This window comes from Mobula birostris, chromosome 21 (genome assembly GCF_030028105.1).
Source record: "Mobula birostris isolate sMobBir1 chromosome 21, sMobBir1.hap1, whole genome shotgun sequence".
NCBI lineage: Eukaryota > Metazoa > Chordata > Chondrichthyes > Myliobatiformes > Myliobatidae > Mobula > Mobula birostris.
The window spans coordinates 53,331,364-53,447,475 of NC_092390.1; the positions used below are offsets into that span (position 1 = coordinate 53,331,364).

The 116,112-nt window shown below is 40.2% G+C and overlaps 1 protein-coding gene across 7 annotated transcripts; it reads right to left on the reverse strand.

Annotated features, from left to right (window-relative positions):
- Window positions 1-14,689: 14,689 nt before the first annotated feature.
- Window positions 14,690-101,188, reverse strand: plekha1b (pleckstrin homology domain containing, family A (phosphoinositide binding specific) member 1b). 7 transcript variants are annotated; one of them, XM_072239489.1, is made up of 13 exons: window positions 101,019-101,187; window positions 67,146-67,306; window positions 66,291-66,347; window positions 64,513-64,558; window positions 60,911-61,008; window positions 53,620-53,754; window positions 50,079-50,216; window positions 32,962-33,030; window positions 31,016-31,080; window positions 30,408-30,471; window positions 22,391-22,480; window positions 21,390-21,430; window positions 17,398-17,716 (listed from the first exon to the last, which is right to left on the reverse strand). In XM_072239489.1, exons 2-13 carry the CDS (start codon window positions 67,284-67,286, stop codon window positions 17,497-17,499), a joined length of 1,164 nt encoding a protein of 387 aa, XP_072095590.1. In that variant the 5' UTR covers window positions 67,287-67,306; window positions 101,019-101,187; the 3' UTR covers window positions 17,398-17,496. The 7 variants fall into 7 exon arrangements, 6 of the variants coding, with proteins under 6 accessions (XP_072095587.1, XP_072095588.1, XP_072095590.1 ...); XM_072239488.1 differs by having other exon boundaries at window positions 21,360-21,430; XM_072239486.1 differs by lacking the exon at window positions 21,390-21,430 and having other exon boundaries at window positions 14,690-17,716; window positions 101,019-101,185.
- Window positions 101,189-116,112: the final 14,924 nt, after the last annotated feature.

A 116,112-nucleotide genomic window follows, 5' to 3' on the forward strand; every position in this document is an offset into this window, starting at 1 on the left:
TCTGCAGGTCACCCTTGGGCAAGGTGTAGCACCTGCTTAGCCCCCAATCCGGGTCACGTGAAGCTATGGGAGCAGATGGTGCTTATCACAAGTCCTGGTTGTGCAACCACTGACGCCAGGCAGAAAATCTCTGAATATTATTGCTAATGGTTCCGTTTACCTGTCTTGTAAAGACACTGCTTAGAAGGAGGCAATGGCAAACCACTTCCGTAGAAAAATTTGCCAAGAACAATCATGGTCAAAAGACCATGATTGCCCATGTCATATGACACGGCACGTAATGATAATGAAGATGTTGAATTATGTCTTATAATACCTGTAAATAAGATAAAATCTATCTTAACTATATAAGTATTGCATCAGTTATATAATCAGCATGTTAAATTATGTGTAAGTCACCAATTAACACATGCATTCTGAAAATGTATGCATATATAAATTATATTTGTTATAATTTTCTTTAAGTAGTTATGAGCCAATGCACAAGGTGTACATCGATTAGATTCCAATATTAAAGTGATTTGGTATGCACTACATTTCTTTGGAATCTGATGTAAATATGTATAGATTATTTTTATGTCCAGCTCTGGAGCAACCAACATACAGTTGACCAAGGGGAAAGCACTGAGTTTTGAGATTAACTTCTGTGGATTGTCCTTGTGCTTTGAAAAAGATGGAACTGAAGTCGCTTGAACTGAAGAGGTAGATCCAGATGGGATAGCCATTATGAAGACATTATGACTAATCATTGTAGCCTCGCTTACATGTGGTAGTTATTTTTGGACTGATAATCTTGTGTCATTGAGTAGTATTGGTGGATCCAAGTTCCCAAGCAGCATGATCGGCCTCCTTTTAGTTCAAAATGTAATGGCACACTAGGTGGTGACAGAGAGTTTGAAAATTCAATAGTGAAGTGGACATGCTCAATCTTCGTCACATGGTCGATAGATTTAAATTGTACACATTGCCCAGGAAGCTTCAATGGTTCTTTATTCATAGCCTGCACTGCATTTTTCTGTAACTAAAGTTGCTCATTCACACAGCCATTGATAATTGAAATTGTGTTGAGTGAACAGGAACACAGCTTGCATCAGAAGTGATATAACAATTCAGTTCAAATTTTTATTGAAAATATTTCTGTTGAGTCTTCATGTTTAATTTTGCCCACTTCATAACTTGAGTAAATTTGAATCAAACTCCTTCACAATTAGATTGTATTTTCATATCAGCTGCCAAGTATAAACATGGAATATTTTCCCAGATATGTGATGCTTTAATGCAGGCGTTCAATTCCTGGAATTACAGGAAGCACTTGATGAAAATCTTTATCTGGCACCAAAGTAACGCCAACTATTAATGTATTGTTGCATCTAAGATCTTGCAACATTCAATCTAATGCTTTAATGGCTGGTTTGTGAGTCATTCCATTCATCTCGGACAATAAATTTACAATATTTTAGAATATTGGCACGAGTTCTCCAACTAATGTTACATGTTGGAGTATCCAAATTTCTCAAATTTAAAAGGAGCTTAAGAGCCAAATGTGCAGTTTCCTGTAAGATATATTGAAGTAATTCCTCATGATGTCAAGCTAGGATAATCAAATTTTACCTTCAGACTTTAGCCAAAAGTAGATTAACAAGGGAAATTTCTCCTGGTCCACCAGAAGCATCCAAAAAAAAACATTCTTGTTATTGTAAATAGTCTCTATAATATCATCAAAGGCAGTAAACTGGGTTTTCTCTCTGTTATAGTCACCTAACTGGTTTAAATCATAGTTGGTGACCTGCAAAAACAAAGTGCACAAATTTTCAGTTTCTCACCATGGTACGGGTAGAGCAAAAGTATTTCAGTCAGTACTGGAAAAATAGTTCTAACAAAAATTTCAATAGGGATAATTAAAATTGCACTTTCTGGCAATGGAGTGTCTCTACTGGGGTTTCAGGAAAACGGTGAAGTGCACATCCTTATGTTAAAGCTAAATCACATGCAAAATTTAAGTTTGTTTTGTTACTGATTTGTGCACAGGACTCAAGTGATTGTCAGGACAAATGGAAATGTGAATAGGCAGTTTGTGCAGAGCACCCCTGTGGCCATTCCCCTCAACAATAAGTATACCGTTTTGGATACTGTTGTGGGGGATGACCTCCCAGGGGAATGCCAAGGAGACCAGGTTACTGGCACTGAGCATGGGTCCGTGGTGCAGAAGGGAAAGAGGAAGAAGAGGGGAGTGGTAGTGATAGGGGACTCAATAGTCAAGGAAACAGACAGGAGATTATGTGGACGTGAATGTGACACCTGGATATGTTGCCTCCCAGGTGCCATGGTCAAGGACGTCTCAGAGTTGTGTTCACAGCATTTTGGAGGGAGAGAGAGAGAGCAGCCAGGTCTTGCTACATATTGTACCAATGACATAGAATGGAAAAGCAAAGAAGACCTGAAGAGACAAATTAGAGAACTAGGCAGAAAGCTGAGAAGCAGGACTGCCAGGGTAGTAATTTCTGGATTACTACCTGTGCCATGCACCAGTAAGGATAGAAATAGGATGATTTGGCAGATAAATGTGTGGCTGAGAAGATGATACAGGGGGCAGGGTTTCAGGTTCTTGGATCATTTCAGATCTCTTCTGGGGGTGGTGGGGGGAGGTGTTGGGGGGGTATGACCTGCACAAAAATAACGGGTTGCACCTGAACCCAAGGGGACCAATATTCTCACCGTCAGGTTTGTTAGAGCTAGAGGAGAGGGTTTAAACTAATTTGGCGGGGGGGGTGGGAACAGGAGTGAAGGGACTCAGAATAGGATGGATGGTGAAAAAGCAAAGATGGCATGCATTCAGACTGTCAGGAAGGGCAGGTAGATGATAGGACAAAATTGCAGCCAGCAGGGTGAGTATCAGTGCATTATTAGATTAGATTATGAGGACACACAGTCCTCTTTTATTGTCATTTAGTAATGTATGGATTAAGAAATGATACAATATTCCTCCGGTGTGATATCACAGAAATCACAGGACAAACCAAGACTGAAAAACTAACAAAACCACATAATTATAACATATAGTTACGACAGTGCAACAATACCATAACTTGATGAAGAACAGTCCATGGCACAGTAAAAAAGTTCAAAGTCTCTCGAAAGTCCCACATCTGATGCAGATGGGAGAAGGAAGAAAACTCTCCCTGCCATGCCTGACCACAGTCCGACTCTGAGTCGCCCAAAAACTTCAAGCTCTGATCAGCCCTCCGACACCGAGTACCGAGCACCATCTCTATCCGAACGCTTCGAGCTCAGCCTCGGTCGCCAGCAGCAGGCAATGCCGGGGATTTTGGGGCCTTCCCTCCGGAGATTCTCGATTGCACAGTAACAACGGCAGCGAAACCAGGCATTTCAGAAATTTCTCCAGATGTGCCTCTGCTTCTCACGTCTGTGTTCATCAAATCAGGGTCCACGGCCCCTACTTAACAGATATGATATCATTTCACCGGAGAGCTGCGTGTGCTGCGTCGCACTGCCATCTTCTCCTCCTGCCCAGGGATGCAAAATCAAAAAGGTTAGTAAATACAGTACTCAAAGTGTTACATCTCAATGCACAGAGTATAAGAAATAAGGTGGATGATCTTGTTGCACTACTACAGATTGTCAGGTATCATCTTGTGGGCATCACTGAATCATGGCTGAAGGATGGTTGTAGTTGGGAACGGAATGTCCAAGGTTACACGTTGTATTGGAGGGATAGGAAGGTAGGCAGAGGGGGCGGTGTAGCTCTGCTGGAAAATAATGGCATCAAATCATTAGAAAGATGTGACATAGAATTGGAAGATGTTGAATCCTTGTAGGTTGAGTTAAGAAACCGCAAGGGTAAAAGGACCCTAATGGGAGTTATACAGGCCTCCCAACAGTAGCTGGGATGTGGGAAATAGAAAAGCCGTGTCAAAAGGGCTATGCTATGGTAGTCATGGAAGATTTTAACATGCAGCTTGATTGGGAAAATCAAACTGGAAGTGGATCTCAAGAGTGTGAGTTTGTTGAATGCCTACAAGTTGGCTTTTTAGAGCAGTTTGTCACTGAGCCTACTGGGGGATCAGCTATACTGGATTGGGTGTTTATGTAATGAACTGGAGGTGATTAGGAAGATTAAGGTAAAAGAACTCTTTGGAGGCAGTGATCACAATATGATTGAGTTCAACTTGAAATTTGACGGGGAGAAAGTGAAGTCTGACGTAGCAGTATTTCAGTGGAGTAAGGGAAATTACAGTGGTGTGAGAGAGGAGTTGGCCAAAGTAAATTAGAAGGAGATGCTGACAGGGGTCATAGCAGAGCAGCAGTGGTGTGAGTTTCTGGGAAAAATAAGGAAGGTGCAGGATAGTTGTATTCCAAAAATGAAGAAATACTCAAATGGCAAAATAGTACAACTGTTACTGACAAGGGGAGTCAAAGCTAATGTTAAAGCAAAAGAGAGGGCATACAACAAAGTAAAAATTAGTGGGAAGATACATGATTGGGAAGCTTATAAAACCTACAGAGAACAACTAAAATAATCATTAGGAGGGAAAAGATGAAATATGAAAGCAAGCTAGCAAACAATATCAAAGTAGATAGTAAAAGATTTTTCAAGTATATAAAAAATAAAAGAAACGAGAGTAGATATACCACTGAAAATGAGGCTGGAGAAATAATAATGGGGACAAGGAGATGGCAGATGAACTAAATGAGTATTTTGCATTAATCTTCACAGTGGAAGACACTAGCAGTGTGCTAGATGTAGAAGGGTGTGAATGAAGAGAAGTGTGTGCAGTTACCATTGCAAGGGAGAAGGTGCTCAAAAAGCTGAAAGACTTATGTATGTCACCCAGCCCAGATGAACTGCACCCTAGGGTTCTGAAAGAGGTAGCAGTAGAGATTGTGTAGTAATTAGTAATGAGCTTTCAAAATTCATTGGACTCCAGCCTGGTGCCAGAGGACCAGAAAACTGCAAATGTCACTCCACTCTTTCAGAAAGGAGGAAGGCAACAAAAAGGAAATTATAGACTAGTTAGCCTGACCTCAGTGGTTGGGAAGATGTTGGAGTCAATTGTTAAGGATAAGGTTATGGAGTAATTGGTGACACAGAACAAGATAGAACAAAGACAGCATAGTTTCCTCGTAGGAAAATCTTGCATGATGAACCTGTTGGAATTCTTTGAGATTACAAGTAGGATAGATAAAAGGGATGCAGCAGATGTTGTATATTTGGATTTTCGGAAGACCTTTGACAAAGTGCCACACATGAGGCTGCTTACCAAGCTAAGAGCCAATGGTATTACAGGAAAGTTACTGGCATGGTTAAAGCATTGACTGATTTGTAGGAGGCAGTGAGTGGGAATAAAAGGATCCTTTCCTGGTTTGCTGCCAGTGACTAGTGATGTTCTGCAGGGGTCGGTGTTGGGACTGTTTCTTTTTATGCTGTAGATCAATGATTTAGATGATGGAATAGATGGCTTTGTTGTTAAGTTTGCAGATAATATGAAGATTGGAGGAGTAGGTAGTGTTGAGAAAACAGGTAGGTTGCAGAAGGACTTAGACAGATTAGGAGAATAGGCAAGAAAGTGGAAAATGAAATATAATGTTGGAAAATGCATGGTCATGCATTTTGGTAGTAGAAATAAATGGGGAGAAAATCCAAAAATCTGAGATGCAAAGGGACTTGGGAGTTCTTGGGCAGAACATCCTATAGGTTAACTTGCAGGTTGAGTCAGTGGTGAGGAAGGTAAATGCAATGGTTGCAATCATTTCAAGAGCAGGAATGTGATGCTGAGGCTTTATAAGGCACTATGAGGCTTCGCCTTGAGTACTGTGAACAGTTTTGGGCTCCTCATCTAAGAAAAGATGTGTTGGCATTGGAAAAGGTTCAGAGGGGGTTCACAAGGATAATTCTAGGAATGAAAGGGTTACCAATAGAGGAATGTTTGATAGCTCTGGGTCTGTACTTGCTGGAATTTAGAAGGATGAGGGGGGATCTCATTGAAACTTTTCAAATGTTGAAAGACCTAGAAAGAGTAGATGTGGAAAGGATGTTTCCCATGGTGGGGTAGTCTAGGACAAGAGGGCACAGCCTCAGGTTAGAGGGGAGTCCATTTAAAACAGAGATGCAGAGAAATTTTTTTATCCAGAGGGTGGTGATTTTGATACTACAGACAGCTGTGGAGAGCAGGTCGTTGCATGTATTTAAGGCAGAGATTGATAGGTTCTTAATTGGCACAGCATCAAAGGTTACAGGGAGAAGGCTAGAGAGTGGGACTGAGGAAAGGAAAAAAGGCTCAGCCATGATTGAATGGTGGAGCTGACTTGATGGACCAGATGGCCTAAATCTGCTTCTATGTATTATGGTCTAATCACTTATACATCTCCAGGTTTAATTAGCTAAAATTAAAGTTTAACTTTAATGACAGGTATAATTCGGATGATGAGTAATTTTTAAGGCTTAGGAGAATTGGAGAGAGAATAGGTAGATTTGTTAACCATTTTCCAGAATTTTTGTTTGGATTAGAAAATTCGCTTCTTTCCACAAGTATGAAAGTGTAGAAGTATGCGTCATTTTGAGAGAGAAGTTCTGGATCGCCACGTTTTATTCACTTCTTTTATAGAAAGCAGTGATTAATACAGGGTAAACAACAGGAATTCTGCAGATGCTGGAAATTCAAGCAACACACATCAAAGTTGCTGGTGTACACAGCAGGCCAGGCAGCATCTCTAGGAAGAGGTGCAGTCGACGTTTCAGGCTGAGACCCTTCGTCAGGACTAACTGAAGGAAGAGTGAGTAAGAGATTTGAAAGATTAATACAGGGTGCTAGGTGCCAATAGACCTTCATTACCTCATGATACCGGCCACCTTTCAAATCTGAGTCTAGACCTCAACTTTAATCAGAACAGTGAGACCATACTGATGTGCCTTATGTAACAAGAAAAGATAGTTTATTTCTTGCAAGTTTCAGTGATTGGTCCTTCACTTCAATTAGAATTACACAACAGCACACCAGAAAGTATCCTAACAAGCTGTCTCACAGCTTGGTATGGAAACTGCACTGTAGCAGACAGGAAGACTCTACAACGGATTGTCAAAACTGTCTGATACATCACTAGCACCAGCCTGCTTCCTATCAAGGACTTACATACTGAAGGTGCCAGAAAAGGGAATGTGAGGGATCTCACAAACCCTGTCATGAATTGTTTATCCCACTCCCATCAGGGAGAAAACTACATAGCATCCGCACAAGGACCACCAATCTCTAAATTACAAGTAGTAAAGCTGATCAACACCTCCACCCACTAACTCCACCAGAGCCTGGCAGGGAAACGTCAATGCCCTCAAATGGAACATCCTACAAAAAGTAGTGGATACGGCCTAGTCCATTACGGGTAAAGCCCTTCCCAACCGTTGAGGACATCTATATGAAACACTGTTGCAGGAAAGCAGCATCCATCATCAGAGACTCCCACCAGCCAGGACATGCTCTCTTCTCACTGCTGCCATCAGGAAGAAGGTAGAGGAGCCTTAGGGCTCACACCACCAGGTTCAGGAACAGTTATTACACCTCAACCATCAGGCTCTTGAACCAAAGCAAATAACTTCACTCAACCCCATTATAGAATGTTCCCACAACCAATGGAATCAACTTTCATGGACTCTTCATTTCTTGTTCTCGATACTTATTGTTCATTTATTTATTATTATTGTTTCTTTTTGTATTTACACAGTTTGTCGGCTTCTGCACTCTGGTTGAAGACCCCAGTTGGGCGGTCTTTCATTGATTCTGTTATAGTTGTTATTCTCTAGATTTGTTGAGTATATCCATAAGAAAATGAATCTCAGGGTTGCATGTGTTGACATATGTACTTTGATAACATTTACTTTGAACTTTATGTACAGGCTGGCGTCACTTTATGGACATCAATGTAATTATATTCATTGTGTTTTTATCATGCTCTTTTGTGTTTTTTTATGCTGCATTGAATCTGGAGTAACAAATAGTTTGTTCTACTTACTTACACTTGCACATAGGAAATGATGTATATAACTTCAAGATTGTTCGTGTGTTGACATTAGCCTTAAAACTATATTTACTACTTAACTATGTTCTATCACTTTTAATAATTAATGCACTGCACTTTCTCTAGAGCTACTTCACTATAGTTTGCAATGTTTTCTTTTTACCGCCATAATGTATGTCGGTGCTTCCAAGATCTGCTTGAATGGCACTCAAATGTTTTCCATTGCATCGCATATCCTGAATGAATGATTGCAGTACCAACTTGTGCTTAAAATAAAATAAACATGAGTTACTGTCGTAGACAAAGTGTTGTAGATGTTGTAAACTGTGCCAAAAAACAAACTGCTGGAGGAACTCAGCAGGTCAAATGGCTTAAGGGTGAAAGGTGAGGTTTAAGGGGAACATGAGGGGAAACTTCTTCGCTCAGAGGGCCGTAAGAGTGTGGAATGAGCTGCCAGCGTAAGTGGTCCATGCGAGCTCGATTTCAAAGTTTGGATAGTAGGGATATGGAAGGCAATGGTCCCAGTGCAGGTCAATGGAAGGAGGCAGCTTAAATAGTTTTTGGCATGGACCAGATGGGCCAAAGGCCTGTTTCTGTGCTGCACTTCTTTGTGAGGAACCACATAAAGGAAGGATGTTGAGCGGATGGAACCAGGAAGAGGAAAAAAGGTGGAGAAGAGAACTTGGTGCCGTGGAGGGGTGGTGAGAAAGAAAGCAAAACAGAGGTATGTACACTACTCAAAGCTGTTCATACCATTATGCTTCAGATTACACAGCAGAATATGGCTGGTGGGTGAAAGGCAATTGAAACCAAATGGGATTGGGGGAACCCATACAGTGTTCCTTTCTCTCTTTACTGCTGATCAACCCAGTTCCTTCACCATTCTTCTTACAACCCCCATTCTCAGACCATCACCTAGTTTCATTCCCCTCCCCCACCTGCTTGTCACCCACACACTAAACCTACAGGGTCTCCTATGCTCACCCTCCAACTCAACCAATTGCCAATCATCCCTCCCTTATCTGGTTCCACTCATCACATCCCTCATCAGATTCCAGCATCTGCCAGCTCTTCTAGCCCCACTTAACAACTTTCATCCAGTTTTTTTTCTCCATCCAGTTCCAAATTCCCATTACCCCCCCCCCCCCCACACACACACACACATCCCTGTTGCCTGGTTCTACCTGTCAGTTGCCAGTCCCACCCTTTCACCTCAATTCTGGTGGCCTTCCCTTCACACGAAGTCCTGAAGCAGGGTCTTGATCTGAAACATTGCCCATCCTTCTGGCTCCACAAATGCCGCCTGACCCTCTGAGTTCTGCCAGCATTTTGTTTTGCTAATGAATTATTAAAAGTTCAATATCTAGTAATAGAGTTAATTGAATGACTAGGATGGTTAAAGCAAAACAAAAATCCATTAAGATAGCTTAATAATTCAAAGTAAAGATCATCTTCATAACCACAAGATGTCACTACTGCTTTCTTCAAAAACGTTTGAATACTATATACCACTTGGAATTTCAATCCAACTTTTTTTTATGAATACCAAAATCAGTTCTGACTATATTACCATTAATATAGAACTGGCATAATGTGAAAATAGAAAATATGAAGTAAGTGAGGCAGTCCACTCAATTTATTGGATAACATATTTCTGAGAGTTTATCATGCAAAAGTGTATAAAGTGGAACAGACTCTTTAAAGGGGAACAGACTGCTAAATAGAGGCTGAAATACTTAAGTACAAATGATTATATACCAAAGAAAAATTTTGAGGTTTTTCAAATAACATATTAATTCACAGTCATTGACCCTTAAAGTAATTAAGACACGTGTGCACTCACTTTTGCTTTATTCTCAAAGTTCAGCTGTAGATGTGAGGGACTTGGTGTTTTTTTAAAATTCAATAATCTACCCCAACATTGTCAAAAGTTATGCTTTAAATCAAGATCTTCAATAGCAAATAAACCCCCTCCTGATAGAATTGATATGCTTCCTGCACATGACATTCAAATACTTTGTAGTATAAAACTCATTTCCACCGTAATATTATAATTATTCCACCCTTCTAAATCCTGCAATCCATTAAGAGTAGATGCCACACTAAAAATTGTCCTTTTTAGAGTGAGTTTTGGGTTTAGGATGTATACATTTAGCAATTGACTTTGGCTACCAGTCTTCATATCTGAAAATGTACTGTGCATTTAATTTGGAGTGTGGCTCTGAACAATGGGTTTCTAAAATCTGTGAATCCCAGTCCAGAAAATGCTGATTAAAATTCATCTGAAGTGAATCAGGAGGTGTGAAGGGTGTATGTGGGTTCAAAGAAAGCATTGCTCATACATTGTAAATATGGGTGGAGTTGTCCATTGATGTTTGGCACACGAAATACCAAGCCCCATATCGGGCCAGCAAGAGCTTTCAACCAAAAGCGTCTCCATATGATGCCTGCTGTACCTTGTTTTGTCAAATAAAGAAGCTATCTACCAGTAATTTTCTCCAGTGACTTCATTCACGCAACAAATGTCCTGTGTGTCATGTGTCAAATTTATTGGGTGAACTCTATCAGTAACTTTTGAAAGGAAAGGTTCTTATTAGACAACATCTCAACTCTTAACAATTGTGCAAATGAGGCACTGATGTATGCACCAACTGTCATCACAGCATTAGGGTTGTAGTTACATTGAGAGCTCTGGGCTACTAGTTTACCACTGTTTTGTGTGGACTCAACAATTCATCAGTTCTGTAGCATGAAATCACAAAGGCTATCAACAAGCTAGTGACTTTCTTCTCCCTAGGAGTTGAACCTTAAAATTCATTTGTGTGCTTACCAATTTCTATTTTAAGTCTGCTTTAAGAGAGAGAGTCCTTAGGGTTGTAGGAACATTGCCCTAACATTGAAATGTTCCCGCAACCTATGGACTGACTTTTAAGGACTCATCTCATGTTCCCCATATTTATTGCTTTTTTTTTGTTTACAGTTTGTCTTGGGAATGACAGGGTTAACATATGAGGAACGTTTGTCCGCTCTTGGACTGTATTCCTTGGAGTTTAGAAGAATGAGGGGAGACCTCATAGAAACATTTCAAATGTTGAAAGGCATGGACAGAGTGGATGTGGCAAAGTTGTTTCCCATGATGGGGGGAGTCTAGTACAAGACGGCATGACTTAAGAATTGAAGGGTCCCATTCAGAACAGAAATGCGAAGAAATTTTTTTAGTCAGAGGGTGGTGAATCTATGGAATTTGTTGCCACGGGCAGCAGTGGAGGCCAAGTCATTGGGTGTATTTAAGGCAGAGATTGATAGGTATCTGAGCAGCCAGGGCATCAAAGGTTATGGTGAGAAGGCAGGGGAGTGGGACTAAGTAGGAGAATGGATCAGCTCATGATAAAATGGCGGAGCAGACTCGATGGGCCGAATGGCCTACTTCTGCTCCTTTGTCTTATGGTCTTTTGTACACAGATTGAACACCCAAGTTGATATTGTTGATTCTGTTATGGTTATTATTCTATGGATTTATTGAGTATGCCCACAAGACAATTGATCTCAGGGTTGTATATGGTGACAAATTTACTTTGAACTTTGAGAAGAGTTAATATCTTAAATTGTGATTAACAAATTCAAAATATTGGATAAGTAGCCCAAAGTTCCACAGTAATCTGAGAATTTTGTATAGTGACTTAATTTCATAGTTTGCATCAGGTGTGTTCAGGTTGCTCTACTGCACAGGCTCCATTTTACACAAAGAATGGTATCTCTGGAACTTACTGTTAGCTTCCTACTGATTCAAGATAAACATCTATAAATGAAATTCACAATGGTAGAATAAGTACTTCCTTTATTCTCCATCTAATGATTTATAGAACACTTTTATACTAATTTTAGAATGTTTTAATCAACATTCTCAATTGATTTTGCAAAACGCATGCTTATCATGCATGTAATATCACACGGATAATACCACTCACATTGTTTATTCATGACTCACGAAGGCAGAGGACACAATTTATTGAATCAATTCATTTTGACTTAAATCAATATAACCTGGCCAGGTGCATCAATGTAGTTGCTGGGCTGCATATTTGATATTGGGATGTGGGAATCCTCCATGAAAGAGAGGCAAACTGAGGTGGTACATTTCAGAGTTTATTCCAGGGAAGCTCAAAAGAACTGGACAATAGATTCTCGTAACCTACTGCAGCAAATTGGATGGAAGCTCACTCAGAAAGCATTTCTACCCACTATCAACTGAAGTCTAATTAAAAAGAAGCTTGCTTCTGAACAGATTCTGATTGATCTTTTGACCAGAGGTGATAATATAATTAAACATTAACTTAATTTATGTTTAACCCTTAGTTTCTCTTGGTTCTTTCTAACAGGTTTTTTAAAAAAAATAATAACGTGGCTTTCTAAATTGGAATGAAATTAATATTAATGATTTGGCATTCATTTTCTCCTATTAAATGGATATTATTACATACAGATGTTTTATTTTCTATGTTTCTAATAAATTTGAAAAATGATTTGAATTATTTCAGAGAAATTATTAAAAGTTTTATATACTCAGTGTCCACCTTACTAGGTACAGGAGTGAAACCTGGTTGTGTCTTCTGCTGTAGTAGCCCACCCACTTCAAGGCTCGATATGTTTTGCATTCAGATGATCTTCTGCACACCACTGTTGTAATGCATTGGTATTCTCTCAGCTTGAACTTGAACCAGTCTGGCCACTCTCCTCTAACCTCTCATTAACAAGGTGCTTTCGCCCACAGAACCACCACAGACTGGATGTCTTGTTTTTCCACACCATTCTCTATAAACTCCTGTTTTGTGCATGAAAATCCCAGGAGGTCAGTAGTTTCCGAAATCTAGCATCAACAATCATTCCACAGTCCTAAGTAATTTAGATCACATTCCTTCCCTTTTCTGATGTTTGGTCTGAACAACAACTGAACCTGTTGACTATGTCTGCATGCTTTTATGCAGTGAATTGCTGCCACATGACCGGCTGATGATATTTGCATTAACGAGGTGTACAGGTGTACCTAAAGTTGCCACTGAGTGAATAAACTTTATTCTAACAGTAAAAAGAAAAATACTGAAATTCATGAAAAAAAGATTAAACACCATTTCCAGCATCTGCAGAATTCCTGTTGTTTGCGTTTTTAAACACCATTACCAACTTCAAATTTCAAATAATATGATGAATGGACATCCTGCAGATATTCATGAACAGATAGAGGAAGAGGGTGACAGTCAGGTAAGAAACAAAGAGTGACTGTGTACCATGGTGAGAGTGCCATAACTTCCTGGTATATCTGGGTATGTCCAGAGAAGATAGGCACGTAGAGGAAAATTCACGACAAAGGCACAATACTGTGTTTATAGTGATGGTTAACATCAAAAGGTCTAAACAAAGCTCTAGTTCTCTAGTTTCCACAATCCTGATTGAGAAGTTGCAGAACCTGGTTATCCGTAATTGGATCCTCCACTTCCTAACCATAAGACCACAGTCTGTGCGGATTGGTGATAACATACCCTCTTTGCTGATGATCAACACTGGCGCACCGCAGGGGTGTGTGCTTAGCCCACTGCTCTACTCTCTGTATACACATGACTGTGGCTAGGCATAGCTCAAATACCATCTACAAATTTGCTGACAATACAACCATTGTTGGTAGAATCTCAGGTGGTGACAAGGGGGCGTACAGAGTGAGATATGCCAACTAGTGGAATGGTGCTGCAGCAACAACCTGGCACTCAATGTCAGTAAGACGAAAGAGCTGATTGTGGAATTCAGGAAGGGTAAGACGAAGGAACACATACCAATCCTCATAGAGGGATCAGAAGTGGAGAGAGTGAGCAGCTTCAAGTTCCTGGGTGTCAAAATCTGAGGATCTAACCTGGTCCCAACATATTGATGCAGTCATAAAGAAGGTAAGACAGCAGCTGTACTTTATTAGGAGTTTGAAGCAATTTGTCATGTCAAAAAATATGCTCAGAAACTCCTATAGTTGTAGTGTGGAGAGCATTCTGACAGGCTGCATCACTGTCTGGTATGGAGGGGCTACTGCACAGGACCAAAAGCAGCTGCCAAATGTTGTAAATCTAGTCAGCTCCATCTTGGGCACTAGCCTACAAAGTACCCGGGATATCTTTAGGAAGCGGTGTCTCAAAAAGGCAGCATCCATTATTAAAGACCTCCAGCACCCAGGACATGCACTTTTCTCACTGTTACCATCAGGTAGGAGATACAGAAGCCTGAAGGCACACACTCAGCGATTCAGGAACAACTTCTTCCCCTCTGCCATCCCATTCCTGAATGGACTTTGAAGCTTTGGACACTATCTCACTTTTTAATATACAGTATTTCTGTTTTTGCACATTTTTAAATAATCTATTCAATATACATAACTAATTTACTTATTTATTTTATTTATTACTTTTTTTCTCTCTTTGCTAGTTTATGTATTGCACTGAACTGCTGCTGCTAAGTTAACAAATTTCACGTCACATACTGGTGATAATAAACCTGATTCTGAATGACAGTTTGTAGCCCATTCTGTAATATGTTTTCATAACTTTACATTGCTTATCCACCTCTGCAGGACCTGCTCTGCACTAATAAGTAAATTCCAATACACAATTTAGAAAGTCAAGAGAAATATAAAAATCATGTATATTTTATTGTCTCAGATGAACAAACATCGTCCAGGACACTCCTTACATAGCCATCAAAAATAATTTAAACATTTTTAATAGATTTATATAAAAAGTTCAGCAAAGATAAATAAAAGTTTTTGTTAGCAGACTAATTCAGAAATAGACATTTTCCCAACTCAAATATTAGATAATTTTAGTTCACCAGTAGTTGAATATAGTCCCCTATAATAGTGTAAATGCAGTCAATTTCTTCACCCAATCCATACAGAATGTTTTCAAGTATACAGCAGTAGCACATGCAATATCAGAAGCAGTACCAGTGCCAAACAAGCTTAGCAAATCTACAATTATAAAAATAAAAATATTAAACTAAACATATGAACATTTTACAGGTTCTAAAGGTAACTTTTCCCAACAGGCTTCTTTTCAGAATAAATGTAGTTAATCAAACAATTTATTTCCACAGATGGAAAAGAAAACCGATCAAGTGAGGAATCATTTTTTCATCTTTTCTATCCATTTTGGGTGGCAAAAAGCAATTCAGTTATTTCAATTTTCATTGTCGCAGTGGGAAAGAAACAGAAGCTTTAGTGTGTTCAAAAGGAGCACTTTCACCCTCAGTTTAAAAAGTGGTCATCTTTGATATTTGTACTATGTTACATGTATTGATGACCCTGTTCAACAATATTAGCAATTAAACTATTTAATTTACAACACAAACTGTAGACAACCAATATTAAAACATGTTAACACTAGAGGCACAGCTATACTGGTTGATAATAAAAACAAGAGCCCTGCATTAATGTATTTTGTTCTTTCCAACTATAAATTTAAGCAAACTGCAAAACTCGGGCATGCAACATCACAGGATATAAATATGAAATTAAGCTGCTATTTATGAGATTAATCATAGTAAATATTTTCATCAAGTCATGTAAATTTGTTATTAAAACAATTAAACTATCTGTTTGAATTTGGAAAACCCCAATGTTCTGAAGGCCTCCAAAACTAATAACACTACAGGAAACAAATGTAAATCTATGAAGTACTTCGAAAAACAACAGTTAATCATTTTGTCAATTGTAGCATTAAAGTGATTCAAGCTACTGATACTTTTGTTTATCAAAATCCACCAATAAATTAATCGATTAAAGTAAGATTGTGGAATTAAGTCCAGCAACTGCTATAACTTCAAAGATTTGTAACACAAAGTACCCTCCAGGCATCACAAATAGTTTTTTTTAAAAAAACAGTGTAATGAGTTAGGTTTTCCACAGGGGGCACCCATTTTCCAAATAATTCCCAGACTGAATTGCTGACATACCATGTGATTGCTCACCCTTTGCAACCAGGACTCTTCTTACTTACCATTTTCAATTGAGCAGCAGGTTAGAAAATAAAACATTTTACAGCATCCAAGCATCATTTCTTGCATTAAAATCATAAATTGGATGAACACATTAACGTAATACACCAGATACAGAAAAAGAATAAGCTGTCCTATTCACACAGTATACAGCAGTTCCAATTCCTTCCTAATGAAATAGCTCCCCACATTTGGCACAAACTGAACAGATGTAACAGTTGAAAACATCTCCCGAAGAAAAAATTACTTTTCCATACAAAACAATGAATATTAATGACACCTCCTATAGAGTATGTGTGAAATAATTATTTTATCCCAAATTCTTCAGTGGAAAACATGTTATGATATCCTATTATTAGAATCTGCAGAAATACTAGCAGTATAAAGGTAAAAACTTAATTTGTGCATATTGACTAAATAGGATTTAACGTATGTACCATAACTCAAGTGACTGCCACATGTTCACCATAAAAATATCCATATGAACTTAACCAAAATGCAATGCCGAATTCCTATTAATGCTCCAATTAGGTGTTTCTTCAAGTCTTTACAGATCCTCGAGTTCCACATAGGAACCAGTTAGCTGAATACTGTGTTCCAAGATATTCACCCGCCAAGAGAATTTAACATGAAAATATTTGGTGGACATCTGCATACGATTCTACTTATATAATTAAAAATATTTAACAAAAATACATGCAGCACTGTTCACATTCACCCCGTGATATTACTAATAACTTTTGCAGTTCATGATTAGTGAAAAGTATTGCTCGGGCAACCAAATGAGCTACAGTATAATTCTATCAATTTAAATTCACCCAATCAAATTACAGCATCTCCTCCAGTAAAAGGTTAATTTAAGATAACGAAATGTGACATTGTGCAATATAGACCATGTATTGATACATTTGAAAACTTGGTTCCAGAATGTAAAGTCAGGCACTTTAAGCAAAAAGGGTTTTGATACATTAAAACACAGACCAAGTTAAAGACTGAAGAATTAGTACAAGATTTTCCACAATGGAAATTTTTACTGACCCAAATATACTGTATAAAAAAGTAATCTGTATGTTTAGTGACAAGGTGCAGTATCTTTAGGACCAAGGCAGTACACTATAATGTTCTTCAGGCACAAACAAAGTAGGCAGATAATGGAACACTAAATTGATCCAAATGTATCTATTGATACTGGAACATGGAATCTGTCAGAGTGATCTTAGCTGGTTCACTTCACTACATAGATTAGAGATGAATCTAGAAGCAAAGGTCTGAATATGAGAATAAACTCTGTTTTCCTTACAGCTCCAAAACACATGATGTAGACCTTCAACTTCCATTTTCAGATGTCGCTAACAGGAAGGCTGGCATCATCCAGATCTACAGGAACAGGGTAATCCTCCTGCATGCCGTTTTTACTTTGAAGGACAGAGTCATCTTTCATCACTTTGGCAGCTGGTTTTCTGGTAGAGAGAGTCTGGTTCTTGTTCGGCTCTGACTGAGCCATGGAAGAAGACTTGTGAAATCCTCGCTTCTCCTGGAGATGTTGGGGATTGTGGTCTGCAGGGATACTGGTGGTGAGATTGTGGGGATTATAGATGGCTGATGTTTTTGCGGACGATGAGAATGCGCAGAATTCTGCTGTGCAAGTGTCGAGAGGCTCCTGTAAAGAGGATTGTTGATCAGACACACAGGGCATTAGTGGCATGTCAGTATTTCAGAGTCAGATTTTACTCTCTGTAAAACAAAAGCAGAAAGACCACAGAGCAAAGCATCAGCAACGATGTTAATAAGCATTTGCTATCAAAGGAGAAGCGCAGCATGTTAGATAATGAAAGAGGACCAGAGCCAAGAATACTCAAAAGAGAAAGAATGCCAGCTGGTACGCAATTTTAAAAACCAAAGGTAAGTCTCAAATATGATGAAAGGGAGTGTTTTTTTAAAAATGGCATGCCATACAATCCATATCTTTCATCCAACCTGTCAAAACTTCCAGAGAAAGCGCAGAAGGACAAAAAAATAAACATTTTATCTATTTCTTTTTATCACCCATAGTATCCAACGTGGATATTTTTGACAGAAAAGTTAATTTCACAGAAAATTGTTTAATGTTTTATGTTTTAGTTTACTGTCCTCAAGCACAAAGTAGCAATTATAATCTACAAAATGTACTATAGCTCGTCTCCAAGTTTCCCTATATTGTGTATTATACTTGAGCAATTATCTATATTTTATAATTCACTCATGAAGCTATTTTATACAACTATGATAATGAAATCCTACGCTTTTCCAAATCAAATTACTGTTAAACACATGGTCGATTTAATTTGTTTAAATAATCAGTAGAAGAATAAGGGGGTTGCAGCTGGGATAGTTTAGTATATAGAGGGTGTTAATGTCCAGAACTTTCTAGCTAATAGGTTACAAAGGGGCAGAAACAATAAATTCATTTTAACAGTATGTGTACTTGAAGAATTACAAACTGTAGGGCAAGAGGCCTGGTGCTGGAAACTGGGATTATGTGGCATAACATTTTTTTTTAAACCAGCACATATGCAAGAGGGTAAACGATTACCGTGCACATTCTAAATAATTTTACTCATTAAAGTCCAAATCAGTGCCTTAGTGAGGTTTTTCTTCTCTGGCTTCCGGATTAAGGAAGAGCATGTGGAAAGTATCAATGTTATCAAAAACAGTAAATCAGAAGTTTTAAAAATTTAGATAAAAATACTAGACACAGAACCGTGTTCTGTAAGATGAACTCAAGCCACCATAATTTTCTACAGCTTAACAAATCAAATCATATTTAATTTTAACCTCCACATGGATTGTGGCAATAAAGAACTCGTGACAGACAAGGGACTGAATCAAAGTATTTTAGATCCAATAGGTACAACATAGTTAAATTTGGATAGGATACCATGAGCATTTAAACGAGATTTCAATTCATATTCAGATGCAATGTACGTTCCACAAGTATTTTTCTAAAATATTACAAATTAAACTTTGATTTTGAACAGAGTATTTTCCAAATTCACTATTAATTATTTGAAGAACTATATGCCAATCACTTCAGATATTGAAATTTAAAAAACTAAATTATGAGCAATACCTGTTTAATAAATGGTGTTAAGAATGTAAATTGCATCGGAGTTTCACAATGAGAAATCTGCCTCATAAATGTTGTCATCAAATATAAATACACATCAATTTCACAGAAATTCAATTGTTTCTTCGATTTGAATTTGGCAATACACCATTTCATATTATATTGACAGGTGTAGATGAAATACTGGTATTTGATAATCCATTTCTGGTAGGTAATTAACTCATTCACATGTGCGTTTTTAGCAAGCAATGGAACACAGGTCTTTTTGCCTCATGCAAAGTGCACAGCAATTAAGAACTGACAGCCCCAATACACAGACAACAATGGTAATAGCATTAAGCAATTAGAAACAGTTTGACAGATTAAGATTTACATGCAACTATGCAGATAATCTTATAGAAACTCATTGTATTTTAACACTAACTTGCCAGGTAACTTTGCAAGAAGTTTGAGGAAATTTTTTAAAAATACCAAATTCTATATGGACTATCAATGTATCTAAATCAAACTGAACAGGCTGGCAACAATTCTCACAATTAATAAGTTTACCATATAAAGCACAGAAAATCACAAGCAGCAGTGGAGATGTTTAACGCACACAATTAAAATATTAGCACTCAGACATCAATTGTATAGCTTCAAACCATTTTCTAAGCTAATATTCAGAAAAATATGTATGAGAGAATTTGTCATTTTAGTGAAGTAATAAGCAAACAAAATCTCACTTAATCAAGGTATTATAAACGAAGATGGTGCATTTTAAGTTAATAACTAGTATTACTAAAATTTTACCGAATAGTTACTAAAATTGTGTTATATTGGTACAAGAACTGAATTTTAACAAGGCATTGTAAGTGTATGCTGTTTGAAAACTACTCAGCACACCCATGATCAAGACTAGCAAGACAATACAAAAAAAAAATCAATGAATCCAACAAGTCTTTAAAATATGCACGATGATCTTCTCCCCAGATCTGCTGAGTATTAACTGTTGGTGTGTGATACCCAACTGCCTTGAAGAGAACTCTGCACGAGTACCAGACTGAGTGGGGAGGACTTCATGTAAAAGCTTGCCTCAACAACACCCTCCCCCACCAACATCAAGCAAACTTACTCAATAAAATGCATAACACAAATGAACACCAAATTCCAGAATAGACTAATTTGAAATCATTAACAGAATGTACAGAACAAATCCAACGGACTACCTTTGAAATTAAGTCATAGGATTTATGCCATAAAGATATTCATACACATCCACATCAAATTAAGCTCATGCAAATCAGTTCCATTGCTACGGCGTCACACATTCCAAAACACATTGCATGCAAAGACATGAGTGCAGACCTTACTCAAAGTCAGTGACCAATCTGTTGCAAGAATTGTTAAGAAGCATTAATGGTATTTGGTATTGCTGTGATAGGTTAGCTGTGCCATAAATAAAAATGAGGAAATATGAACTCTCATGCAAATTACTCAAAATGGCAATAACACCATGGAGGATTAATTATACATGTTTAAATATGTATGTTAAAGAAACGTTTACACTCACACCATCATTTTTTAAGCTACCAATATTCACAGATGTTTATAACTGCAACTATGGTATGGTTTCTGTTTCATTACAGAACTTTTGTTCTCCATGACCACTGCAATTTGAAATGAGAGATCTGAAATACAGGCCATATTTCTTCAGTGGTATCGTTTTTCCTATTTTTTGCAGATGGATGCCCTTCCACCATCCAGAATTCTCTGTACAACACTGGTTCAGAGAATGGAGTGAAGCCAATCCCTGAATAAGCCCCATGGCAAACTGACCATCTAGCTATTATATATAATGCTAGCCTCAGAAACTAAGCTTAGTCTTCTATTGAAGCACTTCAGCATATTCCTTGTTCTACTTGTGGCACGTGTTAAGAGAGGAATCATGATGGCAGACGTGAATTACATGGATTTCAAATCAACATGAAAAGTATATCAACTTGTAGCAGAGAGAAAGTTAAAATTATACAAGCTGTTTATTTCAGGAAGGGATAAAAGTATTAGTTTCAATTTTGGTTGTTAAATCAGCAAATGAACCTATGGTTTAATGTCCATTATTTTTGCCAACATAGGAAAAAATTACTTCCAGCACAGTCAGAATTTACTAGATTCTAATCCTCCATAAAATGGTTGTTTTACATGAGAGCTCACATACATGCTGCATTCACCAGTTCTTGATGTATACCTCTGTATACAAGGATTCGACAGCCGTCTGGCTTGCCGCATCTGGAAGAACACAGTGCAAAGCTCAAATTAGAGTATCCGACACTGAAAGATAGCAGAGAAATAACAGAAAACACAGCCATATACTTGCATGTTAAGATAACAGCCAACCAAATCAACATAGTTCTGAATGCACTAACTTAATTTAACTGTGTTTTAAACCTATCCACATTTTTTGCATTGTTTGCTTTGTGGTTTAAAAAATTACAGAGCAATATGACTGCGTAATCTTTGCGGAAAAGTAAAACCAAGAAGGCTACCTTGAAGAATAAGATTAATATGAAGAAATACTGAAATCCATTTAAAATAGAATTTGACTAGAGGAAACAAAAGTGCAGAAGCAACCTCAATTTTTGCGACTTATATTCAGTGTTTAAATTACATAAAATCGACAACTGAAACCCTTCTTCGTAAGTACCACACATGCTGGAAAAAACACTTACAACAGATTTTTTTTTCAGTAGTCCATGTGAACAGAAAGCACACAAGGGGACGATTGAAAGGAACTGTAGCAAAAATCTAAGCTTATTGTTCTGATACAATTTATTCTAGTCAATTCTTTAAATCATGCATTCCTTGCTCTATATAAATGCCCAATTGGTTGCCAACACCAACCCTCATGAGCCTCTTACTTATAAATAATATTTTTAAAATGGTGTTGATTAACCAAGTATCTCCTGATTATTATTTTATGTCTAAAGCTTGATAAAGGGCAAAGTAAAACAAAAGAGGCACAAAACAATTCACTGAATGTCTGTTTGCTGATCTTCCTATTAGAAATTATGTCTCAACTGAATAAAACTGCAGAGACATGGAAAGAAATGAAGAAACGACTATGATCATATAATGATTTTAATAGAAGGGAGGGATGAGGAGGAAGATTCAGTAAGATTTAAGGTTGTGAAAAATTGCTTTCCCAAGTGGTTTCAAACATTTGCAGAAGGAATTAATGTATTGACATACAGAAGCTGCTGATCTTCCAGGACCTCGCTGTGCTACTATTGCACCCGATATTGCCTTGATCCAGTTGTGCATATCTTCAGGGCTGTCAGTCTGAAAAATATTATGCACCAGGCACTTGTTACCGCGACATTCATCATCTTAACAATTAAAAAAAGTATTCAATAGCTAATGTTCAAATTAGAGGCTATACTTTCCACATTACAAAGGTGATAGTATTTATGAATAGATGTCTAGAGGCAAAATGAAGCACTAGTATGGCTACTTTCCAATTACAGACAGATGAGAACCTGATACAAAGGTAATTTGCAAAGGACCATTCATCAGCTTTCAGGAAATGTAACACCTTTGAACCATTTAATAATTTTCTGCACAAAGCTCATTTTTTGTAAAAATCCTTTTATTACAGCATTTTTTAAGTTTTTCTAAAATTACTTTAAAAAATAATTATTATTTTATTCAATAAATGTTATTCAAAACATCAAAATGGTCCTGAGATTAATCGTCACTCTCATTAACTATTAGCACAATTCATGGGACTTCCACAGCATTTGATAAACACCTTATGTTAAAGACTCTTTCAGCTCTTCCCTGATGCTAAAGCAGCAAGAGTAAAAGACGAGGCATGAGAGAAATCGTGTATTTTGAAATTAAGTTGATCAGGTTCTATAGACTGAGGAGAAGTTATAATGCAGGGGAGAATAGCTAGACCTGACGTTGCATAGTTAAATATGATTGTTTATTGATTCCAGGAAATGAAACTCCTTTGTGCAAAGATACATAGAATTGGGCAAGTGTGATCACAACTGGCAATAGCAATTTTGCACTGACATAAATCTACAATATATTTCACCTGAAGCTTTAACTCACCAATTCTGTCTTTGGAAAGATTTAAATACAAACATAAATAACATTCACAACTAGTCCAAGACACTACCATACAAAATAGCATTTCTTTCCAGAACTCTCCAAGTCGTGACACATCAGCCTTGAAATTCAATTAGATGTTTGAAAGTCTGAACTATTCATGTATCAGAACACAATTTCAGAGACTGCTCCATTTGGTAATTATTAAAAGCATTTAATGGCAATTTACTGGAAGGGAGGGTTGATAATAGCACTGGTTGGTGTGAAGAAAGTTACATAGATGTGAATGAGGAGGAGGAGGAGAAGATGGCGGCGCAACACAGCGCGCGCGGCCACTCCTTGAATGAAATCTGTAATCTGTCAAGTAGGGTACCGTGCACAATTCTGATTTGATGGAGACAGACATGAGGGTACGGAGGAATATCAGGAAAAACTTCTGAAATGCCTGCTTTGCTGCCGCTGCTACTGTGTGGTCCGGAATCTCTGAAGAAGGCCCCGAATCCTTGGCTTTGCTTGTTTTAGCGGCCGGGGCGAGGTCGAAGGCTCTCGGGAGGCTGTATCAGAGGGAATAGTCGGAGGCTCGAAGTTTTCGGATGGATGGACTCAGTGTCGGCTGTTGTTGGGTGCTTCCAATTCATCTGAAGTTGTCAGTGCTTGGAGCTTTATGGCAGGGAGTTTCTCCCTTTTGCCGCCTGCTATCGGGGACTCGGGAGCCGATCAGGACTTTGAGACTTTTTTTTACCGTGCCCTTGGTCTGCTCTTGATCAAACTATGGTATTGCTTTGCACTGCTGTAACTATATGTTATAATTATATGGTCCTGTCAGTGTTAGTCTTTGGTTTGTCCTTTTTTTCTGTGATGTCACTCTGGAGGAACATTGTATCATTTCTTAATGCATGCATGCATTTCTAAATGACAATAAACGAGAACTGAGTGTTCTCATAATCTAAATATGTAATGAAAATGCTGGAGAAACTAATGAGTATAGTTTGGTGAAGCTAGAGATGTTTCTTTGGAACAGGAGACTGAGGGGAAATTTGAAATGTGTCCAGACTGACCTTGAGTGGGTGAATAGAAAAGGCACCAGAGGCAATGTCTTCATGGATGCTAGCTCTAGTCACTGCATGTGATCACACTCAATGAATGGGTATCGCAGGGCGCATGGTTCCAGACAACATTATAACTGTGAAACTAAAGACCTATCCTCCAGAATTAGCTGCGTCTCTCCCCAGGCTGCCTTGATAGTTACAATTGTCATCCACTAATTATGTGGAGAACTGCCTAGTCAGTCACGTCCATTAAAATTTAGTTCAGCTATTGATCTAAGCTCAATTAACCACAGGGGGTAAAAATGCCCTTTATCTTTTCTCCTCACCTGCCTGTTACCTCCTCCTGGTGTCCCTCCTCCCTTTCTCCAATTCGCCACTCTCCTGACCTATCAGATTCTCTCTTTTCCAGCCCTTTATCTTTCACATCCACCTGGTTTCACCCATCACCTTCTCGCTAGTCCTCCTTCCCCACCCCTCCACCTTTTTACTCCAGCATCTTCACTCTTCTTTTCCAGTCCTGAGAGAAAGGTCTCAGCCCAAAACATCGAATGTTCATTCATTTCCATAGATGCTGCCTGACCTGCTGAGTTCCTCCAGCATTTTGTGTGTTTTAATCTGGATTTGCAGCATCTGCAGAATCTCTGTTGTTGAGAATATCAAGCACCATTTGCCAATAACTTGCTTACCAATGCTCAGTTTAGATTTCACACAGACAGCACAGCGGTTAGCTTCATTACAGCCATATCCATGTCCAGAACAGAATTCCAGAGACATGATAGCAGCAACTGCAATTAACCAGGCAATGATTAAGCAAATGTCAAACCAGGCTTTTTAAGACCGAATGTAATTGGAACCAATGGGAAATAAACTGCACTAGCATGAAGACAGTTGTTGTCATTTGAGGCTGTCAGGACAGAATCAGAATCGGGTTTAATATCACAGGTTACGTTGTGAAATTTGTTAGCTTTGCAGCAACAATACAATGCAATAGAGGAAAAAACTGAATTACACTATGAACATATAATTAGTTAAATTAAACAAGCAGCACAAAAAAAGCAGTGAGGTAGTGTTCATGGGTTCAGAGTCCATTCAGAAATCGGATGGCAGAGCAGAAGTAGCTGTTCCTGAATCACTGAGTTTGCACCTTGAGGCTTCTGTACCTCCTTCCCAATGGCAGCAATGAGAAGAGGGCAATGAGATGATGGGGGTTCTTAATGATGAACGCCGCCTTTTTGAGGTACCGCTCCTTGAAGATGTCCTGGATATCACAGAGGCTATTGCCCATGATGGAGTTGCCTAATTTTACAACTCTCTGCAGCTCACTTTGATCCTGTGTAGTATCCCCCTTCCTCCCCCACCACCATACCAGACAGTGATGCAGCCAGTTAGAATGCTTTCCACGGTGCATCTATCGAAATCTGCATTCATTTTTAGTGACAATCCAAATCTCCACAAACTCTTGATGAAACATAGCTGCTGTCTCGCCGCCTTTAAAACTGCTATCGATATGTTGGGTCTAAGTTAGGTCCTCAGAAACATTGACACCCAGGAACTTGAAACAGCTCAATAGACAATAGGTGCAGGAGTAGGCCATTCAGCCCTTTGAGCTAGCACCACCATTCACTGTGATCATGGCTGATCATCCACAATCAGTACCCTTTTCCTGCCTTCTCCCCATATCCCTTCGCTCCGCTATCTTTAAGAGCTCTATCTAACTCTTTTTTGAAAGAATCTAGAGAATTTGCCTCCACTGCCTTCTGAGGCAGAGCATTCCACATATCCACAACCCTCTGGGTGAAAAAGTTTTTCCTCAACTCCGTTCTAAATTGTCTACCCCTTACTCTTAAACTGTGGCCTCTGGTTCTGGACTCCCCCAACATCTGGAACACATTTTCTGCCTCTAGCATGTCCGATCCCCTAATAATCTTTTATGTTTCAATCAGATCCCCTCTCATCCTTCGAAATTCCAGTATATACAACCCCAGTCGCTCCAATCTTTCAACATCTTTCAGCTCATTCTTTCCATTTCTGATCCCTCTGAGGACTAGTGTGTGTTCCCTCATCTTGCCCGTTTTTAAGACTACAATCAGTTCTTCAGTCTTACTGACACTGAGTGCAAGGTTATTGCTGCAACACCACTCAGCTAGCTGGTATATCGCGCTCCCGTACACCCTCTTGTCATTACCTGCAATTCTGTCAACAATGGTTGTATTGTCAGCATATCCATAGATGGCATTTGAGCTATGCCTAGCCACACAGTCATGGGTGTAGAGAGAGTAGAGCAGAGGGCCAAGCACACATCCCTGTGCAGTACCGGTGTTGATAATCAGTGAGGTGCAGATATTAGTTCTAATCCGCGCAGACTGTGGTCTTTTCATTAGGAAGTGGTGGATCCAGTTGTAGAGGGAGGTACAGAAGCACAGAGGCTCAGGTTCTGGTGCTTTTTGATCAGAACTGTAGGAATGATTGCATTAAATGCTGAGCTTTGGTCAATAAACATCCTGCCATAGGTATTTGTATCATCCAGGTGATCCAAGGCCGCATGAAGAGCCAATGAGATTGCATCCACTGTAGACCTATTGTGACAAAAGGCAAATTGCAGTAGGTCCAGGTCCTTGCTGAGGCGAGAGTTAATTCTAACCATACCAACCTCTCCAGGCACTTCATCAACATAGACGTAAGTGCCACTGGGCGACAGTCATTAATGCGAGTAACCCTGCTGTTCTTGGGCATGAGTGTTAACTGCTGCCCTTTTGAAGCAAGTGGAAACTTCCAACTGTAGCAAAGGGAGATCGAATACATCTTTGAACACCCCAGCCAGTTGGTTGGCACAAGTTTTTGGAGCCTTACCAGGTACTCCATGGGGGCCTGTTGCCTTGCGAGGGTTTACCCTCTTGAAAGACAGCCTGACCTCAGTCTCTGAGACAGAGATCACTGTTGCTATAGTTTTATTCTCCCTTTCAAAGTGAGCATAAAAGGTGTTTAGCTCCTCTGGTAGTGAAGCATCACTGCCATTCATGATGTTGGGGTTGTAGGAAGTAAACCCTGCCAGAGTTTATGAACATCCGAAGTCACCATCAACCTCGCTCAAAATTGTCCCTTAGCTCTTGAAATAGTCCTCCACAAGTCGTATTTGGTTTCCTTGCAGAAACCTGGGTCACCAGACTTAAATGAAGATCTAGCCTTCAACAGACTATGAATCTCCTGATTCATCCACAGCTTTTGATTTGGCTATGTACAGTAAGTTCTCATAGGCACACACTCAACCACCCAAGTTTTAATAAACTCATTCAGACTCAAAGATGAATCCGTGAATACCATCCTGTCCACCGATTCAAAGCAGCTCTTGCGCCTCCCTTGTCCATATCTTCTTGGTCCTCACTACTGGGACTCACAGAGACTCACTACAGTCTCTGCCTATACTCAGGAGGTAAAAGTACAGCCAGGTGATCAGACTTTCTAAAGCGTGGGAGTGGGACAGCACAGTAGGCATTCTTGATGATAGTTTAACAGTGGTCCTGTGTGTTGCTTCAATTTGGTACTGCAAGTGATTTGTTGATAATAGTTTAGAGACACTTTCAAGCTGGTCCAGTTAAAATCTCCCAAAATGGCAGGGAAAGCATCAGGATGTTCTGTTTCATGCCTGTGATTACATCACTCAGCTCGTCTGGAGCCTGTTTTTCACTAGCCTGAGGTGGGATGTACACCACTACCAGAATGGTCGCTGAAACTTCTCATATCAGGTAAAATGGGCAACACTTAATTGTGAAGTGTTCCAGGACTGAGACAGGACCACTATGTTTGCATTGCAATGAGTTGATCATGAAGCACACTCCTCCTCCCCTGCCTTTGAAAGACTCAGGAGTCCTATCTTGGCAATGTATTGTGAACCCATCAATCCGAATCGCTGTATCTGAAACATGAGGTTAACCAAGATTCTGTGAAACAAAAGATGGAAGTGGTGCTAATGTCCGTCTGATACAGCATCCTAGCTCAGTTCTTCAATTGTATTTACTACAGACTATACACTTGCCAGCAAGATGGTTGGTATTGGGAGCTGCACCTTTAAACAAACTTCATCCAGCTCCGTATCTCCTCTTCTGCCATCTTAAAGGGGAACCATAAACAGAGTCCGTTCTAGCTCTGTTGATTTTACATAGCGATAGTTTTTTTTAGTCACATTAAAACATTGTTAGTAACTGTACAATCCTTAGATTCTGTACAGCAGAATGAAACAGGAGGATCTGATGGTATCCATCAGAACTACATGCATAAGTCACCTTGTCAGTGGCAGCCCGGAAGTGTTATGCTGCAGGAGCTCCTCAGGGCAGCAGCCTTGGTCCAAATATATTTAGCTGAATTATGAGTGATATTCCTTCCATCATCTGGGTCAGAAGTGGGGAGTAGATTGCATCAGGTTCAATTCCCTTTGCAACTCCTCAGAAGAAAAAGCAACCCATCCTGTAGGTAGCAAGGCCCCGGCACCGAAGATGTAAGTAGGCAGTATATGTATCACAAACACCTAGTAACTGCTGTTGCCAACAAGAGATGCCAAACAATAATTCCTGACCTCCCCACTAAAACCTACAACCAATGACTGGAAACTTAAATGAATTAGCCACCTTGCAACTCAAGGTTAGAAAGGACACACTAAATGACTAACTATTTACACTATGTATGAGGCATCTGGATAGTAGGGTGGAGATATGTTTCTAACAAAGGAGATGTAAGGTGCTCCTTCCCTCCACTAGCCTGCAGGTCACCCTTGAGCATGCTTAGCCCCATCCACCCCAATCAGGGTCATGTGAAGCCATGAGAGCAGGTGGTGGATGGATGTATGAGCACCTGGTACATATTACAAGTTCTGGTTATGCAAAAACTGACACTAGGCAGACAATCACTGAAGAGTTTTGATAATGGCTGGGGTCACCCATCTTGTAAAAACACTGCCCAGAAGGCAGCAATGGCAAACCACTTCTGTAGAAAAATTTGCCAAGAACAACCATGGCTATGGAAAGACCACGATCACCCATATCATATGACATGGCACATAACGAACAATCAGGCATCAGTTTAACAATGTGATGGATGGCTTGCCACATCTCCAGATGGATGCATTCAAATTTTGCATCAAGCCAAAGCAGCCCATTTGCCTATCAGAGAACATGGGAGTAGAGAATGGAAGATCCCCAACTCTCTTTAGTTATCTATTCTTTCTTCTTTCATTATGGACTTTCCTTTTTGTTCTTTCCTCCTTTCCCCACTTTCTACGCACATTAAAATCTGTGGAACTCCTAATTATTGCTAGTCTAATGGAAGGTCATCAAGACAAATATTAACTCATTGATGTTACCGTTGCGCTGAATAGTTCTGCACCTGTTATTATTGCAGATGTCCACTGTCCACAACTGACACACCGTTAAAATACCAGCTACAAGATTTACTGCTGCATTACATTACACTGACATAATATCCCCAAATCATCACCACCACAGACAAGGGCAAGATACCCAATTGGATGCCACCATTTGCCGACTTGCCTTCAGCCACCCTAACCTGGAAATATATTCAGTACACTTAATATAAAATATCATCAGCTGGATACAAATCTCTGAATTCTCCACCGAAGACCAATGCAGAAGTGCCTTCCTCACAAAGACCACATTAGATCAAGGTAGTAACACTTCATCTTTTCATGGGCCTTAATATATGTTATCTTTGATAATAGCAACCACATCCCAGAAAGCCCATTTACCTTAGATGGTGGCAGTGGTACCAAATGGAGCTCCATGCCAGTTCCTTTGTGGTCTGGCCCTCTTCCATAGTTTGGGTGAATGGTGAAAACAGATGTGTTAATGCCCTTACTGAGATGGCGTATACACAACCTCTTGCAACAAACACGATTGCACATTTTGCAGATTAAACAGCAAAATAAAATTTCACTTATTTGCCACTTGGAAACAAAAATATATACTTAGATTTCCACTTCATTCTGTGGTGATGTGACCTCTCATTGAACTTAGTTTTGCAGAAAAGTCTAGCTTAGTTAGTTATATTTGATTACATAAAAGCTAACTTCTACTTAATGCAAATAATGTTCTTACCTGAACATAAAATGTTCTAAAATTAGTGACTATTTCAAACAAGTTGTCTCGTAACAAAATTTCTCTGCAACAGAAAAATGCTGCTGTAAGTAATCATTTTACTTGGAATAAAACAGCAGTGCAACTATATTTAATTAAATTTGCAGAATTTGAACTTAAAGGAAATAAATTTATTCCCACCATATCTGCATTCTTAAGGAAATATTTTTATTAGCAAACTCAACGCTGCCCTAAGTCAAGCTGCCTGTTTCGAAGAGGAGACTCATCCATGCAGGCCTATTGAAGGGTTGGGGTGGGGTTTATAGTAAAAGAACCCGGCTCAAAATGAGGCAACTCATCATACAACACCAATTTGACTGCACAAAGGAGCACAGTGGCCTGGCAATTCACTTTCATTCCTACATTAAGTCATTAAAATAGGATATGAAAGGAAAACCATTCTAAACTTACAAGATAAACATTTTACATTTATATTTGAAGTACAGGAAATATTAGCACGAAATTTCTGGAAACCATGAGTCAAGTCATCAGCAGTTATTCTACAGCTGATTAAGCTATACAAATACATCAGAAATGTGTTTTTTTTTAAGTGTAGGTAAAATATTGACCTTTGTTTACATTCTTGAACTTTATTAACTTCCTTAAGTGGTATACTGCGAAGCGGCTCTTTATCCTGAAAGGGAAAAAAAATTTCAGAATAATTTTCATTTCATAGAGGTAAACCATTACTTTCAGATTCAATACTTGAAACATACAATTCAAAATGCAAATCAATCTGCAGTAAACTATCCACAATAGACGTGTTTTGAGCCTTAAAGCACAAAAAAGTAACTAGATAAGCAATCTTGTGGTTACAGGTCAATGGGAAAAAAAATATCAACTTGAGACTAAACTATTTCACCCTCAGCGTCAAAACTATGAGTTACTAATTCTCGGTCAATGCAGACAAGCAGGAACAACTGCAATCCTAACAGCAGCAACACGTCTACATGGATACTCCCCTCTCGCAGTGGGAGGACTAATACAAGGAAAGGTAAAGTGCTACTGAGAGTGTTATCAAGGCAAGGAGCAACATAGCAATAAACACAAAACAGTGGTAATTTACACTTGTTCAGCTGTCTCTTGAACTAATTGCTGAAGGTCAGAAATGAACACTTTGAAAAAGAAAAATTAAAAAGTCAGAAAAACAGAAGTTTATCATAACTCTTTTCAACTGCCTTAAATGAGTGCCATTAAGAGGCGGTACTGGTTGCTACTAATGCATTGCCTGCTTTAAACACTATCAAAACAGAATTGAAATCAATCTTCCATTCTATCCACTTAAATATTAAGTTAACTACAAATTTTTGATCTGCATATTAAAATACAGTGATTTTTCTATGGAAATCAGTTTTTTTTTATGACTAATCATGTGAGTTTCATAACAAGTTCAACAGGTTTCAACTGGCTGATCTAATCAGTTGGCAGCTTGATGGTTCTTATACAAACGGGAAAAGGAATGATACCATCTCACAGCTCAACAAGTCTCAGCAGCTTTGGACCAGATTCTCTCAGTAAATAGCTTTCATGCATTTAATCTTCAACTTTCACGCTGATTGTAAACTATCAAACTCTATTGTAAAGCAAAACAGTAAGTGGAAGTTGATCACAAATTGAGAACTTTTATATATCAGAAAATTCTGCATTGGCAACAAAATTGTTTTATATATTTTTTAAAGCTGATTTATCCAAATATCAACATTTTTAGAAAAAGTTCAAGACTGGGGTGCTCTACAGCCACTTGTAGCATTGGATTGACATGAACAGGAAATCATTGGTAAATAGTGTCAATAACCTTACTAATATCACTTCTTCCCCCTTGGCAATGGTAGCTGTGGGCCCCTTTCCAAGTTACTCAAATAACAAACTAAAAATCCACCACTCTGACTGCTATTATAAACCAGCAAATTTTACAACTTAACATATGCAGATATTTATTTAGGTTTGACTCACAAATGTACCTCATTAACAAAAAGTCAATCTTTTAAATGTTAGACATTGATTTGTATATTTAAATTAACATTGAAAGGTAATTATATATTCACCTTGAGATTATTTTCATGATTACAGTTAGAAATAATATTCTAGGTCACCAAGGAACACAGGGCAAGCCTTATGTAATCAATGTAAAATTAATTTCATTATGTCATTGGGGGATTATCCTATTTATAAAAGAAAATTCTCTCTCCAATTTAATTATCCTATGCATACAGACTTCCTTGTACAAGAAACTGATAAACAGTACTAGCTGAAAGTTCTACTGCCATCTGCGAGAAAACACTCACATAAGTAAATTTTAGAATTTCATGAAATCCTGCATTAACCTACTTGGTCTCTAAATGTTTAACTATCTATGACCAGCATGTTTAATATTTTATGTCACCCTGTTAATAATGGTTGATCAAAACAACCACTTTAAAAAAACAAACTTACACAACTATGTGATATCAGCAATTACTATGGAATTCAGAGATCATAAAGATATGCATTACTTGGAAAAATAGAAGTGGCATACCAGATCGGATTTATAATAACTTATGGAATTTTCATCTAGTATGAAATATCTTCTTTTCCAGTTTTTCATCTGTAATGATAAAGGCAGTAGTTAAAAATACAGCCATTTATAGAGTTTTCAGTATACTGAACATTCATCGAAAGGCTTATGAGAAGTAGACTTAATCTAATGCACTGTGACAAATCAGAAATAAAGATTCTTACAACTTTGGTACCGCAGTCAATTTGCTAACAATCATTCTTTAACTGGTTTTCTAGTTCCTCTCCATGGCAATCACTTCCCTTTTCCTCCAACCCTTCTAAATACCCTTGATGTAGACAAATCTATTTCACAGAAGTAGAAACAAATACACCCCATTATATACAGTGAATTCTGGTTAATTAGGACACATCAGGGCAAGTATAACTGATACTTCTACAGTACTGTAAAACTGTATTAGTTCCTAACAGTCATCAACTGAGAAATTCATCCAGTGTATGCCGTCATGTTTGTTTGAATCTCTGTAAATGAACAAAATCAATACTGACAGTGCAGATAATAGACTGCCTTCATACAATGCCATCAACAATCCTCCAAATCTCCATTTTCATTATAACATTCAAAATTATTGCTACCTTCAAATTCTTCATAGTTCCTAACTTGCTGAAGCAGTGAAATTGTTTCATTTCAATCCCAGCTGTTTCTGACATCTGCAAGCCTCAATGCATGAAACCTCAGTGAGCAAAACGGTTCTGAATTGTCAAACTACTTACTTCTCACCGACTACGTGACGAAAATTACTGCTTTTTGAACACAAACATATGCCATTTAAAAACTGTTCACTCTAAATCAGTGGTGTCCAACATCCATTCAAGTGCACTTGATTGACTCGAGTTGGAAACTGTTCAGCTACAGTCTCCTTTCACAATTAAGTAGCAGAGTATCCCAAATAAACAATGGGAATCCCAGCTATTTTCCCTCGATTCACTTTTGTTCTTAAGCTGTCCCAAATAAGCCTCTGCTTTGATTGATCGATGGCCCAATTATTCAGATCCACTGTATTTAATAGTTCTTTAAAATGCACTCAAAAAAATATAGGCCATGCATAACTTCAATGCAAGGAATGTTATTATTTATTTGTTTTTCAAGTTTTTAGTATTGCTGGCAGGTCAGCCAGTCGGGATGCTCTCAAATGTGCCCCAAAAGGAAGTCCTTAGGATTTGGGGACTCATGCCAAACTTCTTCGACCGTCTGAGGTGAAAGAGGTACCAGTGTGCTTTTTTCCACCACACAGCCGGTATGTACAGACCACATGAAGTCCCTGGTGCTATTTATACTGAGGAACTTAAAGCTGTTCACCCTCTCCACCCTAGATCCATTGATGTGAATTGCGGTGAGCCTGTCACCATTCCTAATGTAGTCCACAACCAGCTCCTTTGTTTTTGCGACATTGAAGGAGAGGTTGTTTTCTTGACACCACTATGTCAGGGGGATGATTTCTTCTCTGTAGTCTGCCTTGTTGTTATTTGAAATAAGGCCAGTCAATGTAGTATCATCTGCAAATTTAATTAGCAGATTGGAGCTGTGGGTCGCACACATGGGTATACAGAGAGTAAAGGAGGGGGCTTAGGACACAGCCCTGAGGGACTCCTCTGTTGAGGGTCAGAAGGGCAGAGGTGAAAGAGCCCACTCGTACCACCTGCCAGCGATCTGACAGGAGGTCCAGCATCCAGCTGTACAAGGCAGTGTGAAGGTCAAGATCTCTGAGCTTCTAGTCAAACCCGGAGGCATGCCCGTCTTGTAGATACTAGAAACATGCCAAGGTGTCAAGACACTAAAACTTGGTCCAACTGAGTTTCTGATTAAGGATGGCTTCAAGAATGTGGGTGGAAGACTTAGCAATGTTCGTGCTCTTGAATGCCAGAAACAAGTCGTTTGATACTTCCACTGGAGTTGATCATTTAGTATTTTAGTAAGATGACTGCTACCTGTCAATTATCAGCCATGAATGCATGTTGTAGAATTGAACAACACAAAAACATCCAGACAGACAAGAATATTGGAACTGCAGTAGCTCAAAAAGCTCCTCGGGCCTACCCTGCCATTTTACACAATCATGGTTGATCCATCCCATTCTCAATTCTTTTTCTGTGTTAGCTCCGCACATCTCCCAATTCCCTGATCATTCAAAAAAAAAAGAAAAGAAAAATTACCTACTTTCAGTGATCTAATCTCTGGGTTGGAGACTTCCAGAAACGCCCTCTGCAAGGAGAAATTACTGGACACCTCAGTTTTAAATGACTGATCTTGAAGCTACAACCCATTGTTTCATTCTTCAACTAGTGACACCCTCTCAAAATGTACCTTGTCAAGGGTTTCTAAGATTTTATGTACCTCAATATGACTTCCTGTCAGTCTTAGAAATTTTAGAAAACAAACTTTTTAGTCATTCATGCAATCCTTAACAAGTTTCCCTTCTTTCTCTCTTCTCTTCTTTCCCTCTTAAACAAGGGGATTAAAAGTGTGCAAGATTCCAGATGCAGCTTCACTAATGTCCTGTGCAACTTTAGCAATACTTCCCCCTTTCTAAACTCTAATTCTTTTTTTAAGAAAGGTCATTATACTTATTTCCCTTTTAACTATTTCACCTGCACAATAAATTTTGCTTCATTCATAAGAAAATTGGGATTTCTTTATACTCCATTCTCTCCCAGTCTGCTTTTCGGTTCTTCCAACAGAACATACATTGTACAGTACTGTGCAAAAGTCTGAGGCGCATATATATAACTAAGGTGCCTAAGACTTTTGCACAATACAGTAGTAATTCTATGTACTGCACTGTACTACTGCACCCAAAAAAATTCCATGACATGAGTGATGATAAACCTGACTCTGATACGAGTTTCGATTGAGGACAGAGTGGGAAATGGAAATCATGATTGGGAAAAGGGAAATGGAGAGGGGAGGGAGCAGGAAGCACCAGAGGGACATTCCGTAATGACCAATAAACCAATTGTTTGGAATCAAATGACCTTACCTGGCATCTCCGGGCTGGGTGTGTCATCACCTATGCCACCTGCCCCTGCCTCCCACCGCCCTGGCACTCCTCTGCTAACCTGACCCACACTCCTCCCTGCAGCGCTTCACCCTTGCCACTCCTAACAAGCTTTGCTCCTGCCAGCGTTACAAACTCGCTCTCCACTCCACGTTGACAAATACAGTACTATGCAAAGGTCTTGGGCACCCTAGCTATACATGTGCTTAAGATTTTTAGTCATAGTCATACTTTACTAATCCTGGGGAAAATTGGTTTTTGTTACAGTTGCACCATAAATAATTAAATAGTAATAAAACCATAAATAGTTAAATAGTAATATGTAAATTATGCCAGGAAGTAAGTCCAGGACCAGCCTATTGGCTCAGGGTATCTGACCCTCCAAGGGAGGAGTTGTAAAGTTTGATGGCCACAGGCAGGAATGACTTCCTATGACACTCTGTGTTGCATCTCGGTGGAATGAGTCTCTGGCTGAATGTACTCCTGTGCCAAACCAGTACATTATGTAGTGGATGGGAGACATTGTCCAAGATGGCATGCAACTTGGACAGCATCCTCTTTACAGACACCACCGTCAGAGAGTCCAGTTCCATCCCCACAACATCACTGGCCTTACGAATAAGTTTGTTGATTCTGCTGGTGTCTGCTACCCTCAGCCTGCTGCCCCAGTACACAACAGCAATCATGATTGCATTGGCCACCACAGACTCGTAGAACATCCTCAGCATCGTCCAGCAGATGTTAAAGGACCTCAGTCTCCTCAGGAAATAGAGACGGCTCTGACCCTTCTTGTAGACAGCCTCAGTGTTCTTTGACCAGTCCAGTTTATTGTCAATTTTTGCACAGTACTGTACTTTGCCTGGGTTAAATTGAAATTCTCACCCTGCAGTTTCATATTTAGAATGTTCAGTTTGTCATACAGATCTGCTAGGTATGCCACATCTCCATGTAGAAGTTCAATCTTGTTTCTCAAACTCTTGTTGACTTTAATCTTTTTAACACTGGTTGAATTTTTGAACAAAGAAATGTTTTAAGCAACAGCCTTTTGACAGCCAACACACTTCAGTGTGAAGCAAGCATTCAAACTTTTCATCATTATCTTGGCATAACTGGCAAAATACTCTGCTATTTAATGGATGAGCTTTAATTCTGTTAATAGCAGATATTACAAAAGTCACGCTTGAAAAAAGTCGCCAATTGAGGTTTTTGGCCACGAGATGTTGACGATGAATTACACAATTGATGATTGCAAACAGACTTGGAATTTCTTTTTTCATAAATCCCACGAAACCAGCATGGCAACCAATCATATATGGTGCTCCATCTGTTGCACAAGAAGTCATGTTCCTAATCGGAATACTTAAATTCTCAATATATATTTTCAACTTGTCACAGATTGATTCTCCATTGATATTTGTTTTCAACTTTTTACAAGAGAATTTCTTCATAAACTTTTCCATTTTTGATAAACTGTACATATGCCATTAGCACTGCCTCATTGTCTTGCACAGTTGACTCATCCAGCTATATCCCAAATTCTGTTTCTCGTAGCTCAGTGCATAGTTGATATTCAATGTCTTCACTCATTTTGTCGATACAATGAGCTACAGTTATTACTGAGAGGAATTGATTTAAAAATACTGGTATACACAGCAGCAAGCACTTCTGATACAGCAGGCATTATTAATCTTTCACCAATTGTATGAGATTTTCCACACTTTGCTATCAATTTGGAAATGCTATTAGAAGCAACGAGACTACTATCAAGATCATTTTTAGCTTTCTTGGTAAATGACTCGAGTGTGCAACCTTTTCAAATGTATCTTTCATCTTCTGGAACTGAGTAATACCATAAGTAGACTTTGCAGGGTGTCTTTTACGGAAGTGTTCCTGCAATCTTGATGGTTTCATGGCCTCATTAGACAGTACACTGTACTGTATTACAAATAAGACATGGGACGTCGCTAACCTGACGGGAATGGAATAAATCCATACTCCAGGTACGTAATAACATTGTATTGACATACTTTCTGTAGTTTCTCTTTCTTAGCAGGAATAGAATTCAAGGCTTCACCGCCTTCAAATCAGATCGCACTCTACGTATTTATCCATCATTAACGGGGCTAAATTAAAATAAAGGCTTAGCACAAACTGAGAATGTCTATCGGATGTTGATGGCAGTGAGTTGACACGGTTGGTCAGGTCTCTTACCTCAAGATAGGGTGCCGCTTGCACCCCCCCCCCCAAAGAATCTTGAATGCTCCCCAGTGACTTCTATTTACCCTAACGCCCCCTTGGGACACATAACTCCCCCCCGGGGGGGCAGGCAGTACTGCCCCCATTGGGGATCACCACATTACACACTACTCCTCCTGCAAGTCATTAATAAATGTAATAACTAACTCAAAGTCAAGAACTGATCCTCAGAGTAGTCCACTAGGTAGACTGTTCCAACCTGAAAACAGACCCATTTATTCCAACTCAGTATTCTAGGTGACAACTTGCCATTAAATCCATGTCAATGCACTTCTAATAGCGTGAGTACTTGTTTGCTATATCCTCCAAGAACTACAGAAAAAATTGTCAAACATGATTTTCCATTTATAAAACCTTGTTGACTTGGGTTGGTCTTTCTTACAAAGAAATTGAAGTTTACAACAGAGGTATTATTAAAATTGCATAGCATCAAGGTTGTATAAATGACAAGCTATTACAAGCATTTTGCTAACAACAGAAGTTAAGGTATCTGGTCTGTAGTTTCCACTTTTTGTCTTCCTCTCTTCTTGAACAAGGGAGCCACATTTGTACTTTTCCAAACTTGCTGTACTCTCCCAGAACTTCAATCAATGACTCTAGCATCCCTGCAACCACTTCCTTTAAAAACTCCTCGTCTTTATGTAGAAAAATAAAATCTTGTTAATTGGGACACAGCGGGACTAGTACATCTTGGCCCAATTAAGCAGTGCCCCAATTAGCCAAAATTCCCTGAGAATAGTTAAAAAGGTATAAACAAACAATAATATAGAACAGATTGTAACACTATCAATAATACATTATAACATTATAGTTGTTGGAGGAATCTGTAGATGAACAAAAATCAGTGCAGTTTAAGACAGCGCCGGTAACTGGCGACTCTGCATGTGCTCTCCCGAGCAAACTGCCCTCTACACTATCCTATACGCAAGCAACCCTTCTAAACCTTCAATCTGCTACATCTGGCAAGATCAACAACACCCTGGCGAAGCTACTGACCCAGCTGGAGACCGCCACGCCAGAACTGCTTCTTAAACTCCGGACCGCACCTGGACCCCACCAGCCAGGCCTGGTCCGAGGCCCACCACGTTCCGGGAGACCCGCGGTCTGCTACCGTGCCAGAGCACTTGGAGACACGGCCCATTCCGAGAGCATCTCTGGAGCAGACGACCATACAGAAGTGACGGCGGAGACCTCAAGGTGCCCCAGACGCTACCCTGGAGCGACCACCATAAAGCCCCGTTGGTGGACATCCACAGCTGCCAGAAGTGAGGCCTCCGCCGCCGACCTCGGAAATCGAGCCCAAGGCTCAGCTGGAGAGGAGGCCTCCGCAACCGTGACTCAGTTTACGGACTTGTTTCAGCCAGGAGCCCGGACCTCCGGAATTTAGTGTCGGCTTCGGGGCCCGACCCAATCGACAGCCCAGGCCCCCGGCAGCTGGAAGTGGCAGCGGAGCCTCCCCCATCACTCAGCCCGACCCGGAGCATCCGACGACGCGACCCGCCGATCGATCCCTGCGGGACGTGTCCACCAACCTCAAAGAGCTGCCAACAACACACCGCATCCATGGAAACCTGGAAAGATGCAAAATTTACTGAGGAAGCATGGGAAAAGAGCTGGGCTGCTGGTCAGATTGAAGCTGAGGGGCTTCAGGGTCCCTATGCCCACCATCCTACTAGCTAATGTGCAAGCCATAGAAAACAAGGTGGATGATCTTAAAGGGAGACTCACCTATTGCAGGGAGATGCACAACTGCTGTGTATTCTGTTTCACCGAGACCTCGCTCTCCCCTGCCATCCCCAACTGTGCCATCCGACCAGAAGGATTTTCCATCCATCGGATGGACCGCACAGTGTCTTCGGGCAAGACGAGGGAAGGTGGTGTCCGCCTACTGATCAACACTGCGTGGTGCTCGGACACAGTGGCACTGACAAGCTCCTGCAGCCCGGACCTGGAACACCTGTCAGTGAAGTGTTGTCCCTACTATCTGCCACGGGAATTCACCCCGGTCATACTGACAGCGGTCTACATTCCCCCCCCCGGGTGGACGTGGAGTGTGCTTTGAACATGCCAACATTAGTGAACTTGAGATCAGGTATCCAGAGGCTTTGCTCATTACAGCCGGGGACTTTAACCAGGCCAACCTCAGCTAGGCACTGCCAAAGTTATACCAACATGTCTCCTGCCCCACTAGAGGCCCGAATATACTTGACACAGCAGTCAGGGATGCCTACCGTTCCATCTCACGACCTCACTTCAGAAAATCGGACCATCAGGCCATACTCCTCCTCCCGGCTTACAAACAGAAACTGAAGCGGGAGGTCACGGTGTCAAAAGTCGTGTCGCATTGGACGGAGAATACGGATGAGGTCCTCCGTGACTGCTTTGAATCGGTGGACTGGTTAGTATTCAAGGACTCGGCAGCTAACCTCGATGAGTACGCCTCAGCTGTCACGGACTTTATTTGGAAATGCACGGAGGACTGTGTGTCTCGCAAGACGATCCGGGTATTCCCTAACCGGAAACCTTGGATGAATTATGAGGTCAAGTCCCTTTTGAAGGCTAGAGCTGCGGCTTTTAGATCCGGAGATACCAGTCGCTACACGGAATCCAGGTGTGAACTCCGGAAAGCCATTAAGGGCGCCAAGAGGCAATATCGAGCCAAGTTAGAAGCCCAGGCTAACCAGAGGGATGCCAGTAGACTATGGCAGGGTCTAAATGAGATCACTGGGCGCAAAGAAAAGGCTGGGAATATCAATAACTGTGGCGCTTCTCTTCCTGACGAACTTAACGTATTCTACGCAAGATTCGAAGAGAAGAGGAGCATCCCGCTCCCTCCGGATGAACCGAACCTGGTGGCATCAAGATTCATCGTCACCGAGGAGGACGTTAGAAGGGCCTTCCCAAAGATAAATCCAAGGAAGGCAACTGGCCCAGATGGCGTCCTGGGACGGGTTCTCCAGGGCCTGTGTAAGCGAGCTAGCTGGAGTGTTTGCTGACATCTTCAACTGCTCCTTGCTTCAGTCTAAGATGCCCCCGTGTTTTAAGAAGGCAACAACAATCCCAGTGCCAAAGAGCAGATGGCATGCCTGAATGGCTATCGACCTGTGGCTCTGACATCAATTGCTATGAAGTGCTTCGAGCGACTGGTTATGGCACATCATCAAACACAGCCTACCGATCAACCTCGACGCTTTGCAATTCGCCTACTGGAGCAACAGGCCAATGGCAGATGCCATCTCTCTGGCCCTACATTCCTCCTTAGAACACCTGGAGAATAAAGACGTATACGTAAGGCTCCTTTTCATTGACTACAGCTCTGCGTTTAATACCATCATTCCAAATATACTGATTCCTAAGCTCTGGAACCTGGGCCTTAGCACTCAGATCTGCAGCTGCATCTTCAACTTCCTCACAGACAGGACCCAGGCTGTAAAAATAGGGGACAAGCTCTCCTCTACAATCACTCTGAGCACCGGTGCCCCACAAGGCTGTGTACTCAGCCCCCTGCTGTACTCACTGTATACCCATGATTGTGTAGCCAAGTTTCCATCAAAGTCAATATATAAGTTTGCTGATGACACAACAATTGTAGGCCATATCTCGGGTAATGATGAGTTTGAGTACAGAGAGGAAATTAAGAACCTGGCGGCATGGTGCGAAGACAATAACCTATCCCTCAACATCAACAAGACGAAGGAATTGGTTGTTGACTTCAGAAGGAGTAGCAGACCACACGACCCAATTTACTTCGGTGGTGCACAAGTGGAATAGGTCAAAAGCTTTAAGTTCCTCGGGGTCAATATCACAAATGACCTGACTTGGTCCAACCAAGCAGAGTCCACTGTCAAGAAGGCCCACCAGCGCCTTTACTTCCTGAGAAAACTAAAGAAATTTGGCCTGTCCCCTAAAACCCTCACTAATTTTTATAGATGCACCGTAGAAAGCATTCTTCTAGGGTGCATCACAACCTGGTATGGAAGTTGTCCTGTCCAAGACCGGAAGAAGCTGCAGAAGATGGTGAACACAGCCCAGCACATCACACAAACCAATCTTCCGTCCTTGGACTCACTTTACACTGCACGCTGTCGGAGCAGTGCTGCCAGGATAATCAAGGACACGACCCACCCAGCCAACTCACTTTTCATCCCTCTTCCCTCCAGGAGAAGGCTCAGGAGCTTGAAGACTCATACGGCCAGATTTGGGAACAGCTTCTTTCCAACTGTGATAAGACTGCTGAACGGATCCTGACCCAGATCTGGGCCGTACCCTCCAAATATCCGGACCTGCATCTCGGTTTTTTTACACTAGCTTACTTTCCATTTTTCTATTTTCTATTTATGATTCATAATTTAAATTTTTAATATTTAATATTTGTAATCCAGGGAGTGGGAAACGCAGAATTAAATATCACTATGATGATTGTACGTTCTAGTAACAATTGTTTGATGACAATGAAGTATAAAGATAATGGACTGCCTTTACTGAATGCATCCTCCAAATCTTCATTTTCATTGTAACATTCAAGTTGATACCTTGAAATTCTAACCTTAATTCCCAACTTGAAATAGTGAAATAGTTTTTTCACTCCCAGTCGTTTCTAGCATCTCCAAGTCTGAATGCTTGAAACGCAGTGAGCAGAACAGTTCCAGTTTGCCTTCCTGTTTATTACTCGTCAACTATCAGTGACAAAAATCACTTCTTTTTGAACAGAACACACGTATCTGACACCATTTAAAAACTGTTTGCTCCAAGCAGTGTAGCACCTAATAGTTGTGTAAATACACATCACTGACGCCAGTTAGAAACTGCTCTGCAGCAGTCTTCTGTTCCTGTTAAGCTGATTCATGTCCCAAATAAACAAAGAGGATCCCAGCTACTTTCTTAATTTAGTTTTTTCCTCTAAGTTTCGTTCCAAATAAGCAGCTGCTCTGATTAACCAGAATCCACTGCATTAGTCTTTCCCTTCTTATGGTACTGTTACAAGTTTTTCTACACCATTTGAAACCAATTCATCTGTTTTCTGAGATATTTACAGAGCCCTACACCGTGAAGACGGAAAAACAAAAGTACAGAGCACTGGTTTAAATTATCTGTTAGCTGCTCATCTCCTGCTATTTATTCCCAGTCTTACCCTCACGGGATCCCACACTTACCCAAGCTATATTTTTCTTTTTTGTTTTGATATTACTTGCCAGTTTCCTCTCAAAATCAATCTCTCTGCTGAAAAATTCCCAGCTTTTGACCACCACTAGCTTATGCCAATTCGCATGCTTATTTAATTTTTTAAAAATATTTTTGTTAACCACAGTTTTTCTCATCTTTTTTAAATTAGGATAAACTTCTGCAAAGCATTCTAAAAAGCATACTTAAATGTAAATTCGTAATGCACAGAAACAGGCACCCTTAGCAACAATGTCCACACCAACTACACATTTTTAACCAATTCCATTTTACCAATTCCAATTCCACAGAACTAGCCATTTGCCCAGATTGTTGCCACATTTTAACAATGGTCAATGATGACTCAACAGCAGGTGGCTGGGCCTAGGACACAGCTCTGAGGAACTGCTGTACTCAACTCTTCGGACTGAGTTGACTGATCTGAAGAACCCATATTATCTTCCTTTGATAAACATTTGACTCCAACCAATGCAGTGTTTTGCCCTCAAATGTCCATTAAGGCTACAGTTACCTCAAACCTTTCTTTGATTCAATCAAATACTACTGCTTCCTGTTCTATCATATTGCTATCACTGTTGCACCCTAGCTACCAGAGATCCATTACATAATATTTAATGAAAATAGCCTATTTCCTTAGTTTCTCAGCATGCTAACTTAAAACCAGCTTTTATCCACACTTCAGATGTTCTTCATGCTCATTAAGTCGTTGACTATTTCAATGCTCTCCTGAACATTTTCTTATTCTTCATACTTTGCACAATTTAGTTCATCTTAAATTCTGCAGCCATAGCTTGAAACTCCTCCATTCATCCTTCACTAATGCTCCGGCAAACCCACTTTTACTTCTGATCCAATAATGAGTCAGATGTAAAGTTCCTGATTTGTACTCGAGTTTCTTCATGGACTTGTCGCTCTTCAAACTACCATTAAATCCTTTGCAACCCTAATCTTCGTTTCTTCTACTCCAGTCTCTTTTGAACAAAAGACAGGTCAGATGCACAAGTATCAAGTTTGCCTTCAGCTATTAATTCTTCACCCAAATCCATTTTGAAATATATATTTTAATCATATTCTTGGTCAACCTAAACACCTCTTCTTTTAATGCATTTTTGCCCAGGTACAACTTGAGCACAACGTGCTACTTGCATCACATTTAACTGCATCACCAAATATGCACAGTCAGAAAGAAATGCACTCAGAAGTTCCAAAAGGTAAAAGTAAAATCTAAGTGAAAATGAAGAACTGTATTGGAATAGGACCTTCATGCTCTATCAGATGGCATGGAAGAAAGCTTTAGCATGGTATTAAAAGATCTATTATAAGCTTTCTTCCTTTGTTCTTATTATGACCAATTTTGAAGATTAATGTCCATTGTTGAAAAGCAAACAGTTTTGGGCAATTAAATTCTTAAGGAACAAACTCAGCAAGAAAGGATGCAGTCAAGCTTAAACTTAAGACAGGACTATTAAAATCTTGGTCTTGTGACAAGAATACACATAGATTACGGTGTAGCTGTCCTGTGTGATCAGCAGTTGGTCTGCCACCTGTCTTCAGGAGAGAGAGAGAGATAAGGAAAACAATGGAGCAGCATTTGGAGATGTGTAATGAAGGGGAAGGAGAGCTGTCAAGAGCGGCTCCCCCTTTGAACCCTGAACTGTTTGAAGTGATGGACAGGCGATACCCCAGCAGGGGGATAAAAAGGGACAGGTTCGTTGAGGCAGCACACACACGACACCCCGAGGTTACGAGACCCTGGAAGCGGTGCGCCTCTCACAAGTCGGTGGGAAGCTTTTGGACGGCCGATCGCGGGATCAAGCCATAGACGCTCAGGGTGGAAAGGCACGATCGGCGGGAACCTGGTGTGTGTCCACCCTTGCCTGGGTGCCAGGTTCAGCGCAGGGAAACGATCATATCTGGAAGCGGAGGGGTCACGGTCAGTGACCTCAGATGACATCACAAAGGGCTCGCACGAAAGCTGACTGCGAAGGTCTGTGTGTGGAAGCCGTTTGAATATTCATTCGTTTTGCTCCCTCTCTCCTTCCCCCCACTGTCTGCGAACTGAACTAAATTGAACTGAACTTTGCGTCACTTTGAAATTGGTCATTTACCCCTAGACAACGATAGAGCTTGATTGATCCTATTATCTTAATTCTGTGTACATGTATGTTTATCATTGCTGAACTGTTGCATTTATTATCCTTTTGATTAGAGCACTGTGTTGCTTGTTTCTTTAATAAAACTTTCTTAGTTCTAGTAATCCAGACTCCAACTGAGTGATCCATTTCTGCTGGTTTGGCAACCCAGTTACGGGGTACGTAACATAAGTGGGGTTCTCGTCCGCGATTTTGAACGCTAAATTTGGGACGGAGTAAATTGATTGGGTCAAAATTCCCGAAAGAAAGACAAACAGCAGAAATGGAGGCTGAGGAATTTATAAAGGCGCCGACCTTGGAGGCATTAGAGGATGCCAGGAAATCGGAATTGGTAGCTGTGGCCAAACTGTTGAATCTTGCTAAGGGGAAGTCGACAATGAGGAGAGAGGAGATACACAGAGCTATCGTAGAGCACTATGCATCTAAAGGTGTGTTTCCCCAAGGCAAGCTGGGGGTGGTGTCTATTGAAAAACCTGCTGGAGACACGGTACAGGTGCAGCTTGAAAAACTGAGACTCAAGCACGAGTTCCAGGTACGACAGTTAGAACACGAAAAGAAGCAGTTAGAAAGGCGGGAGAAAGAGAGAGAGTTAGAAAGGCAGGAGAAAGAGAGAGAGAGAGAGAGAGAGAGAGACAGAGACAGACAGCTGGAGCGAGAGGAGAAACAGAGGGAAAGGGAATTCGAGCTGGAGAAGTTAAAGATAAGGGCAGAGCAGGGGCTCATGCCGAACCAAGGTGGAGGGTTCCGGGCAACCCAGGAGGTTAGGCTGGTTCCCCCATTTGATGATACCGACGTGGATCGGTACTTTCTCCATTTCGAAAAAGTGGCTATAAGTCAGGACTGGCCGAGGGATAAGTGGGTTGTTTTGCTTCAGAGTATACTGAAAGGGAAAGCCCAAGAAGCTTACTCAGCTTTGTCCGCGGAAGATGCCCAGAGGTATGAGGTGGTGAAAGAGGCCATCCTCAGGATTTATGAGTTGGTCCCGGAGGCATACCGGCAGACATCCCGGAATGCGAGGAAGCAGAGGAAGTATTTAGAGTTTGCCCGTGAGATGCAAACATATTGTGAGCGCTGGTGCGCCTCGAAGGGGGTAGAGGGGGATTATGACAGACTGCTACAGCTGATCCTGATTGAGCAGTTTAAAGGTTGTGTCCCTGAGGGTATGAGACCCTACCTAGATGAGAAAGAGGCAGCCACATTAGCTGCAACTGCTAAGTTAGTGGATGAGTATGCGTTGACGCATAAAATGAAGTTTGCCCCGAGTAAAGGCTACCAGAAGGGTAGTCAGGACGGCGGGGAGAGTCCGCCAGAAAAGTCAGAAAGTAAGCCGGGGACTAGTGAGAAGGATAAGGTAGACCGGGAGCAGTCTGGTAGGAAGTCTCCTGGGATCGTCTGCTATAATTGCGGGAAAGTCGGACACTTTGCATCCAGGTGCTTTGCCCCAAAGAAGGAGACGGGAAAAGGGAAAACAGCGATTTTGACTGGCTGTATCGAGCTGGTAAACGAACCGCTAGGGAAGGACAGGTCTGCCAAAGTTCAGGAAGGGCGCGAGAAGTTTATCTCGACTGGATTGGTGTCGGTGAAGGAGGGGTTAAAACCAGTTTCAGTGCGGATCTGGAGAGACACGGGAGCGTGTCAGTCACTAATACTGAAGAGTGTATTAGAGTTTAGCTCAAAGACCCAGACTGGGGAGGTCAAGGTCAAAGGTATTGGAGAAGGGACAGAGACAGTCCCTTTGCACCAGGTACACTTACAAAGCAACCTGGTCTCTGGACTAGTCATGATCGGGGTGAGGTCCGAATTACCGATGAAAGGCGTGGAAGTCTTGCTCGGTAATGACGTCGCCGGGGGAATCGTGTTCCCAGTCGTGAGATTGACAGGTCAGCCTGCCAGCATTGAGGCCCCGCCCATGGACTCACAGGTTCATCACGGGACCGCGGTGGTGAATTTAGCTGAGACGTTTCTGCCAGCCTTGTACGAGACGGGGGTAGAAAGTGAGAAGAAGGAGTGTAGTGAGACAAGAGGTAGTGAGGGAGCTGGGACAGACGTAGCATTAGCCAGGAAAGAATTTGTGCAGACGCAGGAGCGAGACGAGGGGCTGATGGTTTTGGCAGAGACAGCTCTCTCTGACACAGACTTGACAAGGGAACTAGTAGGCTATTGTGTGGAGGAGGAAGTGCTAAGGAAGCAAGGGAGACCAAGAGCCGTGCCCGCAGATGAGGAATGGGAGGTGGTGCAAAAGAGTTATGGGGATGAGGTTTTTAACCTGGCCCACAAGGTACCCCCCGGTGGACATTTTGCAGTACTGGAGGGAACAGTTGGTGGAATCATGAAAGAGGTTTACCGGCTGCCCAGGGGGAAGGATGTTATTGATTATGACTGACGCGAACTGAGACGGTCACAGGCTTTTGATATGCTAACAAGCCTAATCGGTGTTAGCACGGAAATCAATGAAGCTAGGGTCCCCCCGATAAGAGAAAAAAACCATTTTGAAAAGATGAGTATGGTATCCACCAGATGGGAGAAGGCTATTGTTTTGGCCAGGTCTGCTGATAAGGTCTCTCCTTTAAGCCCCGAACAAAGCGACTCTTTAGGAAAAGTAATTAAACGACTTGCACCCGTGTGTTTGATTGTCCCGAGGCGATGCAAAGAACTGGGACGTTGGGTGGTGTCTGTTAGAATAGGCCAGCCTAGCAAGCAATATCCATATAGAATGAGTAATTCAGTGACTAAAGGGCTGACGAACACAGCGGTGTATATTGGCAATTTAATACGGCTGTCAGAAGCCAGTTTGATAGTGAACCTTGAAAAAAAAGAGTTCGGCCACACGAAGGTCACTTACCTGGGAACTGTGGTGACACAGGGGCAGCTGGCAGCGATGTAAGCTACAGTGCAGGCTATCGCTGACCTCCCAACCCCGACAGACAAGAGGGCCCTCAGACGGCTCCTGGAGATGGTGGGGTACTGTAGGAAGTTGTGCAATAACTCTGCGGTCACTACCCCTCCCCCTCCTACTAAGCCCTTGCAAGAGAAAACTAAGTCGGAATGGGACGGCCTTTGTTATTGTGGTCCGGGACAAAACCAAATGAGAGGTTACATTGATCGCAATCCATCAGTGTTTTTGGCCACTATGAAGTTTGCTAAGTTGGAGCCTGGTCTAAGGGAGTATTAATAACATATAGAAAGGAACAGGAAATGTGATGGCTGACTGTCTGTCAGGTATTGACAACTTCAAACTCGCTGTATTAGCCAACTAGCTGATAAAGATGTATATTCGTGTGTGTATCAAATAATGTATTCATGTTTGTAATTTTTACCCCCCGGTAAAAATCCTTAAGGGGGGGGGGGGGGGGAAGTGTGACAAGAATACACATAGATTACGATGTAGCTGTCCTGTGTGATCAGCAGTTGGTCTGCCACCTTCAGGAGAAAGAGAGATAAGGAAAACAATGGAGCAGCATTTGGAGATGTGTAATGAAGGGGAAGGAGAGCGGTCAAGAGCGGCTCCCCCTTTGAACCCTGAACTGAAGTGATGGACAGGTGATACCCCAGCAGGGGGATAAAAAGGGCCAGGTTCGCTGAGGCAGCACACACACGACACCCGAGGTAACGAGACCCTGGAAGCGGTGCGCCTCTCACAAGTCGGTGGGAAGCTTTTGGACGGCTGATCGCGGGATCAAGCCATAGACGCTCAGGGTGGAAAGGCACGATCGGCGGGAACCTGGTGTGTGTCCACCCTTGCCTGGGTGCCAGGTTCAGCGCAGGGAAACGATCGTATCTGGAAACTGAGGGGTCACGGTCGGTGACCTCAGATGACATCACAAAGGGCTCGCATGAAAGCTGACTGCGAAGGTCTGTGTGTGGAAGCCGTTTGAATATTCATTCGTTTTGCTCCCTCTCTCCTTCCCCCCACTGTCTGCGAACTGAACTGAACTAAATTGAACTGAACTTTGCGTCACTTTGAAATTGGTCATTTACCCCTAGACAACGATAGAGCTTGATTGATCCTATTATCTTAATTCTGTGTACATGTATGTTTATCATTGCTGAACTGTTGCATTTATTATCCTTTTGATTAGAGTACTGTGTTGCTTGTTTCTTTAATAAAACTTTCTTAGTTCTAGTAATCCAGACTCCAACCGATTGATCCATTTCTGCTGGTTTGGCAACCCAGTTACGGGGTACGTAACGGTCTTCTGCTGCAAGAGACCAACACAATGACTAACACTATGCTTGATGGATACAGGACAACCCGGGTTGGATAAAAGTAAGTACCAAGAGTAAATCAGAATCTTAATTAGCCAGGTTACAAGAAAAAGGAGAAAAAAAATTGACCAATTAGCTCCTTATATCTGCTCAACAAATTAAAATTTTTACCCTCTTTAAAAAGTTCAGAACATTAGTGAAAGGTAAATAGTCAACAACTATAAAAGTGTATGCAAATGTAAATACATTTTGAAACAAAGATACTTTCAGAGGCTTTGATTACTCACCACTGCTCCTTGTTTAACGCAGTAACCACTTTTAATGACTGCTTGATCAGGTGTAGGTTTACCAATAAAATATGTTAGCTGACTTTGGGAACGTTTCAAATTACTTTTGTCAATTCCTTCAAGAAATTCCATTCCATCCTGTGAGATAAATATTAGACTATCAAAGCCAAAAATATTGGAACTGAAGTGTGTGTGAGAACTAAATATTAAAATAATTTGTTAAATTAACTAGAGTACAATAAATTCAAAGAGTTCATTGAATAATATAGTAAAGCGCTGATAATCCAGTACAGAGAACTTATGAGGTGGCAGATTTTCTAAAACAGCTGGATGTTTTTCCACTTATTACTCCACACTTTTAAAATACTTACTTAAAAGAGCATAATAAATTTTCCAGTGACCCCAGCATGTTTTAAATGGCATGAGAGATTTAGGGCCCAGCAATTTATGTATTTATTTGTTTGTTTTTTACCCCTAAAGCCATTGCCAAATATTGGGATTGCTGAACAATTGCATAACAGATAATTGAAGTTTTACTGTCAATATTTAAATTGGTTAATATTCAAAATTAGCCTTCCAGATTACACAATGGAAAAAGTAACACATTTGGACTTACCATGATGCTAATACAAGGCTGGACGCATTTCAAAAAGTATATATTTTTAGTTTCGTTGGTTAGCCTCTTAATTATGAGCAGGAACAATTTTGATTATAATAAAGCAAAATAAGGGCTATTGATTCAATAATAATCTCCACATATGAGATAAATTAAAGGAAAACTAATTCTGAAACTATAGTTGGCCTAAATGCAGTATTCTAAATGGAAAATTCAAATCCAGCTTCATTTACTATTTCAACATCCACAGAAACTTACATACGCTGCTCTGGTAAACCTGAATGATTTTCACTATGCAAACATTTTGTACTTAAAATCCTACAACATCAACTAGTAATTTTGATCAAGCAAATTGGCACAGTCCCAGGAAGCTTGTGAACCACAATCACGTATCATACATCCAATTTTAAGAGCATTTAACTCATTTTCTGGCGACCCATAAATGGTTTTCCAATGCTTGGTCACAAATATTTTGTTAGATTGACGAGAGGCCAGGCACTTCACCAAATCAAATTGTCAGCTGTCTCTCCAAACACAGTTATGTTTATTATGTTATTGGTTGCTTGCAACTTCCAACATAACAGGTTAAGTTGACATCTATCTCCTTTAGTAGTGAGTTTCACTTTGAGAGCCAAAAACAAGACCACATCCAACATACATATTACACAATCTCAGGTTGCCTTGGAAGCTCCAAATTATTAGCAACAACTTTTGTGAAGCTTTTAATCTATCAGGAAGAGAATAAAGAAATTAAATCCATTTCTCCTGTATTATTAATTCTTGGTCTTCATCTTAAGATCTGATTACTTTATTAACAGAAATAATTAAGAAAAACTTCTCTCAACCCTCTATTTGATAGCTGGCAATATAACACTTCACAATTTTATGTTCAATTGGAGCAGTCATTACACATCAGGAAGGACATACTATATATTTACCAGTATGATAACCCAATCTTCAAGGACTGCAACAGCATGAAAGAAGAAACATGATCACAGAATTTAGAATTAAACGCTGATTTAATATAAAATATTTAAAGATAAATGGGAGACTGACAGGATAAATGGCAACTATTTCTGCTGGTAAGGAAATCCAAGGCAAGGAAGCAAGATTTAATTAGCACCAACCTTTTCCTAAGTGAAATTAAGAAACTCTGTGGGAACACTATTCCATGACTGACAATTGTCATTTTTAAATTTGAGCTTCAATTTTATTACAGAATTTATGAAGTACATGGAGTAAAGGCAGTGTTCATGAACTTTGATGGCAAATTGGTCTTGACCAAGGGATTAAAATGTGTTTTTCCTCTTACTAACCTTATCTGCCAAGTTTAGCTCATACAAGAGCTAATCAGAGGAAACTTGTGTCACTCAACCAATCCAGTGAACTATTTTCAGCTATCTTTTAGACCACAACATCTGAAGTAACAATGTTTGAACCTGCAAGTTGAACTACTTGGATGTGTTTGTAAAAACAAAAAAGCTCTCCAACTTGCGCTTAATGATGTTGACTTCGTGAGCCTATTTTACAGCATTTTTCCCCTCTAATTAGGTCTTCAGAACTCAAAATGGATTTATGATCAAGAATGAAGCGGAAAATTACCTAACAAAGAGGATTGCAAAACTCAAAACAACATGGAATAATCAATAAATGTGGTGTTCCTAGTAGTACCCATATTGAGAACAGTTACTTATTTTTAACATGCCAACTACTTTCAGAAGAATTAATTTATCAAGAGCCTGGTGGGAGATTAGCTAATTTAAGACAAATGCATTCCTAACTAAAGAACATGGCGCAACACACACAAAATGCTGGAGGAACTCAGCAAGCCGGGGGGTAAAAAAAGTACAGTCAATGTTTCGGCTCCAAATATCGACTGTACTTTTTTTCCATAGATGCTGCCTGGCCTGCTGAGTTCCTCCAGCATTTTGTGTGTTGCTTGGATTTACAGCATCTACAGATTTTTTCTTGTTTGTAAAGAACATAGATTTTACTTAAAAAACCTAGACTTTACTTTTGAGAACTTAAAACCAAAATAAAAATTGAATTGCCTGCAAGTGAAACAGGACATTTTCTTCAGTCTCAAAGTCCAGGCATCCCAGATTCATTGCATGATAAGTTAGCCAAATAATTTTAAGTAGCTGCTAAACACAGCCACGAGTCATACATTATGTGAATTACTTTGAAAACATGAAATCCATTTGACATTTGAAAACAGTTTAAGGATTCTTGATTAATATCTTGTGAAGGAATTAATAATTAGCCAACTGGATATTGTACGATTGGCCCATGGAATCTATAAGGGTTCAAAATCAGATGGTAGAAAACAAAGGTCACTGAAAAGAAATCTGTTCAATAATCTGGCACAACGTCAGTCACATGAGAAACTTTTCTCCTCTTTTCCAACTAGTATTTTATTTGCATCTTCAACATCATGTGTGTCAAAGGGCTACTGAAGTTATCAGTTTTGTGCTGTGATGTGTGACTTACAACCAGTAAAACCAGATTAAAATTGCTAAAAATTTCATTTGCACAATGACAATGTTTAACATACAATTGTTTGACTGTTTTAAAAATCTATTGATTTCCATCCATTTCATGAAAGCATTGTTGTCAGCCAAAAGACTGAACTTTATTTCACCAACATACATTGCTTTAATAGCATTAAACTGGGGCGCTACAGTAGCAGAACAATGTAATGCTATTACAGCTCAGAGCGTCAGAGCTCGAAGTTCAATTCTGTCACAATCTGTAAGGAGTATGTACATTCTCCCCATGACAACTTGGGCTTCTGGGCTCCAGCTTCCTACCAATGTCCAAAGTAACACAGGTTAATAGGTCATTGTAAATGGTCCTATGATTAGGTGAGGATTAAAATATAAATAAAATTTGCTAGTAGACTAAGACATTAACTCTGCATTTCACCTGGCTAGTCTGTGTAATAATAGGAACACCACCAATAATTTCTGTTTTATATGGTCCAGGCTTCCGTCCACATGGCCCCTCCACGAGACAATTCTGGTTATCCGTGTTCAACTGAACATCTGATGGTTTTGGCACCTACGTTAAAAAAATACAAATAGCAAGGCAATTAAAAATGTGTGCATTCACAACTCTACCCCATATTTAGAAGGTGCTTTAAAAGAGATTAGCTAAGGTTAATCATGCTATTATAAATGTTTTTGATTAAACATTCATAGAACAATAACAGCAAATGTTAGACTGTTGTATATAACATAAAGGAGGCAACGGTAAACAGTGAAATATAAATACAGGTCCACGATCCCTTATCGAAATCCTTGGGGCCAGTTGCACTTCGGAATTCAGAAGTTTTCGGATTTCAGACCCCCACCCCGATGCCAAAAAACACGTATGCTCCAGCCCCTTATTTAACCTGGCTCAGTGCGGTGGACTTAAGACCCGGCGGCGCACCAAACCTACGCACGAACTCCCGTATAATTTAAATCATCTCTAGATTACTTATAGAAACATAGAAAATAGGTGCAGGAGTCGGCCTTTCGGCCCTTCGAGCCTGCACTGCCATTCAGTATGATCATGGCTGATCATCCAACTCAGAACCCTGTACCAGCCTTCCATCCATACCCCCTGATCCCTTTAGCCACAAGGGCCATATCTAACTCCCTCTTAGATATAGCCAATGAACTGGCCTCAACTGTTTCCTGTGGCAGAGAATTCCACAGATTCACCACTCTTTGTGTGAAGTTTTTCCTCATCTCAGTCCTAAGATACCTAATACAATGTAAATGCTATGCAAATTGTTATACTGTATTGTTTAGGGAATAATGACAAGAAAAATTTTTATTTCCAACAAAAACATTCAATAAAACAAAAATATACAGCTTTAAACGAATCGAATCAAACACATGGTAAATGACTTATTCGAATAAATGTAGCACGTCACTGTCACTATAAAACTTCAGTAACTTGGTCTTTCTGATTATTTAAATCATATACAGTGGTAGTTCCAACACTATTTTCTGCAGTAAGACACTACATAGACACACCACGATCAAGCTTCTGTAATAACTCCACTTTCTGCGTTATTGATAGTGATAGATGCTTCCTTCTCTTTTTCTCATTTTTACCCATAGGGGTATCTGCAGCTCTTTTTGACATTTTCACAGTAAAATTAAACACAAAGTCAACAGTGAACATTAAATATCAGTGAACAGCAAATGCACGTGTAACCAGTACGAGCGCTGAGCCATAACTGACGTCTGGCGGCCTCTGCCAGTGCTGCCACGTAACACCTGGGTGACGTCAGCTGTTGGCGAAAAAAAACTTCGGTTTTCAGAGCTTCTTAGATTTCAGAATTTCAGATAAAGGAATGCCCACCTTTAGTATGTAGTTCATTTCAATTTCACAACATTTTCCTGTGTAATTTCAGATGACAATGCAATTTCTAGCAATTTTGTAATTGCCAGATTTAAAGAAAAATTCAAATTCTTATGTGGCACAGAAATTCAATTTTTTCACGATTGCAAGAAAAATACAGAACAAAACGAGCAAGTAGATTAAGAAACAGCAGAACAGATTGGGCCCTAAGCCTATGCTGCCACAATTGTTTAACAGAAGCAATCCAGAAGGTGTAAAAGACCTCAAGGTATTACTGAACCCTTCCCATACTGACAGCTTATTGACACTTTACAGAATGTCTATCATTAGGGACATTCAAAAATTGCTTAAATTTTTATATCAGAAAAAATATTTATTGAACTAAAAATTAGTCGAAAATATTGCAAGTAAATAAAGAGACACAGAACACAATTCTTCAATCCATGTTGGGAATTATATTCAAATCAATGGAGCACCACTACTTATGCTAGTCATTTCTGGAACATGGGTAGATTCCTGAATAGTGGTTATCTATGGGGGAAAATGGTAACTAAAACAAAAAAAAAATACCAGAGGATCTGACTTTCCACAGAAGACCTTAAACTGCCTAACCTCCATTTCCCCCCAACATAATGACTTCTGCAGAGTAACTTTGGGTTTTTTTTTCCATTTTAGTTATTTTCCCCCCAAATCTTAAATATTTGCTTCTCAATTTTATCCAGATATTCAGTCCACGTTGCCCACATCGACATCCCATGCAAACCCCGCATCTTCTACTGCCACGGTGGTCAAAGGCAGCAGATGACTGGGAATGTGCCAGCCTATAATTCCCCCAGTACACTCAGATAGTGAGTTGGAGTAAGAATGGAGCTTCTTGATCACTGATTCAAAACTTTGAAATACTTAGTAACAGACATTATACCTTCACCATAGAGCATTTTCAAGGGATGGCTCTCTAAACTTCAGTAATATATAGAAAAGGCTGGGATTGCCAATATTAGGCATCAGTTGTAATCCTTAGTTGGAAGCTTCTAAAATGAGGTTTCCTTCCCTAGCAAATCAAGTGGATGATGGATGTAGGAACATTGGTAGCCATGTAGTATAAAAATGTCTTTTGTCAATTTTGAGCAAACGGGAAATGAGATGAGAATGGAGACCAATTTAAAGAATGGTTAAAAAAAGAACAGGTAATACTCATCCGACTTTGAGATTAAAGTGCAGTTCTTCTGACAGTAGGCACCTGATGTACTTTGAAAAACATGGTATAAGAGGATAGAACAAAATAACTTGTTTGCAATCAATGGAATTGCACCAATATAGATGTGATACTCCAGAAGATGAATGAGGGAACGCAATTCAACTGAATTCTTTCGGACTCAAGGAAAATGACAGAACAAACAAGATATGCAGCAATTTAACAAACAATATTAAAGATTGTGATAAAAGCCATTACATTAAGCTGTGATCCCTGACTCAATTAGATGAAGATCACAGAAAAAGAAATCCTGGTTAGTCATTCAGTTCCTGGGTCCTTGTACAGTTGGTGCAAATTCGCAGTTTAGTGGAGATAGTTGTCCGACAGAATTCAAAAGCCAAGCCCAAAAATTTCTAGAGTTCAAAGAAAAATAGTTTCATCTCCCCTCACAAAAATTAGTAGAAAAGCCACCTTTCTAAAATTAACAAAACAGGTTAAACTTTAACATTACCGTAAATGGAAGTCCTAAAGCTTGAAGTTCAAATCACAATTTCTATGACAACACTAAACTATTTTTCTAAGTAAATAGAGAAACAGAGTCAGGGTTATACAGCACAGAACAGGCTCTTCAGCAACATGATGACCTTTATTCTGCCCTCGCCCAAGAGTTGCCCCGCTTTTTTTAAGCTAGGCAGATAAACTCCAATACCAGTGTATTTGTAGTTTGAAGGTGGTTTTATTGTTCACTTACACATTACAGTATGCAAGGGGCTCAGTAAAACGACAGTACTTCTCTGCATTCTCACAAAAGGTAGATTCAAATATTGACTAAAATTCCTTTGATTTCTAACAGAATGTTTATAACTGATAGCAACTACATGAAATGCACAAACAATATAAAATGACTGACCTGATGATGAAAGCTAATTGCTTAACAACATGATAGTAAGTAATCAACAGTGGTGAACTTACAAGTAAGCAGTGAGATCTAGTAATTAGAAATAAAATAACAAGCCAAATCAGGAAGACACAACAACCTTTTCGTCTGTATTAGGACTATATCCTTCTATGTCTTACCTATTTAAGTATGTCTAAATGATGCTTAAATATAGTAATTGTTATTCGTTCAACAATCTCTCATTATTAAAGCAAAACAATAGTAGCTTAAGTTGAAATATTCACGGTTACAGAGAAAATGGTCATCAGATGAAGCAAGATCAATAGCGTGGGAGGGTGGGCGGGGGGAAATAACATTTAACCAAAGAGCTCTGAGAAGAACTTATGCAATGTAATAAAGGAATAATGTTCTAACATGCACAATTGGCAGATTGACAAAGATGCAAGCTTTCTAAGAGACTCAGCCAAAGTGCGCATCATAAAACTATTCAAGGTGTGCTTTCAAATCCTTAGTTGCTCAACTTGAATCTCTAATTAGTAATGTAATTAATCAGTCTTGGTCTGTCCTGTGTTTTGTGCTATCACGCCGGAGGAAATATTGTATCATTTCTTAATGCATGCATTACTAAATGACAATAAAAGAAGACTGCGTGTCTTCATAATCTAATTAACATCTGAGTGACCAGAAAGGAATCAAAAACACAAATAAGAGGGGTTCCAGCCATTCAATAAGATCAGGGCAGATCCTGTATGGAGGCCAGTTCCTGCCCACTTCCAACAACCCCCAATTCCCTTAGTGCCCCAAAATTCCCTTACCGCCCTTGTCCCGTATTTCCCTTGCTAAGGTAGAGCGTTCTTATGAAACCTTTCGTGCTGAAATGGTGTAAAGCGAAGAAGCAATTACCATTAATTTATATGGGAAAAATTTTTGAGCGTTCCCAGACCCAAAAAATAACTTACCAAGTCATACCAAATAACAAATAAAACCTAAAATAACACTAACCATATAGTAAAAGCAGGAATGATATGATAAATACACAGACTATATAAAGTAGAAATAATGTATGTACAGTGTAGTTGGGAAGATCAAGCCAAAACCGATTTGTGGGGGGGAAAATCCGCACGTACGCGCATGCGCACCTCACATATGCGCACGTCACGCATGTGCACAAAGGTGCCCGCGCAAGGCTTCATGGGGTAAACACAAGTGTCCTGTATTTGACTGCTACTTTTGTCCTTTATTTGGGAGTAAGAAAGTTGGCAACCCTAACTGTAAAAGACATGTTGAGTTGAGTTTAACCCTACTTGAACACCACCCCCCCCCCACCCCCGGTCGGCTGGTCTGCAACAATATTGTCAATATTAAACCGGTCCGCGGAGCAAAGCAGGTTGGGGACCCCTGGTCTACAGGTTTCAGAATGTGTAGCAGCAATGCAGACCAAAGTGGAAAGCAAGAAGTTACATGTGCATAAAACAAAGTTATACAAATAAGAGTATTTTAAGCCATTTGTTGACTTGGCAAACTAAATTAGCAATAATAGTATGGAGGACATATTCATGTTGTAAGAGATTGTTTCTCAATATTATTAATCTTGAAAACTTAGAGCTCTTTTAGTGCAGGTATTGTGTAAACAGAAATGATTAATGATTAACAACCCTACAAGGAACAGCAATCAGATGAAACTATTCCATAGAAAGTTTGTTCAGCCTGGAACTAAAGATCTTAAATCTGAATAAAGTATACAATGAGTTGGCTATGTCAGACTGGAAAATTATATTAAAAGTTATGTCAGTAAACAATCTACATTTGAAAAATTAACATCAGATTAGAATTTAAAAATTAGACCAAAGGGACAGATTTAACATTGCTAAAAGTAACAGCCAGCCTGATGACTGTAAAGTTTTCAGAACATAGGAAAGACAGACATAAATCTTAGAATTTTGAAGGAGTTCAAAAGAGACAGTGGATGTACTGGTTATCATCTCCATCTACACACATATCAGGAGTGACAAACAACAAATGTGTAAAAGGTAACAAACCGTGCAAATAAGAAAACAATAATAAGTAAGTAAATAAATAAGATTTAGAACATGAGCTCAGCAGTGTTGAGAAAGGTGAAGTCATCCATGCTGATTCAGGAGACTGATTGTTGAAGAGTAATAACTGTTCCTGAAGATTGGTGTGGGACATAAGGAACCTGTGCCTCCTTCCCGATGGCAGCAGTGTGGAGATAACATAGCCTGGACGAGCCTGCACGTTAACTTTCAGTGGTTTGTGTGCAATGACATTCAAGTCCCTCTGAACATCCAACATTTTCTCTCTTCTGTCACTTAAAAGGGAAAGTAGAACCAGAGAGTAGTCTAAAGGGGGAAAAAAAATCCCTCAAGAAAGGGAAGTCTAGAACAAGAGGGTACAGATTTAAAGTAAGAAAGGGAAACATTTGAGTGAGTGCTGAAGTGCAAGTTCTTCCACGTACAGGATGCAACAAACTGTTCGAGGTGGTAGAAGCAAATACAGTTACAATGCTTCAAAGGAATTTGGAAGGGTATTTAGATAAGAATAGAGTAGAGGGATACAAGTCTTAAGTAGGCAAATAGCATTTACATAGATAGGCATTGTGGTCGGCACAACATGCTAGGTCAAATGGTTCATTTTTACACTGTATGATTCGATGATTTTAAATGCTTTTAATCCTTTACAGTGTTCGGTTTTCCATATTGACTGTGCTTTCTGTTCTTCGGAGACGATAGAATTTCTCATGACAGTCCTTACGTCTTAATATAAAGTATGATGACAGACTTGCATTGTCACCACCATTTTCCATACATTATTTTACTTAATTTTTTACATCTAAAGACAGATTGCTCTGGCCCAAAATTATTGTTATTTTCTGCAAGGATCCTGAAAGAGACTTGCGATTCTCTTAATAAAATTCAGAGCACTCTCTTTTAAATCGGAGGTAATCTTGTATTAAGATTCTTAAGTGCAACTGTGGTGCTCAGTCAAAATTACAGATAAATACAAGAAAATATAGGAGATCAGTAGCTGATTCCAATAAATGAAAACATACCTCCCTGTTCATTACTTTGCTTTCCTCCATCTAATCTGTTATGTCAATCCTGTCTGTATTTACATATTCTAATCAAACAATTATTGGTATCTTTGAAGAGCAATGTTAGTCCCATTCTGCCATTCCAGCAACTTTATTTCAGGATTAATGACGCAATTAGTTTAGCACATTGGCTTGGAGAAAAAGAAACATCAAATCACAAACGTTGTCATAATCAGTCATAAAACAGGGAACCCACCCCATTTATCCTGACCAAGCATCCATTTTCACTAATCTTATGTTTCCCCCTCTAGGATTCTCCTCAATTACTTTACCACAACCCGCCCATAGCTCCTGTGCATCCTCCATTCCCTAATGATTCTAGGCTGGGGGCAATTTATAGTAGCTACTTAACCGACCATCCAGCTAGATTTTGATAAGTGGCAGGAAATGGAAGCAGAGAGGAAACCCATGTGATCATGGGGAAAACACGATAACGCCACACATACAGCACTCAGTCAGTATTGAACCTGGGACTGTGAAAATGTGAAGCACCAGTACAAATGTGCCTGAGTAAAAGAATCAACTATAAGACATAATAAAATTATAACATTCCAAACAGAGCAAGATATCTAATTTAACAACAGTCCACGCATGTCATTTATATTTAACGCATGTAGCGCTGTGTTGTAAGGATATTTAAGTAAGCATTACTTACTGTGATCTTGGTGGCTTTGTTCAGAATATTCACCCACTCAACCAAATCTTGCTGATCATTGGCTTGCAGAAAGTATTTTCTCATTCCTGCATTAATAACTGTTATGACACAGGAAGTAAACATGTTACTCATTTATAAAGTAGTGCGAACATTAACTGTTTAAATGCCTTTGTTTAAATATGATCATTTTTGGACTAGGGCCATAATATCTAACTGCAAATATGAACTTAAATAAATGTTGCAAAGTACATTTTTTACTTTGATAAATATGAGATTGTCTTTGATACAAATCAAAGGGGAAGTTTACCATATGGGCCACCTCCATTTATTCAATCACCAAAATTCTCCTGCCTCAAATCAGAAATCTGGGTATATCGCAAAAAGAATTTTATGAAACTTTATTAGACAGGCTATCCTTGCAGCTCACAATAAAATGCGGTATGTAATATTCCATTGCAGGTCTACAGTTATCAACAAAGACATTATCCATTAAATGTAAAGTGGAGGGGAGAAAACACTACTGCCAAAATCCCCAATCATCTCCGTTGAACACAAATACCTTACACGTAATTCTTAGAGGCAATCACTATGCTGCAGCAACTATGTCTTTACAAAATCCTTTACTGAATTTTACCATTAACAAAAATAGATTTCAAGATTTTGTGAGTTACTAAGAATCTGAAACTTGATGTTATCCACTTACAGTAGACACAACTCCACTGTGGTTCAACACTATGCTGAACTTAAAATTACAAATAAGATGAACTAGTTTAATGAACAAAACTATTTCACTATGTGGGAATATGCATTAGCAGAGACGTTTACTCATCGGCTGGGTACTTTCAATCTTACACAATAATCCGTCAAGAAGTGTACAGCAAGTCACCAACGTCAAAATATTTTTTCATAACCTATCTGCAATTGGTATGGTTAGCAAGTTCATTTATGGTAACTGTTAAGAACTCTGAACCGGCATTGGCAATATTCTTCCCTTGTCATTCCGTAACAATAAATAGCATGCAATGTTTTTCTAGGAAAAAGTTTTGACTAAAGCAAACTAAAAAATCTGTAATACTGAGCAAAACACAGAAAATACTGGAGGAACTCAGGCCAGGCAGTATCTATGACATTAATAAACAGTCCACGTTTATTGGAAGGGGGAGGAGATACACGAATAAAAAGATGGGGGGTGGGGGATGGGGAAGGAGGCGAGCTGGAAGGTGATAGGTGAAGCCAGGTCGGTGAAAAACACCAAGGGCTGGAGAAGAAGGAATCTGATAGAACAGAGTTGACTACAAGAGAAAAGGAAGTGGGGGGGGGGGCAGTGGGAAGTAATAGGCAGGTGAGAAGAGATGAAAGCTGATAGTGGGGAAGAGAGAAAGAAAGAAGTGTTTTTTTCCCTTTAAACAGAAGGTGATATTGATATTCATGCCATCAGGTTGGGGGCTACCCAGAAGAATACAAAGTGTGCTCCTCCACTCCGAGTATGTCCTCATCTTGACACAAGACGAACCCATGGACTGACATGTCAGAACAGTAATGGGAATCAGAATTAAAATGCTTGGCCACTGGGAGATGGATCAAATGTGGCAGATGAATCAAAAGTGCCTGATGAAATGGCCCCCCAATTTACAACGGTAGTTGTAAAACCGGTAGTTAGCTAGACAACATCTTTTTCTTGGCTGGGCCATTCTCAATTTTCACAGGAACAGTTTATTTTATCATTCTACTGAGATGCAATGTTACAAATCTCTACAAGTGGAAATTAAATATGCCCAGATCAGGAGATGGCCATTTTTATACCATTAATTAAATACATTCACACAACTGCAAGAAAGCATGCATACATGATTTGCAAGAAATGCTGGAGCTTGACTGACTTCTTAAATATCACGACACATGCCAGTGATAATAAACTTGATTTTGATTCAATACATCTGCAGAAATCGCAAAACCTCTCTTGAATTCCAATGATAGTTTTGTTAATCTGATGGGGACTGTTGCTTTCATCTTTTTCACTTGCACCCCATCCTGTCACACCTGCTGCTTGATCACATGCTGACCCCATATGCTTCCACAGTTACATACATCATTCAGTTTTGTCTTCCAAACCTTGGCCCACATCTATTACTAATCAGATAATGCACTGATAAATAAATGGGTACACAATGGAAACATTAAAAAAGTGGCCCAGATACTACCCTCTGCAGGTCAGTGTGCTTTGAACACCAAAGCCAATATACCGTAGTACTTATGTCAGAAATATACTGAGAGGTCCAATATCAATAACTTCTGACCTTCAACCCCACAACTTGTCTCAGCAATGCCTTCGTGGGGAAGCTCAACCATACCAGCTGAACAGACAAATATACTTTGTATTTGCATGGCTGGCAATCATTTGGATGGCATTGTCAACCTGAATGGACTGGTGAATGGATGCAGAAGGTGTGCTTTCCCCTTATGTATTACTTAATGTTAAACATTTCATGATGAGTTAATACTTTTTGAATTAATAACATATAATGTTAGTTAACTCTACTTCAACCATTTGTAATTGCTTGGTACACCTGTGAATTTAGAAACAATAAAAAACAGCCTAATACTGAGAGCTCTCCAATCTAATACATCACAGGATCCACCATCACCACAGGACACCCCACTACTTTTTACACTACTCTGGCTTATTAAATATTGTAATTATAAATCAACAATTAATCTTGAAATTTAATTTAAACATGACACATTATGGTTTAAAACTTGAAACAAAATACTGGAAACCTAAAACAAAAATAGACAATGCCAGAAACGCTCAGCTAGTCAGCTAGCATCTGAAGCTAGAGAAATAGTCAACTTCAGGTCAATCACAAACAAGAGAAAATATGCAGATGCTGGAAATACAAGAAACACACCCAAAATGCTGGAGGAACTCAGCAGAACAGGCTGCATCTATGGAAGAAAGCAGAGTCAATGTTTTGGGCCGAGACCCTTCCCAGAATGCAAACCCAACCCATCATCCACAATGAGGTTGTACATCTGTGTCAGGATTGTGGCAGTCAATTCAAACCCAAAGATATGTGAACACAAAGAATACTTCTCCACCACTGTAATTCAATAATCCATCATTGTGTCAATCATATGAAGTGTGAACATTTTAGTTTAAAGCAAGGTTTTAAGTGAGTTATTGAAGTAGCGGAGAATAGGTCATCCAGATTTTCTCTTGTTTGAGAGTAGTTCATCATTCTATTTAGTTCAGGGTTCAAGTGTGACAAATGAACATTTGTGAATATGTTGTCATATTCACAAAACTATTTCTGGGACTTGCTGTGTGCAAGTTGGCTATTGCTTTCCTAGATTACAATGTCACAAGGACAGGAAAACACCATAATAAAAGTATTTCTTAACTTAGACTGCACTTCCATAGTAATCCAGGATGATGGGGATATGATAAACCAATGCATAACTGCACAATATTTTATCTTCTTAGTTAGAATAAAAAAACCTGCTACAGTTCTCATCCTATGTACCTATATAGTATATCAAAATCAACTAATGATGACATTAATTAATGGCTCAAACAAAGTATTAAATTGATTAACACTTACCAAAACAGTACTCTGCTTTTGGTCGCTGCTTTGTTGCATCACTGACCTATCAAACCACAGGCAGCAAGTCAACATACAAACAAGTGACACGTTCTGTTTTCTACAGATTTCAGCGGATAAAATAACATAATATAAACGGTTAACTACAGATAACAATGAAAATAAAGGGAGTTAAATATATTAATGACCCTTAGAATAAGGTGCCAAAATTTAATTCTATGATAAAAGTAAACATTCAAGATCAAAACTACTTTTCACTACGTACATCTTCTCATATTCTGAATTTCAAATTTGGCTGTGCAATGCATACAGCAATATCTTGCAACTAAACTATATCTCTAATTAGCATTAGCAATCACAAAAAAAAAATCACACCATGAGAAACTATCATGCACATTTCTTTCTCCCATATTCTTCAGCCTAATTATTTAGTAGTTAGTTGCAATAGAGAAATTGCACAATCAAGGACTATTGGGAAAGGCACTTAATCTAGTTTAGGAGTTCCCAACCAGTCTTATGCCATTGACCAAGGGAATCAATGCTATTAACCAAGGGGTCCATTGGCAGCAGGTTGGGAACCTCTGATCTAGTTTAACCCCCAAGTTGATTAAAAAAAAAGTGAAAGGGCAAAACCACAGCAAAGGCACAATCTCAGAAGCAATGCCTTTCCAATGAGAGAGAAGTTATACTTACTGTATTGATCAAAATTCCTGACTCAATCACTGTTACGTTGTTACTTAGTGAACTGCCTGGTTCACTACCCAATATGGTAACATTGGGTAAATTTTAAAAGCATTGGCTGTGATGAAATGTCAGATGCCCAAGAATTTAAAATAAAATCATCTAATTGCAAGCTCAATCTTTAACTGAACAGGAACAGACTTGTTTTACCCAAAATAATACACAATTAAGGCACTGGATGGAGCCAGCAGTCCAAACTCAAAACATTTCAAAGGTCAAATTAAAATAAGTCAGAAGAGAACACTAACACTGTTGCCCAATGTAGTAAACTGGCACTTAACCAGAAGTCCAGTTACAGAATGCCACAAATAGCACACGAGAGAGGCAGATAGGCAAGTAACTACTTTAAGAAATGGAAGAATGAGCCAAACAAACAAATCCCCACTCTCCTAAAACTGCTGTTTAAAGTGCCTTGGCAAATTTGTTAAATAATCAATTAAGTTTCATGTTGCTTAAATAAAATTTGAGTGCAGCATAATGACGCAAACAAGAGGAATTCTGCAGATGCTGGAAATCCAAGCAACACACATCAAAGTTGCTGGTGAACGCAGCAGAATTCTGATGAAGGGTCTCGGCCTGAAACGTCGACTGTACCTCTTCCTAGAGATCTGCCTGGCCTGCTGCGTTCACCAGCAACTTTGATGTGTGTTGCAGCATAATGACTTCACTTTAACTTTAGTGCACAATACTAATAACCAATTGTAATCTAGGCTTTAAATAAGACCTTTCTCCAAAGTAGTCCATATTGCCTTCAAAAATACTACTAACACAAATCCTTATTTTGATTAATAAGCTTATGATGGAAAAGTATCAAATTTCAGAACATCAAGTCTACATTCTACACTCAAGATTTCAAATTTCAGAGTTGCATCTATATCTTCAGGTCATCTTGTAATAATACGGGTGATATCACAGACACCTAGATTTAGAAATGCACCTGCCATGTATTCTGATTCAAGACTTTCTGCACTACAAAAGTTAAAACTTTTTTGATATTTCTATTTGTTGAGATAAATTCCATCAGAATCCAGAATTACCTTAGAAATATAGGTAAGCTTAAGAGCTCCAACATGCGATGCTCCTAAAGGAAGGTTCTAAAATTAAGCACATATCAAAAGTAAAAATGAGAAACCAGCAATCTCAGTGTTATATTTTTTCAGATAATGTAATATTCATCTATTAAATGCAATCTAAACATGAAATTAAATCAAAATTTGCCCAATTTGCCATTGAAATATGAACTAACATGTTGAAGTGGAGAAGTGCACATGAATGTGAATCTAAAAAATCTGAGATGCATTATATCAATAGCTTTCTTTACGAACAGAAGTTGCTCTCTTTGAAAATCTAGGATTGTTTTTCTTTACATGCACATGGTGAACTTTGCGAGGCGATAAATGAAACAGACACTATGAACATCATGAAGGGTTTAGACCAAGTGAGGAACTGTTTTCCCTGCTGGAAGGGTTAGAATATGATCATTTAAATGACTGACAAAAAGAAAAGTAGAAAGGAAAAGACCTTCCACTCGAGTAAGCGCGATCTGCCAAAAAGGATGGTGGATGCAGGTTTGCTTACTCATCTCAAAAGGAAATTAAATACGGAGGGCAAAAATGAATACATAATACAGGGCTCGGGGAAAATGCACATGTCTGAGACTGTCTGAATTGAACCTCAGACTCAATGGATGGAATGTGTAACCTCCCTATGATTTATTGATGTTCTTTGAAAATCAGTCATGAACTATTTATGATCTATATTTTCATACTAAATAGTAAATCTCCCATTTACATCATACCCAAAAATACTAATTCCACAAAGAACTACTTACTATAATAAATTATAAAAATCAATAACTGTAACTATGTTATCAACAGAAAATCGTTACTGACCTGTGGATTATCCATATACCACAGCAAGCTATCTGCCTGAGTGTCCAGTATAAAGTAACGACGCAGAAATTTTCCACTGTTTTCATTTTCTTCAATGTCTAAAAATCCACAAATTCGATTCTGTCGATCCACATAAGGCATTTCTGATCCTCCACATCACACTGCAAGGGAAATAAACATATTATAGTAGATACAAAATGCATAGGATTATTTTGTTACCCCTTTAGTAAAAGTTCTGAACTCAAGTGCAAATGAATCCAAACATGAATAGAGTGTTAACTTTCTCAAAAGCTGCCCAATATAGTAACACCGAACAATACTTTTCTCAGGAGTAAAAAAAATCTACAAAAAGGATTCAGCTGGGAAGAACTATCTTACTGTATTACTGTAGATATCTGACACCTGTTCAACAAGGTTACCATAAACTTCCAAAGCTGAGCATAAAGATTCATGATACTGTATTTTCTGCACCCCCCCCAAAAGATTCCCATACAGCTGCGCTGGGGAAATGACAGAAAGCAATAAAGATTACATAGAATTTGCAGCTCAGAACCAACCTGATCAATCCACTGGTCTGTACCACAATATAAATTCCATAAACTCATTCTCTGTTCTATTGTCCCTCTCTCCTTCATATCTTGCTCATATCTTCATGAGAAGGGATGAAAATTTGAAGCACATAGTCACATGTATATAAAAAAAACTGAAGATAAACAACTGCCAAGGTCAACTGCTAATGTACAACATTTGTACATTGGCCAACAATTAAGACTGGTTTGGGTGAAGTGATCTTTATTAAAAATCAAACGTTGAATTACCTCTGCAGCTCTTTCCATACCTCCCTTCATCTATATACTCACATGACCTCCTGGCTAGTAATTCACTCTTTTGGACCCCTACCAGTTTACATAAGGCCCGAATCGGTTCACCGATGATGCAATAGCCTCTGCACTCTACTCAGTCCCATCCCACCTGGAGAATGGTGTTTCCTACATCAGAACACTGTTCATCAACTTCAGTTCAGCATTCAATACAATCATTCCTCAGAACCTGGTGGGTAAACTGTCCTTTTTCAATCTCAACATCTTCTGCAACAGGATCTTGGACTTCTTAATGGAGAGACCTCAGATAGACTGTGTTGGCAGCAATAACTCTAGCCCCATCACGTCCAGCACTGGTGTCCCCCATCGCTGTATGCTCAGCCCACTGCTGTTCACACAGCTGACATGACTGTAACCACATATTAACAACATTATTAAATGTGCTGATGACAACAGTGGTTGGCCTCATCAGCAACAATGAGTTGACATACAGAGAGGAAGCAGGGTGCCTTGTGGACTGGTATGAACACAACAACTTGAGTTTCAGCATGAAAAGACTAAAGAGGCTAAGCACTCCCTGCTGCACATCAACGACTCCTCTGAGAATAGACATCGGAGCACCAGATTTCTTGGAGTGCACATCACAGATGATCTCACCTGGTCCCTCAACAACACCAGTCAAGAAAGCACATCAGCACCTCCACTTCCTGAGGAGATAAAGACGAGCGAGGATTCCCACCCCCATTCCAACCACATTCTACCAGAGTATCCTGACCAGCTGTATGGAATTGCAAAAATATCCAACTGCAAGACCCTGCAATGGATTGTGAGGACTGTTGAGAGAATAGTCCCTCTTCCACAATCCAAGACATACCAGAAGCATTGCATTTGCAGCCCTCAGCATTGTCAAGGACCCTTCCCATCTCCCTGACCTTCTACCATCAGGCAGAAGGTACCATAGTACAAGTACAACTGCTAGGCTGGGTAACAGCTTCTTTCCCTCAGCTGTAGAATTTCTGCAACAACCTGCTACCACCCAGTATACATCATTTCTGAGTGCACTAGTAGCAGTAATATTTAATATTTAACTACACATTGCATATACACTTTGTCAACTTTGACATTTACATAATACATGTTTTAATCTGTTGATATTATTGCATTATTATTTTATGTGCTATATGCTATATACACATGTACTTTGTTGTGCACCTTGGTCCCAAAGGAACATTGTTTCATTTAGCTGTATACGCATGCACAGTTTAATAACAATAACCTTGAATGTTAAGTTTGCACAGTTTCAGCACATCACCTAAAACTGACAAACTTTTATAGATGCACAGTGAAAAGTATTCTGACTGGCTATACTATGAGCCTAATATGGAAAACCACAGCCCAATAACAAAAAAACCTTACAAAAAAGTAGTGGAAAAGGCCTCCCCCTCCATTGAATATGTCTACAACATTGCTGCCACAAGAAAGCAGTGTCTATCATCAGGAAGCCCCATAATCCAGGCCATACTCTCTTCTCATTGCTGCCGTTGGGAAGGAGGTACAGGAGCCTTTTGACCCATACTGCCAGGTTCAGGAACAGTTATTGTCCTTCGACCAATAGGCTACTGAACCAGTGTGGATAACTTCACAAACCCCAACAGTGAACTGGTTCCACAGCCTATGGACTCACTTAAAAGACTCTACAACTCATTTAAATTAGTGAGATTATATTTATCTAGACCAGGAATCATAAAACTACTGCAACACACATCAAAGTTGCTGGTGAACGCAGTAGGCCAAGCAGCATCTGTAGGAAGAGGTATAGTCGACGTTTCAGGCCGAGACCCTTCGTCAGGATTAACTGAAGGAAGAATGAGTAAGGGATTTGAAAGTTGGAGGGGGAGGGGGAGATCCAAAATGATAGGAGAAGACAGGAGGGGGAGGGATGGAGCCAAGAGCTGGACAGGTGATTGGCAAAAGGGGATACGAGAGTATCATGGGACAGGAGGTCCGGGAAGAAAGACAGGGGGGGGGGGGACCCAGAGGATGGGCAAGAGGTATATTCAGAGGGACAGAGGGAGAAAAAGGAGAGTGAGAGAAAGAATGTGTGCATAAAAATAAGTAACAGATGGGGTACGAGGGGGAGGTGGGACCTAGCAGAAGTTAGAGAAGTCGATGTTCATGCCATCAGGTTGGAGGCTACCCAGATGGAATATAAGGTGTTGTTTCTCCAACCTGAGTGTGGCTTCATCTTTACAGTAGAGGAGGCCGTGGATAGACATGTCAGAATGGGAATGGGATGTGGAATTAAAATGTGTGGCCACTGGGAGATCCTGCTTTCTCTGGCGGACAGAGCATAGATGTTCAGCAAAGCGGTCTCCCAGTCTGCGTCGGGTCTCGCCAATATATAAAAGGCCACATCGGGAGCACCGGACGCAGTATATCACCCCAGTCGACTCACAAGTGAAGTGTTGCCTCACCTGGAAGGACTGTTTGGGGCCCTGAATGGTGGTAAGGGAGGAAGTGTAAGGGCATGTGTAGCACTTGTTCCGCTTACACGGATAAGTGCCAGGAGGGAGATCAGTGGGGAGGGATGGGGGGGACGAATGGACAAGGGAGTTGTGTAGGGAGCGATCCCTGCGGAATGCAGAGAGAGGGGGGGAGGGAAAGATGTGCTTAGTGGTGGGATCCCGTTGGAGGTGGCGGAAGTTACGGAGAATAATATGTTGGACCCGGAGGCTGGTGGGGTGGTAGGTGAGGACCAGGGGAACCCTATTCCTAGTGGGGTGGCGGGAGGATGGAGTGAGAGCAGATGTACGTGAAATGGGGGAGATGCGTTTAAGAGCAGAGTTGATAGTGGAGGAAGGGAAGCCCTTTCTTTAAAAAAATGAAGACATCTCCCTCGTCCTAGAATGAAAAGCCTCATCCTGAGAGCAGATGCGGCGGAGACGGAGGAATTGGGAGAAGGGGATAGCGTTTTTGCAAGAGACAGGGTGAGAAGAGGAATAGTCCAGATAGCTGTGAGAGTCATTAGGCTTATAGTAGACATCAGTGGATAAGCTGTCTCCAGAGACAGAGACAGAAAGATCTAGAAAGGGGAGGGAGGTGTCGGAAATGGACCAGGTAAACTTGAGGGCAGGGTGAAAGTTGGAGGCAAAGTTAATAAAGTCAACGAGTTCTGCATGCGTGCAGGAAGCAGCGCCATTGCAGTCGTCGATGTAGCGAAGGAAAAGTGGGGGACAGATACCAGAATAGGCACGGAACATAGATTGTTCCACAAACCCAACAAAAAGGCAGGCATAGCTAGGACCCATACGGGTGCCCATAGCTACACCTTTAGTTTGGAGGAAGTGGGAGGAGCCAAAGGAGAAATTATTAAGAGTAAGGACTAATTCCGCTAGATGGAGCAGAGTGGTGGTAGAGGGGAACTGATTAGGTCTGGAATCCAAAAAGAAGCGTAGAGCTTTGAGACCTTCCTGATGGGGGATGGAAGTATATAAGGACTGGACATCCATGGTGAAAATAAAGCGGTGAGGGCCAGGGAACTTAAAATCATCGAAAAGTTTAAGAGCGTGAGAAGTGTCACGAACATAGGTAGGAAGGGATTGAACAAGGGGGGATAAAACAGTGTCGAGGTATGCAGAAATGAGTTCGGTGGGGCAGGAGCAAGCTGAGACAATAGGTCGGCCAGGACAAGCAGGTTTGTGGATCTTGGGTAGGAGGTAGAAACGGGAAGTGCGGGGTGTGGGAACTATAAGGTTGGTAACAGTGGATGGGAGATCCCCTGAGCGGATAAAGTCGGTGATGGTGTGGGAGACAATGGCCTGGTGCTCCTTAGTGGGGTCACGATCGAGGGGTAGATAAGAAGAGGTATCCGCGAGTTGTCGCTGTGCCTCGGCAAGGTAGAGGTCAGTACGCCAGACTACAACAGCACCCCCCTTATCAGCGGGTTTAATAATAAGGTTAGGATTAGTGTGGAGGAAGTGGAGAGCAGAGCGTTCAGAAGGAGTGAGGTTGGAATGGGGACAAGGTGCGGTGAAGTCAAGACGGTTGATGTCCCGTCGGCAATTAGCGATAAAGAGATCCAGAGCAGGCAGAAGACCAGAGCGGGGTGTCCATGAAGAAGAGGAGGGTTGAAGACGGGAGAAGGGGTCATCGGTGGGGGTGGAAGAGTCCTTGCCGAAGAAGTAGGCTCGGAGACGGAGACGGCGGAAGAAAAGTTCCGCATCGTGGCGAACACGGAACTCGCTGAGGTGTGGGCGAAGGGGGACAAAGGTGAGGCCCTTACTGAGGATCGAGCGTTCTGCCTCCGACAGTTGAAGGTCGGAGGGGATGGTAAAGACCCGGCACGGATGAGAGCTGGGATCAGAGAGGGGAGGGGGGAGGCTGGGGGTGTCAATGGAGAGGGGAGGGTTGGGGTGAGAGGAAGATGGAGCCTCCGAGGGCCCAGGAGTTGACGGTGGGATCTGAGGAAGACGGGGCTGCAGAGTGGTGGTGGGGGAAGGGGAGACGGGAGTCACAACAGCAGCACATAAAGACCCGGCCTGGAGTTCAAGGCTGGAATCTTGACAGCGGGGATCAGAGGGGGGAGGGGGGAGGCTGGGGGTGTCAATGGAGAGGGGAGGGTTGGGGTGAGAGGAAGATGGAGCCTCTGAGTACCCAGGAGCTGACGGTGGGATCTGAGGGAGACGGAGTTGCAGAGTGGTGGTGGGGGAAGGGGAGACGGGAGTCACAACAGCAGCACATAAAGACCCGGCCTGGAGTTCAAGGCTGGCGTCGCAGTTGGTGGTTGCGCAATCGCTGTGAAGGTGTCCATGAACTAACCAACTGAAAACTACTGAGTTGGTTATAAAAAACATAAATGGTTCACCAATATCCTCCCAGGGGGGCAGAAATCTGCCATTCCTACCTTTCCGGGGTTATTTGTAGAATCAGAACCATGTTTATTATCACTAACATATGTTGTGATATTTGTTGTTTTCAGGCAGCAGTGTAGCTAAATACATAAAAATACAAAAAAATTTTTTTTAAATAGGGCAAAATGAGAGCAAAATAGTGAAGTAGTGTTCATGGGTTCGTGGACTGTTCAGAAATCTATTGGTGGGACTCAAGCAATATGATTGACTGGTAACAAGAAATGGTCACCATCAACTTGAGGGACAAACCGGATTGGACAATAAATGCTGCATTTACTTCGAATGGATAAATTAGGTATTTCTGAAGTGCAATCAGCAGCAGATATATTAATTTTGCAGAGCAAGCCTGACTGGCTCTGCTCTGAGATGCAATTTATCTCATGGATGCACGTTTATCTAGGAGTTTCTGATGTCAATTCCCACCCCAGCTGGATGGGAGACTTCTGTCAGTCTTGATGATTTTTCAACCTGAGGAATGCTTCCCATACACTAAAGGAAGTGCTTTTGACCTCTGCAACGCTGAACCAGAGCTTGAGACTTGCTGTCGCAAGGCTCAGTTCTGCCTGAAAATTTGAAAATGAAAGGATATCCTGCTAATTCACCCAGAATCACAGCATGCAGGACGTAGAGGCCTTTATGAGGAATAACCTCACACATCCCTGTTTCTGAAATTAGAATTTCTCCTTGGAGTGACGGAGGATGAGAGGTGACCTGATAAGGTGTATAAGATGAAGAGAGGCATTGATCATGTGGATAGTCAGAGGCTTTCTCACAGGGCTGAAATGGCAAACACAAGGCGGCACAGTTTTAAGGTGCTTGGAAGTAGGTACAGAGAAGATGTCAGAGGTAAGTTTTTTTTAAAAAAAACCAGCATGGTGAGTGTGTGGAATGGACTGCCAGTAATGGTGGTGGAGGGGGATACAGTAGGATCTTTTAAGAGACTCCTGGATAGGTACATGGAGCTTAGAAAAACAGAGGGTTATGGGTAACCCTAGGTAATTTCTAAAATAAGTACATGTTTGGCACAGCATTGTGGGCCAAAGGGCCTGTATTGTGCTGTAGATTTTACATGTTTCTATGTAACTCATGTTCTTGGTATTATTTACTGTATTTGAGCAGTTTGTCTTTTGTATATTGGTTGTTTCAGTATTTGTGTAGTTTTTGATTCCATTGTATTTTTCTGTTCTACTGTGAATGTCTGCCTGCAAGAAAATGAATCTCGGGATTGTATATGGTGACATGTACCTACCTTATTAAGCATACCTGAGCATTTCAAAGCCACTTAAAAAAAGGCAATGATTCCAAGTTTCTTAAAATTAGGTTGCAATCTACATATTATAATAAAGTCAAATACTTAATGCCATCTCAGTGGAAAGAAAGGAATGTTTACACTTCATCAACTTCACTTGCAGAATAGCTGAGTGTTTATGTTAATTTGGTGTCCTTTAATGACAGAGATTCAGACACATTGTTTATTTTTTAATTGATTTAGCGACGCAGCAGGTAACAAGGCCTTCCAGTCCAATGAGCGACACCACTCGTATTCCACCTATTTAACACCAGTCTAATCACAGGACAACTTACAATGACCAATGAACCTATTAACCAGTATGGCTTTGGATTGTGGGAGGTAACTGAGTATCCAGAGGGAAGTCACAGGGAGAACGTACAGACTTCTTCCAGACAACAACAAAATTGAACTAAAACGTCCTAAGCTATAACCACTAACTGTGACGCTATCGTGTGTTAAGTATTACAAACATACTTCAGGCAATGAAGATTTATATATAGATTACACTTCGGAAGCGCAGAAGTGATGCACCTAATCTATCACACATTAATTCAAAACATCTGGGATTCTGTAAAATACAGAAACTACGTCCCCTTGTATAACAAAAATGAGCTTTAAAATGCAATTGTATATAACGGAACTGATAGAATACAGATATAATAATGAGACTGACAAAAGCACTAAAGCGCCATTCAGCTCAGCAGAACGTGCAGCTGCTTGTAGTACATTCACTCCTTCTGCCATTCCATCCATCCTATCTCAGTCCTCTGGCATTTCTCTCAATTTGTATTTATGCACATATAAACAAATATTATTTGAGCTAAACACCACAAGATACTATTGTTAAACAAAATCTAACATGAAGATGCAAAAGGAAACTGACCAAAAGTTTGGTCAGGAAATTGGTTTGAAGACAGAGGACTAAAGGAGGAAACAGTCTCAAATATAGTTCAAAGAGAACGAAACCAGTTGTCACTTAATTGTTGGACTATATTTATGAATATATTTCCCTAAGGCAGTCCGATGTTGCCTTCAACCTCACTCTGGCAACTCCTGTGAGGACACTGGTGCCAAGCTGTATCTGCCTTGCCCTTCTCTTAGACAACATCGGTGTCGTGGAGAGGGGAGACTTGCTGCATGGCAACTGCCGGTCTTCTATACAACCTTGCCCAGGCCTGTGCCCTGGAAACTTCCAGGCGCAGATCCATCGTCTCACCAGACTAACAGATGCAACCACATCTTTAAAATACTGTACTTTGAATATATTTTTAAACTATTCAAATGTAGAGCATTTCAGGGTATGCATTTTCATGAAATGAAGATGAACATGCCTATCTTTGCTTTCACTTGCAAAGATTCTTAAAACCAAGACACCTCTGCTGATAAAAGCAGTTCCAATTTTGATGGGAAGGGATTTACAGGATTTTGACCATGCAACTATGGAAGATTGTCCATGTAGTTCCTAACCAGTCTGGTGACCAACTTGGGAGGGGAAATAAGGTCATGCTTATCACATGCATCAATATGTTTCACATCTTGATAGTAATGGTTGTCAGTTTTAGACATGCTGGAGAAGTAACTTGTGCAAGGAATTGCAGTGGATTTTGTAGATGATGCAATCGGAGGCCAAAGTACACTGCTGGTGGAAGAGTTCATATTGGGTACGGTAGAGCTGCTAATCAAGTGGAGTGTTTTGACCACTTCTACTGAGCTTGAGTGCCAAACATCTAGGCAAATGGAAAGTAAATGGAAACTCCAGATGAGTTTTTGATGAACACCCAAGTAGGTACACATTTGAAAACCAGTGGAGACTACAGGGTATAACAGCAAACTGGCCAGAGTGTCATGGTAGAGGAAGTCATTCAAGTTGGTGCAGTGAAAAGAGTGTGTAGTAATGGCGAGGGTTATATCCAATGGACAATGGAATACGGTGGATTCTGATTATTGGGCTATCAGTTAAATCAGGGCAGCCGTTCACTTGGGGCATTTCTTAACGAACAAAAACTAGTTGAGAAAATAGCCAGGATTCCCTTCGTTTAAATGAGACACGACACTGCTTATTTGAGGCAGGAGACTGTTGTCAAACAGTTTCTAACTAGCATCAGTCACGCGCATATGCGTGGCCATTAGACACTGTGCTTGGAACAAACAGTTTTCCAATAGTTTCAGTTTTGTATGTCTATGTTCAAAAAGCAGTGACCTTTGTCACTGATAGCTGGCGAAAAGTAAACAGTAAAACAGCAACACACACAAAAAGTTGCTGGTGAACACAGCAGGCCAGGCAGCATCTACAGGAAGAGGTACAGTCGACGTTTCAGGCCGAGACCCTTCATCAGGACTAACTGAAAGAAGAGATAGTAAGAGATTTGAAAGTGGGCAGGGGAGGGGGAAGATCCAAAATAATAGGAAAAGACAGGAGGGGGAGGATGGAGCTAACAGCTGGAAAGTTGATTGGCAAAAGGGATACGAGGCTGGAGAAGGGAGAGGATAATGGGACAGGAGGCCTAAGGAGAAAGAAAGGGGGAAGGGGAAGCCCAGAGGGTGGGCAAGGAGTATAGTGAGAGGGACAGAGGGAGAAAAAGGAAAAAGAGAGAAAATTAATAGTAGTAATAAATAAACAAATAACAAATGGGGTACGAAGGGGAGGTGGGGCATTAACGAAAGTTAGAGAAGTCAGTGTTCATGCCATCAGGTTGGAGGCTACCCAGACGGAATATAAGGTGTTGTTCTGCCAACCTGAGTGTGGCTTCATCTCGACAGTAGAGGAGGCCGTGGACAGACATATCAGAATGGGAATGGGACGTGGAATTAAAATGTGTGGCCACTAGGGAGATCCTGCTTTCTCTGGCAGACAGAGCGTAGGTGTTCAGCGAAACGGTCTCCCAGCCTGCATCGGATCTCGCCAATATATAGAAGGCCGCACCGGGAGCACCGGACGCAGTATATCACCCCAGCCGACTCACAGGTGAAGTGTTGCCTCACCTGGAAGGACTGTCTGGGGCCCTGAGTGGTGGTGAGGGAGGAAGTGTAAGGGCATGTGTAGCACTTGTTCCGCTTACAAGGATAAGTGCCGGGAGGGAGATCGGTGGGAAGGGATGGGGGTGGGGGGGGGGGAGACAAATGGATAAGGGAGTCGCGTAAGGAGCGATTCCTGCAGAAAGCAGAGGCGGGGTGGGGGGGGAGGAAAGATGTGCTAAGTGGTGGGATCCTGTTGGAGGTGGCGGAAGTTACAGAGAATTATATGGTGGACCCGGAGGCTGGTGGGGTGGTAGGTGAGGAGAAGGGGAACCCTATTCCAGTGGGGTGGCGGGAGGATGGGGTGAGAGCAGATGTGCGTGAAATGAGAGAGATGCGTTTGAGGGCAGAGCTGTTGGTGGAGGAAGGGAAGTCCCTTTCTTTAAAAAAGGAGGACATTTCCTTCGTCCTGGAATAAAAAGCCTCATCCTGAGAGCAGATGCAGCGGAGACGGAGGAATTGCGAAAAGGGGATGGCAGTTTTGCAAGAGACAGGGTGGGAAGGGGAATAGTCCAGGTAGCTCTGAGAGTCCGTAGGCTTATCATAGACATCAATAGATAAGCTGTCTCTAGAGATAGAGACAGAAAGATCAAGGAAGGGGAGGGAGGTGTCAGAAATGGACCAGGTAAGCAGTAAGACAACTGGAACTGTTTTGCTCACCAGTTTCAAGCATTCAGGCTTAGAGATGCTGGAGACAGCCAGGAGTGAAAAGGAAATGATTTCACTACAAGTTAAAACCCACAGAGAATTTGAAGGTATCAGTATTCATCTTGAATATTACAATTTAAATGAAGATTTGGAGGATACAATTGTCATCTGCATTGTATAATGGCAGTCCATTATCTGCACTAGGTGTCTGTGCTAATTTTGTTAACTTACAGTCAAAAGATCCCAACACGGATTAACTCCTCCATCGCGATGTATCAGGAACTAATAGTATTATCATACTGCAGTAGCATTGGTAGTGTTCTCATTTGTTCAGTATTTTATTTAAATACATAATTTCTTACTGAGTTGGTTTTCCTCCCCTACCTTCTTAGCTACTTTCATGAAACTTCGGCAAATTGGGGGCAGGCGCTTAATTGGGCCAAAATGTATTGACTCCGATATGTCACCATTAACCGGAATCCACTGCACAGATAATGTTTTTTGTCGTGTTAAGCAGGGATCAGAAACTCCAATGCTTGCCCAGTGGCAGGGTTATGGACATCTTGGGGATGAAAAGGAATTTGGAATAGGAGTATAAAGAGACAGTTGCCAAACTCGATGGAAACTAATGGCATGGTTAAAGCAACGAAAGAGGTTCTACTGAAAAAAATAGAATTCAAATTACAAAGTAGCACCAAAAACACATGCAAATTCTTATTGGATAAATAAGATCAGAGATTTGAAAGCAAGGCTCAAAAATTGGTGGAAAAAACATTGATTTTCAATGACAGAAAATACAACATGTATACCAAAATTGTTGAAATTATGGCAGTAAGTAGTTATGATTGCAAAAGGGACAGGGCTGGAGAACACTGATATTAAGGATTGTGATAAATGCATGGATCATGAAAAAAGCAGCAAATGAGATCAGTTTGGGTAGAGCTAAGGTGGGCAAAGAAGTGGAAGTTTGCAACAGGTATCCTTTGACAAATGATTTGCCATCTGGAAGGCACACGTCAGTACTACAAGGTACATTATAGGGGTACGTGACAGAGTAAAACAATAATCTCTAAATGTCAGCAAACCGTATTGAGCAAGCCAAATCAGCAGTAAAGAACAAATTCATGGACCAGGAAGGAGATAGCTTTCCACATCAATAAATTGAGGAACCAGTGGCTCGTAAGCTTGCAAATGACACCAACATTTGATAGTATAGTAGGCAGTGATAAAGATTATCCAAGATTATAACAGGATGTAGATTAACTGGGACAGTGAATAAAGAAATGGCAGGTCAGATTTAACTGTACAAAACGTTGCATTTTGGGAAGTCAATCGAAGACAGAGCTTGCATGGTAAATAGTAGAGGCCTGAAGGGTGTTGTAGAACAGAGACCAAAGGGTACAAGTACATAGTTCCCTGTAAGTGATGGCACAAGGGTGATGAAGATCATGTTTGGGATGTTTGCCTTCATTAGTCTAAACATAGAGCAATAGCTGAAATGTCAGGTCACAGCCGTACAGGATATTGGTGAAACCCTAACACAAGTGCTATGTGCTGCTCTGATCACATAGCTGCAGGGGGAGAAGCCATTAAACTGGAAAGAAGTCAAAAGATTCACAAAGGTGGTGCCACCAGAAGGCTTGAATTACAAGGAGAAACTGGATAGGCTGGGCTATTTTCCTGAAGATCGGAGGCCAAGAGGTGACCTTAGAGGTTTATAAAGATATAAAAGGCCTGTCTCCCCACCCCCCACCCCACCCCTCAGATTTGGGGAGTCTGAAACGAGAAAGGTTGATTGTAAGAAAAGAACATTTAAAGGGGAGCTGAGGATCACCACACAGAGTATGGTGGGTATATGGAACAAGCTGTCACAAGTAATAGAGGTGGGTACCAGTGCAATCTTTGAAAGACGTTTAGACAGGTGCATAAGATAGCAAAGGTTTAGAAGAATGTGGGCCAAATGGGACTAACTCAGTTAGGCACCTTGATCGGCATGCACAAGTCGGACCACAGGGTCCGTATCCTTGCTGCATAACTATGACTATTGGCAATAGCTACCATCTGTATTTCACAAATAAAGATCTACAAGGAAAAGAATCTCAATAGGAAAAGGATTAACGTCCTCAAGAAAAGCATTAAACCAAAAGTATTGGGACAGTTTCAGTATTCAGCAAAACAAAACATGAGGGAAAATAGAATCAGAAGCGGTCTAGTAAGCAAAAGCAAATTCTTTAACAGTTCCCACAGTCTGAAATGTACTCCACATAAAAAAAAGAGGAATGAAAGATCATTGGACCAGTTAACCTGAAATCAGCACTGGAGAAACGCAGGAATCTATTATTAAGGAAGTGGCTACAAAGCACTTGGGAAAAAAAAGCAACACACACAAAATACTGGAGGAACTCAGGTCAGACGGTACCAATGAAAAAGGGTAAATAGTCAACATTTTGGTCTAAAACGCTTCTTTAGGACTAAGAAGGAAGTGGGGAAAATGCCAGAATAAAACAGTGAAGGGAGGGGAAGAAGGCTTGCTGAAAGGTGATTGTTGAAGCCAGGTGGGTGGGAAAGTTCACAGGCTGGAGAAGAAAGAATCTGACAGGAGGAAAATAGCTTCTCTTTTGCATCTGCCTAATCCTATTATAGAACGGGCAACCATACAGTGCAGGAAAAGACCCTTCAAGCCCACAATATTGTGCTGAAATAAGTAAGTTATTCAAAATCCCATCTAAACAATTCCTTCTGCCTACACAATCCTTCCATTTTCTGCACATTCACATGCATAAGAGTTTCTTGAACACCTCGATAGCACTGGCCACCACCACCACCCCAGGCAGGACCTTCTAGACACCCACCGCACTGTTTTAAACAAACATTTGAACTTAACCGCCGCCCTCCCACCTTGAATGCATACCTTCTGATATTAGATATTTCAGCCCTAGAAAAAAGATGGCAGCTATCCTGTCTACTCTATTCTCATCCTCAAAATCTTATAAACCTCCACCAGATCTCTCCCCAGACTCTGCAAGTTTAATCAACCTTTTCCTTGTACATGCCCTCTAATCCAGGCGTTATACTGGTTAATGCCATCTGCACCCGCCCCCAAAGCCTCGTATCCATCTTATAAGGGGTTGACCAGAACTGAATGCAATTCTAAAGATGCAGCTTAACTAGAGTTTTATAAAGTTGCAACATAATTTCCTGACTCCTGAACCCTATTCCTCAACTAATAAAGACAAATATGCCATATGCCTTCTTTACAATTCTACTGACCTGTGTTGTTACTTTCATAGTTATGGACTTGTACCCCAAATTCCCTCCATACATCAACACTATCAAGGACCTTGCCATAAGCGTTCTGTCCCTTTACATTTCATACGCAGCACTTCACACTTGGCTGGGTTAAACTCCATCTGCTATTTCTCAGCCCATATCTGCAACAGATCTACTATATATGCCACTATTCCTTTGACAGTTTTCTAAACTATACAATCTTATCATTTGCAGATTTACTAATCCACTAATCTATGTTTGCATCCATGTCACTTACATTCATCACAAACAGGAGCTGACCCAATGAAGATCCCAGTGTAACACCACTAGTCATAGACTTCCAGCTAGAATAAGTCCCATTGACCACTAACTGCTGTCTTCTTGGGCAAGCCAATTCTGAATCTAAACGGCCCAATTACCATGCATCCTATGCATCTTAATTTTCTGGATAAGCCTCCCATGAATGACCTTGTCAAAAGTCTTATTAAAATCCACACAGATAACATCCACATCTTTATCAATGACCTTCGTCGCTTCCTTGAAAAATACCTCTTAATAGTAAGACAAAGCCATCTGCTCCTAACTAGTCCATGCTTTCCAAATGATTATGCTCTCCAGAAACTTCCCTGCCACCAACTTGAGAATTACTTCCTCAATTATCTCTATTTCCCTAACTGAATAGTGGAACAACATCAGCTATTTGTCAGTTCTCCACAACATCATCTATGGTTAGAGAGCATACAAAACTATCGGTCAAGACCCCAGCAATACCATCTCTTGCCTCTCTCAATAGCCTGGGGCATATCACATCAGACCCTGGGGACTTATGCACCTTAATGTTTTTCAAGAGGCCCAACACTACGTCCTTCAAGTCAAAATGTCTTAGCACATGAGCATGCTCCAAGCTGAATTCCACATCCCTGTAAATACTGATGCTAATTTTGGACCTCACCCACACATTCCGCCTCCAAGAACATGTTCCCTCCTTTATCTTTCAAAGGTTATTCTCTTGCCTTTGATATATAGATGCCTTGGGATTCTCTTTAAACTTACTTGCCAATGGCTTTTCCTACTCCCTCCTGGCTTTCTTAATTCCCTTCCTGAGTTCTTTTCTGGTTTCTTTATAATCTCAAAGGCTTTGAATTTAGCATTCTAAATCCTACATTTAGACAATTTCTTTATCACTAGATTCACTGTCTCCCTCTATATCCAAAGTTTCCTTACTTTACAATTCTTGTCCTTCCTTCTTACTGGAACATATCTGTCGTACAATCTCTGCAGTTGGCCTAATATGTCAGATATGGCCTTGACCAGGTATACCTGTTCCCAACAAACTCTCACTCCTAATAATCTTGTAATTTGCACTACTCCAATTTAACACTTGTCTTTATATATCCTTATCTATAGCTATCTTAAAACTTAAGGAGCTGTGATCATTATTCCTAACAGTTCTCCTACTGAAATGTTAGTTACCTGGCCAGGCTTATGACCCAAAACCAGATCCAATACAGTCCCTTCTCTTGTTGAACTATCTTCATTTTAATTTAAGAAATCTTCCTGGATGCGCCTAACAAATTCTACTCCATTTAAACCATTTTCACTAAGGAGGTCCCAGACTTTATTAGGAAAGCTGTTATTTTATACCTTTCCCTAATCTGCCTGCATTCATGTACCTCAATGTCCCAGTAGCTATGGGGGGGGGGGGGGGGGGGAGATGTAGTTCTGTAGAATAATCCCAGAGTGATACACTTTTCTTATTTTTGAGTTCTACTCATTATCTCTAAATAAAATTTAAAAAATTAAGTGCAGAACAGGCCCTTCTGGCCCAACAAGGCGCACTGCGCTGCAACCCACAATTATCCCTAGTATAAGCACAGGACAATTTGCAATGACCAAATAACCTACTAACTGGGCTGTGGGAGGAAACCACAGCACCAGGATGAAACTTACATGTTCAGTGAGAAGATTTACAAACTCTCCTTACAGAGTATGTCAGAATGAAATTCCAAAACTTCAAGCTATAATACCATTGTGCTAACTACTATGCTGTAGCAGCCTACAAACTCAGTGGATAAGCCCTCAATTATGTCTTCTCTGAGCACAGCAGTGATATTGCATTGACTAACAGTGCAAGATATTCATCTCTTATCTCCTTCTCCATCTTTTATAAAACATCAAAATCCGCAATATTAAGCATTCAATCTTTCCTTCTCTCAACCAAGTCTCTGTTACGCCCGCAGTGTTATAGACCATGTACTGATACATGCTCTCGTTCATCACTTACCCAAGATACTCCTATTACTAAAGTAGACACACTTCAACTTCTCCATCACATTGTGTCTATTGCGAAGCTCCTACCTGTTCACATCATCTTACTCTTGTACATGTCCCTTTTGTAGAGGTCACTCCTGCCCCGAGATGTTCCAATTGATCCAACAACCTGAAACCCTGCCTCCTACACTAGATCCTCAGCCACTCAATTCATCCATTCCGCTTTTCTAGCAATGTCATTAAAGCCACTGTGCACTAAGATCACCATCGCCCTTGAGAATGTTCTGCAGCTGCTCTGAGACATCCTCACCTCCAGTACTCAGGAAGCAACATACCACCCGGACATCTCTTTCACACCCACAGGATCTCCTGCTTGTCCCCCTAACGAGCCTCATATTACTACTGCTCTGTCCAACTTATTTGATAAATCTGCTTGTTTTTTTCTGAAGCTGAAACAAACCAAATGGAGAAAGATGCACCAGTAGATATGAAGAACTTGGACTTTCAAAAGGCCTTCATAAGTTTCCAAACAGATTTTCTTTTTTCCCCCTAAATAGAATTAACACTCAAGACGTTAGAGGTAATATCCTGGGAAAGAAAAGCAAATGGTTAAAGGACAGAAACACAAGGGATAAATAGATCGTTAGCACATTGACAGACTGGCTAATTGGGTGCATGGAAATCTGTGCTGGGGCCAGACACATTCACAACTATACAAATGAATGGGAAGAGCAGGGTTTTATCATTTTATTCATTTTTCCACAAACTAGGCATCACTGGCAAAGCCACCATTTACTGCCCATTCCCAGTTACAAGAACTATACAAAAGATGCAGAGGAGATGCACCAGAACATAGCTGAGGATGGAGAAGTACATTTATGGGGAGGGACATGTCAGTCTACAATTGCTTTTTCCACATCAAAGGAGGCTGGAGGAAATTTTAACTGAGGTGTACAAAATCATGAGGATTTAGCTTGAAATAATTGCCCTTATTAATTAACAAAGAGTTAACTTAATAAATCCAAAGATTTTATTGGATCTCCTGTTAGGAAACGAGTTAGGACAAGTGACAGAAGTCTGTGTAGGGGAGCACTTTGGTTCCAGTGATCATAACACCATTAGTTTCAACTTGATCATGGACAAGGATAGATCTGGTCCTAGGGTTGAGGTTCTTACTGGAAGAAGGCCAAATTTGAAGAAATGAGAAAGGATCTAAAAAGCGTGGATTGGGACAGGTTGTTCTCTGGCATGGATGTGATCGGTAGGTGGGAAGCCTTCAAAGCAGAAATTTTGAGAGTGCAGAATTTGTATGTTCCTGTCAGGATTAAAGGCAAGGTGAATAGGAATAAGGAACCTTGGTTCTCAAGGGATATTGCAACTCTGATAAAGAAGAAGAGGGAGTTGTATGACGTGTATAGGAAGCAGGGAGTAAATAAGGTGCTTGAGGAGTATAAGTGCAAGAAAATACTTAAGAAAGAAATCAGGAGGGCTAAAAGAAGACATGAGGTTGCCTTGACAGTCAAAGTGAAGGATAATCCAAAGAACTTTTACAGGTATATTAAGAGCAAAGGGATTGTAAGGGATAAAATTGGTCCTCTTGAAGATCAGAGTGGTCGGCTATGTGCGGAACCAAAGGAAATGGGGGAGATCTTAAATAGGTTTTTTGCGTCTGTGTTTACTAAGGAAACTAGCATGAAGTCAAGGGAAACAAGTAGTGAGATCATGAAAACTGTACAGATCGAAAAGGAGGAGGTGCTTGCTGTCTTCAGGAAAATGAAAGTGGATAAATCCCCGGGACCTGACAGGGTGTTCCCTCGGACCTTGAAGGAGACTAGTGTTGAAATTGCAGGGGCCCTGGCTGAAATACTTAAAATGTCGCTGTCTACAGGTGAGGTGCTGGAGGGTTGGAGAGTGGCTCATGTTGTTCCGTTGTTTAGAAAAGGATCGAAAAGTAATCCGGGAAATTATAGGCCAGTAAGTTTAATGTCGGTAGTAGGTAAGTTATTGGAGGGAGTACTAAGAGACAGAATCTACAAGCATTTGGATAGACTGGGACTTATTAGGGAGAGTCAACATGGCTTTGTGCGTGGTAGGTCATGTTTGACCAATCTATTGGAGTTTTTCGAGGAGGTTACCAGGAAAGTGGATGAAGGGAAGGCAGTGGATATTGTCTACATGGACTTCAGTAAGGCCTCTGACAAGGTCCCGCATGGGAGGTTAGTTAGGAAAATTCAGTCGCTAGGTATACATGGAGAGGTGGTAAATTGGATTAGACATTGGCTCGATGGAAGAAGCCAAAGAGTGGTGGTAGAGAATTGCTTCTCTGAGTGGAGGTCTGTGACTAGTGGTGTGCAACACAGGGATCAGTGCTGGGTCCATTGTTATTTGTCATCTATATCAATGATCTGGATGATAATGCGGTAAATTGGATCAGCAAGTTTGCTGATGACACAAAGACTGGAGGTGTAGTAGACAGTGAGGAAGGTTTTCAGAGCCTGCAGAGGGGACTTGGACCAGCTAGAAAAATGGGCTAAAAAATGGCAGATGGAGTTTAATACTGACAAGTGTGAGGAATTGCACATTGGAAGGACAAACCAACGTAGAACATACAGGGTTAGTGGTAAGGCACTGAGGAGTGCAGTGGAACAGAGGAATCTGGGAATACAGATACAAAATTCCCTAAAAGTGGCGTCACAGGTAGATAGGGTCGTAAAGAGAGCTTTTGGTACATTGGCCTTTATTAATCAAAGTATTGAGTATAAGAGCTGGAATGTTATGATGAGGTTGTATAAGGCATTGGTGAGGCCGAATCTGGAGTATTGTGTTCAGTTTTGGTCACCAAATTACAGGAAGGATATAAATAAGGTTGAAAGAGTGCAGAGAAGGTTTACAAGGATGTTGCCGGGACTTGAGAAACTCAGTTACAGAGAAAGGTTGAATAGGTTGGGACTTTATTCCCTGGAGCGTAGAAGAATGAGGGGAGATTTGAAAGAGGTATATAAAATTATGATGGGTATAGATAGAGTGAATGCAAGCAGGCTTTTTCCACTGAGGGAAGGGGAGAAAAAAACCAGAGGACATGGGTTTAGGGTGAGGGGGGAACAGTTTAAAGGGAATATTAGGGGGGGCTTCTTCACACAGAGAGTGGTGGGAGTATGGAATGGGCTGCCAGACGAGGTGGTAAATGCGGGTTCTTTTTTAACATTTAAGAATAAATTGGACAGATACATGGATGGGAGGTGTATGGAGGGATATGGTCCATGTGCAGGTCAGTGGGACTAGGCAGAAAATGGTTCAGCACAGCCAAGAAGGGCCAAAAGGCCTGTTTCTGTGCTGTAGTTTCTATGGTTTTTCTATGGTTTGTGGGAAGAACAGAGTGGCCTACTGCCAAAAGGAATAACAAAGAGAGAAACTCTAACCCTATTTAAATAGGTACCAACTAGGCCTTTCAAAAAGCTGCAGATGGCAACAGTTGGAAATCTAGGTTTTTGCCACCACACAATGGGCCAAATGCCCTCCTTCGATGCTGATTACACTTAAACTTCTTTCACAAATTTAGAAAAATAAAGTGCAGTCACAATCATAAATCTAAGGAAATGTGTAACAATCACTTCAAATGGAATTTAAGAAATATTTCTTGGCAATGGAAACAAGCCACCTGCATTGTCTCATTTAAATCCATCTTGCCACACCTGAATTGTCTCCCTTCCACTGGCAGTACTTTGGGCATCTGCACCTTCAAGACTCAAGCTCCAATGAAGAAGAATTCATTCGCCTTTTAGATCCATCTTCAACTCATCCTTTCAAATAAAATCTCTACCCCCAATTACCCAAAGTACCACCTCCCTTGGTTTCTTTCATTTTTATATTAAAAGCACTATTTGTTACAGAACTGAAAATATTGCTCTAACATTCAAGATTGTTTAATGTTATTCCCTGTACACAAGTGTAAAGAACAAAATAATTGTTACAAAAATCTGATGCAGCACAAAAATCCTCACAAAAGGTAAAGAACACAATAATAAAACAGTAAAAACATAAGATAGCTTATATACATTGACTGTATGTCACTAGACTGTACACAAGGCAATTGACAGGAAATAATAAAGTAGTGGTGGGTCAGTCGTTAGAAGTGTTTGACTGCTTGGAAAAAGTAACTGTGTTTTTGAGTCTAGTGGCCTTGGTGTGCATGCTGCGTAGCCTCTTCCATGATGGGAGTGGGAAAAACAGTCCATGAGCAGTCAACAAAGGTGGGATCCTTCATGATTTTAGTGTCTCCTTTCTACGTGTCCTTGATGGCGGATAGGCTGATGCCAGTGATGCGCTGGGCAGTTCTGACTACCCAAAGAGCAAAATGTTTTTTTCAACTGACTAAAGGAAACAGAACAATGAATGAATAGATACACACAGAGAATATGGGAAATACGACAAAAAGCAATTGCAAATGATCCTCCTCACTCTACAGTGAAACCAAAAAGGTTTTATGCTTACTGCTATCGCTTAATCTCAGTGATCTTTAACGATCTTAATTTACAGCTTATTACTATAATTATTTTGAATAACACTTTAGCCCATGCAGAGAGTCTGGGCCATTTTTAGCGACAGCATAAAAATGCAGCTTCCCAATATAGTGCATCAAATCTTCCTTCACAATGAAGCCAATGGAACAAATCAAATTAACAGAGCTAATAATGGGGGCAAATGACCAGATAATGTTCATTTGACTCAAGTACACTGAAGATTCATCTTTTTAGTAGGAAATCTTTACTTCATTAAAATAATAATATGGCAGGACTATATATAGCATTGGATGGGGAAGTCAGGAATTAAGGGAGCCAGGAAAAACAATACATTGTGTGCAATTAAATCACAAGGTGCACAAACAATCTCTATTGGGAATTGCTGATTTGGAATAAAACCAATAACTTGAGGAAGAACTTTTTCCTCCTTCCCAAAATAACTGCTCTATTTTGAGTTCAGTTGATTTACTCTTAAAATATTTAAATGAAGGTATTTTCCTTATTTGCCTTAAGGAGTTATAGTATATACAGTTACTATATAATCACAATGGTGGTAGGCACATGTGTTACAGAACAAAAATGCACAAGTTACACACAATAACTTGCGTATAGAGGCAATGGTGTTCAAGCTATTTTTGTTTGTTGCTGAGCAGCTATCAACAGAATCTACAACTAGACAGATAATTATATACAACTGAGACTAGAACTTACAATAAATCTGCATAAATTTAACTTTACATCTTGGTCATCTTTTTAACATTAAATAACTTTTACAAGTGGAAATAAAAAGACCACACAAGGCAGGCATCTTGGAGGAAAACAAAAAACTTCTTTCAAAAGTTATTTTTAAGTATCATGCCCTTAAAGTCTATTTATATTATTACAAGTTAAGGATTCATGAGCCACTTGTTTTCCTTATGCCAACTACTGTTTATATCTACTACCTTACAAGCTTTCAAAAAGAATTCATAAACACACACACACGCACATGCACGCACACGCAGGCACACAGTATTTTTAAATACATTTCCATGGACTAGAAAAATACAAATTCAGCCGAGATGAAAGTGGAAAAGAACGTTGATTAGAAAACTTCAGATACTTGAAATCTGAAATAAAACAGAAAATACTGGAAAAACCCTGCAGATCAGGTAGCATCTGTGAAAAGAGATATCACAAATGTTGCTTGAGCTGACTAGTATTGCAAAAAAAAAATTCCCACTTTTGTAGTTTTCTTGGTCATTCATATTAAAACATCTCTGAAGTTAAAGAATACTTTAGACTTAAATTAGATGATGAAATGAATTGCTGGGAATGAGGTGGTTTAACACCTTCAGCTACTGTTTTAAAAAAAAGCTTTCAGATGCCAGATTATACCACTGTTAATCAGGAATTCAAAAATTTAATAATTCAAAAGTAATTTGTTTTGTATTTCTGAACTTATGACATTCAAAAATGAACACATTAACTTCACAGTATCAGTGTACAATATGCTACATTTAGTATTTATCACCTTAAGAGGATCTTCTGGCCACAAAAGAAAATAACAGGCCACTCAGCTTCTCAAGTCTCTCCATTTTCAGTGTGATCATGGTTGATGAGCCTCAAGCATCATTTCCTCTTCTATGCCAGTTCCACACAGACCTCAATTCCCCATTCAAAAAAAGTTAACCAATTCTTTAAACACCTCAAATGATACTCTGCAGTAGAGAATTCAATAATTCATCACTGCATGCCAGAATATGCAGTGCAGCTCAGTTTTAAATGACTGCCTTCCCCAACTTCAATGACAACTGCTCTGCCAATGACGCCAAGAAACCGCAGCATTATGGATACAACTCAGCACGGAAACCATCCTCCCCTCCATGAACTCTTTCTACACTACTCACTTTTTCAGTAATGCATCCAGCAAAATCACAGTGTTTACCCACCCCGAGATGTTCTCTCTTCTCCCGTCACATCAGGCAGAAGATACAAAAGCTTGAAACCATGTTACCACCCAAGATGGAATCTTGACCTCAAACTGTCTCGTTAGGACCTTGCGTCTTAATGCCTACCTGAGCTGCATTTTCTCTAAAACCGTAACATTATTCTACACTATGTTCTTGCTTTACCATTTACCATGTACTACCTCACTGTATTGTTGTAATTAGTTGATCTGAATGAAGTCTGCAACACAAGTTTTTCCACTGTACCTTGGCAATCATGATGATAACAGACCACCAAGTTACTGATTCAAAAATCTTCCACAAATAGTAATGCTGACATCTACTTGTATTGCCCTCTAAAGATGTTATATACATCGATAAGATCACCCACATTTTTTAAACTTCGAATATACATTTTACTTTAGCTGCTCTTGACAGAACAACCTTTTTAAACTAATAATTAACTCAAGTGATCTTCTTCTAAACTGCCTCTAATGCCAGAAAATCATTTCTTAAATAGAGGAACAAAACTCTGCAAGATTCTCCAGGGGCAAGCTTACGAATACCTTGTACAATTAGAACAGTAATTCTTTATTTCTAATGAAAGGCCAACACCATAAAAATATCCTGCTGGAATTTTTCTTACTCTTGCACTGAGAACTGGGCTACAAACAGCCAACATCTTAAGACACTTGAGACATAACACCAATACTATGGCCAAAATCCATTGGGAAGAATAAGCAAACTTCACATGCCCAGCATTTGAAACCTAATTACACTCAGTTGGCTCCACGAATAAAGCAGCACAACTTGCTATACTATAATTAAATTTCTTACTCATTACCACATTATAATTAACCTTCCAGTGACACAAAAATTTTATATAATGGGTTTCAGTTTTAAGGTAATGAAACATCAACTGGCAAAGTCAATTTATATTTTTAGTGAAAAAAAAAATTCAAAGACAAAGGCAGCAGATAAAACACATACTGAAAGGAAAGATTAAGACCACAAGATATAGGAGCAGAATCTGGCCATTTGGCCCATCAAGTCTGCTCTGCCATTTCATCATGGCTGATCCAAATTTCCTCTCAGCCCCAATCTTCTGCCTTCTCCCCATATCCCTTCATGATCTGGCCAATCAAGAATCTATCAACCTCTGCCTTAAATATACATAAAGACTTGCCTCTATAGCTGCCTATGGTAAAGAACTACACAGATTCACCACTCTCTAGCTAAAGAAATTCACCATCTCTATTCTAAAAGGATGCACCTCTATTCTGAGGCTGTCCCCTCTGGTCTTAGACTCTCCAATCATAGGAAATATCCACTGCACATCCACCCTATCAAGGCCTTTCAACAATCGAGAGGTTTCAATCAGGTCACACTTCATTTTTCTGAATTCTAGTGAATACAGGCCCAGAGTCATCTAACGCTTCATATGACAAGCAATTCAATCCTGGAATCATCTTACTGAACCTTCTCCAGTTTCACACATCCTTTCCAAGATAATGGGGCCCAAGACTGCTCAAAATACTCCAAATGAGTCCTCACATGTTTTATAAAGTCTCAACATTATATCCTTGCTTTTATATTTTAGTTCTCTGAAATGAATGCTAACATTGCATTTGCCTTCCTCATCACAGACTCAACCTGCAAATTAACCTACAGGGAATCCTGAACAAGGACTCCCAAGTCTCTTTTTGTCTCATTTTATTGTATTTTTTCTTCATTTAGAAAACAACCAACCCTTTCTTTTCTTCTAGCAAAGTGCATGACATACACTTCCTGACACTGTATTCTATCTGCCATTTCTTTGCCCATTCTCCTAATCTAAGTCCTTCAGTAACCTCTCTACTTCCTCCAAACTATCTGCCCCTCCTCATATCATCTGCAAACTCTGCAACAAAGCCATCAATTCCATCGTCCAAATCAGTGACATCTAACATAAAAAGAATCGGTCCCAAGACAGGCCCCTGTGGAACACCACTAGTCACTGGCCGCCAACCAGAAAAGGCTCCCTTGAATTCCCACTCTTTGACTCCTGCCAATCAGCCACTGCTTTATCTATGGGCTCATAGCTTGTTAAGCAGCCTGGTGTGTGATACCTTGTCAAAGGCCTTCTGAAAATCCAAGTACACAACATCAACCCATTCTCCTTTGTCTATCCTGCTTACTATTTCTTCAAAGAATTCCAATAGATCTGTCAGGCAAGATTTTCCCCTGAGGAAACCAAGGTGACCATTTTACCATGTGCCTCCAAGTATCTTGAAACCTCATTCTTAAAATCAACTCCAACATCTTACCAACCACTGAGGTCAGACTAACTGGCCCATAGTTTCCTTTCTTCTGCCTCTCTCCCTTCTTGAAGAGTGGAGTGACATTTGCAATTTTCCAATCTTCCAGAACCATTCCAGAATCTAGTGATTCTTGAAAGATTATTAATGCCCCCACAATCTTTTCAGCCACCTCTTTCCAAACCCTGGGATACAACTGTGATACAAGTTCATCTACCTTATTCCCTATACTGCGTGCAGTCAAATATAACACCTTTAGTCCTGTATTCATCCTTCTTGATTTCGTCCGCCTCTTACGTTGCAACTCATCCTACTGACTGCAATTTTGTCCCATCAACAGCCTCTCCTCACTACATATTGCCTCTATTTGCAAACTAGCTAACTCATCTTCAGCACTACTACCCACCTTTCCTACATTACTTCTTAAACTGAAATACATGCAGCTCAAGTCACTAGTCGCACTATGCTTAACCTTTTGATTCCTAACTTTGTCTGAGGTCTTACCAACATCTGCCTCTACAACCTCTCCACTATCTGTTCCAGCACTGTGGTTCACAACCCCTGCGACTCTAGTTTAAACCCCACCGTGCAGCATTAACAAACCTTCCTGCTTGAATATCAAGTGCAAACCATTCCATTTGTACAGGTCACGAAGAGAGTCCGATGATCCAAAAATATTACGCCCTCCCGCCTAGACCAACTCCTTAGCCAAGTATTAAACTCTATAATCTTCCTAGTTCTGGCCTCACTAGCACGTAAACGCCATGGAATTATTTACTTATTTATCTACTTTTTAAAATCAAAGTTCGGTCTCTGACAGGACTTCTAAAAGATCTGCAGTAATCACGAATCAACAGAATAGTGCAAGTAGAAAATTTTGCAGATAATGGTTGAGATCGAAGACTCTGATATTTGCTTTGGAAATCAAAATTGAAGTACACTGGGGGTAGATTCCAATGATAGAGGAACAAAGGGAAATTGCCCTAAAAGAGAAATGTGACTTAGCAGTAAAAACTTTGTTGCAGAAATACACAAAGCAAGCACTGGAATACACCGGCAGTAAGGATAGTATTACCACACAAACATGTCAGAGTGGCAATAATTTTCATCCACACGAGGTCATGGATGGCAAGGGACTACCACAAAACAAATATTCAAGGCACAAAATGAAAAGAGACCGATTGTTCTGCCACTGGCAAGGAAGGAGTGGTACTGTAGTGAGCACAAAAAGAAAGGTTAGAGAATTCAACTCAGCTAATTAATTCAGGAATCAGAATCAGGTTTAAGATCACCAACATATGACATGAAATTTGTTATGCGGCGGTACATTGCAAGACATAGTAAAAACTGTAAATTATAGTAAGTACATATATATTAAAAAAAGTTAAATAAGTGCAAAAAGAGGAAAAAAAAGTACTGAGGTATTGTTCATCGGTTCAATGCGCATTCAGAAATTGGGTGGGAGAGAAAGAAGCTATTTGGTTTGTGAGTGTGCACCTTCAGGCTCCTGTACCACCTTCCTGATAGTAGCACTGAGAAAAAGGCATGTCCTGGGTGATGGATGTCCTTAATGATGGATGCTGCCTTTTTTGAGGAATCACCTTTTTGAAGATGTCCTCAATGCTGGAGAGGCCAGTGCCTATGATCGAGCTGGATGAGTTTATAAATTTCTGCAGCTTTTTCCAATCCTGTGCAGTGGATCCTCCAAGCTAGACGGTAATGCAGCCAGTTAGAATGCTACATCTGCAGAAATTTACGAGTGTCTTTGGGGACACACCAAATCTCATCAAACCCCTAATAAAACATAGCCGCTGCTGAGCCTTCTTTGTAACTGCATTGATATGTTGGGCTCAGGATAGATTTAGAAGTGTTGACACCCAGGAACTTGAAATTGCTTACACTTTCCACTTCTGATCCCTCTACGAGGACTGGTGATTAACAAATTCAAATGACGAAATCATGATTTAGTGTTCTGAAGGAGGCAACAAAGTAGTGAGGGGATCACGGGAGATGGAGAAATCATTTAATAAATTCCAAGATAAAAAGAAACCAAAGCAACTGACTTGCTCCAGTAAAGGTAGCGAAAAGCAGGCAGAGATTGACAGAGAAACACAGCAAAACAAGATCTGGAGGGAAAAAAAACAAAAGAAATTTTTAAAAAGGAGGTTTTGGTCCTGACAGCTGCCAGTATGCATATCCAGAAAAAGCCTAGCCATTCAAGTTCATAAATGTTATTTTCATAATTTTGGTACCAAAATACCAAGCATTTTTGTAATTTAAATATTTAGTCAGTTATGGCCTTTAGGGTCATATTTATATACAATACAACCCTGATAATTCACTATTTGACGATTCAGAGATCCCAATGGCTCTGTATATGACTCAGCAAGCAATGTTTTTTCACCATCCCTTCCTCACTCTACAATGTAAAAACCATCTTATCGATTTAATTTCCAAGTAGCATGCCTTGGCAAAATCTGAAATCTGTTCACAAAATAAACATTTTCAAAAGCCATCAAATACTTCACAATTTCTGAAACACACGATAGCAAGATTCAATATGCACAAGGATCATTTTCAAGTTTCCTGTCTTCATTTCAAATACTTCATCTAAAACTGATTTTAAAATACTCTCTTTCCATGAAAACAAAATAGATAGTTTAGAAGCATTAATTATAAGACTGTTTTTAAAAGGAAACGTAGAATTCAGGCATTTTTTTTAAATGGCAACATCTCAGTAAATGAGCTAGAATTTATTGGGTATTAACATATCAAGTAATTGTAACAACCATTGCCATATCGACAGTCAAGCCACATATTTCAAGCACGATAGCCCATATAAAATGGAACTATTCAAGTCAATTCTCCCTCACTCTTTTACCAGTAGCCTAAAAGGCAATATGAAACTTGTCACAACAATTCCCAAATGGATCTGTATCTTACAATTGCATCAGGAAGGTGATACTGGAGCTTCAGGACTCACACCACCAGGTTCAGGAAAAGTTTTTACCCCTCAATTATCAGGCCCTTGAACCAAAAAGGATAACTTCACTCAACTTCACTTGCCCCATTATTGCAATGTTCCCACAACCTTAGGACTCACTTTCAAGGACTCTTCATCTCATGATCTCCATATTTATTGCTTATTTATTATTTCTTTCTTTCGTACTTGCATTGTTGTCTTTTGCACACTGGTTGAATGCCCAAGTTGGAGCATTCTTTCATTGATTCTATTATAAATTTGTTGAGTATGTCCACAAGAAAATAATTCTCAAGGTTGTATGTGATGACATATGTACTTTGATAATAAATTTACTTTGAACTAACTTTGGTGACTACAAGTTTAAAAGAGGCAACAAAGACATCAGCTCAGTGCATTTTCCAACCTCAAGTGAATATTTTGTACACTGTAACTCAAAGTATTAAAAAGCATAATGAAAACAAATACTGGGACTAAGATTTACAATCACAAATTAATTTTCACATCAGCTCCCTTTATTCAAACCTTTTGGTGGCACCAAATGAGTATTTATTGGATTAAAGGTGCAGAGACATGGGTTTGTATCCAACCACAGAGGCTGGGTAATATAAATTTTAATGACCAAGCAAACCTGGCATGATAAAAAGCATCAATAAGGATAACCATGGACCAATCAGATTACTGGCTAAAAGAACCACTTGGTTCTTTAACATCCTTCAGAAAAGAAAATCTGCCTTCATGTTACCAAAGTGGTTAACATTGAAGTGTCCTGGATTAAGAGGATGCTGTCAGGACCTGAGGAACTGAGTTGCAGGGAGTGACTGGGCAAGCTAGGTCCTTATTACCTGGAACGCAGGAGACTGAGGGGCAGCTTTGGAGCTGTACAGATAAAGTGAATGTACAGTTTCTTCCCTCCCACCAGGGAAGAGGAACTAAAGACTGGAGGGCATGCGTTTAAGGTGAAATGTAAAATGGATCTGAGGACAAACTCTTCATTTAGCAGGTGGTGCATGCATAGTATGAGCTGCCAGAGAAAGTGGTTGAGCCAGGTAAAACAAAAACATTTGGATAAATGCATGACTAGAAGGGGTTGAGAGAGATAGGTCAGCAAGGACAGGTTGGGCCAAAGGGCCTGTTTCTGTGCTCCACTGCTCAGCTTATGGCACAATTAGAAATGAACACAATGAAACTAAACTGAAATTGCTTCCTCGATTCCCCCTATAAAACAACATTACATTCAATACAGGAAGTTTCAATTGCCTCAGCTTTTCCCCGCCACTTTTATGAAAACTAATGTGCTTAGTTCGCTAAATCTCCAACTACACCACTTGCTGATTTCCATTTGACAGAAACAGTTTACTTGTAACTGCCATGCACCCTCTATGGTTTTAAATCTTTTATTTCGATCACATCATGGCAGTAGATCACAGTCATTTTAAAGAAAATGAAATAGAATGTAGTGAATCTAAACAATACCCTCTGAAGATTAATACATCTTTCCTAATACTCCCAAAAAGTTGCAAGGTAAGCTCTGGACCAGGACTCTACTTAAATATCCAAGAAGTTAATGGAATTCTATTGAATTATAGGAGAGGTCCTCTTTTGATCAGGGTCAACCACGGATCTTGCATCCTAGCAGTCATACACAAGCCAGGGCAAGACAATATGAAGAGAAGCTGCTTTCCCTGCAACAGACTCCCTCTCTCCACTCAACTGATGAATCCAAACGAACGGTAGAGACCAATACAGTTTACACACAACTGCAATATTTTTTCATAATGCACATTCTTCATTACAAATTTCATCAGTCATTAATTTTCCCACATATTCAATCTGCCTCAATCGAGTGAAGTGCTAATGAGCAGGTACACCAGTTGGTATGAAGTGACTCACAGTATCTGACATGGATGTGTCAGGGTCAAAACTATTCATTATATTTATTAATAACATGAGAGATGGAAACATACTCAGGAATATCAAAAACAGAAGGCATGCACTGCAAATTGAAAGAAAATTATGAAGATATATTAATGGACCAAACAAAGAAAAAAATGTGACAGATATCAATAAAGGGAAGGGTCTTTGATCTGGGACCCAAAACAACAAGATAAGGCTATTCAAACAATGAAAAGCAAATTCAAAATGACAGTGGGAGGCAGGGACAGGAATGTTCAGGCATATAATTGAAATAACTTAGATGAGAATTCAGTAAGACTTGAGAGATGTCATACTTAAAATTGTTCGAGGAGAGAAGTTTCTTACATCTATATTAAAACCTTACTCTGTACACCAAAAGCAATACTTTAAGATCCAAGCACCACACCTTAAGACAAATTATTTGGACCTGGGGGAAGTGCAGCATAAACGATACCTGGATTCCAAGAATTAAGAGTGATTAGTCAAGGTAGAAAGGTATTCCCTGAGGTGATTATAAATCACAGGGAATACATCTGATATTGAGGGGAAACTGACAGAGATCAGATTAAAAAATCTAAACATGAGGAAATCTGCAGATGCTGGAAATCCAAAATAACACACACAAAATGCTGGAGGAACTCAGCAGGCCAGGCAGCATCTATGGAAAAGAATAGACAGTCGATGTTTTGGGCCAAGAGCCTTGTTCAAGACTGGAAAGAAAAAGGGTTAGATATCAGAACAAAAAGGTGGGGGCAAGTAGGACTAGCTGGAAGGTGACAGGTGAAACCAAGTGGGTAGGGAAGGTAAAGGGCTGGAAAAAAAGAAGTTTCATAGGAGAGGAGAGTGGACCATAGGAGAAAGGGAAGGATGGGGACCCAGGGGGAGGTGATAGGCAGGTGAGAAGTGGTAGGAGGCCAGAGTGGGGAATAGAAGAGGGGAGAGAGAGGGGAAACTAAAAAAATCTGTTGGTGATTCAACATGTAAAAGATTCTCGAAAAACTTACAGATGTACAGTGAAAAGATTCTGACTGGTTGCAGCACAGCCTCCAATGGACAGGAACTCAAGAGGTCATAGATTCAGCCAACTCCATCATGGGTGCTGTTCTGTCTACCAATGAGGACATCTACCAACATTTTGGGTTAAAACCCAGCAGGAGAAAACAACTTTGCTGTTTGTGGCCATAATACAAGAATCTGAACCATGCTTTTCAGAAATGAATTTAGGATGCACTTATACATGCAAATTATGCCAGAAGTTAGGAAATGGTAATTGACACTGGGCAACTTCAAATCTGTGATTAGTAAATTTTATATACAAACGGAGGCAGAAGTTGATGTCTTGCAAATCAGGCATCCTTCCTCACTCCCGCCTCCCCAAACAAAATACTAAACCCATCTATCATCATCGAGATTTGTTCAGAGCTCTGAATAAATCACATCAATAATATAAAATGAGTTTATGCCAAAAGCACTCCTTTCCTCAGCTTGAGTAATACCCTATGGTTCTACAGTAATTTTTATTTGATCTACAGAGATGATTTGATGTATTAAAATGCAGTGTAAATGGAAAATGTTATTGTTGAGCTAGGTTACAAAATAGACATCTCATTGACTAACAGTACAGGATTAGGGGGTCAAGACAGCCCACTCCACTTCTGCTTCCAACTTCTATGAACAGTATCATCTGCAAGCATGCATGTCATGGTATCAACACAGAAAACCATTTTAATCTGCACAATGACCTGCTCAAAAAGCAATCCAGTAACTACTACTCCCCTACTAATTCTCTGCAATTTTTCCCTCTTTCAAGTGTTAGTCAATTCCTTCTTGAAGGCCACCAACATACCTGAGTGCATCACCATTTCAGGTTCAAATCTCAACTACCTGCTGCACTATATTGATTTACCCACAACATCTCTAATTCTTCTGACAATCCTTAAATCTGAGTTTTCTGCTTGAAACGATTGCTATTCACTTATGAAAATCAATCATTACTAAAAATGTTCTAGTTTTTCATTCAAGCCATCAAACTGTGGAACATAAAGTGTTCCGGAAAATAGCTAATATTTGTGCAAATTCTACAACTACTTTATTATAGAATGAAAATCATTAGGTCCTAGCGATCCTTCTTGAGTAGGATTATTCTCTCCATTTTATTATTTCTAAAAAATTGAACATGAACCCACTCCATTATTAATTTTACATTCCTTTACATATTTTCTTCATATTCCTACTCTAAAAATGTGATTCTGAACATTTAGCAGGTCTGATGTTCTCTTATAATTGCAAATGTCTTTAAATGACTGAGTCATTCTTGTTACTCTGTTATACATACTTGCTTCCTCCGTAACTTTTATCACATTCCCTTTATGACTTTCATACCTGTGACTCAGCAAAATTTCCATTTTTTTGTGATGTTGCATATGAAATTTGAGAAGTATTACTTAAGCCTCTCCAGCTAAAATTTACAGGCTTTTACCCATAACAAATCTGCCTAAATTACTACATAGAATGATGAAAACTTTATTATTACCTCTTATCTTCCCCAAACTTAAATAAAAAAATAAATTTACATCACCATTTTCAAGGTGTTTCACACTATCAAATGAGGGACAAACTATTACCAATTAATCACAAAACCCACTTTGGCATTAGTCTAAAACACTGTTCTGGAAAAAATTTTGTCTAAGTTCTCATTGCCTTCAGTACATTTGTTCTACTTCTCCTAATCAACAGAATAATTAACATTATACAGTATTGACTTTGCGAGTGTTTATTTAACTTTGCTAATAAGTCTATAAATAACCATCACAAAACAAAATCTGCACCATTAAACTTACATCATGACTTAATCTTTTCAGAAATTCCCTTTCTGCAATTTTCCCCATTCCCTGGAATACTTCACTACCAAGTCATTTTCACAATGTTCCCAGGGCTTCAAAACTACAGCATTTATCAACTGGACTAAATTCTGTCTACATCACCTCATAAGCAACAGGCTACATGCAATAACCATTCTGCTCTCACTTGCAGCGACAACTTGATCTCTGTAGCCAGTTCTTGAATGCCACTGAAAATAGCAAGTCCTCCTCCTCCCCACCGCACCCCACCCCACAAATGCTTCGAGAGCAAGCAAACCACACCCCCAGGCTTAACAACCATCACTTTTGAACTGTTAAACATCTGATGTTCACAAGGGCTAAAACATAAATTACTGATTTTTTTCCCTTAAACAGTACACTTAAAATGAACTAAAAATAATTAAAATTAATTAAAAGAAATTTCAAATTATCTAAAGTCAATCTTACCCTCAGAATGAACTACAGCTTTAAGTCTAACTAGTCAAAGGTTCACAATATCCACGATACATGCCAGTAAACGCCATGAAGTCGTTACCCCACAGCTGGATTCGACATGTTCAATGCCAGAGAGCAAAGCAGCCGACAAAAAAAAACGTAAGAGACTATCCGCGGAAAAAAAGCGTGCACCAATGGTCAGAGGCAGCAACAGGTCGGGCGTCATTTATTCAACAACAGCATGTCGAATGATGCGGAGAGCTGTTACTTTTCGTTTTCTTTTCTGTGCAATAAACCAACATCCCCAGAATGTGGTGTGCATGCAGTAATAACTAGGGGGAACGGTGTTTGCGGGGGGGGGGATATAAACAAAATGTGCGCAAGATTAAAGACATAGAACAGCAAGCCTCGGTGACAAACCACTTGTTCCCACAATCGTATAATGCGGGGTTAGTTATATTAGTTTCCAAGAACTATGATAGCCGAGGATAGAGATATCCTACAAGTGAAAGTGTCGAAGTCCGCACACCTATATTGAGAGGTATCCCGTGGCTGTGGAGACAGCGACAGGCTGGGTGAGCGAGGCCGGCTTTGCAGTCAGCCGAGCGGCACCCACATCAGATCGGCAACCTTCGCGGGCAGACACCAGTTCTCACCCCCGGTGCGGTTCGGCAGCCGCCGCCGCACACCTGGCTATTGTGACACTCACCCGAGCGACACCCACAGCGAAAAATTGTCAGCCGGCTCTGGTCTGGCGAGAGTCTCCCACGGAGATGCAGCCGTCACCGCACCAGCATCCGACCGACCAGCGACCACCTCGTAACTCTCGCTCTTTTTCCGGGTCAAACGAACCCCCCACTCCCCATCCTCGCAAGAGGTCGTTTGCAAACCGGATATACCGTCATCTGCTCCCGTAGAGCTTTCTGGGGATTGTAGTGCACACCGAGCTGAGGGTTTCAGAAATTATCTGCGCGCTGCTGTCAAAATGGAGTTCATTGTCTTGTGTACAAGTACCGGTGCAAATTAAAAACTTACTTTAGCAGCATCACGAGCATCTGGTATCAGATCAGCAGCATCCATAGAAAAACGTATTATAATTATACGGATTTTGTATAAGAAAGAACACAATTAAGAACAAAATAAAAAGAAGTCCATTGTAGTGCCAAGTGTTGCTATATTGAGGTAGATTCTTCCCTCTGCCCGGTCAGTCTTGATACAGGCTCTGGGGCCATAAGTGTCGACCATCTGTTTCCCCAAATGAAAGCTTTAGTTGCTTCAGTAGTTTTTTTTACATTCTGTGGACTCCAGCATTTGCAGTCTCTTTGTGTCCGTAGTCAATATAATTGATTATAGCAAGAGTTGTAGAACCTATTCCTAATACCTTTGTGGATAATGATACTGTTGTAAATATGTATTTATTTAATGTAATCTTAAATAATAGATCTGGTAAAAATATGCTATCTTAAAATAGTAGCCAACAAGATAAGGGTAAGGGTAAGGGCAAGGCTCGGTGCTGGGACCCCAGTTGTTTACAATATATATTAATAACTTAGACCAGGGAATTAAATGCAACATCTCCAAGTTTGCAGATGACACGAAGCTGGGCGGTAGTGTTAGCTGTATGGACGATGCTAAGAGGATGCAGGGTGACTTGGATAGGTTAGGTGAGTGGGCAAATTCATGGCAGATGCAATTTAATGTGGATAAATGTGAGGTTATCCACTTTGGTGGCAAAAACAGGAAAACAGATTATTATCTGAATGATGGCCGATTAGGAAAAGGGGAGGTGCAACGAGACCTGGGTGTCACTATACACCAGTCATTGAAAGTGGGCATGCAGGTACAGCAGGCGGTGAAAAAGGCGAATGGTATGCTAGCACTCATAGCAAGAGGATTTGAGTACAGGAGCAGGGAGGTACCACTGCAGTTGTACAAGGCCTTGGTGAGACCACACCTGGAGTATTGTGTGCAGTTTTGGTCCCCTAATCTGAGGAAAGACATCCTTGCCATAGATGGAGTGCAAAGAAGGTTCACCAGATTGATTCCTGGGATGGCAGGACTTTCATATGATGAAAGACTGGATCGACTAGGCTTATACTAGTTGGAATTTAGAAGATTGAGGGGGGATCTTATTGAAACGTATAAAATCCTAAAGGGATTGGACATGCTAGATGCAGGAAGATTGTTCCCGATGTTGGGGAAGTCCAGAACGAAGGGTCACAGTCTGAGGATAAAGGAGAAGCCTTTTAGGACCGAGATTAGGAAAAACTTCTTCACACAGAGAGTGGTGAATCTGTGGAATTCTCTGCCACAGGAAACAGTTGAAGACAGTTCAGTGGCTATATTTAAGAGGGAGTTAGATATGGCCCTTGTGGCTAAAGGGATCACGGGGTATGGAGAGAAGGCAGGTACAGCGTTCTGAGTTGGATGATCAGCCATGATCATACTGAATGGCGGTGCAGGCTCAAAGGGCCGAATGGCCTACTCCTGCACCTATTTTCTATGTTTCTATGTTTAATGTAAATTGAGGGGAATTTGCAAAGTGTGCACCTCTCTTTCTTTCACATCTCTACTCACCGAGGCATTGCTTTTTAAATATTAAGTTTACTAAAATAATGGAATTCTAAAATGAACTGTGAAAGTTGAAGCATCATCAATAGTTTGATCTTATAATGCAGGCTCAGACATCAGTGCAACTCTGAGTGAGGCCCTGTTTCAATGTTGCAGATGTCAGCTTTCAAATGAGATACTAAGTCCAGGGACTATCTGCCTGAATAGATATTTATATGGAGAATTAAAAATCCCAATCAGCTATTCAAAGATGAGCAAACAGATCCACCAGTAACTTGGCCAGTAGCCATTATGCATATAGCTATTCATATGAAAGCTGTTGTTAAACTATTTGAACAAAACGATTTCTATTTCTGTCCACAGTGCCATGACTACATAAGGCTGTCCTCTGCAGAATTACTGAGAAACATATCAACACCATTTATGAACTAAAGTTTTTCCTCTTTTGTGAGTTTGCTCTTTCAGTCAAATTCACACGCAAATTGCACTCTCTCATGACGGTACCTCATTTTACACCAGTTCTCAATTTTCTTCCCTCACCCAACCCACCCCCTCCCACCAACATACACGAGATTTTTATTGAATTATCTACTCTATGTGAGAACTAATCCAGCCCTTCCTTCTCTTTACCATTTTTGGAAAAGTTATGATTTCTGAAATCCATTGGATTTTCAAGTCCCAGGAAATGTTAGTGTACTAAAATAGTTCTTATCATTGAACAGTCTGTATTAAATTATCAGGAGTTTTCCAATAGAAAACAAACGTTTACAATACTGCTCAATGTTAACATTGGAGGGGAATACTTGCAAACATGGTTTTACAGAAAATCCCAAGCATTTGAAGAGCATATGGGGGAGTTACTTACTTACTGCCCATTATGCCACTGGTGTTTAGGGCAGCAATGAAGATCTTCCATCTCTGGCTGTGTTCAGGACTTCCTTCATCATGTCAGTAGTTTCCAGTCGACTTTCACCACTGTAAGTCATGCAAGTCCCAGCTGGAGACTCAGTAGTACCATCGCACTCAGATGTAGAAGGATTCTTCATTGCTGTTTTCATAACAATTTTGTTTTATACCAGTCCTGAGCTGAACCCCTGAACCTGGAGGACCGGTGGACCTCTCTTTGTCTGCCCTCTACCCGTTGACCTGTTTGGCATGGATGACCCTACCAAGACCCAAAGCATAAAGCCTTAACTCCAGCCAACATAGCTCTGCGGGTCATTGAGGCTTGCAAGCCTCCAAGCCATGACAAGGTTGTGGTCCTCTTGGAGGCATATAGGGGACAGACATGCGAAACTTTCTATAAGGGAATATTATAGATATGGAAAAACACAATACACTTCTACATGATGACAAAAATGAATTTGTAAAAAGTTTATGATTCAAAAATAAGATATGCCATATGAAGTTAAGAAATTGTCATGAAATATTTTTAGTTTTCTTATCCGTCATGGGCGTTGACAGAGCATCTAAAACAAGAGGCACAGTCAGCTCCTGCATCTTGGAATAGTGACTGTAGTCCTCTAAAACACCCATCAGATGCTCCTTCTTAGGAAAGCCCGTGGGATCAAGAATGCTCCATTCCATTTTGTGGTTTTATAAGTGGCTAATGAATCCAATATTGGAGCCACATGATCTCGCACAAATGGGGCAAACGAGTGGGTAGTTTGTGAGACCATTCACACTTTCAACCACTTACACAGGAGATGTGCATTCCTGTCACCTGGCCTTGAGGTTCTTGATGCCATTCAAAACGCTTGTTCTCCACTTCAAGTAGTTGGAATCCTGAGTTTCCCAGGCATTAGTGGGAATCCAGTATTCCTTCAAGGAGGCTTTGACCAACACCTTTGAATGCTTTGCTCTCTTTCCTTAGTAATCCTTTCTCATGACAGAGCTCAGAATCAAACACCATAGAATTGGGTTTTCTTGATTCTAGGTATTTCACTTGCTTTACTCACTTGGAAGTCAAAGTGTTAATGCATTTTGCAATGAAGAAGTTCTTTTTGGTCTCAGTTCTACAAGTCTCCTTTCACTAACTTGGACCAATGACTCACTGTTAAAGGGTTGCATTGAAATATATGAAAACAACATCTATCATCAAAGATCCCCACTATCTGTGCCATGCCATCTTCTTGCAGCTACCATCAGGCAGGAAGTACAGAAGCCTGAAATGCAGCACCATCATTTTCAAGAACAACAGTCCCTTCAAACATTTGGTTCTTGAACCAACCTGCACACCTTAATCACCATCTCAGCATAGCAACACTGTGACTACTTTTATCACTTAGCACTACAGTGGACTTCGGGGGTTTTTTTTGTCCTAATTGTGTTCTTTCTTGTAAAGATTGTGTATAATTTATATTTTTCTTGTGAATACTACTTGTCAGATGCAATGTACCTGGTATGCATCTGCAAATAAGATTTAATTTTCACCTGTGCATACATGTACTCAAAATGTTTATTATCAAAGTATGTACAGTATACAACCCTGAGATTCATTTTCCGCACAGACAGCCACAAAACAAAGAAAACCATGGAACCCATTCAAAGGAAAACATTAACTCCCTCCACGCATAATTAAAAAAAACAAATCACACAAATGGCAACTAAGAAAAATGAGCGAAAAACAATTGATATAAGACACAAAATCGAAAGAATCCAGACATATTCAGTTCAGTTAAGTGTTTGTTATTCACAGAACTCCCCGATTCAAAATCGTCCAAAATAGAAACAAAAAAATGAGCAACTTGAAACCAGAAACACATCCTAATGTGGACTACAGAGTCGAATCCACAATCCACGCCAATTACTATAAACTTTGCCCAAGATCCAAATCCTGTAACAGCATTGAGGGAGGGAGAGCATCCAAATGCAGCGACCTTCCTTGTGCAGATGACAAAAATTCAACATTGACCTTTATTTGTTACATTTCTATGGTTTCCTCCAGTGGTCCAGGGAATTCTCTCGTGATCTTATTTCTGCCCTGAGGCCATTTTCCTATTTCCTGGTGCCCAGCCATGTTCCCATTTCTTAAGCAGATTGTGAAACATTGTCTGGTTTCAGTAGAATCTCTCCTGATATTCAGCATTGTGATTCCTTTATGGACTAATACTGTATATGGCCATTAATCAGCTAAGATGCAATTTAACATAAGAACAAGTTTCACACTCTAATACAGTATGCATATCATTTCTTTATTTTCAATATTTGATATCACTATATTGAATTTCACCTGCTACTGCCTGCACGGTTAGAAAATTTTCAACTTCCAGTACAACACCATCTTTTCACTGGGTGTATATTTTCCATCTCCTTCCTTATTGTCAGCATTGGGCACTGTGCTATGCACATAACATTAGGTTGTGCAAAATATCGGGATAAATAAGAGGTCTGTCTCAGATATTTTCTTGTAAGAGAAAGCTTACAGCCTTTGCTTATTGTGTGAGGTTGTGTATGAAAATATTCATCTGAGTGAAGAGCACAGAGGTGGCACGTGATTTGATGCTGAGATCTAACATCTCACCATTACTCCTGTTTTTATCAAGAAGACCTGAAGAGGAATTCCGAATGTGTATCCATCATATCGTTGTGCAATAATAGGAGATAACAGAAAATAACTCCTGTGAAATTATTCCAGAGTAGCTCATATCAGTAAAGGGAATTTTGCTGCCATTTCATTTGCAAATTTTTAAAAAATTTTTTATACAGCACAGAATAGGACTTTCCGGCCCTTCAATCCACCCTGCCCAGCAGTCCCCAAATTAATCCTAGCCTAATCACAGGGCACTTTACAATGACCAATTACCCTACTAACTGGCACGTCTGTGGGCTGTGGGAGGAGACTGGAGCACTTGAAGCAAACACAGGCATTTACAGGAGAACGTACAAACTCCTTACAAGCAGTGGCGGTGATTGAACCCAAGCTGCCTGTATTGTAAAGCCACTATGCTACCATGCTGCCTAATAGTTGCAACGTATCTTGAGCAGGGATATGTTATTTCCCAGCTCATATAAGCCAATAGCTTACAGTCATTGTCAAGTTTTTCTAACTAAGAAATGGTTAAGCAATTGCTACAGGTCCACAGCTTTCTCACCTTTCTCCACTGCCAAATCAGACCCTCACTACACAGTCAATTTGCATTTACACAATGACTGCTATATCCGTGAGAACCACAATCTTCATGCTTCAATGCTATTGTTATAACAGAAGTGTACCCTGAAACAGTGCTATGAGTTGCTAGACTTAAGTAATATTGAATTTCAGGTCATACCAAACTTGTGGTCACTGTCACCCACACTGTGCAAAAACCACTATTCTCCAAGTGACATCATTGTCAAATTGAGTTCAGAGCTGTTTCTTAGGTTTCATTTACAGTTTGAGTCAGGAAGCAGCTATGCACAAGATTCAAACAAGAGAAAATCTACTGATGTTGGAAATCCCAGCAACACAGACAAAATGCTGGAGGAGCTCAGCAGGCCGGGTAGCATCTATGGAAAAAAGTACAGTCAAAATCTCGGTCAGAAATGTCGAATGTACTTTTTTCCATAGATGCTGCCTGGTCTGCTGAGTTCCTCCAGCATTTTGTGCATGCACAAGATTTATTAGTTCAAGAGTTATAGTTTATATTAATTTGGCTGCATTTCTCTGGAATACCTCTTCAAAATATCGAATGTTCCCTTTGCAATATAAACATTCTGCTGTCACCCTTAAGAGGTTCTGCTTTTTTAACCAATCATTGGTCTCTAATAATATGGAGATAAAAACTGCTGTTGCTCTTGTGTTTAATGACTAAACCAAATTCTAATAACATTTGTGAAATTTTAAACATGAGAAAGTCTGCAGACTGGAAATCCAAAGCAACACACACGAAATGTGGGAAGAACTCAGCAGGTCTGGCGGCGTCTATGGAAATGAATGAACAGTTGACGGATCGGGTCGAGGCCAATCTTCAGGACTGGAAAGTAAGGGGGAAGATGCCAGGATAAGAAGGTTGGGGAGGGGGTGGAAGGGAAGAAGGATAGCTGGAAGGTGATAGGTGAAGCCAGGTGGGTTGGAAAGATAAAAGGCTTGAGAGGAAAGAATCTGATAAAGGGAAGTGCGGGGGGGGCTCCAGGGAGAGTTGATTTTGCCTTAATAATGAGTCTGCTTATTCTAAAAATTCATATTGGTATTATGGGTAAACAAATGCTCAACACGTTCACATGGCATCATGTCTGTTTTATTAATGTGATAATCACCAGTGATTTTGAATCAATATATGTTACTATCTGAGGAATATTTTTTATTTATTCTATTGTATTGTACTGCTGCTGCAAAACAACAAATTTCATGCCAGGTACTCAGTGATCACCTTATTAGGTACCTTAATACAATACAAGGTTCGACGTGTTGTGCATTCAGAGATGCTCTACGGCACACCACTGTTGTAATGCTTAGTTACTTGCATTACTGTCACCTTCCTGTCAGCATGAAACAGTCTGGCCATTTTCCTCTGACCTCTTTCATTAACAATGTATCTTCACCCGCAGAAGGGCGCTCACTGGATTTTCTTGTGTTTTTTGCACCATCTTCTGTAAACGCGAGAGACTGTTGTGCATGAAAATCCCAGGCGATCGGCAGTTTCTGAGATACTCAAACCACTCCATCTAGCACAGACAATCGTTTCATGGTCAAAGTCACTTAAGTCACATTTCTTCCTCATTCTGATTGTTTGGTCTGATCAACACTTGAATTTCTTGACCATGAATACGTGTTTTTTATGCATGAGTTGCTGCCACATGACTGGCTGAGGAGAAAACAAGCAGATGGAAAGACGTATCTAATAAAGCTGCCACTGAGTGCACGTCAGTGATGGTAAACCTGATTCTGATTCAAAAAGTGCATTAATTATTTGTCAGCTAACAATGCACATTGTTATTTATAATGTATTAATTAACAGACATTGAAAGCTGACAGGAATTAGATGTGTCCCTGTTTTTTTTAAAAAAGAAACTCTATCTTAAAAATCATTGGTCATGTGAATGTGTTTACAGTACTCAATATCGCAGAATGCATTTTTGCACTGGTGCCAAGCTGTATGGGTCCTAATGCCCTTCCCTTGGGCAACATCGGTGTCGTGGAGAGGGGAGACTTGCAGCATGGGCAACTGTTGGTCTTCCATACAACCTTGCCCAGGCCTGCGCCCTGGAGAGTGAAGACTTTCCAGGCGCAGATCCATGGTCTCGCAAGACTAACAGATGCCTTAAATTGAGGCTGAATTTCACAAATGTTATTAGAATCTGATGATGTAATCAAACTCAAGAGCACCAACAATTGTTATCTCCATATTATCAGACACCAATGATAGATTTTAAAAAGCAGACTCTCCAAAAGATGAGAACAGAATGTTTATATTGCAAAGAGAACATTTGTTATTCCAGAGATGTTATTTTCCAAAATAAATATACACATTAGGTATCCCAGATGATCCATGAGGGAGAGGATGTCAGTTATAGAGACCAATTAAATTCATGACTCAGTAACTTAGCTATTTGCATCAATTAAAGAACAATGTTCATCATCATCGGTGCATTGTTAGCATGTCCTCTGACTGAGATAGTCAAATTCTGAAAGATGTAACTGCGAGACTGAGTCTATAACAGGTAGCAGTGAACCAAAAAGGATGAAGTCACCTTCAGCAGTCTACATATGACAGATATACGTGTCCATGACATTGATAGAAATAACCAATGCACAGTCTTTGTGAAGATAAAGTCTCACATTAACACCAAGGACTTGAGTCATGCAACAATCATTCCACATGGATTAGCTTCAGAATCAAATTGCTGGAGGAACCCAGCAAGTCAGAAGGAAACGGACGGCTGACATTTTGGGTCAAGACCCTTTATTTGGTCTGGAAGAATAGAGAGGAGATAGCTGGTATGAAGAAGTGAGGGGGAGGGTTCGGGCAAGAGCTAGCAAACAAGTGAGGAATTTTTGAATGGTAGGAGGATGAGGGAAGGTTGGAGATAGTGACAGAAGATAGGAGGTGGTGCGGAGACAACAAAGGGCTACAGATTATGGAATTTGATATGAAAAAGGGTGAAGAGTGGAATCAAATAAGGAAGGATAGTGGGCAGATGGCCACAATGGGGGAGGGGGAGGCCACACATTAAGAGGAGTGTGTTGGCAATGGGCAGATAGGGTAGGCAGGGGAGGGAAATAAACTGCGTGATTGGGGGTTGGGTTATAGTATTGTCAAAAAAAAGAGGGTTGTAGGAGAACCTGCGTAGGTCAGAAGAACAGAGAAGTCAACAGAGAGGGTCATGAGGATATGCAGGTCCTCAGGAGCAGGAGAAATTCACCTTACTCCTCAGTAATGGCAGGACTCAGTGTGCGAGTACCAAAGACAATATTGAAGCATTTAGAATCATGTTCACCTGGAAGTGTTGAATAGACCATCCATCTCAGCTTCCTTGTGTGTTTGCTGCCATCTCAGAATCCAGTCTTCAGCCAGTTTGATGTACCTCCATGCAATATGAACAAATGGCTTAGAGGAATAGATACCCAAAAACTTTGAATCCACATAATATCCCATGTAGAGCTGAGGACTGGGTTCTTGAATTAGCTGCATCTGTAGCTGGTGGTTCTAGCACAGTTTAACCTGAGCATTTTGATAATAGGTAGGTTGCTTGAACCTCTTCATTGAAACAACACAATGAGGTAGGGTGACAATGACCGGTGAGGAGAAACTGTGACAATGGGCTGCTTGAATTTACCTTAATTTTTATCTTTAGCCACCTGGTCTCATCCTATCAGAGATTTTCCTTTTGTTATATCCATCCCTTCCCTACCCTCTTGGCAAAAATAAAAGTTTTTTCTCTTCCTCAGTTCCAATGAAGGGTCCTGGACATAAAACATTAAATCTGTCTCTATTTCAAGAGACGCCACAGAGACGTTCTAGAATTTTCTTCCTTTGTTTCAGATTTACAGCATTTGCAGTTTAAACAAAACATTTCACATTCTTTTTTGCCCCTTTTGTCGGTAACGATAATGTCTGGACCATCCGTGAAGAATTCCTCAATGCTAAACGTAAGGAAACACTGTTCCCTCTAAACTGCACGAGTGTGTGGCTGCGCAGTAACTGAAATGCTGTGCACACATAGCCCCTTTTTCCCATGTAGCTATTCATTCTAAATTTGCATATCACAATAAAAACATATAAAGTGCCGCACAGTTTTCAGGTCATGTAAAAATTTCCTCTTCAGACCAATGGTTTGTCTATGCAGCTGAAAAAAGAAATTAGAGGGAACACTGTAAGGAAATTATTTAATAGAATTGACATGTTAATTGCATATTTGGAAATGAATCCTCAAGCATTTGGCTTTGAAGTAATCAAAATGTAGATGACTTTATATCAGAAGTAATGTTGGGTAATGGAATCCTGATTTAGGTCTTTCAATAGATTCCAAATCAATAATTATGATTTAATTATAATTAGAGAAGGATATAGAGGTTGAAGAACAATGAATCAAATGGGCCAGGAAATATAACTATTACAGGTGGATGATGGGAGAAGGATCAAAGTGAGTTCATTGGAAATATTGTGGGGAAATGGCCAGTTTTATTTCAGAACTTGCATCCAGAGTAACTAACTGGAAACTGTGTTTATTAATATTCCCCATGAACATGTGACTTAATGAAACAAAGCATTATGGGTAAGTATTTTATATTAGTAATTTACCTAGAATTCTATTCTAGGTAAAGAATGAACTGGAGACCATTCTAGGTGGAGGCTGAACCATTTAGGTGTACATTTATTTTTGCATGCAGAAAAAGAGTTTGATATGTAGATACAGACATAGCCTGCACTTCCAACCTTTACACAACCTAATCACTATAATCACTAGATAAGAATAATCCTATCTTGAGAGGTGAAGTATCAATCTATCAGAGTGAAGTTCCAATGTACAGATAATTATAAAGCCATATAGCCACTACAAAGATATTACAAAGAAAATGGAAGTATTTAAAATTGAGGAATTCAAAAGCATGAAGTCATGATTCTAATCATTAGATTGTGTAGGATGATGTTAAGTTCATAGGGTAATGTTGCATATAAAAAGGTCTTTGTTTTCTATGTTTCACTCCTAAAACCATGGACTTATCACTCTTATTGCTTTACTGATGATTATAAAAGATAGCTTCTTGTGCTGTCCAGCTTGCAATTTGATTTCAGTGTTGTTTTAACATCCCAAATTCTAACTGAAGTTCCTTAACTGGCATTGAATATATTAACACACACAAAATGCTGGATGAACTCAGCAGGTCAGGCAGCATCCACAGAAATGAACAAACAGTCAACATTTTGGGCCGTGATTCTTCTTCATGACTGGAAAGGAAAGGGAATAACACCAGAATAAAAAGGTGGGGGGAGGGAGGGAAGGAAGATAGCTGGAAGGTGATGGGTGAAGCCAGGTGGGTGGGAAAGGTAAGGGGCTGGAGAGGAAGACATTTTAGGAGATGAGAGTGGACCACAGAAGAAAAGGAAGGAGGAGGGGCACTAGTGGGAGGTAATAGGCAGGTGAGAAGAGGTAAGCAGCCACAGTGGGGAACAGAAAAAGAGGGGAAGGGAAGGGAATTTTTTTTAACTGTAAGGAGAAACTGATATTCATGCCATCAGGTTGGAGGCTACTCAGACGGAATATAAGGCGTTGCTCCTCCACCCTGAAGGTAGTCTCATCATGCTACAAGAGGAGGCCATGGACCAATATATCAGAACGCGAATGGGAATTGGAATTAAGATATTCACCACTGGGAAGTTCCGCTTTTGGAGGAAGGAGCGGGGGTACTTGTCAAAGTGGTCCTCCAATTAATGACGGGCCTCACCAATGTAGAGGAGACCACATCGGGAACATTGGACACAAGAGACTAGTCCAGCACATTTGCAGGTGAAGAATTGCCTCACTTTGAAGGATTATTTGGGACCCTGAATGGAGGTGAGGGAGGAGGTGAATGGGCAGTTGTAGCACTTTGGATGCATACTGGGATAAGTGCTGGGAGGGAGATTAGTGGGGAGGAATGAATAGATAAGGGAATCACGGAGGGAGTGATGCCTGTGGAAAATGAACCGGGGGGGGGCGAGGTAAAGATTTGTTTAGTGGTAGGATCCCTTTGGAGAAGGTGTAAGTTGCAGGAATGATGTGTTGGAGGCTCATGGGGTGGTAGATCAGGACAAGAGGAACTCTATCCCTGTCAAGGCGGCAGGAAGATTGAGTGAGCATGGATGAATGAGAAATGGAGAAGATGTGGGTTAGGGCAGCATCAATGGTGAAGAAAAGGAAACCTCATTCCTTGAAGAAGAAGGACATCTCATGTCCTGGAAAGGAAAGCGTCATCCAGCAAACAGCTGCTGTGAAAACAATGGAACTAAGAAAAAGGACTAGGATTTTTACAGGAGGCAGGATGAGAAGAGGTATTTCCTAGATAGCCATGGGAATCAGTAGCTTTATAAAAGATGGTTGACAATTTGTCTCCAGAAATGGAGACAAAGAGATCATGAAAGGGGAGAGCACGCATCATAAATGGACCAAGTGAATTTAAAGGCAGCGCGGAAGTTGGAGGCAAAGTTGAACTGATGAGCATGGGTGCATGAAGCAGCAGTCATCAATGTAGCAGAGGAAGAGTTAGGGAGCATTACCGGGGAAGGCTTGGAACATGGACTGTTCTGCATAGCCAGTCAAAAGGCAGGCATTGCTGGGGCTCGTGCTATCTCTAGGGCCTGGAGAAAGTGGGAGGACCTGAAGGAAAATTGTTGAGGGTGAGGATGAGGGGGAAGAGGAGGGTGGTGATGGAGGGGAACTGGAAGGTCTGCCAGATGGAGGAGGGTGGTGCTGGATCCCAGAAAGAAGAGGGTGGTGGTGGATTCTCCCCTTGACGCCATTCCTCCTTCCCTTTCTCTTATGGTCTACTCTCCTCTCCTATCAGATTCCTTCATCTCCAGCTACCTGGTTTCACCTATCACCTTGTAGCTCCTGCTCCTTCCCCCTCCTCCACTTTTTTATTCTGGCGCCTTCCCTTCTCCTTTCCCGGCCTGCTGAGTTCCGCCAGCATTTTGTGTACGTTGCTCCATATGTCCAGCATCGGCAGAATTTCTTGTGTTATTGAATATATTAGCCATTGCTCATTATTAAGGGTTTTAATATTTATTCTCAATGTCAGGTAGGTGTTGATCAAGTGAGTCATCCTACCTGAGCAATTTAATGTGGAAATCATCTGAACATAGAGAAAAATTGAATCTTCATGCATAATTTATATGCAACAAAGTCATATAATGTTCATGGTCATTAGTAGTTGAATATAGTTCTTTATAGCAAAAAACTACAGTGGTTTATGGTAACAGATAACAATGGGACAGGGCTATTTTGATAATAAATAAAACTTTGTTTATGAAGATATAGCAATATTTACTTCAAGAAAGTAAAAACAAATTTTAAGCTTTGAAAAAGATATCTTGTACTTGAAGTTATTGCATAAAATTGAGGAAAATAGAAGTGCTGTGCCGACTGGATTCACAGAGGCAGACCAAAACGTTTAGATATTTCTATGGTTTGCCAACAAAGGAGTGCTTAAATAGAATCTGCAGGCAGGATATCCTATGAACAGTTGCTCATACAATCAGATGATTCTCTCAAAAGTTAAAAACAAAATGTTTACAGTCCTGGAAAATATTGCATGGACCCTTTTTAAAAATCTTTCTGAAGTTTGGATATTTCTATTAAAACCCTGAAAGCAACTAATTTTAAATGTTCAGCATTTGTCAGTTTTTCTTTCATCGTGCCATCATTTGAGATGCAGACATTCAGGCCACCCCCGCATCTTACATCAGAAAGGACCATTGTGTTCTCAAACTCATTAACTAAGATAAAGGTTTCCTTGTAAAGTTGGATCAGTTCACTTGTTAAGGAATCATCAGGTCTTTTTGAAATGAATACCGGTTTCTGTTTGCAGAATATTTCTAGTTGATGTTATCACAAAGAATCTAAAAGGCTGCATTATTCTCTGAGTTTATTCATCCAAAAATTATATATTAAAATGTTCAGCTTTCAGCTTAAAGAAAATGTTCTAAAAATGGTAACTAGCCTTGAATTATAAAGAGGGCTGAGTTCAGCTTTGAAATATTGGCCTCAGTTTGCAAAAAATGCAGATGATTTCTATGACTTGATCTTTCTTTTTCAACTCTAAACCATGTTATTAAAAAAGCAAGGCTCTACTTAGATTTACAGAGCATCTTAATTGCAACAGAAGTCAAACTTAAACTTTCTCAGCACCCTGGTTTTTTCCACTTGTTTGGTATCATCTGCTTCAAAGTTCTTGGAAAGATATTAGTCTAAATACACAAAGGTTTTGATCTTCATCTTGACAGGATACAGAAGGTTGCTAAGAATTCACTCAGTTGGTCAGCTCACCATTTGCAAATTTTTATGGACCTTTACGAAAATCCCAGTTAAATAAAATATATTAATGGGTTTGAGAGTGACTTATTCCATTCACAAGTGAAGAGCAATAAACATATTTACCAAGTGAACATTTTCAAGGCTGGACAATTGATCAGAAGATTCCATTGTCATGTACCTTTCACTAGGTCTTATAACAAAGAACCAAAAACATATTGGATCTGTTCAGAGTCATACTTATTGCTAGCAATAATAAGAAACATCTCCACTCCTCAATGACTGGAGACTGATTCTCATTTACAGCTTACCAAGTTGCTTTTTAATGCAAGTTTTCAGGCTATGCTTTGACCGTTATATGTTCTTCAGGTCAGCTCTTCCACTTCAACACAGCTGCACTTCCCAAGGCCCTCCCCTTAGTTACACAATGATCCAGAACATTACATGCCTCCTGTCATGAACACACTCAGCATATAGCAAAGCACTATGGGATTTAATAGGTTCAATTTTGTTATATCATAAAATTAAATATATAAAAATCTCAATGATTTGAATATATTTCTACACCGTCTTCCCAATTTGCTTGAACTGGATGAAGGTAACGTGGACATAAGTATATCATGCTGAACTAGCTTCTTCATTTGATCATTTGTAATGTACCTTGTTGTATGACATGGGCAATCATGGTCTTTCCACATAGTGTCTTTACAAGATGGGTGGTGCCAGTCACTATTAAACTTTTCAGAGATTGGTTGGTGTCAGTGATTGCATAACCAGGACTTGTGATATGCACCAACTGC

Excerpts from the sequence above, each read along its gene's own strand:
- plekha1b (XM_072239486.1), bottom strand. The coding sequence starts at position 67,286 with ATGCCTTATGTGGATCGACAGAATCGAATTTGTGGATTTTTAGACATT. Across the intron at positions 64,559-66,290 it reads AGCTTACCTATATTTCTAAG|GTCAGTGATGCAACAAAGCA; the intron begins GTAATTCTGGAT and ends GTGGTTTGATAG. Across the intron at positions 22,481-30,407 it reads TTAGAACATTTTATGTTCAG|ACTGACAGCCCTGAAGATAT; the intron begins GTAAGAACATTA and ends AATATTTTTCAG.